The following is a 143,716-nucleotide window of genomic DNA, read 5'->3' as shown; positions in this document are numbered from 1 at the left end:
TCAAGGCACATTATCACTAAGAAGATAATAAAACACACAAAATACGCACGTTAACACTCGGGATTCACACACTCCATCACATCCCCACACTTATCATTGATTGTCCTCAAGCAACTATTACAAACATTACTCACCATATTAACACATCACTTTCAAATCCCTTACCGAATTAACAGTTTAAGGTCCCAAGTCATACCCGTCCCATAGACTGACACAATCGAGATTGACAATCTGACAATTAAGTGATACGCATTTGAAACAATTTAAGACTTGCCTAACTAAAACTAACATGCTTATGATACTACACACATGCCACACGCCACTCACAATAATCACTCCTCTCGGTTTAATCAAGACTAGCATGTAATGTGCTAGTATATAATTTCGCTCAAAACCAAATATGCCACTTTGTAACCATAAGCTTGTATGACAATCATACCTCCACTGAATCAAGTAACGTAACACATATCAAAAGGACTTTTGGGTTTTGGGTTACGGGTAAAGGTGTGGAAATATTTTTGGATTTTTATATTTATATGGCGAACACAATTGAAAATACCAAACCATGATAACTTATTCACAATGATACTAACACATGGGTGATTTTCGACCCACTTATTTAACATGAACATAATAATGATTTTTTTTCTTTTTTTTCCTTTTCTCTTTTTTTTTTCTTTCTTTTCGTTTTTTCTTCTTTTTTTTTCTTTTTTTTCAACAAATATCTAACACATAATTGACACATAATTGTCATTCATGGTTGGTAATCAAACGGGTCAACAAGTTGTAACAAACGAAAGGTATAAGGCTCAACATGGTTAACTAAGGTAGGTGGATAAACAATCAACATATGAAATAATGAAGGGATCCTAATGCCTTTATCATTTATGTGTATACGCTAAAGCACAGTCTCGGCACGTATAAACCACACAAGTTCTAACACAAAGCAACATATGGCATACTCTCAGCAAACGAACAGATATTGTAATTCAACTAACAATCTAATAGGCTCAAATATCTCACCGAATAAAAGGAATATAGGTTGCCGACACGTAGCATGTGTAATTCCTAAAGCATGTTACTCCTAGTTAGGCATCTCTTCTAAACTATTTTCTAAACTTGTCAGAATTACTCTCATGAAACTTAAAGGGTCAACCATGACTAGGGATCTATGTTAGCTTAATATCAGCAAGAAACCCTTTAGCAATTGAAAATGTCGGTTTTCATGTAGTTCAAGCATACTTGAGACGCAAAAATTTTTCAAATTTTTTCCATTTTCCACCAATTTCAACCAATTCAAGCATTTAAGATCATCAATCCTACCAACCCTCTCTCGAGTTACCGCATCCCCACACTTGGGATACATTGTCCCCAATGTATGGTGCAATTTATAGTCATAACCCGAGAGATACCACCAGCAAACCATGAACGGCTAATACCTAGACAACTCACAATTGACACCATTCCCAACACAAAGATTCACACCACCAAATGTACAAATAAAAATAAAAGAAAGGATAGAGAGACACATGAACCTGATAATTCAATCAGCAAGTGTCTGTAGCGGTGCGACTGCTATGATCAGACAGGGCCGTAAACATCTCTTGGATTCTCTGACATCTCATCGGGGATGTTGCCAAACATCCCCACACTTGAATCATTACATCCGCGGAGATAGAATTGTATAAACCTGTCAAAACACAACACACCAAAAGAAAGCAAAACAAAGTACAATACTCTACATCCTCGAGCTGCCTCCCGAGAGCGCTAAGTTTAAAGGTCTTCAGCCAGACCGTACCTGATATGCGCTACGGTGGTCTCAATGCACACTTACCCAATGTATTTCCCATGAATGCACGGAAATTTACATGCCATCTCCATAAATTCGTCACTATAATTGGCATGTTCAGACTGCACCTGCGGGTTTCGCTAATCCACTTCACAAGATATACACCGATGTCTTGTAGCTTCACCCTTTTCATCTTCTTCCTCGAACCCTCTTCCCCACACTTGTTAATTGCAATGGTTGATATGGGAAGAGGTTCGGTACACACATTCATCTCATCAGACTACTTTGCCTCATCATCCTCACACACCATCTGATCTACCAGTGACTCTTCATCAGATAAAGGATTCATTGGTGTGGTATTATCCTCCACAACCTCCTCCTCCATGTGATAATAATCTCTAATATCAACAGGTAATGGTGAGAGACGCTCTTCTATTTCTATCTTCATTTTTAACTTCTGACACTTGGAAACTAGGCAGTTGATTCGATCTTCATCGGAAAGGTTGGGTGCTGATAAATATTGCTCGAGTTTGGACAAACTCGCTTCCAACATAGCAAGCTTTTTCTCCTCCTCGGTCTGATAAGCATACACACCCTTGGGCTCAGAATATTCCTCGGGATGATACTGTCGGTATCCCTGATACGGTGTTGAGATGTATGCATCCATCATTTTTTTATTCCAATACTCTGGATTTTCCAAATACACCGCGCACACATCATCATAATAAGAAGTATGATAACGACCGCAACAGAAACATCTTCCATCTGTCCTTGGCTCATAATAAGCATCCATGTCCCGATCATATCTATCCGAGTAATAATCATCCTCCATCTCTAGGTCATAATCATCAGCGTATGATGGAGGTAGAAGCTGTGAAACATAAGACAACGGTTTTCCATGTGCCCTCCTGTAGTGGGCCTCGTGGCAACCGATACACGGATGACGTGGACCCTTGCACAATATACACGTAGAACAACTGAATTCTGTGTAATGCTCTGTCATCCTGCACAACACAACTCAACTACCAAGTGTAAATCACGAACATCAAAGAAATCTTTTTGAGATTTCTAAATTTATTTTTTTTATTATTATTATTTTTTTATTATTTTTTTACTAAAACTTAACACTAAACACTTTGCGCACGCCTCCCCGGCAACGGCGCCATTTTGATGTCTGTCGTTATGGACATGCAAAAACCGAAATAAACTAGGTAGCTAGAGTAAGTTGGATATCGAACCAGAGGAGGATTGTGGAAAGTGTTATTATGCTAAGTATTAATTAACTATTACTGAATTGAGAAATCGGTTTGTTTGATTATGTGAAAGAACTAAATTAACGAGTAAAAAGTGTGATTCAAATCAATAAGAGAAAAGATGGTTCCTCCAGATTTCAGGTTTTGCAGCTAGATTCAGTTATGTGTTTAATCGAAACACTCACATAGACATAAGTGTTGAATCTAATTAACCAGTTGTGATAACCAACGACTAAGTACTCCGGTCAATACATAACGGGAGGTTATCGAATGATTATCAATTACAATTACAAACCCTAACCCCATGTCAAATATATCCCAATTACTAGAACTTTCGGGAACTGAATGCTTAGAAATTAAGGTTTAAATAAATGCAATTGTTTGCAACCAATAAATCAAATCAAAGGTGAAAAGCATCGAATGCTTAGATCACCGAGTTAAACGATTGTCACAAACACATAAAATTATCCAACTTACAAAACCCTCCATCCGGAGGAAACCACTAAGAAACTAGCCGCTCATGTCGGTTGGTTGATCTTCACACACTCGATACATGGTTGAAAACCTCCGCTGCCGTCGAAGAAGATGATTTTCTTCAAGATGTGATCTTTTCGATTTATTGTTAGCGAACCCAATTCAAAATCCACAGCCGTCAAAGCCCATGTATGTGTCTCCTCTTTTGTCAATGATTGTCCCAATCCAAAAGAAATCCCCCAAATAATCACGTGACTCCCTCCAATATTCCAAGGAATCTCAGTTAGTAATGATGTTGAATTGTTGTTGACCTGCCCTCACTAACTCACGTGACATATGTAGGATACTGTGATGTTGTTGACTTGTGACTTGTTGACTAACCCTCCTGAGCCTTCACGTGTGTGTATGATGTTTATCTCGGCCCAAGTGTATCTCCCACCAAATCAAAGTCAGGCCCTCCACATGTTTGTCATATGTTGCCGTGAAGTCCCTATGTGTGTCTCTCTTTTCGGCCCAAAAGAATAGTCATTGATAATAATTAATGCTTTCCTATAAAACTCTCCTCCAAACCTCGAGGCTGCCAATTCTGTGTGGATGTATATCTCTTGTTGTGATGATTGATAATTAATTTAATTATCCACTAAAAAGAACTCACGTGAACATGGCCATCCTCCCTAGTCGGCCCATGTGTCAGCCCACATGTGAAGCCCATGTCCAATATGTCGGCCCATCAGTCAAACAAATCCTCAAGTCAGCCGCCCAAAATGGAGATGTAATGAATTAATGTTGCTGACTTTCGTCTGCGCATGTGATGAATGATGATGTAATTGTAGACTTTTTAAAACCTTGTATTTCAGCTCCCAATGTTCTATGTTAGCTGCCATGAAAAGAAGTCCACCTCCCTCTCTCTTTTTCCAAAGTCACGTGATGCTGTTTTTGATGATGTAGTTATATTATTAAAATAACAACCCCCTTCAATTAAATAGCTATGCGTGGGCATTTAACCAACCGCAGCTTACGGGTTAAAATCCATAAGTTACGATCCCTACATTCTGTTTGTAATCAGCCACTTCTAATCGTAAGCTACGCTCCTCACACATCCAACTTTCATTTAATTACCAATCAGCCCCTGGACTTCATGGTTTCACGTTTCTTTCACATTCAAGCTATCACTCGACCCGAACAATTCCCGTTTAGCATGGCATCTCTTTAATAATCATCCGTGATTGTCCCGTTGCATCACTAAACCCTCTAACTTCTCCGTATTACGCGTTTTACCTGTAAAACCACAACCACACGTAGTTAACATATTCAAGGCACATTATCACTAAGAAGATAATAAAACACACAAAATACGCACGTTAACACTCGGGATTCACACACTCCATCAAGTTCAAGGATCTGACCCTGACCCAACTCCATGGTAGACTCCTGACCTATGAAAGGGAGAGAAACCAGAAAAGGAGGTTGCAAGAGTCTGGAAAAGTTGCAGATGACTATTCATTTGGCAGCACAGCTCTTTTTGGTCAGGAAGAATCTGGTAGCAGCAGTAAGGATCAGAGTTTTGATCATTTTATTGACATAACTGCTGGTTTTAACAACTCTGATCCTCACTCTGCAAATTATGCTTTCACTGCAAATAGTGAAAACCAGATGTCAGATAACTTGTGTTTTGAACTCAATGATTTGCAACATTTTGATCCCACTGACTTAGAAGAGATGGACATTTTGCATCAATTGGCTTTGCTTAGTATTAGAACAAGCAAATTCTACAAAAGAACAGGGAGAAAATTCCCAGGGCTTCATGGGAATTTAAGGGTGGGGTTGGATAAATCAAAAATCAAGTGTTACAAGTGTAATAGGCTAGGTCATTTTGCTAGGGAATGTAGGAGTCAAACCACTGTTCCAATAATTACTCATCCTAGCTCAAACCCTAGACCACAACAACAAAACACTGTGCACTATACCCAATATACCCCTGCAGCACATGTTAACACTGCTCATTATGCTGCAACCCCTGTGCCTGTGCATTATGTTCAAACCACTGTTCCACAAATTCAGTATGTTCAGGCCCCTGTTCCTTAGGCACAGGTGCAACCTGTTGCACCTCAACAAGCTGCTCCAACCGTGGCGCAACCAGATCAGCAAAGCTTCTTCACACAAGGCTTTGTTGATTGGAGCAGCATGCCTGATGAACTTGGTGATGAAAATTTTGCTCTCTATTCCTCTAATGATACTTTTGATAATAACTTTTGTTTGATGGCATTAGAGTCAATACCAGAAGGGGTAGAAACTGAAGGTGAACAGCTAAGTGCTGAAACAGTGGATGAAGTTGCTGTAACATCCCGAAAATGGGTTTGGTAATTAAACCTCGTTAATAGTAAAAACGGGTAAAATACCATTAGTGGTAAAATTAACCCGGTGAATATTAGGATTTAAATAAATAAGTCTTATATTTATTAAAAGGAGGGGGAAATACTTTGTGAAAGCGAAGTATAATAAATAGGCCCGAGATTTAACGGGAGTTAAAATAAAGCGGGTTTTTGAACAAAATGAATAACTAGGAGAATTATAACCTAGTTAACTACAAGTCTAGATATAACTTGAAATAAGGTTAGAATAACCTAAACTAAATGTTAAACAAAAGAGGAGGGACCAATGTTGTTAAAAATGAAAGTATAATATTGTTTTTAATAAAAATCAAACCAAACCCCCATTTTGAAGGTTCTGGTCGTACAGGAGAAGAGCAGGGGCGACACCCCACTCTCACAAACCTAAAAATCACTAGAACTCTCAAATTGAAGGTTAAATCCTGTCCCAAATCAAAATCCGAGCATAGATTATTGATCCTCATCGCAAGAGGATTCCAAGGTATGTAAAATTTAAGGAAAACTCTGAATTTGAAATTCTCATGAATTGGGAAAAATCTGAAATTTGGCTTGCATGTATGTGTTATAATGATTAAGGAACAACTATAGTGTCTAAGGACGAACCCTAGATCAATAGAAGTTGAAATTATAATAAATTTTGGGTGAATCCATGAACACCATTGTAGGTGATTAATGGGTTATGTGTAAATTGATGAATACTAGGATATTGGGTGTTAATCTTGTGTAATTTGACGATTTGGAAGTGATTTCAGAAATCTAGTAGCTAACAATCATGTAAAATGTGATTGAGGTGAATTTAGGGCTAAATGATAAGCTAGAAACTTGTCATATAATCATGCGAAAAATCTGCCCTTAAGGTGTTTGTGAAAATGCCTCAAAGAAGGCTTAAAATAGAAATTTGAAGATCAAACGCATAATTATGATGTTTCGGTGTATTATGCGATGTAAGGTTTAAAAAGAGTTCTAAACATGTCGTGAATTGAACTCTTTAGCGAAGAATCCGGAACGTCAAGCGGACAAGCCGGAGGTGATACACGCTTGAAAGGTGTGCTTTGAAGGTACGTAACTACGGTTCCGTTACATTATGCTTAAATTCGTATTTTCGTTATTAGGCTTCAAATTAGCATAATATATGAAATTGACATTTAATGGAAGTGACGAAGATCACTAGGTAAATAAACGGGTCAAAAGGTGAAATTATCACCCTTTGACAATATCGACTAATGGTTTGTCGAGTTACTTGTTTATAGGAATAAATATCAAACGGATACGCACATCGCTATTGCTTAGCGGCTACTAAGTCAAGGTATTGAAACGGGTCAATATATTGATCCGAGCCAGGTATGTTTAATAACACAACTCATCATGTAGAGTTTGGAGTTCTATAAGAGTTAGACAATGTTAAAGTGTAGATATTCGGTTATCTTTAAGGTAAACCGAATAAATTTAATTATGCTCATGGTGTTTTAGAAGCACATGGGTTTATAAATAAGATTATAGTTAGAAGGGTCGGATTTTGGGTCAATCAAGTATTTAAAGGACCCTGTAGTTAAAGAAGGATGAAAATTGACCAAATTGCCCTTGTAAGCTAATTCAGACGAACGACCCTTAAAGGTGGTTTGGAAATAAGTTTTATGATTATATAAATGCTTAGGATAAGTTAGATAGTGAAAAACATAAATTCTTTGGTCGAAGGGCTTTATATGAGTCCTTGCCGAAAAAGGGTAATCCGAGGGGTAATAACACGGAACACATAGAAGTCCACATTAAACTCAAAACATATATAGTTGTAGTGGGAGATTACTTGTTGAGAAATGTAGGAATAACATGCTAGAAATGAATGAAAGTGATTTTAAGCTTTAAAGTGCTTAAATATCCTTAACGGGTCAAAATAAGCATACGAGCGAAAACGGGTTTAAATTGTCTAATAAACCTATGAATAGAACCTAATATAGTAGGTAACATTAATTAGAAGAAGTATATGAGATATAGGAATCAAATAAATAGGTTTGTTTGATAAAATGCATAAACGGGTTAAAAGTCGGTATAAAGGGTAATAAGCCGAGGATTAAAAGTCTGAAATTTTATTAAGTTGGATGTTGGGTTTTAACTCCATAAGATGGAGGATTTAATTACGGACGCGTAGGAAAAAGAATCGCGTAAAACGGATCAATAACGAAGAAGTTATGGCCGTTTCCGTGAAATCGAGTTGAGCTGGAAATGTACAGCAACAGCTGAAGAAACCTGCTGTGAAAAAGGGGGGCTCGCGTGACACCTAGGCCCTAGGCGTCACGCGACGCCCCTAACTCCGAAAATTTTTAATTTTTTGTCATTTTTAACCCCTGTACTTGTATGAACTAAATATTTGACTATCAAAACTAACTTTTAAGTTGGTTTTGATCATAGGTGAACGTCAAGGGTGCACGGATGAAGATCAAGCGTCGAGCAAGAACCGAACACGATTACGCACTAAGCTTCCGCACTATGTATTGTTATTTTGTTAAACGACGAATGTACACATGATATGTTATAGACTTTTTAAATCTTAAAAAGTTTTAATAAACCCGGAATTTTCAATGCATATGTAATCTTAATTACATGACTGTTTTTCGTAAATGAGACGTTAAACCTTAGTTTATATGAACGGGTGTTACAAGTTGGTATCAGAGCCTTGGTTTAAGAGATTCAAGTATGGCGGGAAAGCTATGCTTGGACTTAAACCTTACGCTCTTGATAAAGATTGGTGTTCGGTTCGAGGCTTGATCGCAAATCCGGTAAGTACAAGTATACCAATGGTTCAATATGATTAAAGTGTTGAGAACAACACATATGGTTATCGTGTAATACACGTTACACCAATAAAATCGATATAGAATAGATATAGTCAATGAAATTACACGCGTTGATGTGTATAGTAGAAAAACCTTGTATTAAAATACGGGCATCCTTTAATGTTGAAATTATTAACATTTGTATATGTTTTAGTTGAAGGACACTCGCATACGAGGATAGCGAGAGCTTAACAAATTACGGATATGATAGAAGAACGATCCGAAGTATGACAAGAGGAGCATGCTCACCAAGGACTAAATCGCGTAACGACCGCGAACAAAGTAAAGGCAAGAAACGCCCGTCGGGGAAAACATTACCAGGTGCACACTTTTAAATTTAATTGCACAAGTAGTAATATGCAACAAACACGTAAGTAATGACGGTTGCATACACATATGATAGAACTTAGAAAACCTGATTTCCAAGAGAAATTTAATAGAAAATGTGTTATTCATGATGATGAATAACAAATGAGTAACAAGATTGGTTCATATGGAAACTTGGATTAGGGTAATTATCCAAGTGGAAAACTCTCAATTTAATGCTATTAAGAAAAGTAGCAATCACATTAACAAATGTGATTATAGATTAGTTTGATAAAAAGGAAAAACATTGTATATGTTCATGAATGAAACATGTAAATCAAATAACTGTTAAATGGTAACTAAATAAACGGTTGCCAATGAAAGTCAAGGATATAGAAAGATTAGAGGCGTCACTTACATGGGGTGTAGTGCGGAAATCATGAAAAGGTCATGTGTGTCGTGTGTTGATCGCTTACTCTGGCCAAGTAAGTAGTGAACACATGATGTCATGAACTTTTTATGATAGACATACTTACATTTGATGTAGTAGGGACAGGGTGAATGGGACGAATTAAAAAGGTACCCAAATGGATCAAACAAGTAAGATGTTTGATAGTAAACGTAAACGCAAGTCGGATGACGGGAGCGTATTACGTTAGAATAACGAGCCCGAGAGAAGGGACAAAGACTAAAGTAAATGGAAATACAGACTGACTAATAGGAATGCTAACGTATAAAGATAGAAGTTTGACTGTCACAAGTGATGAAATTCACATGGACAAGTCAAACGAATTGAAAAAAAAAAGAAAAAAAAATATAAAAGACTTGATCGAATAAAAGCGATGGATCTCGCTAAGACGACCAAATAAATTAAAATAACGTTTAAAACCATATAGAGATGGTTACTTGAGAATGATTACGGTAAAGATACCCGATGAATTGGTAGGATTTGGAAAGAATGCGTAAACCAAGAGACGGGAACGCGAAATAGAAAGTCAAAAGACTCGGAATATGAGTCATGACTAAAAGACAATGAGAAATTGCAAACAGAAATGTTAATAACTACGCTCAACTATTTTTAAGTTGAACGGGTCGAATAAAGAACATAGTTTGATGTTCATAAGTGATGAAATTTCACACGAACAAGTCAAACGAGATAAATAAAGTATAAAAACTTGGTAGTGCAAGTAAGCGCAAACTGAATAATGGAAGCGCGAAACATTAATGAACCTACGTGATGACTCATAAAGGAATATATATAGGAAAAACGCAAACTAGCGAAACAAAAAAAAATGTTAAAAACATTCAAATAAAAGAACCCGGGTGATGGGTTGTAAAGGAGTATAAGTATAAACCGGGTAACGGTAAGCGTAAGACAAACCGACGTGTAAACGACGTTAGAAGTCGTAAAGTCAGAAAGATAGCCCGAAAGTAAACAAATGGAACCTTAGACTACGGTCAAGGTCAACCAAGTTCAAAAGCAAAATTGAATGATTCCAAACATAACAAAGGATGCTTTAAAGTTATATATGTATAAATAGACATATGAATGTAGACGTGAATAAAAGACGATCTATGGGATCATCGTAACCTACGGGGTAAAATGTAGTGATAAGGTCTACGAGACCAGGAGACCGTTGGGTCATAAATAGGAAGAGACGAACTGTTGGGTCTCACCTTAAAAGGGTAAAACATATAAAGAAATAGCCCATGAGGCTAAGTGAAGAAACCTACGGGTCAATATTGTAAAGCAAGGGAAATTGGTTACAATTCTTCGTGTAAAATAATAACTGTCAGGAATAAAACTTGAAATGGAAATTCCTAGACATGAGAAAAAGATATAAGACAAGGAGAAAATGTAAACTAAAAATTTAGTTTTTTAGCCAAAAGCAATGTTTTAACAAACATAAGTAGTATGAGATGGTTTAGAAAATCTTAGACACACATAAGGCCGGAGATGGCAAATTAGTATACCCGTGTGACGGGGTATGAAGTGACGGTGGCAAATTAGGCTAGCCGCCAAAACTATTCAAAGTCAAGAAAAATGTCATGACGAATACAAAACGCTTGTTAATATAAGACAAGCGCGTGATAAACCTGTTAAAAGACTAACGAGACTGAGTGGTCAAGTTACAACTCAGTCAATAAAGATTAAGAGTTATAAGCAGTAAGTAACGGCCCGCGAGGCCTTACACATGAATGACATACGCGTCAGTATACATGAAAATTTTTAACTAAAAGATAACGAGTATTTAAATGGTTACCTTATAAGGCAAACCATAGCAAATAATAAGGGTAGAAAGTAACTGGACCAATAAGTCTAGTTGGTGACACCGGTTAAGGTCATTTAAATAAATTTGGTTTGCTTGTAAGCAGTGGATTCGGTATAAATGAACCAAATAACTAAATTTGAAAATAAAAGGATTTGTCGCTAAAAGTGAAAGATTTCACCAAAGATCTTTAAACGGGTCAAGGTAACGGATTCACAAAGGGTTCGGTAATATGGATATCGCTAAGTTAATTGAACTAGTAGAAATAGCGAAATTACATTATTTCAAGTTGCTTTATGTCGAATGAGGCCCGTAGATGTTTTGTAACTAAAAAGGTATTACCATAATTTTTATGGTAATATTAATAATCGAATAAAATATGAGCAATGCTCAATTGATTATCGAGAGCATATGCATGGAGTTAAACTCGATAAATTACGAAAGAAAAGGTTTCGAGGACGAAACCTCTTTAAGGGGGGTAGACTTGTAACATCCCGAAAATGGGTTTGGTAATTAAACCTCGTTAATAGTAAAAACGGGTAAAATACCATTAGTGGTAAAATTAACCCGGTGAATATTAGGATTTAAATAAATAAGTCTTATATTTATTAAAAGGAGGGGGAAATACTTTGTGAAAGCGAAGTATAATAAAAAGGCCCGAGATTTAACGGGACTTAAAATAAAGCGGGTTTTTGAACAAAATGAATAACTAGGAGAATTATAACCTAGTTAACTACAAGTCTAGATATAACTTGAAATAAGGTTAGAATAACCTAAACTAAATGTTAAACAAAAGAGGAGGGACCAATGTTGTTAAAAATGAAAGTATAATATTGTTTTTAATAAAAATCAAACCAAACCCCCATTTTGAAGGGTCTGGTCGTACAGGAGAAGAGCAGGGGCGACACCCCACTCTCACAAACCTAAAAATCACTAGAACTCTCAAATTGAAGGTTAAATCCTGTCCCAAATCAAAATCCGAGCATAGATTATTGATCCTCATCGCAAGAGGATTCCAAGGTATGTAAAATTTAAGGAAAACTCTGAATTTGAAATTCTCATGAATTGGGAAAAATCTGAAATTTGGCTTGCATGTATGTGTTATAATGATTAAGGAACAACTATAGTGTCTAAGGACGAACCCTAGATCAATAGAAGTTGAAATTATAAGAAATTTTGGGTGAATCCATGAACACCATTGTACGTGATTAATGGGTTATGTGTAAATTGATGAATACTAGGATATTGGGTGTTAATCTTGTGTAATTTGACGATTTGGAAGTGATTTCAGAAATCTAGTAGCTAACAATCATGTAAAGTGTGATTGAGGTGAATTTAGGGCTAAATGATAAGCTAGAAACTTGTCATATAATCATGCGAAAAATTTGCCCTTAAGGTATTTGTGAAAATGCCTCAAAGAAGGCTTAAAATAGAAATTTGAAGATCAAACGCATAATTATGATGTTTCGGTGTATTATGCGATGTAAGGTTTAAAAAGAGTTCTAAACATGTCGTGAATTGAACTCTTTAGGCGAAGAATCCGGAACGTCAAGCGGACAAGCCGGAGGTGATACACGCTTGAAAGGTGTGCTTTGAAGGTACGTAACTACGGTTCCGTTACATTATGCTTAAATTCGTATTTTCGTTATTAGGCTTCAAATTAGCATAATATATGAAATTGACATTTAATGGAAGTGACGAAGATCACTAGGTAAATAAACGGGTCAAAAGGTGAAATTATCACCCTTTGACAATATCGACTAATGGTTTGTCGAGTTACTTGTTTATAGGAATAAATATCAAACGGATACGCACATCGCTATTGCTTAGCGGCTACTAAGTCAAGGTATTGAAACGGGTCAATATATTGATCCGAGCCAGGTATGTTTAATAACACAACTCATCATGTAGAGTTTGGAGTTCTATAAGAGTTAGACAATGTTAAAGTGTAGATATTCGGTTATCTTTAAGGTAAACCGAATAAATTTAATTATGCTCATGGTGTTTTAGAAGCACATGGGTTTATAAATAAGATTATAGTTAGAAGGGTCGGATTTTGGGTCAATCAAGTATTTAAAGGACCCTGTAGTTAAAGAAGGATCAAAATTGACCAAATTGCCCTTGTAAGCTAATTCAGACGAACGACCCTTAAAGGTGGTTTGGAAATAAGTTTTATGATTATATAAATGCTTAGGATAAGTTAGATAGTGAAAAACATAAATTCTTTGGTCGAAGGGCTTTATATGAGTCCTTGCCGAAAAAGGGTAATCCGAGGGGTAATAACACGGAACACATAGAAGTCCACATTAAACTCAAAACATATATAGTTGTAGTGGGAGATTACTTGTTGAGAAATGTAGGAATAACATGCTAGAAATGAATGAAAGTGATTTTAAGCTTTAAAGTGCTTAAATATCCTTAACGGGTCAAAATAAGCATACGAGCGAAAACGGGTTTAAATTGTCTAATAAACCTATGAATAGAACCTAATATAGTAGGTAACATTAATTAGAAGAAGTATATGAGATATAGGAATCAAATAAATAGGTTTGTTTGATAAAATGCATAAACGGGTTAAAAGTCGGTATAAAGGGTAATAAGCCGAGGATTAAAAGTCTGAAATTTTATTAAGTTGGATGTTGGGTTTTAACTCCATAAGATGGAGGATTTAATTACGGACGCGTAGGAAAAAGAATCGCGTAAAACGGATCAATAACGAAGAAGTTATGGCCGTTTCCGTGAAATCGAGTTGAGCTGGAAATGTACAGCAACAGCTGAAGAAACCTGCTGTGAAAAAGGGGGGCTCGCGTGACACCTAGGCCCTAGGCGTCACGCGACGCCCCTAACTCCAAAAATTTTTAATTTTTTGTCATTTTTAACCCCTGTACTTGTATGAACTAAATATTTGACTATCAAAACTAACTTTTAAGTTGGTTTTGATCATAGGTGAACGTCAAGGGTGCACGGATGAAGATCAAGCGTCGAGCAAGAACCGAACACGATTACGCACTAAGCTTCCGCACTATGTATTATTATTTTGTTAAACGACGAATGTACACATGATATGTTATAGACTTTTTAAATCTTAAAAAGTTTTAATAAACCCGGAATTTTCAATGCATATGTAATCTTAATTACATGACTGTTTTTCGTAAATGAGACGTTAAACCTTAGTTTATATGAACGGGTGTTACAGTTGCTGAAGTAGTGGTTACTGCAGTTGCTGGTAAACTACTGCTGGGAGAAAATTCAGAAACCCTGATTGAACCACTGTCTGATCCTTGGTCCAAAGAAGACAAAGAAAAAGAAGAAGTGAAGAAAGCTGTGTGGAAGAAGGGAGAGCTGATGAAGAAGGTGATCATCAATGTAATTGTGCCATGATGGTTGCCGCCAAGGTAACACCTCAAGTTCTTGAAAAAATTGTGTTCAGACAAATGTATTATTGCATTTGCTAACATTAAAGAGGTAAATAAAAACCTTAGGGATAAAATCTTGTCTGATGAAGTCAAATTTGAGAAGTCATTAAAAGAACTTAGAAACAAATTGGCTGAAAAGATAACGTGATCAGCAGTTTCAAAGAAGAGCAGAGCATAACCAAAACTCAACTCCAAACTATGGTAGAAAAATACCAAGTTTGCAAAAAGGAGTTGGAGTCCACCCAGATCACCTGTGAAAGATGGGTGGAATCTTGCAAAGGGTATGAGGTTATGCTTGCAAAACAGCTTGAAAGCAATGTCAAGTGTGGTATAGGACATAGAAAATATGATGATCTTGTAAACACTGCTGAAAATCAAGCTGGTCCAACTGAAATAATACCAACCAACAAAAATGGCCAAATGGTTAAAATAACTGACAAACTTGGTAACAAAATTACTCTGGAAAGATCTGTGGGATCCTCAACTTTTGAGGAGATTGAGAAATATCAATTTAAACCCACATGGTCTGATGAGTGTGATATCCTGGAAAACTTCAAACCAATGGATTTCACAACCACTGATGGTGTAAAAGCTCCAAAAGCAAAGATCATTCCAATCAAAGATATCCCAACAGTGGTTCAAAACTCTGTTGCAAAGGAATCCGAGAAAAGGAAGAAGAGAGAAAAGATTAAAAACCTGTTTTGTGATTTTTGTGAAAAAAAGGAATCATCTAACAAAAGACTGTTTTCATCTAAAAGCACATGATCTAAACAAAACAAGTGTCATTGTACCTGCTGAAAGCTGCACCATCTGTGGTAAAAATAACCACAAAACTAAGGAATGTGTGTATCTCAAAAACTTTGATGAGAAAAAGAAGGAGTACACAACAAAAACATCCTTAAGTTCATCAGCATCATCTGTTAAATTCACCAAGAAACAACCACTGTTTGTCCCTGTCCAAATAGCTGTCACAAAATAGCTGAACCAAACATTTGTTCAAAGGGATGTTCAAGTGACTGATGCACCTCCTACCAATCAAATCAGGAGAGGTAAAGGACAACAATCATACCAAAGGATCCCACATGTTTATGAGGTTTACAAAAAGCCCTCTAAAACAAAAGTGAACAGGCATCCTTTTGGTTATCAACAGGTGATTGGCCAAGACCCCCAACAGTGGTTAGAGAAAAACATTCCCAAAAAATGTTCAAACCCCTGAGCTAACCACTGTCCATACATCTGTCACCATCCCAGACACTGTTGAGACCCCATCCAAAGCCTTATTGGCTTTGGAGACCTTAATGAACTAATCCTTTTACTTCATGTGCAGGGAGCTTCTGCATGTTTAGATAGTCTTTGGTATGTAGATAGTGGAGGCTCCAGGCACATGACAGGATGTAAAGCCATACTCAAAGATTTCAAAATCCATGGAGGGGGTGATATATCCTTTGGCAATAATAGTAAAGGGAAAGTTCTGGGGTCTGGTACAGTTCAGTCTGGAAATGTAAAATTTGAAAATGTCAATCTGATAGACAAACTGAAATTCAACCTCCTGAGTGTCTCACAAATGAGTGATAAGGGGTATGGGTCATTCTTCACAAAGGAGTGTTGTAGGATTGTTGGACCAGAAATAGTACAAAAAGATTGAAGCAATAATAAAATCGGGAAAAACAAAACTTGTTGCTCAAAGAAGTGGCAATGTTTATGTTGTTGATATGTCAAAAGAGTGTCCCAGAACTGATGCCTGTCTGTTCTCAGCTGCCTCTAACAAAGAGATAGAACTTTGGCACAGAAGACTGGGGCACACAAATCTCAAGATAATCACTGAAATTTCAAAAACTGGCCTAGTAAGAGGCTTACCACAAAAACTGTTTTCTTGTCCTGAGCATTGTGTTTCCTGTTTAAAAGGAAAACAACATAAAAGCTCCTTCAAGTCCATTGAAGAGTCCAAAACAACCCAGTGTCTGCAAATGCTGCACATGGATTTGTTTGGCCCAGTTCAAGTCATGAGTCTCAAAAAGAAGAGATATTGTTTGGTTATTATTGATGACTTCTCTAGGTTTACATGGACTTTCATTTTACACTCAAAAGATGAGACTGCAGGCATTTTGCAAGACTTTGTGACATAGGTTGAAAAGCAATTTGACCTTCCAGTGAAAGTCTTCAGGAGTGACAATGGCACAAAATTCAAAAATAAGGAGTTGGATGCCTTCTGTGTGAAGAAAGGGATTGTAAGGCAGTACAGCATCCCTAGAACACAAGAGCAAAATGGGGTTGTTGAAAGGAAGAACAAAACATTGATTGAGGCTGCCAGAACCATGCTTGCAGATTCAGGTTTGCCATTAACTTTTTGGGCAGAGGCAGTAAACACTGCTTGCTATGTCCAAAACAGAGTTTTAATCAACCTCAGGCACAAAAAGACTGCTTATGAGATTCTGTATAAAATCAAACCACTGATCTCATATTTTAAAGTATTTGGCTGCCCATGTTTTATTTTGAATTTAAAAGATTCCATCTCAAAATTTGCAGGCAACGTAGACTGTGGTTATCATCTGGGATACTCAACCACTGCCAGGTCTACCAAGTGTTTAATACACGGACCAAAGCAGTGGAGGAGACTTTGAATGTAAAGTTCAATGAACTTTCATCAATGAAAATCCCAGCAAATCCTGCTGATTTGTTTGATCTTGATAAATTCACTTTTGAAAACACTGCTGTCAAGACTAACAGTGCAGGTCCATCAGAGGATTCAACACCAGACTATGGGTATGAAATCATCATCCCTCAAAAGTCTGTCAAAATGGGAAGAGCAGCAGATGTTCAAAACAGCTGTCAAAGCTCAACCACCGCTACCTCAACAGTTGTTGACCAAAGTAGCCCCTTAACTCTTGCTTCCACATCATCAAACACTGTTGATAAAGTCCTCAAACAGTGGATCAAAGGCAACATGTGTCCACACCTGTACCTCCTATTCTACCACCTTTTGAAGCCACTGCTGGATCATCAAAGTCACCAACAGTGGCTAGCTCAGATGATTCACATCTGCAGCCTTCACCACAAAATGCCATTGTTCCATACCAAGGAGAGTTAATCTTCTTGAAATCTCATCCAGCAGATCAAGTTATTGGCAACATCAATGAAGGGGTGCTCACAAGAAGTCAATCCCAAAACATCTGTCTTTTTGCTGGTTTTCTATCACTCCATCAGCCAGTCAAGTACCAAGAGGCACTGAAAGATAACAGCTGGGTAGAAGCCATGCAAGAGGAGCTCCAACAGTTCAAAAGACAACAAGTATGGGAGCTTGTACCACTGCCAGGAGGTGTAAGTCCTATTGGCACAAAGTGGGTCTTCAAAAACAAAACTGATGAAAGGGGTATTGTTGTCAAGAATAAAGCCATGCTTGTGGTTCAAGGTTACAGACAAGAAAAGGGCATTGACTATGATGAAACATTTGCCCCTGTAGCAAGACTTGAAGCTATCAGACTCTTTCTGGCCTTTGCTGTCAACCACAACATCAAGGTGTATCAAATGGACATAAAATGTGCATTCCTCTATGGTAAGATTCAAAAAGAGGTTTATGTTTATCAACCTCCAGGCTTTGAGGATCCATTTAATCCAAATCATGTCTACAAGCTGAATAAAGCTTTGTATGGCCTGAAACAAGCACCAAGGGCTTGGTATGAAACTCTTTCCACCTTTCTACTTTCCATTGGTTTCACCAGAGGCAGAATTGATAAAACACTGTTTTTAAAATAGAGAGGGAAGGAATTGATGATTGTCCAAATTTATGTGGATGACATCATTTTTGGAAGCACATGTAACAAAATGTGTGAAGAGTTTAGGCAACTCATGACAGCTGAGTTTGAAATGAGTGCAATGGGTGAACTCCAGTGTTTTCTTGGTCTCCAAGTAAAACAACTGCAAAATGGCACTTTTATCCATCAAGGCAAATATGCCAAAGAACTTTTCAAAGAAATTTGATATGGATGATTGTAAGCCATGCAGTACACCCATTGCAACCAATAAACTAGTCATGTCTGATGAGAAGGATGAATTGGTTGATTAGACCTTATATAGAAGCATGATTGGGTCTTTATTGTACCTAACTGCATCTAGACCAGACATCATGTTTGCAACATGTGTCTGTGCAAGATCCCAATCAGCCCCTAGAAAGTCAAACCTTATTGCTGTAAAAAGGATATTCGGATACCTCAAAGGTGCTCCCACACTTGGTATCTGGTATCCAGCTGATGGTAAAATTGAGCTTTCAGGTTTCTCAGACAGTGACTTTGCTGGATGTGACAAGACAAGGAAGTCCACTTCAGGAGGGTGTCAATTCCTAGGCAATTGCTTAGTGTCTTGGCAAAGCAAAAAGCAAGCAACTGTTTCTACATCCACTGCTGAGGCAGAATATATAGCTGCTGCAAGCTGTACAGCCCAACTGCTTTGGCTTCAAAATTAGTTGCTGGATTTTGGTATCACTGCCTTGAAGACACCACTCATGTTGGACAGCCAGGCAGCAGAAAATATCATCAAAAATCCAGTTTCTCATTCAACCACCAAACACATTGACATCAGACATCACTTTGTGAGGGATTGCTATGAAAAAGGTTTGATTTCTCTGCATCATGTCCCAACTAAGGATCAGCTGGCAGATGTGCTAACCAAAGCATTAGACACATCCACCTTTGAAAGCTTGATCTCTAGGATTGGCATGCTAAACATGGAATAACAGGCAAAATCCTGTTTTTCTATGAATAAAAGCATTAAAATGGTTGCAGAAAATCAAAAATCCATCCTTAAAAATAGCTAAAAATGAAGTTGTCATTAAAATCCTTAAAAGTCTGCCATAACCACTGATGAGTTCAAAAGTCTATTCTACTTCAAAAGTCTATCCACTGCTGAAAATCATCCCCTGCTCTCTCATTCCTTTGATGAGCTATCCACTGATAGCAAAAAACATCCACTGCCTTCAGTACCGTTACATCCACTGCCTTCATCAGAAATTTTCATAAAAGTATTGTCCTTCACTTCATCAGGGGATGGTACGTGGACAGTACATAGTGGTCAGACCTTTTGTAACCGCTGCCACGTCAGCACTCACTTTTCCACCATAAAACCCCCCATTCTAAACCCAAACAGGGTTTACTGTCGAATTGAATTCTTAAAAATTCTCTTCTCAAAGCAGTTTCCTCATCTTTCATCAAATCACTTCACAAATTTCTTCGATCGTCTTCTTCAAAATGACTAAATCGAAGTCCTCCGCAAAATCCTCCAAAGGGGCCTCTCAAAAGGCTAAACCCACAGAAATTCCACACAAACCTTCTCACAATCTTTTGGGTCTTCTCACAAAACCCGGCACCATCGATACCTTTGATTCCATCCTCGATATGATCACTGCGTCAAAGTACAAAACTTTGCTTACAGCAGATGCTCCCATCTACCTGCAAATCCAGAGAGAGTTTTGGAAAAATTGTATCCTTGTCAAACAAGGCGAAGATGTCATAGCCATTAACTCAACTCTACAGGGAAAAGCAGTCCAAATAACACCACAATCCATATCAGAGGTCTTTCAGCTCGATGATCAGGAAGGTAAACACTCTTTTCCTAAAAATGAGTTAAAAATTGACTTCATTGAAAGAGGGTATGCAGACACAATGATGAAGAGGGATACCTTACAAAAAGGTTTCTTCCCTCCTGCAACAAGGTTTTTATTCCATACCATCCTTATGTGTGTTTCAAATAAAACCACTTCTTTTAATAAAATACCATTGAAGATTCAAAACTTGGGATATGTTATTCTACAAGAAGAAAATTTTAACTATTCCAAGGAAATCTTCAATGATTTGGTTAAAAATGTTGAAACAAAATCATTCTTACTGTTTCCAAGATTTCTAAGTTATTATTTTGAAAAGAAATTCAGTAAGGATGATATTTCTGTAATAAACCAAGGTGAATTTTTCCAAATGCACAACTTAACTGCTGAAACTTTTACAAGAATGTCAACACCTTGCAAAACACAAGCAGAGGTGCCTGAGCAGAATTTAGCAGCAAACACTGCTCCTCAGGTATCTGCTGCTGAGCCCACTGTTCAAGGTGATCAAGGTAGCAAAACAACTGCTTTGAAACCCACACCTATATTCACCAAAAAGCCACAGAAAAAGAAAATTCAAAAACCCCTAAAACCTATCAAAAAGGCAACTCTGGAGGATGAGATACCAGAGCAACTGCCTGTGACAAAACAAAAGTCACCAGAAACCACTGCTGCTACTTCCTCACAGCAGTTGGTAAAAATATCTCAAACCATGGCTGAAACTCCTCCTGCTTCTCAAAAACAACAGGTTGTACAAATAGGGACACCACATCATGATGCTCTGGAAGCACTTGTTTCCATCATCCACAGCCCATTGCCCGGGGCAAATTCTCTTTCTACACTTGCCCTCACATCCACAATTCCACCAAATACAAAAATCCTGTTGGATGCAATTGATTTGAACCAGGCACAAACCAGTCCTTCTCAATCACCTGTTCATGAGAATATGCCTCAACAAAAGACTGGGCCTGATGCATCAATCTTTGCTAACCCACCAACACAACCTGAGGAGGTTACACCCCTTGAGTTACAAGTAACTCTTGGTGGTAATCCAAGTGAAGCAGCCACTACAAGTGTTGAACCCACTGGTTTGCACTTGGACAGTGGTTACATCAATAAGACTTCCTTGGAGGCAATTCCTTCTATAACACCTCTGATATCTGCCAGTGAGTTTGTTTTGACCACTGGTTCCATCAAAAGATTATCAAGTGTTGAAGGAAGAAGACCCCAGTACCAAGAAAAAGGGGCATCAGTTGTTGATGTTTGGAGTACACTCCCTACCTCAACCTCTGATAAAACCACTGCTAGTGGGAAATCAGATGATCCCATTAAATTGGGTGATGGTTTAAAGTACCATGAATTGACGACAAGAGTTGAAAAACTGGATACCTCTGTTGCAGAAATCAAAGAAATGCTGCATCAGTTGTTGACAGTTCAAATGGTACAACCCACTGCTGTTCCACCTCAAGTACCTGCTCCACCACCAGCAGATGCTACAAATGAGCTATGGAACCTCTTTCAACCTTTTCTCCAACAACAATAACAGATGGCTGATCAGCAACATGAAAAACATGTTCAAGAGCTGAGAAACACAATGGAGTCTAGGTTCAAGAACACACAAGCAGACATCAAGGCTATAAAGGCCCATCTGTTGACAACCACTGGCACTGCTCCTCCAACAGTTCTTTTTATTGATGAACTCCCCCAGATAATGCCAAAAAGGGGGAGAAAATTCAGGAGTGGAGAAAGAAGGGATTGATAATGGTCTGTATATTGAGCCAGAAAAGGATGCTATGCTCAGAAAAATTCCCTTGCCAGATGGTAGCAAGAAGGTTGATGTTACTCAAAATGCACTTGATGAAGGAGTAGCAAGTGTAAAAAGAGATAGAGCGGCAAAGGATATGTCAAGGTGGAATGAAGAAAAAAGAGCTTATATGGAGCTGAATGCGCAGGGTTGTTCTGGGCTAAAGGATGCTCAAAATCCTGTGCCAAAAAGAAATCTTACTAGAAAAGTAAGGAAACCCAAGTCCACACCATCCAGACTCACTAAGCATACTTCAAAACCACCATCCAAAAGCCACCAACATCAAATCTCCACCCAAACAGTTGCTGAAACTCCTGCTGTATCAACATCTGCTGGTACTTCAGTTGTTTCAACAACTGCTCTCACTACAACACACACCACTTCAACACACACTACAACCACTGCCTTACCACCACCACCATCACCACTTAAAACAACATCTCCACTATCACCTCCTGTCAAAAAGCAGAAGACATCAGAAGTTACAACATCTGTTGTAATGACAACAATGGTTGAAACACCAGTTGTTTCAACAGCTGTTAGTCAATCACAAACCACTGCCTCTCATATCACCACCACTGTTCCACTCAAAACATCATCTGCCTCTCCTACAATAAAAAGGAGAAGGGTTATCATACCAGATGATGATTCTCCATCACCACCACCAACATCATCAAAATCTCTAGCACTTGTCACAATTCCAAACCCCATTCCTCTCTCTTCAGCTCAAATTCAAAAGCTATTACCTCCTGCAGGTGTTTTATTTCCTTTGGAACTCATAGCAGTTAGAGAAGAAATCAAATCTTTCTATTATGAGGATGACCCTGCTAAAAGGAGTTTGCCATCAATTGAAGGATATCCCAGGCCAAACAACATTGAAGAATATTTGAAAATCAAGGCCAAGCAAGCATAGGATATCTCAAACAAAAATAAACAGGGGAAATCTGATAGAGAATTTCAGCAAAACTATCAGTTTCTACTCACACAGGTCAGATCTATGGAGCAATTTGCTAAAAATGTATGTCAGCAAATCTCAGAAAGGGCAGATGAGTCCTTGAGAAAAGACTACATTGATAACATCATGACCTACAAGAAATACAAGGGGGGGGGGGGAAACACATGTACAAAAACTGGACCATTCCTGAGCTTGAAAGTGAGGTGATGCGTGTGTAGTGTAATATATTTTAGATGTATATTTTAAGCCCCTTTTACACTTTTAGCCAAGTTTTAAATTTATAAAACACGATATTTACTAACACTAAACACACATATGGGCAAGTGCACCCATCGTGGACGTAGTATAGTGTTGGTAAGATACCGAGGTCGTCCAAGGACACAAGAGCTTTTAGTACCGGTTTATCCTCATCGTCTAACCAAATCAAAATGTTAGAAAAGATTTTTAAACTAAGAAAATAAAACTAACTAAATGCTGAAAAATAAAAATAAAAATAAAAACAGTAGACAAGATGAATCACTTGGATCCGACTCGTGTATTAGTATAACCTTTGATTATTTTCGCACTTTTGCACTTATTTAATAGATTATCTTAGTTATTGTAGTAGGCCCCTCTTTTGAAGGCGACGTTACCCTCAACCCAGTAGTTTGAGTCAGCAAGGATACAATCCTACAGGGTCGGATTATTGAAAGATAATGAATTAAGTTATTAATGCAAATTATGGTAGGCCCATCTTTTGGAGGTGACGTTACCCTCGACTAAGTAGTCTGAGTCAGTAGGGATACAGTCCTAAATAGCCGGGTTATAGTATTAATAGTAGTTAACTTATGAGGGGGTCAAAGAGTTTGGATCCCCGCCATCCAATACCTTTGGGTATTGAAGGAGATCCTACTAAATTTGACTCAGGTCCCTTGCAGGACCTCTAAACGCTCAACAAGGGCAAGACCCTTACCAAACCGTTCCCTTAACCCCCGACCAGGTAGCCAACATACCTCCATATAGGCCGTGGAGATATGAATGGTGAAAATCTTTTATTTTATATAGACAGTAAAATAATGCCAAGACACCACGGACAAACGATAAGGAAGAATCATCTTCAACATAAGCAACTAGTTATTAAAGTCATTAATACAAAACCAAATAAAAAGTGCAAAAGATTAAAAATAAAAAGTATCATACTAAACACTTGTCTTCACCAAGTGATGTAAGAGACTTAGGCAAACATGGCCTTGATTGTCAAGAACTCTTACGATCAATCTTGGATCCCGAGACGACTCACACACTCTATGATGGACAATGGATGATGGTGTTGTGATGGTGGTGGGTGGTGGATGAAGTGTGAGAGAGGTGGTGTGCCAAGGGATGAGTTGCAATGAAGCCAAGCACTCCTATTTATAGGCTGAACAGAAGCCTGGGCACGGCCCCGTGCCCGTCTGACAGTCTCTCTCCTCATTAATTGTAATTCGCAATTACAATTAATGCGCCTGCAGTACTTTCGCCACGCCCCCGTGTTCAATGGGCACGGCCCCGTGGTGGGCAATAGAAGCTTCTATAGGTTTGTCTTATCTGCTGCTTCTTGGGCACGGCCCCGTGCTGGCTGAGCACGGGGCGTGTTCAGTCTTCTGCCTTCTCTGTTTTGCTTGGGAGGATGCTGTCGAGGGGTCGGGCAATCCACTTATGTTCCTTTTCTTGTATTTATGTGAGATTTATCTGCCTTTTTGCTTCTTTTGTTAATTTGAGCTCATTTAATCCTGAAAATACAAAAGGAAGACAAAAACACTCTTTTTCCAACATTAGTACTTAAAAAGGGTTAGTTTTATGCCTTATTTGATGTAATTTATATGTTGCATTTTACACACATCAAATATCCCCACACTTGAATTTTTGCTTGTCCTCAAGCAAAACTCTTTAATATGTGGCTTACACTCCCAAATGGAATGGGTAGAAGAGAAGGTTTTGGCTTGTCATAGAGTGTCAGGAATCCAAGATCTTTATTGGGTTTTATCTTTACTTATTTACAATCCTATTCATTATGATTTATTTAGAACGTTTCATAAGAGAAATTACTTATTTGGGCATAACATGCCTTTTTAAAATTCCATTTATATACAAGTTCACATACCTCACGGGAGAAATCACTCACACTCAGCCGAAGGTGTCTTTTTTTAGTGAATCACTCGAGAGCGGCATGGAACTTATTCCTACCATAGGCTTGCCAAGCAATCAATCCTCCTCCTTTTTAACTTCTTACCTTTGTAAATATCAAGAGGACTTTTTGGGTAAAGGCTTGGGCTAAAAGTGGGTAGTTGGGTTAGTGGTTAGTAGAAAAGGGCGAAAATCGTAAAAAGCGTCGGTTTTCGTAAAACATTTTGTTTTAGTGACTTTTTATTCTCAATGAAGTATTTCTTCAAACAAGCTTTTTAGGAGCTTTGTTTGTTTATTTCTAACTTATTGTAAAATTCTCTCTTCTTTTTTTTTTTTAGTCACACGAAAACCAAGCTTGTTACTAAAATAAAGGGTAAAAATAAAAAAGGTTTTTGGTGGGTAAAAAGGGTTTTGGGTTAAGAAATGAAAAGGTTTAGGCTCAAAGGGGTTAACTAGGGGGAGTTTTTGGGTAGGTGAAAAGAAAAATAAAAATAATGGTTTTGAAAGAAAAAGGGTTAGTCCTAATGCCTCCATCATTTACTTACTTGGGTTTAAGTTGGTAAGGACCGGGAATGAATTGTCGTGGCAAGTTCTAGAGTCGTAAGAACCAAGCGGCTATTCACACAAGAAACGAAACATGAGCATTTAGCGTAAAGATGTATATTTGTATGCTCAATAAAGGCTCAAAACTCACTTTTGTGGGAATGGATTTTTTATGTGATCAAGTATATATAATCGAATTTTAACTAAGCTTGTCATGCCGTTTCATAATTTTCTTATGTTGGTTCTTTTTATCACAACGCTATCGGTTGTAAATTTTTAAAAATATAACCTTGTTGGTCTTAGAATTCCCAACTTAAACTTTAGACAAGTACAAAAAATGAAAATTTTTGAAAAAAAATTGGGGTGATTAGCGGTTCCAATAGAGTTTTGTGTAAGGCTTGTTATTAGGACTTGCAAAATTCAAGGTTTTAGCATCCCCCCACACTTAAATTACACATTGTCCTCAATGTGTCCCAAAAATAAATTTTTAGGTTGATTGAATGTGTAACATAGTGTTAAAAGCAAAAATTTATGTTACTGGCAGTCTGGACACGGCCCCGTGTCCGTCGGACACGACCCCATGGTCAACTGCCAGTAATGAAAACTTACAGAAGGTGGACACGGGGGCATGTTGGCTAGGCACGGCCCCGTGTCTGGCAAAAATCTGCAGAAAAGTAAACAAACAGCAGGTCTGGGAGGTGGGCACGGGGGCGTGTCGGCTGGACACGTCCCCGTGTGGACTGTCTGTAAGCCTGAAAAATAGGTTTCTTCCTCCGGTCTCCCCATCCTGGCTTTGTGAGTGCTAATTCTTAGCACTCTAAGCCTTGGTTTGTACCTGTTTCATCACTAAATACCACACCAAGCAATACCAACATCCTAAATTACCATAGTTAATTGTTCAAACCATAGAGTAAAAGAAAAATAAAGCAGAAAATAAAAGAAGTTAAGGAAAGTAAATTGTTCAACACTTGGCACGCAGGCCACAAATTGTTTCGATAGATAAAGGGACCTTAACCTGTGGGCTCGCCATCAACCCACTCCTGCTCCTTCAACCCCCTAGTCCATGTCCTCATCGTTGTCATCACCTCCATCCCCATGACCCGCCATATACTCCCGGATGCTGCAGATGTCGTCTTGTATATCGTTGATGTTTCGTTCGATAGCTCCGACCCGGTGGTATGTATTGTTGGCAATGTTGTAGGTGTTCCTGGTGCACATGAGGTTTTCCTGCAAAAGATCATGTAAACTTTGAAGGTTAGGAAAACTGCCTCCTTGTGAGGAGGATTGACCCGGATCACCATGGGGTTGATACTGGTAATGAGGAGGTGGAGCGTGAAGAACTAGGGCCTCCTATGGATTCCATGCATGGCCTTGCATCCTCTGAAAGCTCACTGATCCGTCTTCCGCCTCGTAAAGTAGGTTCATGGCGCGACAAATGTGATAATCAACTCGTCCCGACCATGGGCTCCTTTCAAAGGACCTAGGGATGCGCGTGAAGTGCTTGAAGAGGTGGTACACCCATCCTCCAAAGAAGATAGGTGTTGGTGCACGAGCAAGACGGTTCAGATGCATGTTTCGTAGCAGGAGATATGGAACATCGAGGGCCCTTCGGTTGTGGATGCAGTGAAGGACTACCAAATACAACCCCACAACGCCACTACTGTCGTGTCGTTGGCTAAGAGAGTAAGTGAGGAGCCTATGAATGTAGTGGTAAAGCGGATCCCTCAGCGTAGTACTCTTGGTGCTGCTGGGGTTGTAGATTCCTTCACCGATTTGGGCCCATGCGGCTTGACGTTCATTTTCATCCAAATCTCGTAACCCCCCGGTATTTTCCTCATTCCCCGATTCTTCTTCCGCGTACAGTCCCACTATCGCCCCGAATTGTGCCATAGAGATCGAGTGTCTCGTCCCACCACATCGAAATGCAACCCCTTCATTGTCGAACGGGTCACACCTTGAAGTGAAGGTAAAGGTACTATAGAACTCCATGGTGCATTGATGCACCGACCGAAGTCGAGTGGTTAATGCAACTCTTAGTGGTCCCGTAACGATGTTGTTGAATCGGTCAAGCTGGTTTACCAAGGTTAAAAGGTCCGTGCATGCTTGTCTGGGGTATTCCTCGGGCCTTGTTTGAAGTAACTCGTATCTTGCCCTAGCGTCTAGCTCATTCGCGTTAAACCTTGTGAACTTCGACATCTGAAAGAATACACCAAAAGTTAGTACGAAACAGTGAGATTTTCAAAAGAAACTGCAAACAGTGGGCTGGACACGGCCCCGTGTTCAGCGGGCACGACCCCGTGTCCAGAAGTCTGTTACTCAACAACTTCATCTTTCGTCCCGGTCCCGAAAATCTGAAAATTTTTAGCCAAGTAGGAGCGGTTTCCCCCGAAAATGAAACCCCAAGTGTCGTTTTTCCCAAAACAACCCGTTTACCCCTTCAATTTTATCTTTTTCGGTTCAAAAACAAGGGTTTGAGGTTTTGGTGAGAAATCGGGCAAATCTATCAACAATACAAGTGTATTTACTTCCCATTACACTAATCTAAACTAATACTAACAGATTATATCAAAAATTTGAGGTTCGATCCGGATGAACTTGAAGAACCCTAGATTTTTCCCCAAATTTTTGATGTTTAACTACATGCAAGTAACTAATCTAACTACTAATGATGATAGAATCATACCTTGATGTTGTTAAACGTGGAGGTAACGTTGGAAATCTGCGGAAAATCGCCTTGAACCAGAGCGTTTTCGGCAAAACTGGGCGTGTGGAATGAGGTAACTGTTATGAAAAGAGGGTTTTATCCCGACAGTTGCGTCGACACGGCCCCGTGTCCAGCAGACACGGCCTCGTGCCGAGCAAAGTTTTTTTTTTGTGCTCGTGTGAGTGCCCATTTTTCCGAAAACATGGTTAGAAGACTTACCGGTTTCGATGTATACTCACTTGTTCGTAACATACCAGGTATGATGTGGGTGCTTTTCATTCGTTAACCGTTTGAAGCGAGATCTCTTCCTCCTCATCCTCAATGGATCCTCGATAGAGTTTCAGCCGTTGGCCATTGACTTTAAATGGAATCCCATTCCGAGCTTTAATTTCTACTGCACCGTGAGGAAAAACATGGGTGATGGAAAAAGGTCCTGACCACCTAGATTTTAGTTTACCCGGAATAATCGAAGTCGTGAATTAAACAACAGAACTTGGTCTCCTACTCGAAATTCATTAGGCTTAATATATTTGTCATGTAAATTTTTCATTCTTTCCTTATAAATTTCGGAGTTAGAGTATGCATAATTCCTTAATTCGTCTAATTCATTCATTTGACAAAATCGATTTTTACCTGCAGTTTCTAAGTCTAGGTTTACGTTTTTTATTGCCCAGTAGGCCCTGTAAGCTATTTCTACTGGCAAATGACAACTTTTTCCATAGACGAGCTTATATGGGGTTGTGCCTATAGTGGTTTTATAAGCAGTTCGAAAAGCCCATAAAGCATCATCTAATTTATCAGCCCATTCTTTTTTATTTAATCCTACGGTTTTTTCAAGTATTCGTTTTAAACCTCTGTTAGTCACTTCGGCTTGTCCATTCGTTTGAGGGTGATATGCTGTTGAGACCCGGTGATAGACCCCATACCTTGTTAAGATTTTTTCGAGTTGATGATTGCAAAAATGGGTACCCCTATCACTTATCAAAGCTTTTGGTGTTCCAAAATGAGAGAATAATTTTTTCATAAATTTTACCACTACTCTTCCATCGTTTGTTGGAAGAGCTTCGGCCTCGGCCCATTTAGACAAGTAATCAACTGCCACAAGTATATATTTGTTTCCTTTTGACGGCGGGAAGGGTCCCATGAAATCGAGTCCCCACACATCAAAAATTTCACAAACGAGAATGTCATTCTGAGGCATTTCGTTCTTGGAAGAAATATTACCTGATCTTTGGCAAGCATCACATGTCTTTACAAGATCTTGTGCATCTTTGTAAATGGTTGGCCAAGAATCAAATACCTTTCGTGCGGTACTAGCGGCACCATGATGTCCTCCATATGGACCTTCATGACAGTGGCGGAGAATTCTTTGTGCTTCGCTACCATGGACACACCTTCGGATGAGTTGGTCGGCACACATTTTGAAAAGATAAGGGTCTTCCCAAAAGTAATGCTTTACATCGGCAAAGAATTTCTTTCTTTGATGATGTGGCCATCCTTTGGTGACTATACTGCTAGCTAAGTAATTAGCATAGTCGGCATACCATGGTTCTTGTCTGCTTTCCACCATTTCCAAGGACTCTGTGGGAAATTTTTCGTTGATCTGCTCGTCCCTGGTTGCCTCCAAAGCTGGGTCTTCTAGGCGTGAAAGATGATCTGCAGCAGTGTTTTCTGCTCCTCTTTTGTCTTTGATTTCAATGTCGAATTCTTGGAGGAGTAGAATCCATCTGATCAAACGGGGTTTTGCGTCTTGTTTCTTGAAGAGGTATCGGATAGCTGCATGATCTGTATAGACTACAGTTTTAGAAAGAACAAGGTAAGAACGGAATTTATCAAAAGCAAATACCACAGCTAGTAACTCTTTTTCAGTAGTTGTGTAATTTTCTTATGCATCGTTAAGTGTTTTACTAGCATAATAAATTGGGTGGAAATGCTTTTCTTTTCTTTGTCCCAAGACTGCTCCAACAGCAAAGTCACTTGCATCACACATGATTTCGAAAGGAAATTTCCAATCAGGGGCTATCATTATAGGTGCATTGACTAGCATTTCCTTGAGGGTTAGAAATGCTTGATTGCATTCCTTGTCAAAGATGAAAGGTGCATCTTTTTCAAGTAATTTTGTTAGAGGTCTTGAAATTTTTGAAAAGTCTTTGATAAACCTTCTATAAAATCCGGCATGCCCTAGGAAACTTCTGATTGCTCTAACGGAGGATGGTGGAGGTAATCGAGAAATAGTTTCTATTTTTGCTCGATCTACTTCCATTCCTTCGCTTGAGATTTTGTGACCGAGTACTATTCCCTCTGTTACCATGAAATGGCATTTCTCCCAGTTAAGGGCGAGGTTAGTTTCCTCACATCGGGATAGCATTCGTTCAAGGTTATCGAGGCATTGGTCATATGAGTCTCCAAAGATAGAAAAGTCGTCCATGAAGACTTCCATTGTCTTTTCTATCATGTCATGGAAAATGGCCACCATACAACGTTGGAATGTTGCAGGTGCATTACATAGACCGAATGGCATGCGTCGATAGGCGAAAGTTTCGTAGGGGCATGTGAAAGTTATCTTTTCTTGATCTTCAGGTGCTATTGGAATTTGAAAGTAACCTGAAAACCATCCAAGAAACAGTAAACTTTATGACCGGATAGTCGTTCTAACATTTGATCAATGAAGGGCAAAGGAAAGTGGTCTTTCCTTGTTGCTTCATTTAATCGTCTATAGTCTATACAAACTCTCCATCCTGTGACGGTTCTTGTTGGTATTAATTCATTTTTTTCATTAGTTATTACCGTCATACCTCCTTTCTTTGGGACTACTTGGACGAGACTTACCCATGGACTATCAGGGATAGGATAGATTAGTCCGGCGTCAAGTAGCTTGATGACCTCATTTTTAACCACGTCTTGCACATTGGGATTTACTCTTCGTTGTGGTTGTATTACTGTTTTGTAGTCCTCATTCATTAAAATTTTGTGCGTGCACATGGAAGGATTTATTCCTTTAATATCTACAAGCTTCCAAGCGATCGCATTTTTGTGTTTTTTAAGAAGATTGACTAATTTTTCTTTTTCTATGCTACTTAATTTAGACGAAATAATTACAGGTAAAATACCATCTTTGTCTAGAAAAGCATATTCCAAACCCTTAGGAAGTTCTTTGAGCTCAATGGGTGGGTCTTTAGGAGACACCTTATTTTGTGGCTCATCTAGATCAAGAACCTTAAAGGTTTGTTCTATGGCGACCTCTTCTTCAACAAAGTGGTCATCTTCTTCAGTTGTATCGGGTGGCTCATCTTCATCTTCAATTAGGGGATCATTATTGCCAAAAGGATATTTCATTGAACGCTCAAGATCTATGTTCCTTTTGAATGCCCCTAATTGAAGAGGTAGATTGTTAAATTTCCGGTTTTTCAAAGCTTCATGAGTTTTTACAAAAGGTTTTCCCAAAACTAGAGGAGCGTCATCGAGGATGACAAAGTCGGTTGGAATAACCATTTGATTTGTTTGAACCAAGATATCCTCAACTACACCGATTGATTTTATTACCTTCCGATTGGATAGAAAAATGGGTATTTGAAGTGGAGCAAAATCACTAATACTTAGCTTTTCAAAAATGTAGTTAGGCATTATGTTAACACATAGATCTTTATCGATGGTGACATTACTAATAAATGAATTTTGAAAGAAACATGGAACCGGTGTAATGTTAATTTCAAAAGGATCTTCTTTTATTAGCGAAGTTTGATCATTAGTTAACTTAACACTTACCATTTCTTCAATTTTAGTGTTAGTGTTTAGCTCTTTTAAAAACTTAGCATGAGTGGTAACTAAACAATGATTTTCGAAAGAAGGTGACAAGAGATTAATTTCTTCTAAATTAGACTCTTCTTGAATTTTATCGTTATCGACCTCACCTTTTTCGTTGTTTAGCTCATGAGTCGGTTTTTCACATATTTGTTCTTCCATTTTTAATTCCTCAATTATCGTTTCTTCTTTTTTTAATTCTTCCCTCGCGCGGGACTCCTCTTCCCTTGCGCGAGATTCTTTTATGCATCTTTCGATAAATTTGAGTTTTTCTATTATCCTATCGGCTATGTCGGTGATAGAGTAAGGATCGGGATCCTCAAAGCTTGAATCCGGTTGTTCGATCCTTGGCTCCTCATAGTACTCATATGAAGTAGATGGTTCACACCATTGTTCTTCATGATAAGTATATGATGGATAAGGGTCAAAACTTTGTTCTTCATAGTACTCATATGAGGTGGGTTGTTCACGCCATGCTTCCTCATAATAAGAGTATGAAGGTGGTGGCTCATATCTTGAGTCCTCAAAGTATGAGTATGAAGGCTCATACCTTGGTTCATCAAAATATGAGTATGAGGAAGGAGGTTCATACCTTTGGTCTTCATAGGATGTGTATGAAGTTGATGGCTCGTACCTGGGCTCCTCATAATGGTTGTATGAAGTGGATGGTTGGAACAAGTTATAATATCGTACCGAGTGCGGGTTACCACAATTAGTGCAATAGTCTCTCATATAATCATCCTCCTCATAGGTGTAGTTGTAACCTCCTGAGTATTGATCCATAAGAATCACTCAGCAGACCACAACTGAGTCTCGGGACCAGAAAACAAAATAAAAGCAGAAACAGAAGGCTGGACACGGCCCCGTGTTCAGTGGACATGGCCCCGTGTACAAGATCTGTATCTGGGTGTTTTAATTAAAGTTACTGGTCTCGTTGAGCACGGGGGCGTGTTCAGTGGACATGGCCCCGTGTTCAGACTCCGTATCTGGGTATCTAACTAAAAATATGCAGCACGGGGGCGTGTTCAGTGAGCACGGCCCCGTGTTCAGCCTACTGTAAATGCAAACTAAACTAAAATGCAGAAAAATGTGCGCGCGTTTTGAAAAGGTTTTGAAAAACTGATTAGGCCGTTGATTTTAAGCTTTCTTAAAATCCTTGTGTCCCGGCAACGGCGCCAAAAACTTGATGCGTGTGTAGTGTAATATATTTTAGATGTATATTTTAAGCCCTTTTTACACTTTTAGCCAAGTTTTAAATTTATAAAACACGATATTTACTAACACTAAACACACATATGGGCAAGTGCACCCATCGTGGACGTAGTATAGTGTTGGTAAGATACCGATGTCGTCCAAGGACACAAGAGCTTTTAGTACCGGTTTATCCTCAACGTCTAACCGAATCAAAATGTTAGAAAAGATTTTTAAACTAAGAAAATAAAACTAACTAAATGCTGAAACATAAAAATAAAAATAAAAACAGATAGACAAGATGAATCACTTGGATCCGACTCATGTATTAGTATAACCTTTGATTATTTTCGCACTTTTGCACTTATTTAATAGATTATCTTAGTTATTGTAGTAGGCCCCTCTTTTGAAGGCGACGTTACCCTCAACCCAGTAGTTTGAGTCAGCAAGGATACAATCCTACAGGGTCGGATTATTGAAAGATAATGAATTAAGTTATTAATGCAAATTATGGTAGGCCCCTCTTTTGGAGGTGACATTACCCTCGACTAAGTAGTCTGAGTCAGCAGGGATACAGTCCTAAATAGCCGGGTTATAGTATTAATAGTAGTTAACTTATGAGGGGGTCAAAGAGTTTGGATCCCCGCCATCCAATACCTTTGGGTATTGAAGGAGATCCTACTAAATTTGACTCAGGTCCCTTGCAGGACCTCTAAACGCTGAACAAGGGCAAGACCCTTACCAAACCGTTCCCTTAACCCCCGACCAGGTAGCCAACATACCTCCATATAGATCGTGGAGATATGACTGGTGAAAATCTTTTATTTTATATAGACAGTAAAATAATGCCAAGACACCACGGACAAACGATAAGGAAGAATCACCTTCAACATAAGCAACTAGTTATTAAAGTCATTAATACAAAACCAAATAAAAAGTGCAAAAGATTAAAAATAAAAAGTATTATACTAAACACTTGTCTTCACCAAGTGATGTAAGAGACTTAGGCAAACATGGCCTTGATTGTCAAGAACTCTTACGATCAATCTTGGATCCCGAGACGACTCACACACTTTATGATGGACAATGGATGATGGTGGTGGATGATGGTGTTGTGATGGTGGTGGGTGGTGGATGAAGTGTGAGAGAGGTGGTGTGCCAAGGGATGAGTTGCAATGAAGCCAAGCACTCCTATTTATAGGCTGAACAGAAGCCTGGGCACGGCCCCGTGTCCGCTGGGCACGGCCCCGTGCCCGTCTGACAGTCTCTCTCCTCATTAATTGTAATTCGCAATTACAATTAATGCGCCTGCAGTACTTTCACCATGCCCCCGTGTTCAATGGGCACGGCCCCGTGGTGGGCAATAGAAGCTTCTATAGGTTTGTCTTATCTGCTGCTTCTTGGGCACGGCCCCGTGCTGGCTGAGCACGGGGCGTGTTCAGTCTTCTGCCTTCTCTGTTTTGCTTGGGAGGATGCTGTCGAGGGGTCGGGCAATCCACTTATGTTCCTTTTCTTGTATTTATGTGAGATTTATCTGCCTTTTTTGCTTCTTTTGTTAATTTGAGCTCATTTAATCCTGAAAATACAAAAGGAAGACAAAAACACTCTTTTTCCAACATTAGTACTTAAAAAGGGTTAGTTTTATGGCTTATTTGATGTAATTTATATGTTGCATTTTACACACATCATGAGGCAGTCAGGATTCAAGAAATGATCAAAAATAAGGTTAAGCAAACTCCTCCTGAAAAATTCAAACAGTTTGAATCTGACAAAGCTTTAGAGTTGAAGAGAATGAAAGAGGAGCTGATAGCAGCTGATTATGGGTCAAAGAATTCTGTGACAAAGTGGGGAGAAGATAGGGTCAGGGCCACCTACAAAAAGTTGGAGGAACTTAGGAAGAAAGATCCAACAGTTCCACAAAAGCTTGACTATTCCAAAGCAGAGGTCTCAACAAAACCACCAAAGCTGCATGTCAAAAGAACCACTGCTCCAGCTAGTGCTGCCATCTACAAAAGAAGGAATCAAAACCAAATGGGAGCTGAAACAATCCAAGAACTAATGGCTGGTGATGCTCTTGTAAAAGAGGGCCTTAAGATAATGATTAAAGAAGAATCTGGATTGGAAAAATCTGCAAGTACTGTTCAGACAGTCATGAATAGGCCTGCATCACCAAACTCCTCATCCAATAAAAATTTCCCAAGAAACCCACCAGGCTCAAAAGTACTACAGTGGAAAACTGATAAACAGACCCACGTACTGACAGTGTTCAAGTCTAGTGGAGAAGTGAAGAAATTAACAAGGGAACAAGCTCTTGGCCTGAGTCTTGAAGATTTGCAGGATCTCCTTGATCTTCCACTTAGCAGTGATGATGATGACACAGATGCCTTAACCTTTGAATTACAACTCAAAGGGCAAATAAGGGAACTGCTGATGAGGCAATAAAGATCTACCAATAATGGAGAGTTTTGGCATTATCTGTTCTAGGGGAAGATTGTTGGGATTGAACCCTGCCAAAGGAACAGATAATAAAAGCCAAAACTGGATCAGAGCAGTGGATCCAGAATAAGCAGATGTTATGCATGCAAGTCTCTCCCCTTGAAAGTTGGTTTCAACATCTGCTAACCTCCTATCTACTGATCATACAAACTGCTGACCTACAACTGCTGATCAAGTCAAAGACTGATGAAGAACTAAAGCTCTGCTGCTCAATCTACTGCCTTGTTTCAAGCACTGCTGATCATGACAAGTACTACTGGGTTCACAGCAGTGGAAGGATGCAATAGTTGTTTTATTTACTTTATGTAATGTATTGTAATATTAGTAGTTAGCATAGCAGTGTTTGTATAGGTCAGATGTTAGAGTTTGTTAGGAGGTTAGATGTCACTTTCATGGTGACGTCAGCTTAGATGCTTCAGTGGTTTGCTCGTGCCTATAAATAGAACAGTGCTCTGTACTGTTCTGTTTAGCTCATTCACCATTCTCTTTCTGCACGAACAAATTACTGAGCTCGGGCTGAGGGGGAGTTTGCAAAGCATACATGCAATTGTAATCAAAGTTTGAAATAAATTTAAGCATTTGGTTCTTTGTTGAAAATGTATGTTTGAAAGCATTTCTTCTGTTTGATTGTGAAAAGTTTGTTTCCATTATAATTCCGCTGCACAACTCATTCATCTTTCATCTTAATTCAAACGTAAAACACAACCAAAACCAAACTCAGATCCTAACACTTATGGAGGAGGAAGAGGAAGACGTCTCGTCTGAAAGCGTTATTACCAGACGAATACGGATTAATAGAGACCGCCAAAATTTATCATTAATAAATTTTTTATCCTTATTCCTTATTTCCTCGTATTTATATATTTTTTACGACAGGAGCGCACGAGAAATTGGTGAACGATTATTTTTCAGATGCACCCCTTTACAATGCCGACATTTTCAGACGAAGGTTCCGAATGAGTCGCCGGTTATTCACACGGATTGCTGATAATTTGGCGGGGCTTGACCCGTTTTTCACGCAACGACCTGATGCTCAGAATTATGAAGGGTTCAGCACGTTACGAAAGTGTACTGCGGCCATTCACCAACTGGTGTACGGGACAATGGAGGACGCTTTGGACGAGTACTTACAGATGTCGGCAAGAACTACGCGGGAATGTTTGTATCGGTTTTGCCATAATGTGGTGAAACTGTATAGCAAAAAAATATTTGCGGAAACCAAACGTGTATGATGTTCAACAGTTGTACCAAGCTCATGAAGCACGACACGGGTTTCCGGGAATGCTCGGTAGCATTGATTGTATGCATTGGGCGTGACATAACTGCCCGAATGCGTGGCGAGGCCAATATACGCGAGGTGATCACGACCATCCAACCTTAATACTTGAGGTCGTGGCCTCACAAGATTTGTGGATCTGGCATTCTTTCTTTGGTCTCCCTGGTTCACTCAACGAACTCAATGTGCTATACCAATCGGCGATCTTTAGCGATGCCGTTAATGGAATCGGGGCGAGGAACATGGCGAAAGAGGACTGTCTATCCAAAGCCCTTCTCTTCTTCATTCAAAGGGGCAATGCACCAGCCAGCGAGTGTGGTGGCGAACACGCTGTGCTGTAAGCTAAGCAGTTACCTTGTAGACGGAGGAGAGATAGAAAGTGTGCCGTGCTTGATTCATAAGATTCTATAGTAGACCCAGTATATTATTTCACTTAGCCTGCCTCTCCCATGACTTTCCGGACCAACCAACCTGGATCTGTCTTCGAAGGTCTCTCTGCATTTTGGAAGCAGTGCATGCAGAAAAATCGAGCGATGGATCTTAGAAGCATTCCACTTTTTCGGCACGACTCTTTCTATTTCCGCGCTGACATTTGAGTTATCTCTCTTCTTTCTTTCAATCGGCACACTCGACGCAGATAACTCCAATGGCCCCCTAGCTGAATAGGTGTAAGAAAGCTACCTGAAAAAAGGCAAGGTGCACCATGGATTGAACTCGACGAATTGCGTTTTGCCAGATATCTTTTTTTTTGTAGAAAGATTCCCCATTGGTAATGAAAAAGAAAAAAATCTAAACTAAATACTAAAGAAAGGCGCATACGTGGGAAGGGGCCTTACTACTTCTTCATTCGGGGGGGGGGGGACACCCGTTTTAGAGTTTCTGGGGTTGAGTATAGACGCGGGTATTATCTTGCTGACGGAATATATCCGTCTTGGTCTACAATTGTCAAGACTATTCCATTTCCCGAGGACGAAAAAGGGAAAAAATCGCCAAGCGTCAAGAAGCTGCAAGAAAAGACATCGAATGTTGTTTTGGTGTTTTACAAAAAAAAAAATGGGCCATCATTGAACAACCGGCACATGCGTTCACACCGAAGAGGTTGCGGCTTTGTATGTACGCTTGCATTTTGCTCCATAACATGATTATTGAAGATGAAGGTCGGGTGATTTGTGAGTATGATGAGAATGCATCTTACGGGAATACTGTCCCGGTAGATCCGACGCAGTAGGATTTAAACTCGTTCGCGCTAACCAACGACTTCACGCATGCAAACCTTCAACAGGATTTGGTAGAACATATATGGAACAACGCAAACGACGGGGACGAAGACAATAGCGAGTAGTGTAACTTTTTTTTTAGGTTATGTAATTTTTATTTATGTTATGTAATGGATTTTATTATCTTTTTTATGTCTTATTTTAAGTTTAAATTTTTAGTTGTTTTTATAAAGTTAAACAAATAAAAAAGTTAAACAATAAATATTAAACAATAAAAGTTAAACAAATAAAATAGAGTAAACTGCCATTTTGGTCCCTGAGGTTTGGTCACTTTTGCTATTTTAGTCTAAATTTGAAACCTTTTACATCTGGGTCCCTGTGGTTTCACTTTTGTTACCATTTTGGTCCAAAAATAAATCAAGTCATATTTCTCAAATTAAATCATGGTATTTTGTCCTTTTCCTTAGGGGCAAAATGATCATTTCTTTTTTATTTTATTTAAATCTTTTATTAAACAATAATCTTTTGGGGTCTCACCACAACCCCTGTTCTTCTTCTTCCTCCCATCATCAGAATTTTTTTCCATTCCCAAATCTATCTTCTTGTCGCCAGTCATTAACAATATCGGGCCGAGCTAGGTTTTTTTTCTGAAATCTGGGTCATACCCGGGACTATGTCTTTCATCATAACTTTTTCTAGAACTTCCATCACTTCTTCTACTGGGACTAGGCCTATCACTGTAACGCCGCTCGTTCTCGTAAGGTGGGCTCCTAGAACCTTCTAATTCCCCTGTTTGATATGAAAATGCATCCAAATTTAAATACCATTACATGATGCAGAACTTAAAACTACTAATTACAAAAACACTTAAATCTCTTTCCAGAAAACCCAAAAAAAACAGAGCCCGATCAACACAAACTAGTCACAAAGAAAAACCTGAAAACACAAACAAATATCCACAAAAAAACTGCACACAATTACCTTCGATTCACAGACGTTGATTTGATCGCTTCCCGCCATCAACACTCACTCTGAAGAAATTCAAACTGTACGATACGTATCACGTAGAACAAAAACCCTAAGCTAACAGTGACGTATTACGTATATGATTCAGAGTTTCGAAGCATCATCACATTTCAAGGAGATATTTTTAGTAAGAATAAGATTCCAAGCGGTTAATATTACGGATCCATAGAGAGGATGACAGGAGGAAGAAGAAGAACAGTGGTGAAGATAGGGATTTTTGGGGGAAGATAAGTTATGAGGGTAGGGATTTTTGGAGAAGAAGATTATTTGGGGCAATATAATCTAATCTTATTGATTAGGGTAAATGAATTAAATATAATTAATTTAATTATTAACAGGTTATAATAAATTGAGATGAATAATTTTGCCTTTGAAGAAAAAGACAAAATAACCAGATTTAAATAGTCAAATAAGAGGTGAATTTATTTTTGGACTAAAATGGCAATAAAAGTGAAACCATAGGGATCCAGATTTAAAAAGTTTGAGTTTTGAACTAAAATGACAAAAGTGATCAAACCTCAGGGACCAAAATGGCAGTTTACTCAATAAAATAAATTTAACATTAAAAATAATGTGGGGTAGGCTCATCCTCCACCCCCTCAAAATGCAAGGAGGCCCATCCTCCATGGGATGGTAATGTGGCGTCTAGATGGTGGCCCATCCTCATGAGGATGGGGCTCTCTATACCCTCTAGCCTTACATGTGTTTTAAATACCCTCATGTTTGATTATTTTTTCTTTATTTTTAATAGAATTCTAGTGAATTTATTTTCAAAAACTTTTAACTTTTTCGTTAATGAGTTTTTAGACCAAAAAATAGAACCTAAGATGGTGTTTGTTTTCAAAAAAAAAAAACTACGCTCTTCTGTCTGCGTCGCGCAGACCACGCGTACACATTGTCATCTGCAGACTGTTTGTTTTTACGAAGACGTTTCGTTAAAAACGTCTGTGCGAGCTCTTCTTGGTGCAGACTTGGTCCAACCACTTATAAGATTTTATAAAGTCTGCAAAGGGTTAAACACCACCACCCACCACCGTCCATCACGACCACCACCGTCCATCACCACCACCACCACCATCCACCTCCATCGTCCACCGTCCATCACCACCATCACCATCACCACCACCACTATCCATTACCACCACCAATGTCCACCACCGACCACCATCGTCTACCACCACCACCCACTACCACCGTCCATCATTACCACCATCCGTACACCACCAATTTATTTTTGAGGTCTACATACATTAAAAAACAAAGAGCTTTCTTCTTGCAGACTGTATAGATTTGGTCCACATCTTCTTCTACAAATGTCTGCAGATGTGGTCCGCACTACAAACATTTTACCTCTTAAAAAACAAACAACCCCTAAGTCATCGTAATCGTCACATTCATAAGTGAACTAAAACGATACCATCCGAACAACTTCAATAGTAGCATGAATATATGATCATTTATTTTTATGGTGTCCGGTATAGATTGCGTTCTGATTCTGGTCTAACAATATGGAAAGCAAAGTCGTATTCAAAACAGAATATACTTTTTTTGGTATTGTAAGCTATAGCGAGTGTCGGTGACATATCTCGATGCCGTAATGAACTGACACTAGGGTTGGCATATCGTGTCAGATATGACCTGTTAAGACATGAATACAATAAGACACGAACACGGCATGAATTTTTATCATGTCAATTTTTCCAAACACGAGCCTGATAATAAACATGTTACACGAACACATCTTGTTAAGACACGACAAAACTTACAAGCGTATCATACGACTTGTTAAAACACGAAAAAACTTACAAGCGTATCACACGACCTGTTAAGACACAAACTAGCCCTGGAGGATTAAGACACAAACTAGCCCTGGAGGGGTGGTGTGTGGAATCTAGGGCTGGTATATCGTGTCAGACATGGCCTGTTAAGACACAAACACAATAAAACACGAACACGAAATAGGTAAACACCAACACGACACGGAAATAAGTAGGTCTTGGCGTGTCGACCTATTTAAGACACGAAACCTGTTAAGGTTCAAACACGAACTTGTTAAGGTCGTGTCATTTTGTGTCCGTGTCTGAAATTGCCAGCCCTAACCAAAACAATTCCGACCAAACAACATCGACACCGACATTCGTTTTTATTGTTTTTGATCGATGTAAAACACATGTGAATATGATTTTGGACATGTCACCATTTCCTTAGTTTTTAAGATTTTCTCAATCAATTGTTACAGCGAGTATCGATTCCATAACACATGAAACCGATACTAACCAAATTCTCACCACGTATCACATCTTCCCACTAGTATACATTATTTAAAGCAAAACAATAATAAAATACAAAGTGGGTGATCAAACTCCGATAGTCAACGGTTATTGAAGTCCCTATCCCAATCCATGACCAGATTTCTCTTTCACACACAACTAACAATGAGTTTTATGCTTCTTCTTCCTCTATTCTTCATCATACTCACCATCCTCTACAAATACATATGGATCCCACTTCGGATCCAACTCCACTTCCGTCAACAAGGCGTCCGCGGTCCCGGCTATCGTCCGATATTCGGAAACTCAGCCGGGACCCGGCGGAAGATGATCACTGAGGCGGAATCATCTCGCCCGGTTTCTTTCAACCATGAGGGAGTGGTTCAAAGAGTGATGCCACACTATTACAACTGGTCAAAAGTTTATGGAGATACTTTTTTGTATTGGTTCGGGTCAAAGGCTAGGCTGGCGGTATCCGACCCGGATATGATCAAAGAGGTATTGGTCAGCAAAAGCCGGTCGTTTGGGAAGATCCGGTTTAACCCGGTTTCAAAGGCTTTGTTTGGAGAAGGGCTTGTTGGGTTGGAGGGGGAGAAATGGGTTGTTCATAGAAGGATCACTGGTCAGGCCTTTAATATGGAAAGAGTTAAGGTATCTTTTTTTATAGACTTTGTGTACATGAAATATAGAAATTTAATAAATGTTAATTTTTGTAGTCAACATCTACAAAACATAGACAAAGTAACAAAAATAAATATTTTTTTGGTTTAGTTTTAGGGTATGTAAATATTCCAAATTATTTACAATTCTATAGTTATATCATATAAGAAATTATTAGTGTATTACTAGATATAGCTCCAAGGAATCGTGTAAATAAGCCAAGGTGCTCGTTGAATGCTTGAACCTGAATTAAAGATTGTTCACTAAATGAGTTGAGTCCGAGCTACATATACATAGTTTGATTAATCTTGCGACTTGTGAACCTAATCAACCTTGTTATTTGTTTAATATATTAGTTTTTATTTGATACAAAATATCATGGTTGTAATCCCGACTAGGCGCTGATTAATCTCGATTAATTGCCGATTAATTACGATTAATCCCAATTAATTCCTATAAATCCATGATTAATCGCTAGTCTACACCCTACTGGCCGACTAGCTACTAGCGATTTCTATAACCATGTAAAATATAGTATATGATCAGTATAATAAATAATCAGTAAATACCAAATAAGTAAAACTCAAAGTTTTGATTATTTCTCGAAAATAAACATTGATGGATCTAGTTTATCTATGTTAATGTGAATATTACTAAAGAGAAGTTGACGTCTAAAAGCCCATTGGGCCTGTTTTTGTTTGAACTGGGCCTTAGGAATGGGTTCCTGAAATCGTAGATAGCATTCAAAACATGATGAGCAAATGGGATGCGAATATTGAAGCAGGAAACAAGTCCGAATTCGAATTTGACGTTCACAAGGAACTTCATCAACTCTCAGCGGACATTATATCGCGAACCGCTTTTGGAAGCAATTTTTCAGAGGGCAAACGAATATTCGAATTGCAGGAGCAGCAAGCTGTGCTCGTTTTGCAGGCCTTGCGAAATGTCTACATACCAGGATCCAGGTAACTATGCTATACTTCTTTAATATAACCAACATATAATTACATAATATATAATATTATATGAATAAGTATGATTGTGACCTCGTGAACTAGAAAAAAATTGTGAGCTCCTTGTAAACAATATTAGTGGTACGAGAGGCCGAATGTTACTATTATAATACTAAATAATATTTAGTAAATATTATTTGACTTTCTATATATAACTATACATATAAAAAATATATGTACATGCGTATAGAAGATTAATAAATAAATAACGAACGAGTCAAGCTTGAGCTTGAGATATTACGTCTTAGTTAGACCGTAGACGTAAACTTTAGATATAGAGCTTGAGCTCAAGCACTTCAAGCTAAATGAGACAGGGTCAGACTCCAACTCGAGCTCTCTTAGATTAAACTTGATGACACCTTAGTGTTGGTTGTCTGTGTTAACCTTAGAACTTGGTGTAGGTTTATACCAACAAAAAGGAACAAGACAATGTGGAAGCTCGAGAAAGAAACAAGAGAATTAGTAACGAAATTGATCGAGAAAAACAAAAACACAAAACAAAATTCGAATACTCTACTTGCCACTTTGATATCACCTTCTAAGAAAGACGACATACTTGATCTAAAGGAAATTGTGGATGAATGCAAGACGTTTTACTTCGCGGGAAAAGAAACAACGGCTAATCTTTTGACATGGGCGTTTCTCCTTCTCGGGTTGCATCAAGAATGGCAAAACAAAGCTCGAGAAGAAGTTGACCGTGTTTGTGGTCAAAATGTGTTTCCTCGTGCCGACACTTTGGCAGACTTAAAGATCGTAAGTCTACACGACTATAATTTCATATAAGGGTGTGAATTTGTGACACAACACGAAAACAAGACATGAACCTAACACGAAATTTGTGGGTTTGAATTTAGTCTAAATGGGTTCAAGTTAGATTTGGGTCAACCGGATGGGTTCGTGGGTTTGCCCATTTATCCATTTATTTTATACAATTTTGAAAAATATGTTTTAGGTCATATATTAAACTGATTGAGTATTATATGTCAAATTATGAAAAATAAAAGAGAGATTATAGTTTAAACGTAATTATTTTATATAGATTTGTACTTTTTGTTGTAAATATATAATTTTAAAAGTACTAATGTGTAAAAAATAAAAATAAAATAAAATATTCCAGTCAACCCGTGAAAACTCATGTGGTGTCTAGGTTCATGTGTCTAACAAGTATTCAGGTTCGTGTTGGGTTCAACTCGTAAAGTCGTAAACACGACTCATTTAACACCACCAAAAACAATTTGAATTTTGATCTCTTGTAGGTTACCATGATCTTGGATGAAACACTTAGACTCTACCCTCCGGCTGTAATGATGATGAGACAAGCCTCGGAAAACGTGAAACTTGCGGGTCGACTCGATGTTCCAGTCGGTACACAACTTTTCTTGGCCATGACAGCGGTCCATCATGATGTAAGAATATGGGGAGAGGATGCAAATGTGTTCAACCCCTTGAGATTTTTGGAGCCTAGGAACCATTTAGGCGCGTTCTTCCCGTTCGGCTTGGGCCCGCGAGTTTGTGTTGGACAAAATCTAGCAATGGTAGAGGCTAAAATCGTCTTGGCGATGATCGTTAAATGTTACTCGTTTGTAGTTTCGCCTTCTTACGTTCATGCTCCGATGCAGTCACTAACTTTGCAACCACAATACGGTGCTCAAATGATATTTAGTAGGAGATGAATACTTGTTCGACGAATACATGTGCTTTACTTTTTGTAAAAATAGTTTTAGTTTAAAAAAAGAGTTAAATGTCATTTTAGTCCCTATGGTTTGGACCATTTTACCAGTTTAGTCCAAGGGTTTCATTTACTGTGGGTGTAAAAAGGTTTCACCATTGTCATTATAGTCCACTGGGTTAACTTCATCTATTTTTTCGTTAACGAGAAAGGCAATTCTGTCATTTTATATGTAATTCTCTTAACTAGAAGGGCAATTCGGCCATATAAAATGACCGAATTGTCATTCTCGTTAACAGAAAAAATAGATGAAGTTAATCCAGTGTACTAAAATGACAACGATAAAACATTTTTGGACTCACATGCGAAAATGAAACCTTTGGACTAAACTGGCTAAATGAGCCAAACCACGGGGACTAAAATGTCATTTAACTCTATAAAAATGACAATACATGACGATGGTACTTTAAAGTACTTAACACACCATTTGTCGTCACTGTTTGTGTGAAAGCCTTTCAAAGATAGACAGCAGTAAAGGTGTTGTCACTGTTGTGTGAATTTGTGGTTATAATTGTCTTTTCCTATGCTCCTTTGTTCTATTGTCATGATCAAAGCGTACTTGTAAGTTGTAACACTCGGATTCTAAAAAGGGTCATGCTAATTACACACGCCAAAAATAATTTTCACACCCCTAAGCACCGCGCTATGGCCAAAGCGGGGCGCTTAGGGCGACAAAAGTTGATACGAGGTTTCGAATGACTGACTGACTGACTGACACAGAGATATAAAGGTGATACGAGGTTTCAGTCGCCCCGTGAACCCTAAGCGCTGCGCTTTGGCCATAGCGCGGCGCTTCGACCCCAAATGCTGCCTTTAAATCCCTGGACAGACTCGACATTCATAATTCGGATTGTTTTTTGTCGATCTTCTTTACTCTATTAGTTACATGTTTTGAAAAAACGATGTCGTGGTTAAGTAATTATCTTTTCGGTCAATATTCTGAAGAGTCAGTTGTTCCTGATTCTTACGAGGGGACCGCTATTTCTAACTCGTTTGAGAAACCGGTGTCGTCCAACTTGAGGGAGACAGAGGTTGTATCTGGCATTCATTATCGTGATAACACGGTGCAGCTGGATTTGAATACCCCTGCGGAGGACCCTTACGCACAACAAGGTTATTCGAATTTCAATTACGGTGGCGACTATAGCTTTGTACAGCAGGAGTGTTATCCAAACGACAGTTACGGTTATCAACAGAGCTTACAAGGTTATTCGAATTTCGGTTACGGTGGCGAGCAAAGCTTTGTACAGCAGGAGTGTTATCCAAACCAGAGTTACGGTTGTAAACAGAGCTTTGAACATCAAGTCTATTCGAACCTCGGTGACGATGGTGAGCCGGAGGATGTGTCTGTTGACGAGGAAGGTTGTTACCCGGTTACATTTTCGTTTGATACAACGCAGACCTTTTCGTCACGTAAAGAGTTGGTGCGTTGGGTACAAGACACGGCAAAAGACAATGGTTACCTCATTGTGACTAAGAGTTCGAATAAAAGAGGAGAGAATTACAAGATTTGGTTTCAATGTACTTTTGGTGGGGAGCATAAGAATATAGCTACACAGAGGAAAACGGGTAGCAAGAAAATAGGTTGCCCGTTCGAGATGATCGGGTTTTCGGAATCATCCAGAAGTGTTTGGAGGATCGAGGTGACGAAGGCGAAGCATAACCACACTCTTATTGAAAACTTCGAGGGTCACGCGTATGCAAGAAGGCTTTCTTCGGAGGACAAAAAACTGGTTAAGGAGTTGGCAGAGCAAGATATTCCCAACCAAAGTATCTGGCGAACGCTGACAAAAAACAATCCGGCTAGAAAGCTTATTCCGAAAGATATACACAACGCTGTTCAGAAGATCAACGCCGAAAAAAATGTCGGTAAGTATCCGATGCAAAAACTTGAAAACATTCTTATCGAAAAAAATTACACTTATTACATGCGCACGAATGAGATATCGAACGAAGTTGAAGACGTCTTCTTTGTTCACGAAAAATCATTCACTATGTGGTGTGCCTTCCCGCATGTGCTAATGATTGACGCCACCTACAAAACGAACATGTACAACCTGCCATTTGTTCAGGTCGTAGGCATGACGTCGACAAACAAATCGTTTACGGCTGCTTGTGCGGTAATTTCCGCTGAGAAGTCAGAGAACTACCTATGGGTGTTGCAGAGGATCAAGTCTATGCTGGCAGGATGTATGGAACCGCGCGTGATTTTAACAGACAGGGATTTTGCGCTAATGAACGCGTGTGAACAAGTTTTTCCAAAAGCGCATAAGTATCTTTGTCGGTTCCATATTCAACAAAATATTAATAAGAACAGCAAGAAGAAATTCTCTAACAAGGAGTGGAAAGAATTCGTACGTACATTTTGGACATTGTGCGAGTCTACGACCGAGGAAATATACAGGTATAACTTGGAAAACCTTGAAGCACAGTTGAAAGAAGCTGACCGTGAACGTGAGTATTTCTTACATAATTATGTTCAAATTTTATATAATAACAAAAATTGACTATTTACGTTTTTTAATTTTAGAGGTTTTTGATTATTTGAAGAAATCCTGGTTGGATCCGTACCGTGAAAAGTTTGTATGTTGCTGGATTAACCAAACTATCAACTTTCACCAAACTACGACCAACAGGGTTGAGGGCATGCATGCAACAGTAAAAAGTCATTTTCCAAGTCATCGCAACACACTGGATAAACTTGTACTGTATGTTGATCATGTTGTTGATAGACAATACGCCGAGATCAGAAGTAGCTTTGAAACAAGCCTCCGAAAAGTGATGACGCACCACAAGAATCAGCCCATGCTTGCATATATTCTCAGAAAGGTTTCAATATATGCAATTGAGCTTTTGAGTATGGAACTAAAACGTAAGGAAAACGGGTTGAGAGCCTACGGTGCAAGCTGTGGTTGCCAACTTTTTACCAGCTGTGGTTTGCCATGTGTCTGTCATTTGGAAAAGTTGGAAAATAAAGGTAATTAATATTTTTGACCTTTCTCGTTATGATTTTGCCACCTAATTTGTTTTCATCCACAGGTCAGCAAATCCGGATCACACACATAGACGTGTTTTGGAAGAAGCTTGACTTCAAGCCTGCAAGGAATAACATAGAGGATATCGATGTAGACGCGGAATTTGAAAAATTGAAAAAAACAGATCGATCCAACACCCCCTCAAGTGAAAAGGAGCTTCTTTGAAAAGTTTCAGCAAATCCTCAATCCAGGGAACAATAACAAAAAACCTCCTGCTGTTCTGAAGAAAACTCGTGGTCGCCCAACATTGAAAACGCAGGAAGAAAGAAAGGTTGAAACCGCTAGATAAAGCTCTTACATTCCGTCAGAAGAAACTTGGGTCGATGCCTCAGACGATCTTCCCCGTCACAGCTCGTACATATCAGCCGAAGATTCTAGAAGAGAAAAGAATACGAAACCGCTCAACCTACACCCTGATTTCCCGAATATCAAGCTCGGTCCTAAGACGGATATAGCGATCCACAACTACGCATCTCAGATTCCCAAAGTGATCCATCCATACATCGTTAGAATAAAGGACGTGAAACCAGATGGTCATTGTGGATTTCGATCGGTGGCTGTTGGGTTAGGAGTGAAACAAAATTCATATTTGAAGATCCGGGAACAACTTCTAAAGGAGTTACGTATGAGCGAATCGCTTTGGAGGCAGGTTTTTGATCCGGAAAACATAGGACATTATGATGCGTGATGTACTGCAAAGTACATATGTTTATAGTGTATATTTAGGTCAGTTTTCAGTCGTTTAGCGTCTAGTTTAGGTTAGAACTGCGATACTGCTGACGTTAAGCTTTGATTTCAGGTCCCGTAGCTTAAAGTGTTGAAAAACGAGCAAAACCGAGCAGTTTGGAAGAAAATCGGGATTCGTACGCGCGTCGGGAAGAACTGGAAGCTGATCAGAATAAAAAAATAAAAAAAATATATATATGGGAGGCGCCGCGTGACGCGACACCCCGTAGGCGTCACGCGACAGGTGCTGATTTCTGGGAAAATTAGGGTTTTGTTGAATTGAATGAAAAGAAACTGAACACAACTCTGGATACGAATCAAGAAACCCTAGGACGAATTTCGGAGGTGATTTTGAGCATTCTGGAGTATTTTGCCGAACGAGAATCATCCGGTTGAAGCTTGGATCGTGAGAGTGAAGATCTTTCGGGTTTTATCTCCCGGTGTTCCTTATTTTCGCGTTTTCGATACTTTACGATGAATTCTTGTTTTGAACTTGTTTTGTTTGTTTTGAACATCTTGTTTCTTGGCTAGACTTTAGATACTACCTAGATTTGATGATGGTTTAATTTACTTATGGATCTTTTAACGGTTTTTATTGAATTGATTATGGATTGACTTCGAAAGTAACGTGTTCTAGATTTTCTGATTTGGTGCGTGTGCGTATTTACTTTTGATTGTGGATTGTTTACTGTTTCACATAGATTTTGGTGGATGTCTTTCACATAATAGATCTGTGTTGATTATTTGTATCCTTGCGGGTTCGGGTGATCTTTGGGTAAATCGGCTGATAGCCTTAGAAACAGTAATTAAAATATAACTAGAAGTAAATATTTTGCTTAACTTGTCGCTGAGAGGCTCGAGTTAGTTATTAGGCCGCGGTGCAGTATATAGCTAATTGAGATTTTGAGAGAAGTCGACGTTAGTTCCCTAATTGCATTTGTGTCTAGTAAACCAAGTCAGAACCTAGAATTGCCTTAGATTGTCGCGCTGAGAGGTAGATAGTCGTATTAGGGCACTTTTAGAGTCGTTAGAGGACTGAGAGGAAATCTAACAGTCGGTAATCATAACAGCCTTGTAGGGTTTCCTAGGTTTCTTCTTGAGAAGGGTCGGGAAGTCTTAGCATTGAAATACCTTAAGGTTTAGTATCTTACGATCCCGGCTCCATACATCAATAAAACCGTTAGAAGTCCATTAGTAGTTAAACTGGATTCAAGTCTAGGTAGTCCTTAATCGCATCTGAATTAAAACCCTAGTTTCATTCGTAATTTAGTTTAATTTCAATTTAATCACAATTTTAGGATTTTAGTAAACCCCCCCCCCCAAACACAATATTTGTTTAGTCGTGTCAGTGTCTAGTCTAAGTTTAGTCGTTAACGTAATTCATTAGAGTCCTTGTGGGTTCGACATCCGGACTTACTTTTCTGTGCTAGAGTCGACCGGTACACTTGCCGGTGAGTAGTTTAGTCAGGTTAAAGAATCTAGATTTTTATTACTTGAGTCTTAATTTAGGGTAATTTAGTTTATTTAGTTGAACTACTTTTTCCACATCAAGTTTTTAGCGCCGTTGCCGGGGACTCTTGGCAATTGCGTTAACTGCTTTGTTTGGATTTCAACTGATATCGTTACGTGCTTTTTGTGTGTTTATGAGTCGCAGGAGTCCAAGTAGTTTTAGTGTCTTTTTCGTATTTCTTTGAGTCTTTTATTGGAGTTGACTTACTTGTTTTATTCTTGGTTTTGCAGTTCATGCCCCACACGCGTTCGCAGGGACCAGTGAAGCCACCAATTGACAAGTCTTCCTTCTCCACACCAATCCCGCGCGTTCGAAACCCCCAACTTCATCTTCAGCCCTTTCTGACTCTACACTTCCATCTAAACCACCGAACTACGACTTCACTCCGAAGTCATCACCCCATAATTCCCCACCACCCTCCCGTCACCCTAGTCCACCACCAGTTCACCAAATGGCCGAAAACCAAACTGTCCACCAGCGTTCCACCGCGGGTTTTACCGCAAACTCACCCATCACCCTCCCTGAAATCACCAATGATAAGTCTTGGCAAATTCCTTCATACATCATGATTGCCATTAACAACTCTTGTCAGTTTCACGATCGTGATGATGAAGACGCGCCAGCACATATCAACCGTCTCACCCGTCTGTGTAGCACCTTCGGCATCGAAGGTGTGAATCTTGATGCCCGCTATCTCCAAGTCTTCCCCTTTTCGCTTGCTGGCCGCGCAGCCACCTGGCTTGATTCGCAGCCGGCAGGTACTTACACCACTTGGGCTGGACTTAGAGATGCCTTCCTTGCTAAGTATTTCCCACCTGCGAAGGCCTCCCGCCTTCGAGATCAGATCCATTTCTTCATAATGGAGCCTGACGAACCTTATCACTTAGCATGGGAGAGGTTTCAAACATTGCTCTCGCGTTGTTCCCAACATGTACTGTCGGATTGGGCCTTAGTAGAAAAATTTTATAATGGTCTTACCCCTGAGTGCAAGGCCCGATTCGACACATCCGCAGGAGGCCACCTAATGGGAAAGAAAACTGTGGCTGACTGCAACGACCTCTTTGAGATCTTCGCTCATGCTGATATAGATCATAGTGCTACCGGCAGGAATTCCAATCCTGTGATTACTTCCTCATCTTCTCGAGGAGTGAATCAAGTCGTTTCAGACTCAAAGGTAATATCTCAGCTTGACTATATCACCAAAGAGTTGCTAGAAATTAAGAAGAAGGTAGATAGATGCGAGGTTTGTAGAGGGGGACATGACACCATAGATTGCCCAACCATCACCCTAGAGCAGGTCGAGTATTTAGCAGGTCAAAATAGGGGTCCAACTAACCCGTTCAACAATAGTAACTCTAATTGGCGTGCTAACAATTATCGCTCCTCAGGTAACCCCCCTGGTTTTCCGTCAGGTCAATACCAAAGTAGGGGGCCAGGTTTTTATTCTAGTGGGGGGTCGGGTCAAACAGGTCAATTTGCTAGTTCAGGTTCAGGGGGGCAGTTCAGAGGTGAAGGGTCAAACCAAGAGGTTCAACCTAAGAGTAAGGGGTCAGGTGGTAGTTTGTCTAGGATAGAGGACCTTCTTTCCCAATTATTGGTTAAGGATCAGGCTACCCAACGTACCTTAGAGGACCACGCTACGCTCCTAAAGAATAATCATTCAAGCTTCTTAGACCTTCAAAGGCAAGTTGGGGATATTGCACGCCAGTTGCAAGAACGACCTCCCGGTCAATTTTCGGGCAACACAAGGCCCAACCCATCTGGCTCTTTGAAGGCAATTTCAACCCGTAGTGGTAGGACCTTAGGAGAGGTAGTGGGACCCGAGAGTGTTGAGATAGAAGATGAGGACCCCGTAGATGAGGAGATTGAAATGGAGGCGCCTGGTAAAGTGCAACCTAGGTTAATCCCAGAAAGTACCGCACACACTGGGGGGCCTTCGAGTGAGAAGAGTGTAGGAAAGAAACCCATTCACGTTGTCCCATCACCCAATGTTGATATTTCCCGTGCTCCGTTTCCTTCCTGCCTTAAAAATCAAACCTATTCCAAAGAGTACGGGAAATTTTTAGAGATCTTTAAGCAGCTTAGGATCAACCTTCCTTTTATAGAAGCTCTTCAATCAATGCTGAAATATGCAAAATTCCTAAAAGACCTTCTAAAACGCAAGGATAGGTTAGGAGAGGTTTCTAACATCCCCCTTAGTGGAGGATGTTCCGCCGTAGTGTTGAATAAGGTTCCGGAAAAATTGACGGATCCGGGCCTTTTTACTATTCCGTGCTTGTTTGGGAGTGATACCGAGTGTAGGGCCCTAGCCGATCTAGGAGCGAGTATAAACCTAATGCCATATTCATTGTATGAGAGGTTAGGTCTAGGAGAGTTGTCACCTACACGCATGTCTTTGTCGCTAGCCGATAGGTCCGTTAAGTATCCACGAGGCATTATTGAAAACCTTCTAGTCAAAGTAGATAAGTTCGTCTTCCCCGTAGACTTTGTCGTTCTTGATATGGAAGCCGACGAAAAGGTTCCCATCATTCTAGGACGCCCATTCTTGTGTACTGCCAAGGCCATCATCGATGTCTTTGACGGGAAAATCACACTTCAAGTCGGCGAGGAGAGGGTGACTTTCGAGATAGCACGCTCCATGGAACACCCTAGTGGTTCCGATGATCTTAGTAGTCCTTGTCATTCGGTCTATTTCATAGAGTCTTTCTTATCTTGTGTTGACCATTGCTTTGACTATATTAGTGGAGCCGACCTAGTCGAGAGTAGGATAGAGGAGGTAGTTGAGAAGGTAGAGGAGATTGTTAGTGAGAGTGAAGAGGTAGACGAGGACGAGTGGGTCCCTGAAGTGCTAGAATTGAGTGAAATTAAGAGTGAGAGTAAGAGTACTCCTATAGAGAAACCTGCCCCTTTAGAACTCAAGGTCCTCCCGTCCCACTTAGAGTACGCTTTCTTAGGTGAGGGTTCCGAGTTTCCCGTCATTATTTCGTCTAAGTTAGAGGAGGGAGAGAAGGGTAGGTTATTAGAGGTGTTGAGAGTGAATAGGGAAGCCATTGCATGGCGTCTTTCGGATATCAAGGGCATAAGCCCCGCCTATTGTACCCACCGGATACTCATGGAAGATGACTATAAGCCGGTGGTGCAACCTCAAAGGCGCCTAAATCCGAACATGCAAGAGGTCGTTAAGAAAGAGGTTCTTAAGTTGTTAGATGCCGGGGTGATCTACCCCATTTCCGATTCACCATGGGTTAGCCCGACCCAAGTCGTCCCAAAAAAAGGTGGGATGACGGTGATCATGAATGAAAAGAACGAGTTAATCCCTTCCCGTACCGTTACCGGTTGGCGTGTATGCATAGACTATAGAAAGTTAAACGACGCCACCTGGAAAGACCACTTTCCCTTACCATTCATTGACCAAATGTTGGAGCGTCTAGCGGGTCAACAATTCTATTGTTTTCTCGATGGATTTTCGGGTTATTTTCAGATCCCCATCGCCCCGGAGGATCAAGATAAAACGACATTCACATGCCCTTACGGCACTTATGCGTATCGCCGCATGCCTTTCGGGTTATGCAACGCTCCGGCAACTTTCCAAAGATGCATGGTTGCCATATTCCAAGACATGCTTGAGACTTCCATGGAGGTTTTCATGGATGACTTCTCAGTTTATGGCACCAATTTTGAACAATGTCTTTCTAATCTTGATAGGATGCTTAAGAGGTGCATAGAGACAAATCTTATGTTGAATTGGGAGAAGTGTCACTTTATGGTGACGGAGGGGATAGTGTTAGGACACAAGGTGTCGAGAGAGGGCATAGAGGTGGATAGGGCCAAGATAGATACCATAAGTAGATTGCCTCCACCTACTAGTGTTAAGTCCGTTAGGAGCTTTCTAGGTCATGCGGGCTTTTATAGGCGTTTTATAAAAGATTTTTCCAAAATCACACGCCCGATGACTAGGCTTTTAGAGAAGGATGTACCTTTCGTCTTCGACGAGGAGTGCATCAAGGCGTTCGACTTCTTGAAAGAAAAACTTGTTAGTGCCCCGATACTTGTTTCGCCCAATTGGAGCTTACCTTTCGAGCTCATGTGTGACGCAAGCGATTATGCCGTAGGTGCGGTCCTAGGTCAAAGAGTCGATAAACACTTTCATCCGATCTACTACGCGAGCAAAATTCTAAATGATGCTCAAGAGAACTATACCACGACGGAAAAGGAACTCTTAGCCGTAGTGTTTGCGTTTGATAAGTTTCGCTCATATCTCGTGCTTTCCAAAACCACCGTGTTCACCGACCATTCCGCTTTGCGATTTCTGTTTCAAAAGAAAGACGCAAAGCCGCGTCTTATTAGATGGATTCTTTTGCTCTCTGAGTTCGACATAGAAATTAAGGATAAAAAGGGAGCGGAAAACGTGGCCGCCGACCACTTGTCACGATTAGAGGATCCAAAGAGAGAGGAGGTTCGTGAGGATTCCATAGGAGATACCTTTCCCCACGAAACCATAGACTTCGTTAGTGCCGAGGTAGAGGGTTTGCCATGGTTCTCGGATTTGGCAAACTATTTAGCAACCGGAGATCTTGTGAGGGGTATGTCCTACCAACAAAAGAAAAAGCTTCTTAGGGAGGCTAGGAAGTACATTTGGGACGACCCTTACCTCTTTAGGATAGGTGGAGATAGAGTGCTTAGGAGATGCGTTTCAAAGGAGGATGGTTTAGACATCCTTAGACATGTGCACGAGGGTTTAAAAGGAGGCCATCACGGGGCGAATGTGATGGCACAAAAGGTATTTGATAGTGGGTTTTATTGGCCAACGGTAGTTAAGGATGCCGTAGAGTTTGTTAGGACTTGTGACCGTTGCCAACGTACCGGCAACATCTCATCCAAGGATGAAATGCCTCAAAATCCCATCCAAGTCTTGGAAATCTTTGACGTATGGGGCATTGACTTCATGGGACCTTTCCCATCCTCTAGTGGGAATAGGTACATCCTCGTGGCCATTGACTACGTTTCAAAGTGGGTCGAAGCTCAAGCTTTGCCCACCAATGATGCCCGAGTGGTGGTGAGATTCCTTAAGAAGCTATTCACGCGTTTCGGAGTCCCTAAAGCTATCATAAGTGACCGTGGCACGCATTTTTGCAATTCCGCCATGGAAAAGGCACTTGCACGCTACGGTGTCACTCATCGTCTTTCCACCGCGTACCACCCGCAAACTAGTGGCCAAGTTGAGAATGCTAACCGAGGGGTGAAGAGAATCTTAGAGAAAACGGTAGGAAAAAGTAGAAAGGATTGGTCGGAAAAGCTCGACGACGCTTTGTGGGCATTCCGTACTGTCTATAAGACATCGTTAGGAACAACACCCTTTATGATCGTGTATGGCAAAGCTTGCCATCTTCCGGTAGAATTAGAGCATAGCGCATTGTGGGCATTAAAAACCGTAAACCTTGACCTTACCGAAGCTGCAAGGAGGAGATTCTTCCAGATTCATGAGTTGGAAGCATTAAGGGATGCCGCCTATGAAAGATCATGGAGTATCAAGGAGAAAACCAAGGCATTGCATGATAGGCGGTTGCGAGGTTTGAAAGATTTTAAGGTAGGTGACAAAGTACTTTTGTTCAATTCACGGTTGAAATTGATAGCAGGAAAATTGAAATCGAGATGGAGTGGCCCGTATGTGGTGAAAGAAGTGTTTCCATACGGCACGGTTGAGCTATACGATGAGGTAGACAAAGGTGTGTGGAAGGTAAACGGTCATAGACTGAAACATTACTTGGGAGGTCCTATTGATACTACTGAAGAGGAAGAAATTCCTCTAGAGGACCCACCTACCTTCATCGATCAGTGAGCGCGAAAAGCTTCGCGTGTAGAGTATGTACCGTTTGTAAATTTCTTATTTTTTCGTGTTTCTCGTAGTTTTTCGGTGTTTCTTTTGTGTCGTTGAGAATTTTGCAGGTTTCATCACCGATACAGAACGGAGACGGCATGAGAAAAGAGGTCCCAGGTAAGTGTCTTGGACACTTAGAATCATTTTTTGAGGGTTTTGGATGGGTTAGGAAACTTTCAAAAAATTTTCTAAGGCATGGAACCAATTTTTGGACGAAACATTCTGTGAAAAACGATGCCTCGCGCGACGCCTAGGCCCTTCGCGTCACGCGAGGGCTTAAGGTTCAAAAATAAAATTATTCTGACCCGCCGCGTTACGCGAGGCCCCCAGGGGTACCCAACGCGTCACGCGACGCTCTGTTGAACCTTTTAAAATCGTTTCTTTTGAACCTATCGCTGCATTTGTTCCTTTTTCCCTTTTCCAAACCCTAGAACGCGAAATTGAACTAAAATCACCATAACTCACTCATTTCTTCACCAAATCACTCCGTTCTTCTTCCTAAATCACCACAATCACATTCCCCACAATCTTAACCATCTATTTCACCTGATTTCACGCTCCATTTTCACGTTTTTGGGCAAATTCGTGTGCAAAAAGTTCAAGACTTCATTTTTCTTGTTCAATCCGATTCCAAGGTATGTTTTCTGTAATTTCTCACTAGTAGGTAACTTTATTGCTTTGCTTTAGTGTCGGGTCAGTCATGTCTTGTTTTAGGGTTTGTGTAGGGTCTTAAAGTTAGAATTTTTGAACTTGTTCTCATGTTAGTGGTATGCGGGTGGTTATGTTTGGATGTTTACATACGAATTGGGTCTGCGGATGGTTTGGGTTGGTTTGCTTGAGGTTGTTTGACACTTGTGGGGTATGTTTGGACTACTAGGCGTCACGTTTGAGCTTTATGGGTTTGTTTGGGTATAACTATGAATTTTTGCTAAAAAAAATATAAGTTTTTGAACTGATTTTTGAAAATGAAGTTAGTTTTCTAAACAGATTTTGTTGCCACCAAAGTTGTGTCAAGGTTTAAAATGTCAAACTCTCACGTGTGTTCGCCTCAAGTGTGGGGATATTTTGGCACTTAAGCTTAATTGAGGACAATTAAAGTGCCGGGAGGAGATAATGTACATTGAGTCGTAGGTCGTTCGAGTCGTTGAGTTTAGAAGTGTCTTTAGGATAGTAGTTTGAGTCTAGTGTCGGGTTTACTTATATGCATGTACAAGTTCACAACTTTTTGCCCGTACTCAATCTCCATTCGGGTAGAATGATGTGTAACTTAAGCTTTTGTAAACGGTAACCCATATTTTCGAAATTAGCCGCGAATGAAATGCTATACGGCTATTTCTTAAATGTTTTTATTTCATAAAAAAAAAGATAAAAACACAAAAAAATTTAAAAAATTAAAAAATACCAAAAATAGCTTGTGATACTAACAATCTGCATTATTTTCTTGTCAAATATTTCTTGTTTTGCAGATCATGTCAGGTGCAGGTTCCTCGTCAAACCCAAGGAAAAGAAAAATTAAGTCTTTGTCGCTAGCCGATAGGTCCGTTAAGTATGCACGAGGCATTATTGAAAACCTTCTAGTCAAAGTAGATAAGTTCGTCTTCCCCGTAGACTTTGTCGTTCTTGATATGGAAGCCGACGAAAAGGTTCCCATCATTCTAGGACGCCCATTCTTGTGTACTGCCAAGGCCATCATCGATGTCTTTGACGGGAAAATCACACTTCAAGTCGGCGAGGAGAGGGTGACTTTCGAGATAGCACGCTCCATGGAACACCCTAGTGGTTCCGATGATCTTAGTAGTCCTTGTCATTCGGTCTATTTCATAGAGTCTTTCTTATCTTGTGTTGACCATTGCTTTGACTATATTAGTGGAGCCGACCTAGTCGAGAGTAGGATAGAGGAGGTAGTTGAGAAGGTAGAGGAGATTGTTAGTGAGAGTGAAGAGGTAGACGAGGACGAGTGGGTCCCTGAAGTGCTAGAATTGAGTGAAATTAAGAGTGAGAGTAAGAGTACTCCTATAGAGAAACCTGCCCCTTTAGAACTCAAGGTCCTCCCGTCCCACTTAGAGTACGCTTTCTTAGGTGAGGGTTCCGAGTTTCCCGTCATTATTTCGTCTAAGTTAGAGGAGGGAGAGAAGGGTAGGTTATTAGAGGTGTTGAGAGTGAATAGGGAAGCCATTGCATGGCGTCTTTCGGATATCAAGGGCATAAGCCCCGCCTATTGTACCCACCGGATACTCATGGAAGATGACTATAAGCCGGTGGTGCAACCTCAAAGGCGCCTAAATCCGAACATGCAAGAGGTCGTTAAGAAAGAGGTTCTTAAGTTGTTAGATGCCGGGGTGATCTACCCCATTTCCGATTCACCATGGGTTAGCCCGACCCAAGTCGTCCCAAAAAAAGGTGGGATGACGGTGATCATGAATGAAAAGAACGAGTTAATCCCTTCCCGTACCGTTACCGGTTGGCGTGTATGCATAGACTATCGAAAGTTAAACGACGCCACCCGGAAAGACCACTTTCCCTTACCATTCATTGACCAAATGTTGGAGCGTCTAGCGGGTCAACAATTCTATTGTTTTCTCGATGGATTTTCGGGTTATTTTCAGATCCCCATCGCCCCGGAGGATCAAGATAAAACGACATTCACATGCCCTTACGGCACTTATGCGTATCGCCGCATGCCTTTCGGGTTATGCAACGCTCCGGCAACTTTCCAAAGATGCATGGTTGCCATATTCCAAGACATGCTTGAGACTTCCATGGAGGTTTTCATGGATGACTTCTCAGTTTATGGCACCAATTTTGAACAATGTCTTTCTAATCTTGATAGGATGCTTAAGAGGTGCATAGAGACAAATCTTATGTTGAATTGGGAGAAGTGTCACTTTATGGTGACGGAGGGGATAGTGTTAGGACACAAGGTGTCGAGAGAGGGCATAGAGGTGGATAGGGCCAAGATAGATACCATAAGTAGATTGCCTCCACCTACTAGTGTTAAGTCCATTAGGAGCTTTCTAGGTCATGCGGGCTTTTATAGGCGTTTTATAAAAGATTTTTCCAAAATCACACGCCCGATGACTAGGCTTTTAGAGAAGGATGTACCTTTCGTCTTCGACGAGGAGTGCATCAAGGCGTTCGACTTCTTGAAAGAAAAACTTGTTAGTGCCCCGATACTTGTTTCGCCCAATTGGAGCTTACCTTTCGAGCTCATGTGTGACGCAAGCGATTATGCCGTAGGTGCGGTCCTAGGTCAAAGAGTCGATAAACACTTTCATCCGATCTACTACGCGAGCAAAATTCTAAACGATGCTCAAGAGAACTATACCACGACGGAAAAGGAACTCTTAGCCGTAGTGTTTGCGTTTGATAAGTTTCGCTCATATCTCGTGCTTTCCAAAACCACCGTGTTCACCGACCATTCCGCTTTGCGATTTCTGTTTCAAAAGAAAGACGCAAAGCCGCGTCTTATTAGATGGATTCTTTTGCTCTCTGAGTTCGACATAGAAATTAAGGATAAAAAGGGAGCGGAAAACGTGGCCGCCGACCACTTGTCACGATTAGAGGATCCAAAGAGAGAGGAGGTTCGTGAGGATTCCATAGGAGATACCTTTCCCCACGAAACCATAGACTTCGTTAGTGCCGAGGTAGAGGGTTTGCCATGGTTCTCGGATTTGGCAAACTATTTAGCAACCGGAGATCTTGTGAGGGGTATGTCCTACCAACAAAAGAAAAAGCTTCTTAGGGAGGCTAGGAAGTACATTTGGGACGACCCTTACCTCTTTAGGATAGGTGGAGATAGAGTGCTTAGGAGATGCGTTTCAAAGGAGGATGGTTTAGACATCCTTAGACATGTGCACGAGGGTTTAAAAGGAGGCCATCACGGGGCGAATGTGATGGCACAAAAGGTATTTGATAGTGGGTTTTATTGGCCAACGGTAGTTAAGGATGCCGTAGAGTTTGTTAGGACTTGTGACCGTTGCCAACGTACCGGCAACATCTCATCCAAGGATGAAATGCCTCAAAATCCCATCCAAGTCTTGGAAATCTTTGACGTATGGGGCATTGACTTCATGGGACCTTTCCCATCCTCTAGTGGGAATAGGTACATCCTCGTGGCCATTGACTACGTTTCAAAGTGGGTCGAAGCTCAAGCTTTGCCCACCAATGATGCCCGAGTGGTGGTGAGATTCCTTAAGAAGCTATTCACGCGTTTCGGAGTCCCTAAAGCTATCATAAGTGACCGTGGCACGCATTTTTGCAATTCCGCCATGGAAAAGGCACTTGCACGCTACGGTGTCACTCATCGTCTTTCCACCGCGTACCACCCGCAAACTAGTGGCCAAGTTGAGAATGCTAACCGAGGGGTGAAGAGAATCTTAGAGAAAACGGTAGGAAAAAGTAGAAAGGATTGGTCGGAAAAGCTCGACGACGCTTTGTGGGCATTCCGTACTGTCTATAAGACATCGTTAGGAACAACACCCTTTATGATCGTGTATGGCAAAGCTTGCCATCTTCCGGTAGAATTAGAGCATAGCGCATTGTGGGCATTAAAAACCGTAAACCTTGACCTTACCGAAGCTGCAAGGAGGAGATTCTTCCAGATTCATGAGTTGGAAGCATTAAGGGATGCCGCCTATGAAAGATCATGGAGTATCAAGGAGAAAACCAAGGCATTGCATGATAGGCGGTTGCGAGGTTTGAAAGATTTTAAGGTAGGTGACAAAGTACTTTTGTTCAATTCACGGTTGAAATTGATAGCAGGAAAATTGAAATCGAGATGGAGTGGCCCGTATGTGGTGAAAGAAGTGTTTCCATACGGCACGGTTGAGCTATACGATGAGGTAGACAAAGGTGTGTGGAAGGTAAACGGTCATAGACTGAAACATTACTTGGGAGGTCCTATTGATACTACTGAAGAGGAAGAAATTCCTCTAGAGGACCCACCTACCTTCATCGATCAGTGAGCGCGAAAAGCTTCGCGTGTAGAGTATGTACCGTTTGTAAATTTCTTATTTTTTCGTGTTTCTCGTAGTTTTTCGGTGTTTCTTTTGTGTCGTTGAGAATTTTGCAGGTTTCATCACCGATACAGAACGGAGACGGCATGAGAAAAGAGGTCCCAGGTAAGTGTCTTGGACACTTAGAATCATTTTTTGAGGGTTTTGGATGGGTTAGGAAACTTTCAAAAAATTTTCTAAGGCATGGAACCAATTTTTGGACGAAACATTCTGTGAAAAACGATGCCTCGCGCGACGCCTAGGCTCTTCGCGTCACGCGAGGGCTTAAGGTTCAAAAATAAAATTATTCTGACCCGCCGCGTTACGCGAGGCCCCCAGGGGTACCCAACGCGTCACGCGAAGCTCTGTTGAACCTTTTAAAATCGTTTCTTTTGAACCTATCGCTACATTTGTTCCTTTTTCCCTTTTCCAAACCCTAGAACGCGAAATTGAACTAAAATCACCATAACTCACTCATTTCTTCACCAAATCACTCCGTTCTTCTTCCTAAATCACCACAATCACATTCCCCACAATCTTAACCATCTATTTCACCTGATTTCACGCTCCATTTTCACGTTTTTGGGCAAATTCGTGTGCAAAAAGTTCAAGACTTCATTTTTCTTGTTCAATCCGATTCCAAGGTATGTTTTCTGTAATTTCTCACTAGTAGGTAACTTTATTGCTTTGCTTTAGTGTCGGGTCAGTCATGTCTTGTTTTAGGGTTTGTGTAGGGTCTTAAAGTTAGAATTTTTGAACTTGTTCTCATGTTAGTGGTATGCGGGTGGTTATGTTTGGATGTTTACATACGAATTGGGTCTGCGGATGGTTTGGGTTGGTTTGCTTGAGGTTGTTTGACACTTGTGGGGTATGTTTGGACTACTAGGCGTCACGTTTGAGCTTTATGGGTTTGTTTGGGTATAACTATGAATTTTTGCTAAAACAAATATAAGTTTTTGAACTGATTTTTGAAAATGAAGTTAGTTTTCTAAACAGATTTTGTTGCCACCAAAGTTGTGTCAAGGTTTAAAATGTCAAACTCTCACGTGTGTTCGCCTCAAGTGTGGGGATATTTTGGCACTTAAGCTTAATTGAGGACAATTAAAGTGCCGGGAGGAGATAATGTACATTGAGTCGTAGGTCGTTCGAGTCGTTGAGTTTAGAAGTGTCTTTAGGATAGTAGTTTGAGTCTAGTGTCGGGTTTACTTATATGCATGTACAAGTTCACAACTTTTTGCCCGTACTCAATCTCCATTCGGGTAGAATGATGTGTAACTTAAGCTTTTGTAAACGGTAACCCATATTTTCGAAATTAGCCGCGAATGAAATGCTATACGGCTATTTCTTAAATGTTTTTATTTCATAAAAAAAGATAAAAACACAAAAAAATTTAAAAAATTAAAAAATACCAAAAATAGCTTGTGATACTAACAATCTGCATTATTTTCTTGTCAAATATTTCTTGTTTTGCAGATCATGTCAGGTGCAGGTTCCTCGTCAAACCCAAGGAAAAGAAAAATTAAGTCTTTGTCGCTAGCCGATAGGTCCGTTAAGTATCCACGAGGCATTATTGAAAACCTTCTAGTCAAAGTAGATAAGTTCGTCTTCCCCGTAGACTTTGTCGTTCTTGATATGGAAGCCGACGAAAAGGTTCCCATCATTCTAGGACGCCCATTCTTGTGTACTGCCAAGGCCATCATCGATGTCTTTGACGGGAAAATCACACTTCAAGTCGGCGAGGAGAGGGTGACTTTCGAGATAGCACGCTCCATGGAACACCCTAGTGGTTCCGATGATCTTAGTAGTCCTTGTCATTCGGTCTATTTCATAGAGTCTTTCTTATCTTGTGTTGACCATTGCTTTGACTATATTAGTGGAGCCGACCTAGTCGAGAGTAGGATAGAGGAGGTAGTAGAGAAGGTAGAGGAGATTGTTAGTGAGAGTGAAGAGGTAGACGAGGACGAGTGGGTCCCTGAAGTGCTAGAATTGAGTGAAATTAAGAGTGAGAGTAAGAGTACTCCTATAGAGAAACCTGCCCCTTTAGAACTCAAGGTCCTCCCGTCCCACTTAGAGTACGCTTTCTTAGGTGAGGGTTCCGAGTTTCCCGTCATTATTTCGTCTAAGTTAGAGGAGGGAGAGAAGGGTAGGTTATTAGAGGTGTTGAGAGTGAATAGGGAAGCCATTGCATGGCGTCTTTCGGATATCAAGGGCATAAGCCCCGCCTATTGTACCCACCGGATACTCATGGAAGATGACTATAAGCCGGTGGTGCAACCTCAAAGGCGCCTAAATCCGAACATGCAAGAGGTCGTTAAGAAAGAGGTTCTTAAGTTGTTAGATGCCGGGGTGATCTACCCCATTTCCGATTCACCATGGGTTAGCCCGACCCAAGTCGTCCCAAAAAAAGGTGGGATGACGGTGATCATGAATGAAAAGAACGAGTTAATCCCTTCCCGTACCGTTACCGGTTGGCGTGTATGCATAGACTATCGAAAGTTAAACGACGCCACCCGGAAAGACCACTTTCCCTTACCATTCATTGACCAAATGTTGGAGCGTCTAGCGGGTCAACAATTCTATTGTTTTCTCGATGGATTTTCGGGTTATTTTCAGATCCCCATCGCCCCGGAGGATCAAGATAAAACGACATTCACATGCCCTTACGGCACTTATGCGTATCGCCGCATGCCTTTCGGGTTATGCAACGCTCCGGCAACTTTCCAAAGATGCATGGTTGCCATATTCCAAGACATGCTTGAGACTTCCATGGAGGTTTTCATGGATGACTTCTCAGTTTATGGCACCAATTTTGAACAATGTCTTTCTAATCTTGATAGGATGCTTAAGAGGTGCATAGAGACAAATCTTATGTTGAATTGGGAGAAGTGTCACTTTATGGTGACGGAGGGGATAGTGTTAGGACACAAGGTGTCGAGAGAGGGCATAGAGGTGGATAGGGCCAAGATAGATACCATAAGTAGATTGCCTCCACCTACTAGTGTTAAGTCCGTTAGGAGCTTTCTAGGTCATGCGGGCTTTTATAGGCGTTTTATAAAAGATTTTTCCAAAATCACACGCCCGATGACTAGGATTTTAGAGAAGGATGTACCTTTCGTCTTCGACGAGGAGTGCATCAAGGCGTTCGACTTCTTGAAAGAAAAACTTGTTAGTGCCCCGATACTTGTTTCGCCCAATTGGAGCTTACCTTTCGAGCTCATGTGTGACGCAAGCGATTATGCCGTAGGTGCGGTCCTAGGTCAAAGAGTCGATAAACACTTTCATCCGATCTACTACGCGAGCAAAATTCTAAACGATGCTCAAGAGAACTATACCACGACGGAAAAGGAACTCTTAGCCGTAGTGTTTGCGTTTGATAAGTTTCGCTCATATCTCGTGCTTTCCAAAACCACCGTGTTCACCGACCATTCCGCTTTGCGATTTCTGTTTCAAAAGAAAGACGCAAAGCCGCGTCTTATTAGATGGATTCTTTTGCTCTCTGAGTTCGACATAGAAATTAAGGATAAAAAGGGAGCGGAAAACGTGGCCGCCGACCACTTGTCACGATTAGAGGATCCAAAGAGAGAGGAGGTTCGTGAGGATTCCATAGGAGATACCTTTCCCCACGAAACCATAGACTTCGTTAGTGCCGAGGTAGAGGGTTTGCCATGGTTCTCGGATTTGGCAAACTATTTAGCAACCGGAGATCTTGTGAGGGGTATGTCCTACCAACAAAAGAAAAAGCTTCTTAGGGAGGCTAGGAAGTACATTTGGGACGACCCTTACCTCTTTAGGATAGGTGGAGATAGAGTGCTTAGGAGATGCGTTTCAAAGGAGGATGGTTTAGACATCCTTAGACATGTGCACGAGGGTTTAAAAGGAGGCCATCACGGGGCGAATGTGATGGCACAAAAGGTATTTGATAGTGGGTTTTATTGGCCAACGGTAGTTAAGGATGTCGTAGAGTTTGTTAGGACTTGTGACCGTTGCCAACGTACCGGCAACATCTCATCCAAGGATGAAATGCCTCAAAATCCCATCCAAGTCTTGGAAATCTTTGACGTATGGGGCATTGACTTCATGGGACCTTTCCCATCCTCTAGTGGGAATAGGTACATCCTCGTGGCCATTGACTACGTTTCAAAGTGGGTCGAAGCTCAAGCTTTGCCCACCAATGATGCCCGAGTGGTGGTGAGATTCCTTAAGAAGCTATTCACGCGTTTCGGAGTCCCTAAAGCTATCATAAGTGACCGTGGCACGCATTTTTGCAATTCCGCCATGGAAAAGGCACTTGCACGCTACGGTGTCACTCATCGTCTTTCCACCGCGTACCACCCGCAAACTAGTGGCCAAGTTGAGAATGCTAACCGAGGGGTGAAGAGAATCTTAGAGAAAACGGTAGGAAAAAGTAGAAAGGATTGGTCGGAAAAGCTCGACGACGCTTTGTGGGCATTCCGTACTGTCTATAAGACATCGTTAGGAACAACACCCTTTATGATCGTGTATGGCAAAGCTTGCCATCTTCCGGTAGAATTAGAGCATAGCGCATTGTGGGCATTAAAAACCGTAAACCTTGACCTTACCGAAGCTGCAAGGAGGAGATTCTTCCAGATTCATGAGTTGGAAGCATTAAGGGATGCCGCCTATGAAAGATCATGGAGTATCAAGGAGAAAACCAAGGCATTGCATGATAGGCGGTTGCGAGGTTTGAAAGATTTTAAGGTAGGTGACAAAGTACTTTTGTTCAATTCACGGTTGAAATTGATAGCAGGAAAATTGAAATCGAGATGGAGTGGCCCGTATGTGGTGAAAGAAGTGTTTCCATACGGCACGGTTGAGCTATACGATGAGGTAGACAAAGGTGTGTGGAAGGTAAACGGTCATAGACTGAAACATTACTTGGGAGGTCCTATTGATACTACTGAAGAGGAAGAAATTCCTCTAGAGGACCCACCTACCTTCATCGATCAGTGAGCGCGAAAAGCTTCGCGTGTAGAGTATGTACCGTTTGTAAATTTCTTATTTTTTCGTGTTTCTCGTAGTTTTTCGGTGTTTCTTTTGTGTCGTTGAGAATTTTGCAGGTTTCATCACCGATACAGAACGGAGACGGCATGAGAAAAGAGGTCCCAGGTAAGTGTCTTGGACACTTAGAATCATTTTTTGAGGGTTTTGGATGGGTTGGGAAACTTTCAAAAAATTTTCTAAGGCATGGAACCAATTTTTGGACGAAACATTCTGTGAAAAACGATGCCTCGCGCGACGCCTAGGCCCTTCGCGTCACGCGAGGGCTTAAGGTTCAAAAACAAAATTATTCTGACCCGCCGCGTTACGCGAGGCCCCCAGGGGTACCCAACGCGTCACGCGACGCTCTGTTGAACCTTTTAAAATCGTTTCTTTTGAACCTGTCGCTGCATTTGTTCCTTTTTCCCTTTTCTAAACCCTAGAACGCGAAATTGAACTAAAATCACCATAACTCACTCATTTCTTCACCAAATCACTCCGTTCTTCTTCCTAAATCACCACAATCACATTCCCCACAATCTTAACCATCTATTTCACCCGATTTCGCGCTCCATTTTCACGTTTTTGGGCAAATTCGTGTGCAAAAAGTTCAAGACTTCATTTTTCTTGTTCAATCCGATTCCAAGGTATGTTTTCTGTAATTTCTCACTAGTAGGTAACTTTATTGCTTTGCTTTAGTGTCGGGTCAGTCATGTCTTGTTTTAGGGTTTGTGTAGGGTCTTAAAGTTAGAATTTTTGAACTTGTTCTCATGTTAGTGGTATGCGGGTGGTTATGTTTGGATGTTTACATACGAATTGGGTCTGCGGATGGTTTGGGTTGGTTTGCTTGAGGTTGTTTGACACTTGTGGGGTATGTTTGGACTACTAGGCATCACGTTTGAGCTTTATGGGTTTGTTTGGGTATAACTATGAATTTTTGCTAAAAAAATATAAGTTTTTGAACTGATTTTTGAAAATGAAGTTAGTTTTCTAAACAGATTTTGTTGCCACCAAAGTTGTGTCAAGGTTTAAAATGTCAAACTCTCACGTGTGTTCGCCTCAAGTGTGGGGATATTTTGGCACTTAAGCTTAATTGAGGACAATTAAAGTGCCGGGAGGAGATAATGTACATTGAGTCGTAGGTCGTTCGAGTCGTTGAGTTTAGAAGTGTCTTTAGGATAGTAGTTTGAGTCTAGTGTCGGGTTTACTTATATGCATGTACAAGTTCACAACTTTTTGCCCGTACTCAATCTCCATTCGGGTAGAATGATGTGTAACTTAAGCTTTTGTAAACGGTAACCCATATTTTCGAAATTAGCCGCGAATGAAATGCTATACGGCTATTTCTTAAATGGTTTTTATTTCATAAAAAAAGATAAAAACACAAAAAAAATTTAAAAAATTAAAAAATACCAAAAATAGCTTGTGATACTAACAATCTGCATTATTTTCTTGTCAAATATTTCTTGTTTTGCAGATCATGTCAGGTGCAGGTTCCTCGTCAAACCCAAGGAAAAGAAAAATTAAGTATCGTGGGAATGACAGGAGAGTGTATGCCCGGATTGAAAGGTTGGTTGATCATCCGATGTTGGATTTTGAAGAAGATACCGAAGAAAGGGTAAAGCTCAAAAAGTATGTGGTAACTCAGACTTTGGAGCATCGTGTCATAGACTGGGAATGGTTGCAAAGTATGGGAGCAAGTGAGCGGGTGGCAGAGTTGTTAGGACCGAGGTTGAGGATGGCTATGGATGCTTGTGACGAGACGCAATATACCGAGCTTACTATCGAGTTTCATTGTACCTTCCATCACAAAGAGGGTGCTTTTTCTGAAGCTAATGCGGTATCGTTTTCTTTGGGTAGAAATCTTTATGAGATGACCATACCTCAGTTTGGAGTGGCGTTGGGTTTGTACTCTCCGGAAGAAGTGGCAACGGAGGAGTTCATTAATGGTTTAAGGGGTGTGTTTAATCACCCTCGGCCCAAGTGTTTGAATTCGGTGGATTTGGAAAGATTTTGGGATACAATTGCGTCTCAACCATTCTCGCGTACGAACCTTATCACATCGGTTCGTGATCCTATATACAGGTATAATTTGAAGATGTTGGCGACGACAGTTGTATCGAGGAAGTCGGGGGAAAACAAGGCGAATTGGTTGGATATTTTTGCATTGATGTGCATGGTGGAGAAGCGGAACTGGAACTTGGCTAGTTTCTTTGCATGGTTGTTCAATAGGCCTCGTCGGGGAGGTAAAAGGGCTGATATGGATCTAGGCTCTTACATAGCTAGGTTGGCGAAGAATATCCGGGCCCTTACAAAGTACAAGACTGAGCAGATGAATCTGGGTATGCCAACGGTTCGATGGGATGTTGTGAACCTACAGTTGGCAGGTATTCTTACACACTCGGATCCACCAGAGTGGAACTTCGAGGTTGGTGCTCCTCCGCCACGACAGCCGGCACCTCGACAGAGGCGTGAGATTCCTCCACAGCAGCCAGTTAGACCACCGAGACCCGACCCGTTCACTCCTGAGGCTGCTTTTGACTACACGCAGCAGAGGGTTGATCAGATTGAGAGCAGGATACGGGTTGACCACCAGTGGACCATGCAGAGCCACCACCGACAGGACGACATGCTTAGGTACATGATGTCGGGTATGTTACTAAATGCTCCGATACCTCCACCCTTTGCAGGATTACTACCTCCACCAGTTTATGGAAGTGAGCAGCAGACCCCGTACGTTTATGGTCAGTATCCGGGGTATGACCAGTGGGGAGGTCAGAGTGGTTATGCTTATAGTGGTCAGTTCGGGTGGCAGCAGGCTGGCGGTTCAGGGACGCAGCAGATGGAGGAGGATTCTGAGGAGGAGTGATGTAGCAGACTGCAGCAGCATATATATCCTTTCATGTTTTATTTTATTTATGCTGTTTCTGTAGTTCGATATGGTTGTATCTGCTAGACATATTTTTATTTTCTGTTTGAACTTGGGATGTTGCTACGATGAACGTTTGTAGAAGTATGCTTGTTATGGTACTTATGTTAGGTTGATGATGTGGAGCCGCTTTCCGTTCGTGTGAGAGAGAGTTTGGTATTATTTGCTGAGCACGTTCGGTATTGGAGGGCTTATGTGGAAACGACTGGCACTTTGACAGTCTCACATATTAAGTTAAGTCGTTTTCCTTCTTGTTGTTGTTGTATTTTTATTTTTATTTCGTCGTCTAGTCTAGTTAGTTAGTTCGTTATTTATTTAGTAGTTTTAGGTAGTGTCGAGTCGTGTTTTCTTTCTTGCATTAGGGACAATGCAATCTCTAAGTGTGGGGATGGGAATACATGTAAATAATCGAGTCTTAATTATAAAAATCCAAAAAAATTAAAAAAATTGAAAAAATACAAAAAAATTTTTGAAAAATCAGAAAATGTCTTTCGAAATAAAAAGAAGTTTGCAAAAAAAAAGCGGAAAATGATAGAAAAGAAAAATTTTTGCTTGGGTTCGAATAATAATAATATGAGATTTAAATAAATCGAGCTTGCGTCTAGTTAGGGATATGTGGATAGGCACGGGTTTGTTTTAAGTCCCTTTGAGCTAATATACCTTAATTGTCGGTCCGCTAGTGGGTTTTCGCCTGGGAGATATGGGAAACTAAAACTGCCAATAATAGTATAAGGGGCACCGTTATAAGTTAAAATTGTTATAGTTTGTGATCATGTGAAAAATATGAAAAAAAAAAGAAAAAAAAAGTGAGCTAGAAACTAAATGAAAGTAACACAGGTCTATGTAATCCGAGTTGGGGATAGCGACTCTACAGCCGGAATGCCTCTGGGATGTGTGAAATCGAATTGCCGATTAAAAGTACCGAAACCTAAGTAATCTGTGGTTGGGGATAGCGACTCTACAGCCGGATTGCCTCTTGGTTAGGGAAAGCATCGTCTAGACTCACGAGAGAAAAAGAAAAAAAAGAGCAAAAAGCAAAGCAAAAATAAAAAATAGAAAAAAAATTGATTGTAAACTCTCTTGGTTTTGATATAAGACGGTTGGGAATTGGTCAAATGATCGTTCTTTTAGTCCTATAAGCTTGAGGCGGGAGTAGGTGGACTGTTGATTCTAGTGTGAGACCCTAGGTGGATTGACCGCACTTAAATTAAATTCACATGATAAGGGTTTAGGATTGGATTCGGGTTTAAAGTGGATAAAGTATATTCGCAATCGCAGCTAACGCAAGCCTTGGTTTTAATTAATTATACCTATAATTTTCGACCCAAGTGAATATTTATCTCTGATTCCGTTGCATAATTCTTTTTCGAGGACGAAAAAAGAGTAAGTGTGGGGATGTTTGATGTACTGCAAAGTACATATGTTTATAGTGTATATTTAGGTTAGTTTTCAGTCGTTTAGCGTCTAGTTTAGGTTAGAACTGCGATACTGCTGACGTTAAGCTTTGATTTCAGGTCCCGTAGCTTAAAGTGTTGAAAAACGAGCAAACCGAGCAGTTTGGAAGAAAATCGGGATTCGTACGCGCGTCGGGAAGAGCTGGAAGCTGATCAGAATAAAAAAATAAAAAAAAATATATATATGGGAGGCGCCGCGTGACGCGACACCCCCTAGGCGTCACGCGACGGGTGCTGATTTCCGGGAAAATTAGGGTTTTGTTGAATTGAATGAAAAGAAACTGAACACAACTCTGGATACGAATCAAAAAACCCTAGGACGAATTTCGGAGGTGATTTTGAGCATTCTGGAGTATTTTGCCGAACGAGAATCATCCGGTTGAAGCTTGGATCGTGAGAGTGAAGATCTTTTGGGTTTTATCTCCCGGTGTTCCTTATTTTCGCGTTTTCGATACTTTACGATGAATTCTTGTTTTGAACTTGTTTTGTTTGTTTTGAACATCATGTTTCTTGGCTAGACTTTAGATACTACCTAGATTTGATGATGGTTTAATTTACTTATGGATCTTTTAACGGTTTTTATTGAATTGATTATGGATTGACTTCGAAAGTAACGTGTTCTAGATTTTCTGATTTGGTGCGTGTGCGTATTTACTTTTGATTGTGGATTGTTTACTGTTTCACATAGATTTTGGTGGATGTATTTCACATAATAGATCTGTGTTGATTATTTGTATCCTTGCGGGTTCGGGTGATCTTTGGGTAAATCGGCCGATAGCCTTAGAAACAGTAATTAAAATATAACTAGAAGTAAATATTCTGCTTAACTTGTCGCTGAGAGGCTCGAGTTAGTTATTAGGTTGCGGTGCAGTATATAGCTAATTGAGATTTTGAGAGAAGTCGACGTTAGTTCCCTAATTGCATTTGTGTCTAGTAAACCAAGTCAGAACCTAGAATTGCCTTAGATTGTCGCGCTGAGAGGTAGATAGTCGTATTAGGGCACTTTTAGAGTCGTTAGAGGACTGAGAGGAAATCTAACAGTCGGTAATCATAACAGCCTTGTAGGGTTTCCTAGGTTTCTTCCTGAGAAGGGTCGGGAAGTCTTAGCATTGAAATACCTTAAGGTTTAGTATTTTACGATCCCGGCTCCATACATCAATAAAACCGTTAGAAGTCCATTAGTAGTTAAACTGGATTCAAGTCTAGGTAGTCCTTAATCGCATCTGAATTAAAACCCTAGTTTCATTCGTAATTTAGTTTAATTTCAATTTAATCACAATTTTAGGATTTTAGTAACCCCCCCCCCAAACACAATATTTGTTTAGTCGTGTCAGTGTCTAGTCTAAGTTTAGTCGTTAACGTAATTCATTAGAGTCCTTGTGGGTTCGACATCCGGACTTACTTTTCTGTGCTAGAGTCGACCGGTACACTTGCCGGTGAGTAGTTTAGTCAGGTTAAAGAGTCTAGATTTTTATTACTTGAGTCTTAATTTAGGGTAATTTAGTTTATTTAGTTGAACTACTTTTTCCACATCAATGCGCTGGTTACACGGATCGATTTCAAGGGGGTGGGACGAGCAGGTATCGAAAATTACATGTCGATGCCTGAGACGGGGTTTCTTATTGCCCAACGATACGGTGTGATTGTTCACACCTTCGACATTCGTGGGAGCGATACAATTTTCCCTCTGCTGGGCGGGCCAAACGAAGCTGAGGAACCTCACCTGGTAGTTGCGGTTGTGTTCGTCGACAATGGGCATTTCATACATGTAGAGCTTGGAGGTTGTTATCCAATGCCTCCCCCAAACCTACTCTGGACAGCGAACAGAACAGAGCGCGCAGCAGCCTGGCATACATTATACAGGGATCAGATCAACACGTACGAAATGCTTACGTATCGTGCCCCTGACCTTAATGTAACCCCATATGTTCACGATGTATCTTAAATGTGTTTAATAATAATCACGTTTGTGTTTGTTCAATATACGCGTCACATCACGTTAAAAACCGAATGTCACCGACACGACCCAATCAGATTCAATACGCACTTGTACGACCCGAAATGACAATATACATCATAATACTACAATTAATGAAAAAATACGTCATGTTCATGTACGGTAGGCGGCTGATACACATAACACTTCTCACAGGAGTACTTGTGCTTTCAAACCTAAATGATACGAGATAACGGAATAAGACATCACACGTAACCGATTTAATCCGGAACTTGCAGTATAGTCCATATATATTAAAAAATGATGTATAATGGAAAAAACGGAAAATTTAGACTATTTATCGACGCGTTTGTGAATTAAAAACAATTTTAAAAAATTTAAAAAATGCCCAAAACGCCCCGCTATGGTCATAACGCAGCGTTTTGGGCCAAAAGCGCCACGCTATGGCCATAGCGGGGCGCTTAGGTCCCTCGTTATACACTGAAGCGGGGCATCTTCTCCCCCACTTCACCCAAACACAAAAAACACACACTAAGGTGTGATCTCACACAGTCGAGCCATTTTCGGAGATTTTTCGAGCTTTTCAACCTCTAAAAGGTGCGAGGTAAAACCCTTAATCGTTTTGCTTTCACACATTTTGATTGTTGATTGTTGATTGTGGCTTTTGATCCTGCTGTTGGGTTCTGTTCTTCAGAATGAAGAACCAAAGCGCCGCGCCGAGGCCAAAGCGGGGCGCTTTGGTTCATGTTTATTTTTTTTTTGTTATTTGTTTAATTATTATTAATTGTTTAATATTATTTGTTTATTAATATTTGTTTAATATTATTTGTTTATTAATATTTGTTTAATTATTATTAATTGTTTATTAATATTTGTTTAATATTATTATTTATTTAATTATTATTAATTGTTTATTAATATTTGTTTAATATTATTATTTGTTTATTAATATTTGTTTAATAATTATTATTTGTTTAATTATTATTAATTGTTTATTAATATTTGTTTAATATTATTATTTGTTTATTAATATTTGTTTAATATTATTATTTATTTAATATTATTTGTTTAATGATTATTATTTGTTTAATTATTATTAATTGTTTATTATTATTTGTTTAATTATTATTAATTGTTTATTAATAATTGTTTAATATTATTATTTGTTTATTAATATTTGTTTAATATTATTATTTATTTAAAATTATTTTTTTAATATTATTTGTTTAATATTATTATTTATTTAATATTATTATTTATTTAATATTATCTGTTTAATTATTATTAATTGTTTATTAATATTTGTTTAATATTATTTGTTTATTAATATTTGTTTAATATTATTATTTATTTAATATTATTTGTTTAATATTATTTGTTTAATTATTATTATTTGTTTATTAATATTTGTTTAATATTATTATTTATTTAATATTATTTGATCAACGTGCAGGGATGGATTTATCCGATGAGGAGATTGTGCATATGGAGGCTGAGGGAGAGGTGGGGGACGAGGAGGAGCCGGCATGTCCGTACCTGCAGTTTCCGATGGGGTCACGGGCGAGGGGGAGATACGCTAGGTTGCGCACCATAGAGATTGAGGAGCATGTAGGCATAGACTGGGAGCTGCTGAGTAGCTTGGGAGAGGTCGAGCGGGCGCGTGAGATAGTTGGGCTAGATACTCCTTGGTCGCGCCTATTTGAGTTAGCGATGGAGGACTCGTACCCTGAGCTTACGGTCGAGTTTCTTTCTACGTTTACATACGCGCCGCATCCGGCGGATTACGTGGAGGACTCTGCTTTTCCAGTCCACGAGGTTACATTCCGTCTCGCCGGTCAGGAGTTTGAGATGAGTGTGCGGGAGTTTGCTGTCCACACAGGTTTGTACACTGAGCCTGAGCTTGATACTGATTTATATACGCAGGCGGTTACGATGATGGACAGGCAGACGCTTATCAGTTTCTGGAGGGTCATTTCCAGGGCTCCCTTTGGGAAATCCTGGCAAAAGGCCACCACCATTAGAGACCCCTTGTACCGATACCTGCACCATGTTATTGCGTCGACTATCGTGCCGCGGGGTTCCAGCAAGGAGAAGGTCAACCTCAGTGACCTTTTCTTTCTATACTGCCTACTACGCCGCCAGCCCTGCGATCTAGCAGCCAGCCTGGCAGATTACTTTTCTACTGCATACCACCGGCAGCTCCGCAGGCAGCTGCACACTGGCTCATTTATCACCGCCATTGCATGCTCGCTAGGGATCGTGCCCGAGCATGATCCGCTGCTGTCCGATCCGGTCCCGTCATCCAGGTTGGGCCGCGCGTCAGTATCCGCTATGCAGATCACCCGTACCTTTGATGTCGGTCTGAGGTTCAGGGGTGCTGACGGGCTGATTTGGCAGCCGGAGGTGTTGCTGGAGGTCATCCCGGTTGTTATTGAGGTGAGGCCTGGATTGTTAGCCCCTCCTGATGTTCAGCGGGCCGCTCGGTAGGCTCAGCTACAGGCTCTGGGCATCGATCAGCCTCAGGCTCAGGCTCAGGCTCAGCCTATATTCGAGGATCCGGCGCAGGAGGAGCGGGTCGAGGAGGTCCCGGTACCACCAGTTCAGCCAGCTCCTGAGCCGCCACAGTACCCGCAGCACGTTTACGCTGACCTGCCTCCGGCAGCGCGTGAGGTGGCTCGGGACTTCGACCGGCGCCTCAGACGTCAGGGCGCACGCATTGACTGGATCGTCCAGACGCTCGTTGATCTACAAGAGCTCGCTGCGTTGCCTCCACTTCCCCTCCCACCGTCCCCACCGCACGAGGATTAGTACATTACTTTGTTTGTTTGTTTAGTGTTTTGTTATGTATTATGTACTTAGTTGTACCTTTTTGTTGTGTATTGTATGTACAAACTGATATATATATATATATATATATATATATATATATATATATATATATATATATATATTGCAGTTAATCTTCTATTTACATCACGTTGGTTCTGGATTGTTTACGTTTAATTCTTATGGCTTTCTGTACATTTTATTTAACGTGTTCGCTTTAATTTAACAAAATAAACAACGTTAAGAACTTATATTATACACATTCTATAAAAATAATGACGTAATGACGTAATTATAAAACAACGTTAATTTAACAAAATAAACAACGTTTTAATTCAAAAAGGCAACATTCAATCATTCAAAAACAAATTCCCATTCACAACGGCAACTCTCACATAAAAATAAACAACGTTAATTTAACAAAATAAACAACGTTTTAATTCAAAAAGGCAACATTCAATCATTCAAAAACAAATTCCCATTCACAACGGCAACTCTCACATAAAAATTTTTTCCTCCAAAAATCCCTACCAAACTAATTCAACCAAAAATCCCTACCAAACTAACCCACATCAACCCCAACCAATCTGTTTAAAAAAAAACATCCAAAGCGTCTCGCTATGGTCAAACCGGGCGCTTTGGCTTGGTCAACAGACAAGGACTGACTTCTGTCAGTCCTTGTCTGTTGACCAAAGCCAAAGCGCCCCGCTTTGGCCATAGCGAGACGCTTTGGATGTGCAAAAAGACAACAGCCGTGTGCGAATAGACCCACCCTTCTAAAAATGATAAGCTTTTTTTAAATTTTTACATGAAAGATTTAAAACACTATATTTACCAAAGTGTATCCTGTTTCTAAAAGCATACTTTAATTCGTGTTGACGGTTAAATAGGTGAACCGTTAACTCAAACATGACCCTATATATTTGTGTCAAACACATCAACTCTAACCCAAACACTTAAAAATGTGTGTTTTTAGCTTCTAATTTAATGTGTATTTGTGAATATGAATAATAAATGATAAGTTAGTGATAATTTAAATGACTAATAACTCTAGCTTACGTGAATTTCATTTTGTAATTATCGCTCTGTTAGCTTTCGTTCTTTATTTCTTAGTCTCGATTAATAAACTTGGGTTTATATATTTAGCTTAAGGTTAGAGGAACGTACTCGAAAACAATAGTTGGAAGAAAAAATAAATGTAAGTATCAAACTTTAAACGTTATTTTTTTATAGATGACCCCTACAAAAATCTAAATATAAACTTTTTAATTTTTAAAAAGAACCCCTTAAACATAAATGTGTTAACGGATCAAACCGTTTGTTAAACGAATCATGTCCGGGTTCCCTCGTTTATGATACATTATTAATTATATTGATGTCAACAAGGCGTCTAGAAAAGGTAGGGGTCAAAGGGATTGTGCCCCCATATGTGGTTGAGGCGTAATGCCGCCTTTGGCAGGGTTATAGAACAACACCCCTGGCGGTGGTCAGTGGGAGAGGCTAAGGGGCAGCCCCTAAATCCCTAAACCTTAAACTCAAAACCTATACAGTTTTAAGTGTATATGCATGTAAGTTGCGTCAAACCAATTGCATATTTGATGCACTATTGTCAAGCTTATTGTAATGAGAAACCTATATAATATAACAAGGTTTAAGCAGATGTAAAGAAGACTTTCAAACACTTGCATAAAGTCAGAGATAAGCCTATAGAACCAGCTTGCGCACTCATGCTGCAAAGATCATTGGCATGCTGTATTGATCTCTCATTTTGTATTTGGACTTCTATTTGACCTAATAAAATAGTTTTTCATGATCATGGATACGATCAGGGCCGGCTCAACCAATTTGGAGACCTAAAGCGAAATATAAAACCGAGCCCCTTTTTCACTTATATTTTGGGCTTACTAATGAATTTATAAACTAAGTGTTTTTTTGTCAAATAAAGTTATGAGTATTTCTTTGAATATTTTGGGCTTACTAATGAATTTATAAACTAAGTGTTTTTTTGGTCAAATAAAGTTATGAGTATTTCTTTGATAATATTACCATGTATGAGGAAACTTGAGGTATTTAGAGAGTATTTTTACTTTATTCAAATCGCTTACTCGAAATATGCTATAGTCTACGAGGATCATAGGTTTAACCGGCTACACATAAACATTCTCTAATATTTGATACATTTTCATACATTTTTTTTATTGTTCTTTATAATTAACACAAACAATATTAATATTTGTAAAAGTAACGTTCTACTATAAAAGTAGCAATATGCAGCTAAAATATTCATGAATTTGTTATTAAAACTTGAACAGATGAAAAACCAATGTTTTAAACTAAACTAAAATAAAATGAATTTATTATTGAAATTTGGATAGATGACAAAAAAAAGAATAAAATTTATTCCAAATTTCCAGTGGCTATTAGAATTTACACAAAATTCAAAATTTAAGGCCTTTGATGTATATAAAAGGAAAATTAAAAAAGAAAATACAGCCACAGTAGTCAAACCTGGGATTCGAACCGAGGCCTATATGGGAAAAGAAAGCAACTTTTACACCAGACTGCATTCAAATTAATTGTTATAATTGTCAAAACAAGATTAATATACACATTATACGCTTCGATTGTTTTTAGAACGAGGCCCTAAAATTTTGGTGGCCCAAAGCCCTAGCTTGTTTTCGCTTATGCTTGGGCCGACCCTGGATACGATAACTTATATATAATATTATATAACGATATAATCTTTTACACATCTCTTCGTATATTTTTTAACCAGATGTGTCACAAAGATGTATTAGCATATGTTAGGCGCAATGGTTTAGTCGTGTAGTAGAAAAAGAAAGATTGTTGACGTTGTATCTTTTTAACAAAGATGTATTAGCATAGGTTAGGTACATTGGTTTAGTCGTGTAGCAGAAAAAAAAAGAGTGTTGACATTATATATTTTTAAAAGTGTTTGTAATAGTAATTTGTCTTTAAATGTGTTGTGTTTTATTGTAGTTTTTATGATAGTAATTAGACTTTGAATGTGTTGTGTTAAAAATTGTCATTGTATGTACCGAACCCTGCCCGCGACAAGTACTAACTTTAGTTTATAAGATTAAAAGAGTCAAGTACCATTTCGGTTCATGTGATTTATTCACTTTTGCTATTTTAGGCTAAATTTTAGAATTGTATCATTTTCCTCTCTGACATTCTTAAAACATGTCATTTCGGTGCAAAAAACTAACCCCCATTAAAAATCTCAGTTAGCTCAGGGACGAAAATGACATTTTAATTGAGTTTTTAATAATAATAATAATAATAATAATAATAATAATAATAATAATAATAATAGTAAGTTTAAAAAATAAAAAATCTAGAATGTTATTTTCGTCTTTGAGTTAACTGAGTTTTTTAACCGTGGTTAATTTTTTGGACTGAATTAACACGTTTTGAAGAAAGAAAAAAAATAAAATTTTGATGTTTGGCATATAATGATAAAGTTTGGTCCTTACAAATTGGTCCAGTGGTTAGTCACTTGATTTCTCTCATTGAGTCCCAAGTTTAACTCCCACTAGCATCGCTTTTAAGGACATTGGTGGCGGCAATGAAGTTTAAACCATATCGAGTACCGCACTATATCACAAACAGTGTTGTAGTCAATTGATGTAATCTAGTCTAGGTATTTTCGCGTATTTTTATAGTATTAAATACTGATATCATTCCGATTTATGTGTGTACAGAATTTCTGGTACACCATGAGAGAATTCCACAAGTTGCGTAAAATAAGCAAATTTTATTAAATAATTTTGAATGTCCTACGATGATGTCTATGACCATCCTCCACCCCGCGTTACAAACGTCCTCATTGTCTTGCTCCTAATTGACGTTACCTCTGTCCGAATAAGAGGTCTACGGGGCTGTTTGGTAGCCTCTGAATGGTCATTAAGAGGCTATCTCTTAATGGAACCATTAAGAATTTTACCAGTGAGAAGGTAGAAGAATGTGACATGTGATGATTTACCATTCAGAGGTTACCTCTTAACCATTCAGACTTGAGGTTACCTCTTATTCATTCAGAGATTTTAAACCATTAAGAGGTAGCATCTGAATGGTCATTAAGAGGCTACCAAACAGCCCCTACCTCTTAATGATTCATTAAGAGGGTTGCCAAACAGCCCCTTATTATCCCAGTAGAATATTAAAGTACACAAAAGCTCTGTATGTTTTTGTTTTATTTCGGTTGATGAAGCAAAGAGTGTGTCACTAATCTCTCTCCTCTGTCTCTTACACACACTCGTGTGTGTAAATTCACCCACACACACTTCTTCGAGATCCTACAACAACTTCATCCATTTTCCGATTCTACAAACAAACGCAAAATTCACTCTATATGCTCACAAATCCTGTCGTTCTCCGCATCCTCCAATGGCTGGCAGTTCATCTACTCTGTAAGTTTTCACTCTTCCGTCACATTGTCCTAATCACAAATTCATCTTACTTTATGTTTTAGGTTAACATTTATCTCTCACGCAATGATTACGTTCCGTTTGCTACTAGTTTATTCCTTTGATCTGTTAATTGTGGTCTATGATTTGTTTCTGTAACCGCCACACGAGATCTGAAATAATATATTAGGTTTTTGTTCTTCTAAACCTAAATGTTACAAATGCAGCAAAATTTCGAGTCTGTAGTTATTAATTTGTTGTAATTTGACGTTTTTTAAGCTTCGAATCGGATAATGTATGTTGTTGGAGACTAATTAGTTTTGATTTGATGATATTATGTGTTACTGTGTGTTTATGAAATGATGAAAGACTGAAAGTTATAGTGTTTAGGGGTGAAAGTAGACATGCGGATTCTGTTTTGCTTTTTGACCTTCACACGCTATGTTGTGTGTTCTTTTTTTTTTTCTTTTTCTACTTTACTTTTAAGACTGTGTTTTAGGGAGCATGATGATACTTGTGAATGCTGTAAATAGTTGTGATTGTTGTTTGTATGTTATTTGTTCACATTTTTTCGCTCTCGGAGTCTCGGTCATGTGCTTTTTACTGTTTTGAGAAGCTTGTAGTTTAGGAAGTGTATTTTTTATGATTGTGTAAAAAGAATGACGGATAGGCGTGTCCTGCCAGAAATACTGTTAATGATCAACAGTTGAAACCTGCCGAACTATCCAAACCGAAGGAAATAGGCCAGCTTGAGGTTTATATGGTTCTTGGTTTGAAAACTAGGTTTAATGCTTCACGATTTGGAACATGCAAAAACACCGTGTAAACTGAACCCTGTTTATCTTTATTGTTAAATACTTCCTTTTCACTTTTGGAATATGCAGTTATGACTCATTGACTCATGCATATGCATAGTTAGTATTCATGAATCTTTGTCCTTTCTAAAAAATTAATAAAAGCTAACGAATGTGAAAGAAAAATAAAAAAAATGATTCAACCCGGCCCATTGGTTTCTAATTTTCAAAACCTTATTAGCGGTTTCACCCTGTATTTTTGTCAAAACCGGCCGTACCTGGACCGTGAACAACCCTTTTTATTTTAACTATAATCTCAAAACCTTAGTTATTAGCGGTTTGCGTATAGTTTTTGTCAAAACCAACACTCAATCCTTATGCATTTTAATGGAAAGAGAGAAACGGATGTTTAAATATACCATTTCAGATGAATAAAATAGAATATAATCTTTCTGAAGTGCGATTAGTTTTCCATTGTGGTGCCTCCCATTTGACATAGCCTTTACACATTATTGTCACTTGGTACAATAGTACCATCTGCATTTATCCATCTTTTATAGCTCCTGTAACCATCAACACTTATTAAATATAATCAAGTCCTCTTTAATGCCTCATATCAATCAATTTATTCTCACATCCTTGAGTTAAAATCAAGATATCAATACAACTTTAATTTATGATATTATAATTGCTATACTTTATGGTCTCAATGCACATGGGGAGTTTTACGATACCTACCACGTAATTATGTTTGAACTTAATGTTGTATAATTGACTTTTTTTCATGGGCTCCCGCTAATGCCCTTCGACCTTAGCTCTAGTCTATGCTAGATAGTCAACGTTCATGAATCATGATAATATGATATGAATTATATATAATCAAGTGCCTATATGTGTGGGTATTCCATCAAGTTGTCAAAGTCAACTGAAAGAGCTTATGAATAAAGTATGTTTCCAGAAAGTAAATGGAATAGCAGTTGGATGTGCAATAGATAAAGTAGTTGTCAATTTGTTAGCTGATTGATGTGGTTGGTGGAAATTAGAAAATTAATACCGTTTGTTTTGAAGTATTTTTATAACAAAAAGTCAAGTATATGAATGCAAAAGAATCAACTTCTTTCAAAAACAAATATAATATTGTTATTGATGTTCCCTTTATATGGTGGTAGTTCTTTTTTGACATAAAATCTCTGAATTGTTGAAATTGTATGCTTATGTAGGATGGTATATAGGCGTTGACCGTGTTGACCGATTTCTGTCTTCAACCACCGGAAGGACCATGAAATTTGTAACCAAGAAAGGACTAAAGTCTATAGTGCCACTCCGTTTAAAAGGAAAATCAGCCACTCGTTTTTGTTTTTTCCCGAAAATAAAAGTGGAATACGGGCCAGGAAACACACCGGTTTATCTCAATGTTTATGATTTGACACCCATGAATGGCTATGCTTATTGGGCTGGATTAGGCATCTTTCACTCCGGTGTAGAAGGTACGTTACTCCATTTGTTTGTTTACATCGAGCTTACACGCGTGTTATCTCAAACTGGTTAAATAGTTTAAGCTAAAAGGGGAACATATGTCTAATGGGTCAAACACTTGAACGGGTTGAAGGTTGACCATAGATTATTTTTAATGCACATAGCCTTTTAAATTATTTCATTTAAAGATATACAATACGGTTGTAATAATATGGTGTTTGTAAACATAATCTCTGCTTTAATAATTTATATATAATTCTATGAGTAAAATGCCATTTTCATCCCTGAGGCTTGGCCAGTTGTGCGACTTTCGTCCAAAGGTTTGTTTTTCCGCATTTGGTTCCAAAAGGTAGGAAATCTTGCCATTTTCATCCGGCTCGTTAACTCCATCTATTTTTCGCAGTTGAGTCAGGGGTATTTCTGTCTTTTTACATACTTTGTTTAGTTTTGAATACTTGTTACATTATGCTAAATGCGTGTACATAAAGTGAAAAAGACTGAATTGCCCTTTAAGTTAACAAAAAAGACGAAAATACCCTTGACTTAAAGGAGAAAAATGGACGGAGTTAATGAGCTGGATGAAAATAGCAAGATTTCAAACCTTTTGGATCTAGATGTGGAAAAACCAACATTTGGATGAAAGTCGCAAAACTGACCAAACCTCAGGGACGAAAATGGCAAATATCTGATGCATGATTTTTGCACTTGACAGTTCACGGTGTAGAATATGCATTTGGAGCACATGACTATCCATCTAGCGGTGTGTTTGAGGTCGAACCACGACAATGCCCGGGGTTCAAGTTTCGGAAGTCAATATTAATTGGGACTACATGTCTGACCCCTGGTCAGGTCAGAGAGTTCATGGAGCATCATGCCGCAAACTACAATGGTAACACATACCACCTAATCATCAAGAACTGCAACCATTTCTGCAACGACATTTGCTACAAGTTGACCGGCAAGCAAATCCCTAAATGGGTTAATCGACTCGCTAAATTGGGTAACAATATTATTCCTTTTTTTTTTCTGCTGATAATATAACCCTAGATACCAAAGGTGGCAAAATACGCAGGTTGGGTAACGGGTCAAGTAGCGCTGCAAACGAACTAAACGAACACGAACAAGACATTGTTCGTGTTTGTTTGTTAAGGAAATATGTGTGTTCATGAACACTTACTGAACAAGATTTTGTTCGTGTTCATTCGTTAAGAAAATTAATGTGTTCATGTTTGTTTGTGTTTGTTTGTCAATTCTAGGCAATAAACGCAAACGAATGTTCATGAACACAAATGGAAACAAACGAACACAAACAAGCATTCATGGACAAAATATATAACACACTGATACTTATTATATATTTTATTTGTCGGAATTTTGAAGTATTTAAATAAATTATAAAAACTAATAGCACCAATGAGCTGTCGAACACAAATGAACACGTTACCGAACGTTCATGAACATAATGAATGAGCACGACCTCTGTTCATGTTCGTTCTTTGAACTAAACGAACCAAATTTCTTGTTCATGTCCGTTCCTTTATTAAACGAACAAACACAAATGAACTTCCCGTCGAACGGTTCACGAACTATTCCCTGAATGTTCGTTTCGTTTGCAGCCCTAGTGTCAAGTGAATATGTTATTCTCTACTTAAAATTGGTTTTCTATTAGACGCACCCGATAAAGTAATTCGTGTAGATAAAAGATATTTTTGAGAGTTGAATCAAATTTGGTGTAAGCATGTTATTTTGGAAATTGCAGGTTCAGCTTTTAGCTTTATTTTACCGGAAGCCCTTAAAGTGTCGGGTGTGCAACGTGATCCTCGCTGCTTACCATTCGAGAGTGAGAAGAGAAGACTAAGGAGCAACAGTTTTAGCTGCTTAGCTTCGGTTTCATCAAGACAGAAACACTTGTCAACGTCGTCTCTGTTTCTCCAGTCGCCTTTTAAGGGTTGTTTACTGTCGAGAACTCGTGTCCCCGATTCCGGAAAGGTCACTGGCTAGAGTTGCGTTTTTTATCAGCGAAATCTCCTAAAAAGGCGGTTTTGGTTTGATTGTTACTTAGTTGTGTATGTTGTAATCAAACTATCTGAAACTTTAGGGAAGCCGATGTGTAGAGAAGTTGTTTATCTGACTTTTGTCAATCTGTCGGGTCTCAAATACTGCTCGGTTTTTGTTGTAACCAATATCTAACATCCGAGGCGTACATACATAACGGTGGTCATATGTCCAATGAAACTATCCAAATTGTCCCTCATCATTTTTAACAATTTTATACGAACTTGTGCCTTATAATTTTTTAGTAAACCCGCTCAAACCACCCAAACCAAACCATTTTGACTAGTCTGGTCAATCCAACGAACACAACCGGTTTGGTTTACCCTATTTTGAAACTATAGTTAATAATTCGTCCTAGTTTTGTTTGTTGGAACTTGCTAACAATTTGTCCCGGTTTTGTTAGTTAAAACTTGCTGAATTGGTCCGTGAACGCCCACGCCCTACTTCAAGTTTCAAAGGCAACCCATACTGCCTAACAATATACAATGTATATACATCAGATGTTTTCTGTAAATAGCTTTGAGCAGCAACAACTTGGATGATGCCATCATGTCACCTGATCTGATCAAACATATTTACAAGTTTTACTAATTTCTTCTCTCAAGAAACAAAGAAAAAGAAATGTAAATCGCATGTATGGAAGCGCATCCAAATCTATAATTGACGAACCAAACCAAACCTGCACGAACACAAAAGAGTTGCCTCAGATTAGTGTACAACCTATGATTGTTTGACAACACGCTTTATTCGGTTTCACTGTCCTAGACAGGGGCGGGCCTTCTCTTGCTTGATATATTCCGTTTAGCAGCTAAAAGAGGAATACAAAATCTTACACTAGAACTTGCTTGCATACCCAATCTGATATTATAAAACTCAATTCGAGGCAGTCCAACATTAAGCTAGGGGAGGCAAGGAGCATTCATTATTATTCTGTCTCGTCCCACATCGATAGAATTTGAAAACAAAATGATATTTACATTCATTGCAGAGAGAGGAAAGGGCACGACCTTACTTGAACAGGATCTGTTCTATAGGCTCGTACCTCTGTATTCTTGATTCCTAAGAAGACAGAAACCCATGTCTGGTTGATGAACCAAGACCATGGAGCCAGAGCGTGATTAACAGAGCCTTTGGTCTCGACCATGGCTCGGTAGAGGATTGTTGCTAGCCCATCTGATGGGTCCTGGCATGGCTCCATGGTTGTCTGACAGACACAGACCAATCTTTTTTGATTACCAAACCTAACCTGCACGAACACAAAAGAGATGTTTCAGATTGATGTTGGTTTGACGACAAACTTTATTCGGTTTCACTAGCGTTCGTTTTTTCAGCCAAACCAATTAACCAATATCTAGTATTATTAGCTTACTCTGCACAACCAACAACAATAACCATCAGAGATAAAAAAAAAAAAAAAAAAAAAAAGCCACAAATATATATAAAATCATATACACATCAATGGAGTGTGAATGTGGATTTTAACAAAAGAGCAAAGACTACTTTTGGGTATGGATAGGATCCTAGGAATGTGACATAACCGCTGACCGCTCTACCAGATTTGGTCATTCATTTTTGCTCTCCAACGTTTTGATGGGAACAACAAGAGGGTATAATGGAAAATTAATAAAAGTTATTAATAGCATGTGTTTTAAATTTATAATTTATTCATTGGCAGACAACACTGAAAATAACTAGGATTATGATTAAAAGGGTGGTATTTTGGTTAATTGACATTATTAGGACATATAATTTTCTATAATGTTTTATAGAAAATTATATGTCCTAATAGTTATTAAATCTGAACTGGAAGACCTGGTGGAAATGTTAAAATGCTACGTCTTTGAGGCAGGCGAGGATAAGTGGAATTGGGTGCATGACTCGAGTGGTATCTTTTCCGGTTAGCTCGGCGAGGAAATTGTTGTTGTCAAAATTGGAAAACACGTGGAGAAGACTAAAAACTTTCAGTGGAGTAAGTGGGTTCCTTTAAAGGTGTCGAGCTTTAGTTGGAAGCTGAAGCTAAATAAGATTCCTGTTCAGTCGAACTTGGCTAGGAGAGGAATTCACATTCCGGATATCCGTTGCCCTCTTTGCAGTTTAGAGGATGAGACTACTGACCATGTGTTTGTTAAATGTCCCATGGCTGCTGAAGTTTGGAGATGAGTTTCGTGGCGGAGCGATGTTAGATAGTACGCGGCAAATAATGTGAAAGAGCTTTTTGATATGGGTTGAACTTTTCCTTAAACGGGTAAAGTGAATAAAATGTAATGATTAGTTATAATGGAAATGGGTCGAACATGTCAAAATTTATTGAAAAACAAGTTAAACTATGGGAGGGAGGCAAGTTCATTATTATTTACAGACATTGGAAAGCAATCCTATTGCATTTCTTACTTTTGTATATAATGAAAATTAATGGGCGTTGGCTAGTTCTGGTCTATCTTGTCCCACATCGATAGAAATTGATAGCAAAATGGTAGTTATATTCGGTGCAGAGAGACCAAATGGCACGACCTTACTTGAACAGGATCTGTTCTATAGGCTCGTACCTCTGTATTCTTGATTCCTAAGAAGACAGAAACCCATGTCTGGTTGATGAACCATTACCATGTAGCCAGAGCGTGAACCATTACCATGTAGCCAGAGCGTGATTAACAGAGCCTTTGGTCTAGACCATGGCTCAGTAGAGGATCGTTGCCAGCCATCTGATGGGTCTTGGCATGGCTCCATGGTTGTCTGACAGACAAACCCAACTTTTTTTTTCAGGTTTCTGATTTTCTCGTGGATCATTCAGTCTGCAATCTTTAGCAAATCTCATATCTTGTCTTAGTTAAGAAGTCAAATGATGGATGATATACACACATCTCGTTAGTTGTTAACCAAGTGTGACAATATCAGATATCTGCAGATGAAGGGACTCGTATTATCGTGTGTTTTAGCCAATGCATCCAAAAACACACTTCACTCTCAGTCGACGTGAAGAAGGACGACAACCGCACAAATCTGGGATGCCCTGAAAACTCGTTACGTAGGCGTTGAACGGGTTCAGGACGCTCGGATAGAACAACTTGAAGTTGAGTTTGAAGCATTAAGGATGAAATAATTAGAAGGTGTTAATGATTTCTCTTCAAGAATTAGCCAATTTGTCACCAAGGCAGTCAGCCTTGGAACGACTTATGATGACAAAAAGTTAACCCGTAAACTTCTTGGATCGGTACCACCCAAATACGTTCAAATCGTAGCCTCTATTGACCAATTTATAGATCTGAAGACCATAACTTTCCAAGGAGCGATTGGTCAGTTGAAAACGTTTGAAGACAGAATTAAAGAAGCTTCTTCACAGTCTGAAACTCCAAGTCCGAATTGTCAATGAAACTGTCCGAATTGTCCAAACCAACTTAAATCAACTAGTTAACTAAACTGGCTGTTTATCTTAGTTATTTATTTATTTTTTCTATTTTTAGACGTATGGTTATGCAAATGTATAATAATGATAAACCCTCATCTTAAACCAAACCATTTTGATTAGTCTGGTTCCAACAATAGTGCCAACCTGATGGGTAACCACTTAAACTATTTCGTGTCGTGTTCATGTCAACCCACGAATACATATGTCATGTTCAAGTAAATAAACTTATCTTAAACATATTTATGGAACGATGTAGCTAGTCCAACATTAAGGGAGCCGGGAAGTAAGCAGCAGTCATTCTTATTCTGTCTCGTCCCACATCGGTAGAATTTGAAAACAAAATGGTGGTTATAATAGGTGCAAGGAGAGCCAAGAGCACGACCTTACTTGAACAGGATCTGTTCTATAGGCTCGTATCTTTGTATTCTTGATTCCTAAGAAGACAGAAACCCACGTTTGGTTGATGAACCAAGACCATGGAGCTAGAGCGTGATTAACAGAGCCTTTGGTCTAGACCATGGCTTGGTAGAGGATTGTTGCTAGCCCATCTGATGGGTCTTGGCATGGCTCCATGGTTGGTCTAGACCATGGCTTGGTAGAGGATTGTTGCTAGCCCATCTGATGGGTCTTGGCATGGCTCCATGGTTGTCTGACAGACACTAATATTTTTTTTTTTTTTTAAATAGGAGTGTTTAAGGTATGCTTTTGATGGTTTTTACTTTTTAGGCCAAACCGTTACTGATGATTTGGACTTCTTCGGCCCTTATATAAAAAACGGGTTGATTATCAAGACTTTGGGTTGAAAATAAAATTTTTTTGCTAATTTGTTGGTGGTGATAACTTTCTAATTATACGGGAGTTGATTGTTTCATCATATGAAACTGGCACACTTCTTGTTGATATGGTTAGCAGAAACAAGTAACACTCATAAGTGTTACATCCTTGGCTCCAAAAAGCTTTATGGTCACTTGGTTAATATAAAATATATTTAGGTAAAATTGAGGCCCAATTATGTAACTGCACATATTATAAAATAGAAACACACTCATATTTTATGGTCCGGTCCGATTTTATACGGATGGTTTTTGTATAAACCATAAACCAACCGTTCATTACAGCTTGAGATTTTTTAAACCGACTGACCGGAATTTAGAAAGAAAAAAACTGACCGCAAACCCAAACTGAGTTTCACTGTTTTAAACTGAAACAGGAACACCCCTAGGTGAAAATGTGAATCTCCTGTGGTTATATGCACAAGATGGGTAATTTAGAGATGCATATTGAGTGTTTGATAAAATGCCCAAAAGAGATGATATATTAAAATCACATAAGAGCCTTTGACCTCAATTGTGGAAGTCAATGGATTTTGGTTATGAAAGTCTAGCCATCATTTGCCCTCTTGTCGATTTAACATTGTATTTATCAACCTAGGAGTATATTTGATCATATGAAACCATTCTTTAAATGAGTTGAGATTAAGCGTAGACAAGGTCGGGCTTAGCTTAGCTAGGCTTGTTTACATCCCAAAATGATTAACTAGTTTGTTTGAATAATAATAATAATAATTAAGAAAAGTAAATAGCTTAATCAAACAAACAAAAATAAATAAATTATGAAAAAATATGTAAAATAAACAAGTTGATAAAAAACATGGTAAAGAAAATTATGGTGAAAATTACACATTTTATCTTTTAATTGTAAGGCCAAATTTGTAGATTTTAAAAACCTAATGGAAAAGGTTGATATCGGTTGGTGGAAAGGACATAAAGCGTGATAACTTTTCAAATAAAAGACATTTAAAGCAATTATCAAACTTAAAGGACACAGCCTGTAAATTAATCTATAGTTTAAAACACAAAGTTAATACTTAATCTATAGTTTAAAACACAAAGTGTAATTTACTCTAAATTATATATTTCTTCATTTGGATTGTTATGATTTTGTTTACTAAAACTAAAATTTTGAAAAATGGTAAAATAAACTTATATCAGCAGAAGTGCAAGATTCATATCCAAAAAAACCTTCATTTCATTCACAACAATATATTGATTCACCATGAATGCCCAAAAGATTACTACAATGAACACAATCTTCTTATCTACTTCCATGAATCATAAACATAACCTCAAAATCACTACCATGATTAAACAAACACCAAAACCGACACCGATTCTCAACACCACTAATCATTTAAATCTTACTTCGACTCGACATGATTCAAACTAACCGATAAAATCTAAAAAAGTTCAAACATTCGCGCTTCCAAGGGTGAGCTCAAGATCATCAAACCCGACTTCCTGAAACCGCTCTCCTTTCCACGCCTTTACCCCTTTCCCCTTTTCCACAACTGCATCATTCTCCGCACTCACTCGAGCCATCGGGTTCACAAGATTGAAAGTTGGTGAACTCGGGCTAGTCATCATTGGGCTGCAATCTTGGAACCGCATTCGTTGAAACGAATCGCAGGTGGACCAATAAGACTCATCACACTCCGGTATAGTAGCGGGCCTCCGGGTCGGGCTTGTGGGTACAGAACAGGCTAAAGATTGCAGGTTGACTGATCCAAAGTCAAAACTGTTCTGTTTTGGAATGTTTAATAAAGGTGGTGTCCCCGGGGCGCTGTTTGAGATTCGGAGAGGCGGGAGTGATGGCGGAGTTGAGTTACAAAGAAACTCGAACGGGTTGGTTGTTGTATCAATGCGGGTCGGGCTGCATTGGTATGAAGGGACCGGGCTTGGAAAGGTTGAGGACCGCGGGCTTGGTTTCTGAGAAGAACATGGTGTTGTGTTGTTGGTTGATCTGCCTCGGGATTCAATGGCGGATGGTGGCGGTTTGCATCCCTGCGATTTCGAATACAAATTAGTGTCATAAAGTAATGATCAAGCAAATTGATGCATTTGAAGTAAATAGATTGGATAAATTATCACTAATTTCTGCTAATTTGCTTGATCTTCATTAGGGTTGTAAATGAATTGAACTGAACCGAAAGAGAACCTGTTAGTGTTCGTTCGTTTAATCTAGCTAAACGAACGGAATTCTTTGTTCATTTAACTAATCAAATGGAAGTCTTTGTTCATGTTCGTTAACAAAATTCTTTGTTCATGTTCGTGCATTTATTAAAGGACCACACGTAAACAAATGGAATTCTTTATTCATTTATTTAATCAAACATGACATCGTTGTTCTTGTTCATTTAATTAATTGAACGGAATTCTAATTAATAAAACGAACGGAAACGGGGTCAGTCCATTTAATTAATCGAACGAAATTCTTTGATCATGTATGTTCATTCATTAAACGATAATCGAACACATGGAATTCTTTGTTCATTTAACTAATTAAACAACAATCTTTGTTCACAATTTTTTTATTTCATAAACAAAGGAACCTCCCGCCAAACAATTCATGATGAGTTTGCTGAAAGTTTGGTTCGTTTCTAATCTTGATCAAACAGACAGAATCACATTCAAACTAGGGCTGTTACAACAACCATCCAAATTAAACCAAAATCAAATCTTAAAACCCCCCTTCAATCCCCCCAAATTAAACAACTTAATTAACAAATTTCACGACTACTAATAATAAACCATAGATCTAACATAAATGGAGATGAATACAATTAATTTATACCTTTCGAAAAGTGGTGCCATCAGGAAGAACAACCCAGCCAGCTTCTTTACACAAAGCCTTCAACACCTCATTATTATCACAATGTTTCGGCAAATTATAGTTCCCCTGTGACCTCAACCCATTATATATATTCGCTGCAATCGCCCTTCTTCGCCTCTCTCTCCGACGATTATTCTCTTTCTCTCTCCACGACGGCTTCCTCCGCCCTCCGCCACCCTCCGCCGGCGCCGGTGATGATGATTCCGGTTGCCACGTCATCATGGTTTACTCTGTTTAGAGTCGTTGGTGATGGGGGTGTTGTGAGATTTTGAAGTTTTTAAGGGTGGGTTTTATGTTGTGGGGTTTTGAGTTGGTGTGTGTTTTGTGTGCTTTTTTTGAGGGAAAAGTGATCAAACACTGGCAGTGGTCCACTGGGGAATAACATGTGGGAAGAACACGAGGAACTTGGTTGTATGGGAGTGTGAGAAACTTGTTGGTCATTGGATTATTTTTTTTTATTATTGATTTTTACGATTAAAGTTTAAAAGAAAATCATGAAATTAATTTTGTTTTTTTGTATGATGTTATACCTATAGTTTAAAAGAAAATCATGAAATTAGTTTTCTTTGATTGTTAAGACTAAAGTTTAAAAGAAAAGAGTTATACTAACGCTATGCGGTATGGCGATGGTCCTTCTTTGTAGGATGATCCGTCACGTAGACGTTACGTAGATCGGGTGTGAGGATTGAGCTAAGGAAATGGGGGGATAGACCTAAAATGTATATGTATATGTATATGTTATATGTATAGGGGTGTGTGAGAGAGGGGTTTGTCCTGTAGTGGATCGTCTCCATTGTCCATATCTCGACGCTGCCGGTGGGGGGGGGGGGATGGAAGGAGGACTGGCGCCGGGCGACGACGGGGTGGGACGAAGCCCACACTGTCTAGTCTAATAATAACGAAATAGGTTGAATCTACCATCATGAGTCTAGTTTTTCTGAGTAAATTACTTTTTGGGTTCTTTATTTTACTAGTTTTAACCATTTGAGTCCAAAATCAAAATGTTTAACGCACTGAGTCTCTAGACGTTTTTATAACCATTTGAGTCCAAATTGGACTCAAACCGTTATAAAATGAACAAAATTGGACTCAAAACGTTATAAAATAAATGGCTAGGGACTCAGAACATTAAATTTTTTGATTTTGTACTCAAGTGGTTAAAACCACTAAAACACAGAGACTCAAAAAATAATTTACTCAGTTTTTCTTGAGTAATTTGCTTTATGCTCATCAATGGGGGTTAAAAGTTAGGTTGTATGTGAATCCGTTGTGTTTTATGAATTTCACTCACATATCATGAGCAAATGTACTGTCATTGGTAATTAGGTGACAATTCAACACATATGTATAACGTTAAGGGACATCCTTGGGAAGATAGTTATGGTTATATGGTGGTTAACATGGTCACTACCTTAGTAAGTTAATAAGGAGGTGTGTTATTTTTTTAAAAAGTTACCTTATGATAGTAAAAACATTACATAATTAATGCTCAATTGTTCTTGTATCCTCATATTTTCAATAATGTATAGAAAGTCCATGAGAATAGTTATTGAGATATATTATTTTCACTTAAGTTATTACAACTATTATATCGAATATATATATTAACTATTTTAACTCTTATTATTTATTGAACATCGCGAATATATATATTAACTATTTTAACTCTTATTATTTATTGAACATCGCAACTAAAGTTATACACCATTTTTATTTTAATTGGATTTTAGAACTTTGACGATAGGTAGGTTTTAGGTGTTTTTAGTAGGGAGAGTGAGAAACTGATGTTGATGTTGGAAAAAAGGTGACGAGAATATGAGATAGTCAAATAGAGAAGTGACATTTTATCTTTTTAAAATGAGAAAAAATGATTTGACCATTTTTAGGGAAACCCCTTAGATCAGACGAAGTGGATGTAGAAAAGTAGCGTAAAAGCCTCTCCAAGTCCATGCTAAGCCTACTGGCCCATGGGTGGCGTGTAGGTCGGTGTGGGGGAGGGGGCAGGAGATTTTCCACCGCCGTGGAGGGATTGTGGGGTGTGAGGTGGCGGGCTTTGATTGGTGGGTGTTGTTTGGGTTGGTTTTAATTGGTTGATGTTTAATTTTTTTAATAAAAACGTCAATTTCACGCCCAACACCATCCCATGCTTTTTTACCACCCCTATGCTAACGTGGTTGTCACATGACGCTTAATACCACATCTCCATGCCCTCCCACTCCGTATAGTCTTAAAGCATCCAATTGGTTGTATTTAGAATGTGTTTTTGGGTGTCTACATGGCACTTGCCCAACATTTTGTCGCTCTTGTCTCACTCACACACTATCTATCTCTCTCTCTCTCTCTATCTATATATATATATATATATATATATAAACAACTTTCTCGCTCCTGTCTTTTCCATCCTAATTACATAACCCATTTTTTTCTCATTTTTAATCATGTTTGAGCATCTTGCTAAAGCATGTTCCTTGTTTTATAAAATTGCCGCCTTCAAAAAAAAAAAAAGCATACGCATTTACACTCTCTTTTCTCCATGTCATCACCTCACTCCAACGTCACTTTCTCTCTCTGTAAAAATACTTAAAAATGCATCTATTGTGAATGATCTTATGGCATTATTGAGAATGCTCTTAATTCGAGTGCATATGAATCCATATCTCATACAGTAACATTTTTTTACATATATTTTTCATATGGTTAGCCGTAAATTTTATCTAAAAAAAAGTTATAAAAATTTTGAAGTTGAAAAGTTAAGATATATGAACATGTGTAACAAAAGGATCGTCAAATACCAACAAATGTGAACCAAGCCATGCAATTAGCATGAAGTAAGTCATGCATGGCATGAGGTTTATGATGAAAATGGATTGGTGTATCTCATGGCCATAAGCATGATATTTCTAACATGGTTTACAAGTCTAACGTACTTGGAAAGGTGGCTACTTTTGTGGCATTTTCTAATTTAAACTTTGAAGGGTAATTACAAAAATGATGATTTAATTTAAACTTTGAAGGGTAATTACAAAAATGATGATTTGATTGACTATTATTTATTTTAAGGGAAAATTTTATAGAATAGTAACAATGTTTTCACACTATTACTTTTCTTAGGTGTTTTCTGAGACTCGAGTCCTGAATCATCTTCTAACGAGTTCTCTTCAATCCACACCCTAAAATGTTAGATATATTATCAACTCGGCATCAAAACCCGAACCATCAGAAATTGCAGCAACAATTAAAATTCTTCTTAAATTTGTAATTAAGACGTCACTTAAATTTATATTTATATTTATATTAACACTTATTCAGTTCTAACTTTCATCAATTTTCATATTCTTTATTTCGATCCACGCCAACTATGTTTCAACCCAATGCATAACAAAAAGATCACCATGGACCATATATATTGAGCTAAAAGCACATGGACCATCATTTCATTTCTCAATTTATTATATTTTTGTCAATTTTTTTTATTAAGAGAGATAGGTATCTAATGTTATCGTTTTCTTGTAATTTGACTTCTAAAAACAAAAAAAAACAATAAAAAGTTTTAAATTATAATCCTCAATTGAACTCATAAGAATCAAAAAAAGCATTGAACAAACTAAGAATTTATAAGAATTAAAAAAGGATTGACAAACTAAGATTAAACAAACGTAATCAAATTAACACTTGACATAAATCACAACGATTTATCAACAATACATTAAAGTAAAGATGTGAATGTTTTATTATACACTATCGATTGCAAAACAAGTGAATATGAAATCACCACTCTAAAAGTGTTACACATACCATTAACACTATCTACATATTATACAATATCGATTACAAAACAAGTAAATATGAAATCACCACTGTACAAGTGTTACACATACCATTGACACTATCTACGTATTATCTTACAACACAAATGAAAGTTTTGTTGTCTTTCCCGTCCTCTTACCATCAGTATCGAAAAACCCCACCTCATTTACCCGACCAGATTGTTTTAATGAAAGTCGCCGATCGGGAAAAAAAAATTACCCGACTAGATTCGATCTTCAATCGTCATGGTTTCTTCTATCTCAAGAAACATTTCTTGTTATGCAAGCAATTACTCAAAATGCCAAGAAACATAAATACTTCATAATTTTACGCCTTTTGGTCCTTCTAACATGCTCATTGTTTCCCTCTTTGGATGTGTTTTCAGAAATACTTGAAGAAGATGTTATGTTAACACCATTTGAAGTGCTTGCGGTCCTCTTTTCGGCTTTGGAGGTCTCTTTGACCGGAGGTTTGCACTCTTTATTGTTTACCGGAGATGCCACTGATAAAAATCACAAGAAGCACACATAAGACCAAACTGAGAGATCAGTTTGCAACTTCGGCCCAATTATTTGTTAATGGGTCGACCTGGGGTTTTTAAGCTCAAATGGGTCACATAATAGAAAATTAGCATAAACCAGAACGGGTCACTTAAAACAAAAAATAGCTAAAAGTAGAACGGGTCAAGTAAAACAAAATAACTAAACGGGGAACGGGTCAACGAAAAGAAAATAACTAAAAAGGGAACAGGTCAAATGGGCTAAAATACATTAATCTATGCAACCTCCTAAATAATTTATTATCGAATATTGTTATAATGATAAAAATTTTGTAATCATAACTAATTCGTTAACCATTTACAATTTTTTTCATAACTATTGACACAGAAGTGTTTGCAAATCAACCACAACCGGCATGTTTTGACCACTGCTAAAGATGGGCCGATTCAACCCGATTCAGTTTAACCGCTACCCAATTCATCCATTTTCCCACAAATGGAGGTTACAAGATGAGAAAAAAAACAATACCTGAAGTGGCAGCGTGTAACACCACTTCTTTTGACTTTGCAGGTGCAGAAGGATTTAACTTGCCACTTGAATCTTTCACTTCTTGATCTATCATATCATCTTCAAGTTCTTGGAAGAGAGCCATGGAATCAAAGTATTCTTCTGAAGTCATGGTCAAACCACTTGAATCGGATGAACTGGAAGAACACGATCCCGGATCAACAAGATCGTTTAACTCAATGTAGTCTCCCGTCAAAATACAATCCCGTTCGGACGAGTTTTCAAGAAAACAAACGGGAGATCCCCTGGTCATGGGTGACAGTCCTGATTTGTTTTCCACAGTTTTCCCCTAAAAAACATACATGAATTTGATTAAAATCAACAAAAACCATTGATTTCAATCATGTTCTATCTATATCTATCACGCATCGCAAACACCAGGAGAGAGTATAAGCCGACTCACCACAAGTTCACTGGTCGAAACTGCTTTTTGCCCGAAGTCAATCGAGATTATGACGTTAATATCGGCACTGCAGTGCCCAGAGGGTGGTCTATTTTCATCAACCAAAAACACTCTGCATAATGCTCTAAGATCCTGCATATTATCCACCCTAATCAGTTACAACTTTTGACATCTAAAACAGTGCAGTAAGAAAAACAGATGTCACCACGTATACCATCGGATCATTGTCATACTTGTTGGTTATTCTATATTCTTGCATCACCCAATCAGTCTTTCGTCCATGTGGGGCCCGACCCTCGTGAAACTGAAGGGTAGTTCTTAAACCAAGGATGACAGAGTTAGAAAATATCTCACAAGCCGCCTCGGTTTCCTGCCAGAATCCATACCCTGCATCCGTTTTTACCCCAGAGCACAAGTACCATAAACCAGCTGCAAGTTACATTTGAAACAAGATAAAGTCACACCGATGTTGATTATGTATATTTAATAACAATAGTGAAAGTATTGATGCTAACCAGATAGATCTGAGGGTTTATGTTGGTAAGGATTTACATCTGAAGTTACATTTACGGGCAGAGGTTTCCCGCTTTTGAAGTTGAATAAGGACATACAGATCGCCTCATTCGTCCAATATTCATTTTCGGCTGCAAGTGGAACACATGATGAAGGACACATTGCAGCCTATCCCTAAGATAAACAAAATCTTGGTTCAAAATATAGGTTTAAAGAGGCACGAGGATAATCAAAACTTAGGATACGAGAAATGGACATTACTACAATCAGAACTTGTCTAATAATATATTACAAAATGAATAAATCAAATCAGAAGACAGAAGAAGAAGAATGGTTGAGGCCTTGGTTTTAACACAATAACATGGTTCTTTTAAAACAGATTTCGCGCTTATACGCGTCTATGCAGTAGTTGTACTGTAGGCAAGGCTGCAATTGAACCGAACCGAACAAGCACGAACAAGGCCTTGTTCCTTGTTCGTGTTCGTTAAAGAAATAGATGTGTTCACGAAATGTTCATGAACACTTTACCGAACGAGATTTTCTGTTCGTGTTTCATGTTTGTTTGTGTTTGTTCGTTAACTTTAGGTAACGAACACAAACAAATGGAGCATGAAGCTTACAATAGATACTTACAAAGCTAATATCCCCATGAAGCTAGAACACGCAATAATAAAAAGCACAATGAATTGAACCATACAAGAATAGAGATCATGAAGAAAATGAATCCACGAGATAAGACTAATTAACTTGAACACAAGTACCTGACAATGATAACCGAGTCAAAAAGCTGACTTTCATGGTCAAACTCACCAATTCACGGATCAATCATCAACATTCAACAGATGATGATCAACTGTCCAATTATATGCATTAAATTACAATCATCCACATAACTAAAAGTAAAAAACATCCTTTCAAATCTATTCTCCACTTCAATCACCATCAGAAAATACAATTATACAATAATCTGATCATCAATTTGATATCACAGTCACTCGATCCGAAGAATTGACCACAGTATCCAACGAAATCCGCACACATCAAGAAAAATCATGATCGTAAACACACACTCGTATCGATACATGATTAATAAACATCAAATTTCGTCACAAATTTAGACGATGAACATATATGAGCAGTTAAATTCAATCGAAAGATAAATCTAAATCCGTAAATTAGGCCTAAATCATGATAATAAATACAAAATATCGTAACAATATGCGATCTATAAACGTCAATTGATGAAAGTATATTAACAGTCATCCAATACTCGAATTCAATCAAACGAGATAAACTAAATCCGCGAACATCAACTCATCAAGTCAAAATCATGATCGTAAGCACAAATTCGTGACGATACGCAATCTATAAACATCAATTTTTTAAAAAAATTTTTGACGACGAACGACTATCAGCAATCAAATACTCGAATTCAATCAAAAGAGATAATCAAAATCCGCTAACATCAAGCCAAAATCATGATCGTAAACACACATGTGTAACAACGATACACGATCTATAAACTCGATTAACGTATATCATCACTCAAATCAAATTGAAACAAAAGAATATCAAGAACAACAAGAGATAATATAAAAGAATATTCGGCAAAAGATTAAAAGAATATACCTGTTGCTGCACAGTAGAAGAAGAGTGAGCGCAATCGGGAACGGAGAGGTTTCCCGCGCAATCCACACTCAGAAGTTCACCATTAACTGCGTGCTTTGGTTTTGGTTAAGAGAATGCAAGCGATCAAACAGGTGGTATTTATAGGGGGGAGGAGGAATTAACCAGGGTTTAATTTAGGGAACCATGGTTGGTCAGCTAAACTGGAACGGTTTAGAATTTTTGATCACGTGATACGCACGTGGCGTGACTTCATTGGTTGTATTACGTAGTAGAGGAACGGGGTTACACGGACGGTTAAATGTTAATGGTATACTCGCCGGCGTCATTTTAACGGGGAAAAATACGATTAAAAATGTTTTTCTTTTTGAGTTAAATGTCATTTTAATACATGTGATTTGGATCATTTTGTCAATTTAGTATAAAGGTTTCATTTTTCTTCTGTGTGTCAAAAAAGGTTTCACCATTGCCATTTTAGTCCACTGATTTAACTTCATTAATTTTTTCTGTTAACGCGAAGGGCAATTCGGTCATTTTATATGGCCAAATTGGTCTTCTAATTAACAGTATTACATATAAAATGACCAAATTGTCATTCTCATTAGTAGAAAAATGAATTAAGTTAACACAGTGAACTAAAATGTCAACGGTGAAACCTTTTTGGAACCATATGCGAAAAATGAAACCTTTGAACTAAATTGACAAAATAACCAAACCACAAGGATTAAAATGACATTTAACTCTTTTTTTTTGTTTTGGATTTCTTCAAAAGATACTGTTTTTTTTTGTGTTGCTAAATGCACTCCCATTATTTTTAAATTTACTGCTTACACTCCCCTCTGAAGTTTGTAAATAAATACAACCAACCCTTGTATTTTCTGTTTTTTGAAAATTTGTATTAAACAATATCCCTATTTTTTTTCTAGGGGTTTATCTACTTCGCCCATCTCTTTGATGTGAAATTTTCGAAACCCAGAAACATCTTTACCCAAAGTTACTTGAAGACAATAATAATGTGAAAATGGAGCCCATCTCTTTTGCTATTTCTTTCTGTAATGATTCAAGAAATAGTTTTGGTTTTATAATTTTTATGTAATTTATATTTTAATATTATATTATCATTGCTTTAATCAAATAATAATTGGAGATGTGTTTTACGTCGGCATAGCACGGTGATGTGAGTTTTAGAAAGCTTGAACGGAAAAGTTTGAATATTAGTCGGAGTTTTGAGAGTAGCAATTCCTTTGAATAATAATAGTTGGAGTTTTGTTTGATCTTATTTTCAAAAAATAGAAAACACAAGGGTGGAATTTTAAAAATTATAAAAATAATATTCTTGGAAAAGGAGGTATAAACAGCAAAAATGAAGGTGCATTTAGCCACACCTTTTTTTATGTGGGTAAGTTTTCTAAGCATGATTTGCAGTAAACCCAAGATTTTGCCCTAAATTTCGATTAATAATTTACAAACCGGAATAAATAATATCGGTGGATCAAGAAAAGAGGTTTTGTGTGTTTACTAGGTTATTAGGGGACATGTTATGATGGTTAAGGTGTGTCTCTTGTAATCAAAACGCAACCAAAAAACCGAGGATGATTATCTTAGACTATATAGCAATTAATTTGTTTAAGAAAATAGTAGATTTGAACAAAGGAAACAGCATGAATCCTTGGTCCCCAATATATTGTGAATTTATTATTCAAGATTTTAAACCTTTTTCTTGTTTAATTGAGACATTAATTTTTGTTTTGTCTATTTCAGTTTTCAAAAACAAAAAACATGGTGTAGTACTAGGGGTGCAAACGAGCCGAGCTACTCGTGAGCTACTCGAGCTCGGCTCAAAAAAAAGTTCGAACGAGCCGAGCTTAAACGAGCTCGAGCTTGAGACCGAGCCTAAAAACAAGCTCGTTTAGTAAACGAGCCCGAGCCCGAGCTTCGCTTATCGAGCACGAGCCGGCTCGCGAGCCTAATCGAGCTTTCTGTTTGTATATTTTTTTATTAATATATTAAACATATATTAATATAATAATAATTACCATTTATATAAATATAAAAAATAACTAAATTATATGTATAATAATAATTATAATTAATATAAATTAATTAATAAAACTAAACGAGTCGAGCTCGAGCCGAGCTCGAGCTTGAAAAATTACCTTCGAGCCGAGCTCGAGCTTCAGAAATAGAGCTCGAGCTCGAGCTTTCATATGTTAAACGACCTCGAGCCTGGTCGAGCTCGGACTCGCTCGGCTCGTTTGCACCCCTATGTAGTACTAACAAAGAATTTGATATTTTTTTTTTTGCTTATTTTACGCAATTAGCAATATTCTATTTAGGTATTTTATATTTACAAAATACTATACAGATTAAGTGTTGTCTTAGGCCAAGTGGGGCTAGCCGGCTAGCTCACTTGGTAAATCTTTTACCTTTTAGTAGGGGGTCTTAGATTTAATTCCAAACAATAGTGATTTATTTGTAAATATAGAAGTTTAAGTGAGTAACATTACCCATTAAAAAAAGTGTTGTCTTAGGATGATTAAGCAATTTCGACATATTTAGCATAGTTTTGCCAATTTGATGTTGTTTTGTATGAATTTAAGCTTTTCAAGGTCATTTGTTTGTGTTTGATATTTTCGTTAATTTTATAATACAATTTGTTTGATTTAGTTGTTTCCATAATTGTGTGAGTGTTTTTTTATGCATTTTCGTGGGGAGTGGTTTAAAGTCTTGTGTTGCAACTTGCAACTTATCCAATCAAGACATGTGTATGCTTGTACCATGGTACCTTAAACAAACAACTCATCGACTTCTTTTTCGGTCAAGTTTGGTATTTGGAGGCCAGACATTCTAGAAACCTTATCTAGTGTGCAAAAATTTATAAAAGAGTTCACTCTTTTATAAGAGTACATATATGTGACGAAAGATAAAATAAGTACATGCATAATATTAGTTTTCTGTGGTTAAAGTTTACAGCAAAAAGTGTAAACATTTCTTTTGATGTATGGTGAATGGAATAGAATGGAAGTTGGATAGGTGGAACTACAATTTGATGTATTGATACCTCCTCTAATTTCTGGCTAGAGGTTGGTTTTTATGAATATAGGAACTCCCTTTTCTGTTAAAAACAAAAAATCATAATATCATTTAACTGTAGAAGCTAACTTTATTGTTTGTAGATAAACATTCATGTTAACTACCTTACTAAGATAGGTACTAGCAGAATTTTTACATTGATAGTCAAACATCTAAGATATTTTAGTGTAATCGATGATTAACTTGGTGTCTTGGTGACCAAATGGAATTATAATATACATCGAACAAGTAGGAGGTGCGGAGTGCACGCTTGTTCGAGTGGTTATAATTCTGAGAATTCGGGCGCAGTTTCAAATGGGGGTTCCAAGGGGGCAACGCCCCACTGGCGGGGGCATCATCTCATTCTTGAAAGCCCAGAAATGTTTGTGAAAGGGCCATACCGCTATCCTAGCTCTCGTCACTAACACTCAAACGAGAGGAAGGAAGATTGAAGATATTCCCATCGTTCGCGATTTTCCCGAGGTATTTCCCGAAGAACTATCCGGTCTTCCGTCTCACCGTCAAGTTGAATTTCAAATCGAGCTAGCTCCTGAAGCGGCACCTATAGCTCGTGCACCCTACCGATTAGCCCCAGGCGAATTGGAAGAGTTATCCACACAATTGTAGGAACTGCTAGATAAGGGTTTTATCCATCCTAGCTCGTCACCCTGGTGAGCCCCCGTACTTTTCGTCAAAAAGAAAGATGGTACATTTTACATGTGCATTGATTACCGCGAACTGAACAAAGTAACTCTCAAGAACCGTTACCCACTCCCACGCATCGACGACTTATTCGACTAGCTGCAAGGATCGAGTTTCTATTCCAAGATCGACCTGAGATCGGGCTATCATCAGTTGAGGGTCCGAGACGAGGACATCTCTAAAACCGCTTTCAGAACTCGCTACTGCCATTATGAATTCCTTGTTATGCCATTCACCTGCGTTTTTCATGGACCTCATGAACCGAGTGTGCAAACCTTACCTTGACAAATTCGTAATCGTATTTATCGACGACATCCTGATCTACTCAAGGAATCGAGAGGTGTCACACCCTGGCTTTTGCGGAAGCGTGGATTATTTTGGTGTGACTTCTTAATACCATTGCATACGATCATAACAACACTATATGATTAAAACCAGTAGATGTACATCCATTAATTTAGATTAAAAAGTAATACAACATAATTTTCTGAAATGTCGATACCAAATTTAAGTTACAAACCATAACGTGTTTTAAGGAGTTCAAAAATACTCAACAAAAGATTTTAAAACAAACCCGAGTTTAGGTCCACGTATCTCGTCCAGGATTAAGATACGTCTCCTAAGCCCTAATGACTTGGATGACATCCTTATTCACAACGCAGCTTAAAAACTCCAACGCCCGCCAGATCCATTTACTAATTTCCTGAAATACATGTAGTTTGAAAAATCAACATAAAGTTGAGCGAGTTCATGTAAAAGTGAGTATGTATAAACCTTTGAAAATGTTGTAAGTATATATAAGAGTCCCTGGTATGTAGCAATTAAGGAAAAAGAGATCACCATTGGGTTGCAAAGCCAATGATATGTGTGAAGTGATACAGGAAGACTCAAACCTAGCGGATTTGTGCGTTGGGCACTTAGTCACCACCTGGTCCACTCAGCGGGCTCAGGAGTGGGGCTCGCTACACCCAAATAGATCTATCACTAATGTCCCTCGGTCCTACAACGAGGATTAATGGCCTCAGTTTCCGCCTACCCACTCACATGATCTAAGTAGTAAACCCTCCTTAAGCTAACCATACCATGTATATCAAAGTCTGTAATAGTTGTCACATGTATTTCACCCCCCAAGTATAAAACTGAAAACAGTTAAGAGAAAAGGGGGACATGAACTCACTGTATTGCGTCTTTGTACTTGTAACCCAAATCTCCGCGGCGAACACGACTACCTACAATGGTCTAACGTCTATTAGACGAACGGGTCGTGCCTTGTCTTAGTATGTATGCTTTTGAGTTACGATTCTGGTATTATTCCAAGTTATAATAATTGTATTTAGTTTTGGAATAATCGTTTATACAATATTTCTGTATTAGTACTTCTCGAGTATTCGTATTTGTATATCTTGGCACGTAATGGCGCTGTATTTGGGTGTATGGTTCTTAAATAAAGATACGTTAATATATTCCCAATATATATATATTTCCAAAACCATATATTTCAAGTCTCACTTAAATATATAAATAAACCTTATTTTGTTTAATCATGTATCGTTCCAGAAAATATATATTTTTCTCAAAAATTATATATCTTCTAAATATACTAGGAAAATATATTTTTATCTCCCACTTGGAAAATATATTCAACTCATTTGTCCAAAAATAACGTATTTCCAAAATATATGTATTTTTCCCAAAAATAACATATTTTTATTTCTATAGTTTCCAAAATAATATTTTACCAAAATATACGTATACGTTATAATTCCGAAAAATATATTTTTAAGTCTCACTTGAAAAATATATTTTAATCACTAGTCTAAAATATTTTAATTCCAAAAAATACATATTTTTCCCAAAAATATTATATTTTACCTCTTACAATCTCCAAAATAATACTTATCAAAATATACGTGTGAGAGTATTTTCCGAAATATACATAAGTTATATTTTAAAGTTCGCGTTGTAACAACGATACCGGTGTAACTTAAATATTTATTTGTGAGAGCGTTGGTGTTATTTTGGAGTCGTAGTTTCATGATATTTTCGAGTTAATATTATTTTTGTCCTAAAAATAATATATTTAGTTCACAAAATAATCACATAATCACACAAGCGTTTTATTATAAAATATATATATTCTAAATATATATTTAACAAGTTTTATTTACGAAAATCCACCTCCGACACTTGGTTATGTTGTAATAAAATCATGGCGAAGTTTATTTGGAAAAACAAGTCAAAAATATATTTATAAACACTTGTCACAAAAATATGTCTAAGTGTTATATTTCTGGAAAAATTTCGCCAGAGTTTCCTCTGTAACTGGAGGTGGCCACGCTTACAAGCGTATCATTTTCTTTTCAAAATTTCAATCAAGCAATTTACCAATCATCAACATACAATATTTAAACATCAAACTTGTCAAAATAAGTCTAAATCGCAAACTCATGAACTTGAAAGTTGTGTAAAAATATGTAGTAATTTTCTAACATATTTAGTAGGTTTCGTTATCATTAAATATAACATTAGTTTCTCAAAAACTTTATTTTTAAGGAACTTGAAGTTTTACAACTTCTAATCAAGTTTTACAAAAATATTTCTTTGCCAAACTTTCTTGTCACACAAGTGTTTACACACTTGTTTATTCACTAAAATGCCTTTAGTTTATGTAAGATCCGGGTTTATAACAAGACTTGCATTTCCCGCTTGGTTTTTCCGAAAAAACACTTGTAGGTCTTTAGATCTAGTAGTTTAGAACCTTATTTTACAAGAAAAATTATATTTACACAAGTTCATGTTTCATGGGTGGAAGGGTTCATCATCTTTTACAACTTTTATACTAACACACTACTAGTTCATGTTCTTGAACATGATCTAGTATGGTTATATGATGATCCATCCCACTACTAGCAACAAACAACATCAAGTAATCACAACTAGACAAGATTCACAAGATTTACACCACTAGTTTCTCTTTATCCAACTTATTCATCTTACTTTCATGACTTTTTGTTGTGACCTTGTGTGTTTTTGATTTTTAACCATTACATCTACTATTAACCACCATAAACAAGATTAAGATGATGTTTAGAGGCACTACTACTAGCTCAAGGCTAGGGAAGAAACAAGACGTAAATGAGGTGGATAAAAGAAAATGAGAGCGGTTCTTGCACTTTCGAAAGCACCCGACTTGTTTGTATGTCACCTTGCACCTTTGTGTGTAAGAGGAATGATTGAATCAAGGTTGAAGATGGGTGGATAGTGGTGGAGAGAGGGCGGCCGTAGGTGGTGGTGTAGAGGAGAGAAAGAAGTTGGTTGATGATGGTTTATGAAAGAGAAGTGTTAACCTTTGTTCATATTTATAAACCATGTTCTTGCTATAACCATTATGTAATGTGCATCCTAGATATCAAACATGAACTAATAAAATAATGGAGGAAATGTGGGGGTGTCCCACCCCACATGCAACCGTAATAGGGGGGGAGGTATTAGGGGTTGGGATGTTGTAACAACCCGCACCTTCGTGCGTTGTTACTACTCGATACACTCGTTACGCCTAGCACCAGAGATTCGGATCATAATGTAACTATATCAGATATATCGCTAAATCGAAGTATAATCGAATAATTACGCATATCTACCGCTATTACAAAGCTATTTTCATAAATCATAACACTCACGATGATGTTGAGTGAGGGCTTAATCTACCCTCCTCGATAACCATGAGGTGTCAAAACGTAAACAAACAACGCTGACCAAGACTATCGGGAGAGTACCATGTCTCCAACCATCATGACGATGACGTCAATACGAGCAAGTAGTACCCCGATAATCATTGTGGCACATCACGTCGAATAACGCACACGAAGGCACGCGTAACTCGACCATCGCACCGAATATTGGATATATAGATACGTATATACGACCCTTTTGTGATTAATTATAATAAATAAATAAATAAATAATATAAATATATGAAAATATGGCCCAAACTATCGCAACGCACCGAAAACGAGGATCGAAAGGCCTCCGTTGGCTGGCCCGGCCAATCGGATAGGCCAGCCGATCGGCTGGGCCGGCCGATCGAGCGGGCCATCCGATCCAGGCCATTTCGCCCTCCTTTCCTCCCTCCTTGCCTATAAATACCCCTCATTCACCCCCAAAACACTTGTTATCACTGTTGCTGCTCGACCAGACGTTCCAACCCCCTTTATCTCTCGATTTCTCGCGATTCTTGTAAGTTTTCAATTCAAATCTTGTACATCCTTGATCAATATGCATTCCTTCACCTTTCTATCTAAGACGGAAGCGCCGCAATCTACTTTCCTCTACAAACACTTCAAATCCTGTGACCCGATGGAATTCACAGGTGAAGGAGGTGTGACCCAACTACTCTAGTGGTTCGATTCTATCGAAGTTACCCTTCGTCAAAGTGGGTGTCCTGATAGTTTCCATACTACTTGTGCTACCGGAGTATTTCAATCGCGAGCACTCGACTGGTGGACCGCCGAACGTAACAAACGTGGGATCTCCGCAGCTTACGCCCTCTCTTGGGACGAGCTGAAGGAACTCATGAAGGAAGAATACTGTCCTCCTCACGAAGTCAAGAAGCTAGAAAACGAATTTTGGAAAATCAAGCAAACCGAAGGTGACAATGCTATTCGATCGGACAGCCCATCCGAATGGGCCAACCTTCGATCTGATTTTCGTCTAATTCCGTGTATTCCGATACCATTTAATGCGTAATCCAATACTCATGTTATCAGTATGAAATCAGGGCATTCTCAGGCATTATCCCGTCAATCCAACCAAATACGCACTGTGAGTATACTTGACCCCTTTTTATCGAATTTTGGGTGTAACATACGTTCCTTATAAATCAAACCTATCAAACGAATGATTCAATTAGTAAACTTTTCACTTGCGAATAGCTGTTTGCATAGATATACGTGATGCTAGTTGCATGTATGCTAGGACTTATACTCGTGACGTCCCACCACGACTAGTATAGTACTATTGCACCCGACGGGGTCTAGTTATGCCATTGAAGAATCGAGCATCGAGGACTTAGCTGGTAGTATCAGTTTTGTGAGTATATATGTCGTGTATTACGTTTATGCACGTGGGAATTCGCAGCACTCTTTAATCTATTATGCTATTACATATCAAACATGTATACTCGCCAATACTTTTGTATTGACATTATTTTAACGTATGTTGCAGGTTTAGTGGAAGTCTACATCAAATCAAGCTAGGAAGTCTACTACACTTAAAATCTAGGTTGTCAGATTTGAATTGTTCGAGAGGACAAGAAATCTGTGATGACTTTTGTGATTGTATTATTTGTTAGTATGGGATAACGAATGTAATAAATATTATCGCAATATAGTGTTATGGATTCTCTCGAGCAATCTGATTCGCCATAGGTTGGGGTGTGACAGATGTAATGGAACTTGTTACTTGATTAGTTAGGATCTAATGGGTTTAGTTAGTATATTATAGTGTGTAGTATAATATAAGGTGTGTTAGGGTGTTCGGGGACCCTAACTAGCTCAGAAAAATGAAAACAATGTATTTGGCAATATTTTTATGTTTCGGGTAGAGTCCAGTTGTTCGGTTGGATATTGATCCGTTAAAGTGCTAAATAAAGCTTTAAAGTGCCTTTTATATTATTTTTAGTGACACATTAAATTACCAACACTTTGGAGAGTGTCTAGCATTATTTTACCATGTTTTTTCACTTTACTAGTTATGTCAAATGCTGAATTTCTGCATAAAGTGCAGAATTTTGTATTTAAAATATGTTTTAGGCACTTCCGGTCACTATAACTATCGCCTAGTGACGCAGTTTTATGATCCTCACCTCCCTACACTCCCTACTAGTGTAGTAATCTATTCTCGGCTTATACTGGCCTTAAAACAATGTCTGTCTAGTGCCGGCAATGTCAGCATGTTCTCTGGGTTATCCGCTCACTGTGCTAACTGTGCTTTTGTGCATCAAGTTTGTCACTATTGTTTGTGTATAATAAATGGAGTGACAGCAATAAGGTATGATGCATGAGTATGTATGTATCAGAAAACAGAAAGCAGTTCATTCAAAATTGTAATTAAGCACAGTAATTAAGCACTAATTAAATATTAATTTATTTGTATGGATACCTGGTTTTGTGAGGGTCGTCACAAGAGGAACATGAACAACACCTACATCTTATTCTAGAACTCCTATGAAACGAGCAGCTTTACGCCAAAAAGTGATCGACAGGTGTAAAATGTGGTGTAGTATAAAGAGGAATACATTGGACCATTATAAGTGAACTTGTTCCACTAAAAACTCAAGCAACGCCAATCAAAGTGACACGCCAGTGTATGTGCGGCATACACGGGTGTAGGAGTGGCGGGTTAGGTGCTACAGCGGTGGCGTGACTAAATGGGCCACAACCCCATTTATAATAATAGGCAAGAAGGTTGGAAGGTATTACTCTATGCATAACAGCTGAGAATTTCCAACATGTACTCTCGTGTTTTGTTGTATAGTAGCGCGACTAAAGGCGTGACTTAGTATGGTGCTCACCAGAGATGGCGTGAGCCAGGAAGGTATCCGTCAGATATGGTGGGAGCGAACGAAAAAGTCCGTCGAAGTGGCGGGTAGAATGAATGCTCCCGCCAGCGGCATGGGTGGATGAAAGATGACTGCGTGAGTTGCGGGGTGGATAAAAGCATTCACTAAGGTGACGAAGTGGATAAAAACGTTCGTCGGGGATAACGTGGTGAACCAAAGCACCCACCATAGGTGGCGGAGTGATTAAGTAATCAGCCGAAAGCGACGCAGGGGGATAAAGACATCCGTTGGAAATGTTCCGTGGTGACTAAAAGCTTCCGCCGGTGGCGGCGGGTTGAATAAAATCTTCCGTCGATAGTGACGGGTTGAATAAAAGCTTTCATCGATAGTGGCGGGTGGGACGACCTCATAGCCCAATCGGTAAGGCGTCTAAGGGTGTGCTGATTAAACAGCGACTCTCGCTTGAGAGTGCCATATAGTAAGGTGTTTCGAGTTTCAACCAATGCTTGAGAGGGGATTATCAGGCCAGGAATGGCAAAAGAAGGGTGTGCCGAGAATGGTGCAGCAAAGGGAGTTGTTTTACAAAGTTAGTGTAGACATGATAATTATCCGCTGTTGATTGTGGTGGTGTGGATAAAAAAATTCCGCCTGAGTTTGGCACGTTGAGGAAAATCGTCTGCTAGAGGTGGCGCGACCAAGGAGGTTGTCCGCCAGGGGTGGCGCGATGAAGGAAGTTGTCCACCGGAGGTGGCGCGATCAAGAAAGTTATCCGTCAAGGGTGGGGCGGCGAAAGAAGTTGTTTGTCGGAGGTGTTGGTTTTGTCCATCCATGTTCCGCAATATATGAACAATATTGACCCTCCAGATGGTGTTGCACCATGCTGCATGGCGGAGTATGCTCGTGCAACAGAGGTTACCCATGTGGCGTCGTATGCTCTTGCAACAGAGTTTACCCGCGCTACGGAGTATAGTAGTGTAACAGGTTTTACCCATGAAAACGTCAAGCAATGACATTATGGTGATGAACATGTCACTGTTGTCAAACCCATTTGACCACATGCTTTAACTTCACTGTTATATTCGAAATGAGATGTTTGAAGTTTAACATGTGGTGCATATTTGAAAAGTGGACAAGTAAAATTGTTTAAGCACGTGCCATCTTAATCTTTCACGAATATTACAGACAAATATACCAGTTGGCCTTTTTAGCTTCTTTCATGGTCAACAATAAGACTTACAATGTATTAGTAATGCCTTACGGCGGACAAGGCTTGCCCGCTCAACAAAGTTCGTACGGTGAGGCGGGATTTCATCCGCGCAACTAAATGTGTCCCAGAAGGGTGGAGCCTGCACAAGTAGTGGGGCTAGTCCGGCAAGGTGGAGCGTATCCAAAATATGGGAAGCTTACTCGCGCACCGGAGCTTTACTCGCGGAGGTGGAGCTTATCCGGCAAACAATATACTCGCGCGACAGAGTTTACCCGCGCGACGTAGTATGTCCGGCAAGCGGTGTACCCGCGCGGCGGGTGTGTTCAGCAGGCGTGGCTTATTTATGCGGCAGACAGAGTGGTTCGGGTGTATAGTTGCTTGCGCGTCAGGATATTTTCAGCGAAGGTAGAGCGTCTTCACGCGCGCCGTCGTGTGTATCAAGCGTTTGACGCGCACGGTGGTGGCGCATCAAGCATCTGACGTGTGCCGCGAAACTTGTCCGGTGTGAGCGCCACCAACGGAGAGAGTATCCGTCGTGCGTGGTGGCTTTCGTAACCACACCTATCTAAGGGTGATCGTAAGGAAAAGAGATTGTAAAACGACAACTATTGCTCATTTTCGTGGAAAAAGGACCAGCGGGTGAAGTCCTTGAAGTGTGACATGTCTTAGGGTTGCAGGCTTGTTAACTGTATGGTATATCAGTATAAAGTTATAAGCCTTTATCCGCCAGAAAATAAGCCTATAGATCTCTCCAAGTGAGTAAGTTTCTAGACATCTGTATGTCTTATGTCAAGCATAGAAACGAAGATTTTGACAACGACAAAGAAACTGCAAAACTTGGAAACCGTTATCGCGCAGGTGGCGGAGCATGTTGTCATGCGCGGGAGGCGGACATTGAGATCTTTGGTAAATGTTTATTCATGACATAAGTTAATATATATATCCTTGTTATCACAAAAATCGAAAACTTACACCATATATAAATGGGAAACTTATCTCAAGATTTAATATCTTCACTAGATATATGACAAACTTATTTGTTTGTTTGACCGGCTGAAGGTATTTTTTTTTGAAAAAGGACTCATGACAGAACAAGTTTGCTTTCTCAACATATGCAAATTCACAGTCCTTAATCACCCCTTGGGCTAACAATATAATTAATTTAGAAGAGTATTTAGGATTTCATCAGTGGCGTAAGAGAATCTTGCAAGTTGTTATCCTCTTCACAAAATTTTACTAGCCATTAAAATTGTTTTACATGACTTTGTCATATCTCGATGAGACAAAAACTTGTATCAAAAGAAAAGGAGGTAAACCACTTACTTACCTGAGTAGGTGTATGAATGGTGGTTAGCTTTGTTAAAGGAGGTATAGAACCCCACCAACCATGAATCACAGAATTATTGTTTGAGAAAATCTTGTACGGCTACAGATTTACACCTCTCGTAACTGATGAAAAAAGCCTAGATCTAGAAAATTGGTAGGAGAGAATAGCTAGATGTGGTTCGTGCCTGGTCCTACGGATGGCGCCAATGTAAAAGAGTGAACCCGAGCGGGTCGGTTCTTCTACGGTGATATGGCCACACCTCGTCTTCTTCGCCCGAATCCTAGACCTGCAAATAAGAAGAGAGAAAAACGGGGATGCAGAGACGGCCGGTAGGGTAAGAATCCCCTATTTCCAGCTACAAAAGTGTTTGCCCTATGTTGCATGCCCTAATAAGGAGGTGGAGACCTCCTTATATAGGAGATATGGGAAACCCTATCCTCAATGGGACAGACCCAGTTAGGGGTTGTCTCTACAAGCCCACAGCCTAGTGTAGTATGTAAACTACAATGCGCTGGGCTTCGCGGGTTAGTACGTAATAATAATAATAATATTTAACATAAAAGTGATAAATAGCAGGAAAGTCCGACCGCTTGGGCCGGATCCAGTACCATACCTCGTCAGTTGTCTAACTCGAAAAGTGTTTTTTTTTTTTAAAAAGTGTTTATTAACTTATTATTTTTTTTTAAAATAAGTTTTTAAAAAGTGTTTGGATTAGCTTTGTAGAACATATCAGGCTAGCGTTGGTCATGGTATTGTCTCACTGGCGTGTGGGAGGGGGGGAGTGTGGTGTGACATCGCTGATTTTGATTGGTTGGGTCGATGTAGCCGTTTGGGGGCAGCCGTTGGGGTGGCGGTTATGGTATGGTAAATCAATTTTTTTTAAAAAAAATTACATACTTTTACCTATAATACCCAACCCAAATTACATATTTTCCTATTCTTCTTCAATCAATACCCAACACAAATTACATATTTGGGTAAATTACATTTTTCGTCCTTTATGTTTGTATCGGATTGCAATGGATGCCCTTTAACTTCAATAATTACAATCACAACCCTTTATTTGAAAAACTCGTTACACCCTAGGTCCTTTAGCACTAACCATGTTAAAATTTTGAGTTAAATCTAGTAACATGAGGGTATTATAGTCATTTCAATTCTTTTTAATATACACACACTTAACCCTTAGTTCTTTCTCTCAACTGTCTCTCCTCTCCATCTTTCTCTCCCTCTCCAACCACCCCCACCACCACAACCGTTGAATCCAACCCCATTTTCTTAATTCTTTATTTTTAAATTTTGTTGTACAAATTCAAAGGCTAAACCTATCATGAAACTCAAAACGAAATGCAGCCAATACATTATGCGGATACAAAACTGGCACTACCACTCATCGTCCTCAACTTCAGATTTCAAACAAATTCAACACCAAAAAAACCTCTTAAACTACCACCACCACAACCACCGAATCAAGTTCTAACATCACTGGATCCACCACCACCGCCGGCAGCCGAACCATCAGATTTGTCCTCACAACTCTCTGATCTACCATCAGATCTGAAATCACTTCTCTCTCTCTCTCTTCGGAATGAAAATCCACCAGATTTGGGTCTAGGGTTTGAAGAAATCCACAAGATCTGTACATGTATATCTTTTCCAACAGTTTGGGGGCTAGGGTTTAATGAGGACATGCGGCGGGAGTGGTGGTGTTTGTAGATCCGGTTGTGGTATTATGAGTTTAGAGAGAAAGGGAGAGAGAGAGTGTGGCGATGGTGGTGTTATGAACTTAGAGAGAGAGTGGCGGTGGTGGTGCCCTGATGGTGGTGGTGGTCATACCACAGGTAGTGGCGATGGTGGACTTAGGACTGGTTTTATTTGAGAGAGAGATGCACTATGTTTTTTGGTTTTATTTATTAAAAAACGTTTAAATAAAAGCATGAAATGACCATAATACCCTCTTATTACTAGATTTAACTTAATGTTTTAACTTGGTTAGTGCTAAAGGACCTAGGGTGTAATGAGTTTTTCAAATAAAGGACTGTGACTGTAATTATTGAAGTTAAAGGGTATCTGTTGCAATCCGATACAAACATAAAGGACGAAAAGTGTAATTTACCCTACATATTTTCAACCAAACCCACACAAAAAAAAAAAAAAAACCGAAAATGGCGCATTGGATCGAAAAGAAGGAAATAGCACTAGTAACATCGATTGTTTACGATTTAATAAGTAGGGTTTTTTATTTTTTAGGATTTATTAAGTAGTTTGCTTTTTAATTTTTCAGGATCGTCCTTTATGTAATTTTTTTTAAATTAATATAAGTTGTGTTATTTTATATAATTGTCAACTCTAAAAAAAACCATATGATAACCCATGCAGGCCGCCTGCCCACACCGCTACCACACCCCACATTTTTTGGTATGAACTGGTAGATCTCACATTCTCACATCTGTCGCATATCTACTCTCAACCCAAGCCTCTTTATACCCCATAGTCTAACGTTTTGGTCCATCGAGCCCTGCTTCCTGCACTACGTAACTCAACCAATGAAGTGACACCACGTACGTATCAGGCGATCAAAAACCACTCCGGTTTAGCTCCCTACCTATGGTTTCCAAAATTAAACCCTGGTTAATTCTTCCTATAAATATCCCCATACGACGCCAGCTTTCTTCACTCTCCTAGGGATGAGCATATCGGTATCCGATACCGAACCGATACCGATACCGCCTAATACCGATCCCGAATTTCCCCCAAACTAGGTACCGATACCGATACCGAAACATGTCGGTTAGGTATCGGTACGGTACGGTATCGGTATTATACCGTATTTTGAGGGTCGGTATCGGTATAATACCGATACCGTACCGTACCGATACCGAAAACGCCAAAAAGTGGATACCGATCGGGATACCGATCGGGATCGGGATCGGTACGGGATCGGTACGGGATCGGTATGGGATCGGTATTCGGTGGCATATGCTCATCCCTACACTCTCCAAAACCAAAAACCAAAACACACACTTAAATAAAGGTGAACCACACTCGATTGCGCGGGAAATATTCATTTCCGATTTTGTTGTTCTACCGTACAGGTATATTCATATCATCTTAAACTAACTGAATGTATCTGTCGTTGCTGCTATTCTTTTCTTTGAATTCTACTGCTGAGATACTTTCATCGTCTAAAATTTTAACGAAATTTGATGTTTATAGATCATGATATTTGTTAGATGTTTGCGGATTTAATTATCTATTCTGATTGAATTTGAGTATTCGAGTTTATCGTGTACAATTTTATTTGAAATTTGATGTTTACAGATCTCGTATTATTACGAGTGTGTGTTATAATCATGATTTTTGCGGATTTTGATGTAAACGGTGGTGAATTTGTCGGATTGAATTTTTTTGTTTGTGTTAACCAATGTTTTAGGACCGCACAACGAACCGGTCGTTTTAGCGGTTCACTGGTTAGACTGCCTATCTAGTCTGACCGGATTTAGGAATGTGACGACATCATAAATAATAGAAAATTTAAAACTATACACATATATCTATCACAACAAAATATGAAACTACTTTATGTTTTTGTTTGGATATGTATTTTTAATAAAATATAAAGACTTTAAATAAATAAAATATGAAGTGTTGAGTACTAATGAATACAAAAATGAGATTTTGAAGGGAAAGTATTAATTAAAAATACTAACAAAATGGAAATATGGTCTGACCACCCAGTCTGGTTCACCTGGTCCACTAGCCCGATCAGTTTTGATGAAGAACGGTCAAAGAGGCCTAACCGGATCGGTTCAATGCCCTGTTCCTGGTCCAACCGATCTGGCTAGTTAGGCGATTCCAGTTTTGAAAACACTGAATAAATTAACTACTGCTCCGACTGTTGCACTTTGACAAAATCATTAAGAAACAAAATGTATGTTAAAGGAACTTAAGGAACTGTGTTAAACGGCCCAAGGTGTCCACCATTCTTCTTTTGTAACATTTATCTAGACGAGTTTTGATTGTATTCATTTCCATCTCTCGTATGCTACTAATCTATTATAAGGGAACGGTATTCTCGTATATCTAATTCGGTTAAAACCTTCTGTATTTTAAGGTAGCAACATATTTTGAGCCAAGATATTGTTTAGAGTTAACTGCCATTTTCGTCCCTATAGTTTGGTCACTTTGGCCATTTCAGTCCATTTTTCAAAAATGCGCCATTTTCCTCCCCGACGTTCTGGAAAGGTGCCATTTCAGTCCAAAAATCATAACCCAGTTAACTCGGTTTGTAAATAAGGACTGATTGTGTAAATTTGTAACATAAAGGACCATTTAAGTAAAATGTATAAATATTAATATAATTATAAAATATATAATATAAAAACACCACCACCACTAGCCCTGCCACCACCACCACTCCGCTGCCACCACCACCGCCACCACAGCCACTGCCACTACTGCCACTACTGCCACCACCACCGCCACCACAGCCACTGCCACCACCGCCACCACAGCCACTGCCACCACCATCAACGTCATCATCGTCATCATCTGTTATCATCATCATCGATCATCATCGCGATCTTCATCATTAGACCTTCATCACCATTGCCGCCGCCTGCAACTCACTGGAAAAACGGCACCCCCACCGTCGCCGGTTCTCTCTCCCGCCTCCTTCTCTCTCTCTCTCTCTCGTCGTTGTCTCTCTCTCTCTCTCTCCGACTTTCTCCCTCTCTCGTCTGATCTGTGAGATGTGGAGGGGTGTGTGGTTAGTTTGGTTCGTGGGGGTGTGGGGTGTCGGAAAGATGGCCGGATTTACTCCAGTCACCGGAGTAGAGAGGTAAAGGTGACGGTGGTGGTGATTGCAGAGCATAGAGAGAGAGAGTGGTGGCAGTGGCTGTGGTGGCGGTGGTGGCTGTGGTGGCGGTGGTGGTGGTGGCGGTGGTGGCGGTGGTGGTGGTGGTGGCAGCGGAGTGGTGGTGGTGGCAGGGCTAGTGGTGGTGGTGTTTTTATATTATATATTTTATAATTATATTAATATTTATACATTTTACTTAAATGGTCCTTTATGTTACAAATTTACACAATCAGTCCTTATTTACAAACCGAGTTAACTGGGTTATGATTTTTGGACTGAAATGGCACCTTTCCAGAACGTCGGGGAGGAAAATGGCGCATTTTTGAAAAATGGACTGAAATGGCCAAAGTGACCAAACCACAGGGACGAAAATGGCAGTTAACTCTATTGTTTATCTTGGGCATACGCTGCAATGTGTCCTGCATTGCGCATATCACTTGCAGCCGAAGACGAAAACAGACCACCCTCTGGGGACTGCAGTGCCGATATTGATGTTAAAGTCTCCATTAATTTGGGGCCAAAAACGGTTTCAACCAATGAACTTGTGGTGAGTTGGCTTATACCCTCTCATGGTGCCTGTAATGCGTTGAATCGGGTAACAGGTTAAATGGGCTCAGGTGTGAGATTAAATATATAAATATAATATTTAATCTTGTAGCCTATATAATCATTTATATTATATTAGATCAAAATATATTAATAACCTATTAATAATTAGTTGGTAATTGTTGATGGACCATATTACCCTTATTAACTAATTGGGTTTCCTCTTGGGTGTATAAATAAGGGGCTTATTAGAGAGTTAAAGGGTTACACACATTACACAATCAAACCCTCATAACATCATTATTTTCGTGACTCTCTCCCCATAACCGAAACCTCCCTATTTCGGTTTCATCACCATCATTAACTTACACCCTAAGGAGGAACCAGATCATCCTGACAATCATGTCGAACTCAATGGCTGCATCTCTGACTGGATTCTCTGCTGGCCTGTCTGCTGTAACAGGTATTATTCATGTTTTCCATTACATTTAAACAGAACTGATCCAACATGTGGTATCAGAGCATATGTTGATAAACCAGTTCTGTTTTCGTATCCATTATTCTGGGATCAAAAATCTGGAAAACGGAAGTTTTTGAAGTCATTAAAATCACGGCTGATTTCGAGTTCTAATGAGACGAAATCACTGTTTCGGAAAAGTATGATTGACAAAATTGACTCGAAATCGTAATGGGTAACTTAGTATCCGAAATCTGTTAACTAAAATCTTAAAATTCAGGTTTCGGATCCCAGAATTATGTTTTAAATTTTTTAGGGTTCATCATAATGTTCTAAGAAAACTCGAAAATTCCCTAAGATTTGGAATATAATTCGGATTAGTGGGTGTTTTACTGTTTTTGATCTGAATTTTATCTACTAAAAATTTCGGAAACTGTTAAAAGATAATCAGTTATTATTTTCAAAATCTTTTGATAAGTTTAGATCAGCATTAAAACAGGAAACATTATCCCACATTCCCTAAAATTTCGAGTTTTCAGTTATCATCACAAAACAGCTGTTAATAAGGTCATAACTCGAGACCATGAGGTTGCTACTCGAGACCATGAGGTTGCTACTCGAGACCATGAGGTTGCTACTCGAGACCATGAGGTCACTACTCGAGACCATGAGGTTGCTACTCGAGACCATGAAGTTGCTACTCGAGACCAAGGTTGCTACTCGAGACTAAGGTTGCTACTCGAGATAATAACGCTACAACTCGAGACTAAGGTTGCGACTCGAGACCTCATAACTAATTCGAGATCTCAAAACTCAGTCGAAACCATGACTCGAGACCATGACTCGAGACCTCACTCGAGATCTCAAAACTTAGGCTGTTTAAATGTGAACTAAAAAATACTTGGTTTGCTATTAAAAAATACTCGATCCGCGCTAACAGGTGGTTTGCTATTAAATACTTGGTTTTGTTAACACTCAATTAATTTATCAGAATCAGATAATTTTTTGCAAAACCAAAATAGCTTTACTTGAATGAGCTTCTGATGTATTAATTCTGGCCAAAGCTGATTTAATACATCTATTTATTGTTCAAGTATTATTAAAGCTATGTTAAGTATGCATTACAAACGTGAAATGTCTTAATTCTGGCTAAAGCTGATTTAATTCATTTATGTTTAGCATGCTTGACAAGTGCATAACTAGAGTGATTGTCTCATTTCTGGCCAAAGCTGATTTGTCACGATTACTTTGCACACATACTTAAATGATTACACTTCTGGCCAAAGCTGATTTGTCTTCGTTTAAGTAGAATTTTAACTAAGTCTATTATTTTTTGATGTTAGTAATAGACATTATCACAGCTTCATAATTAAAATGGTCATTATTTATGCCTGCCTTAGTATAACAAGCCCATTAGATCACATTAGGACTTCTTCTTTTGTATCATAACTTGCTCATCTTATTTCCACTATCAGCACCCAATTGCGGGATTCCACCTTTGACTGGTGATAACTTTGCTGAATGGAAGGATGCCCTCATGCTTACTCTAGGATTGCTAGACTTTGATTATGCTTTAAGAGAGAATAAGCCAGCGGACCTTACCGCTACAAGTACTGCTGCTGAGCAGATAGTCCATGATAAATGGACTAGGTGTAACCGCATGTCTCTCATGTTCATGAAGCAGTCCATTCATAACTCAATCAGAGGGGCCATTCCTGATTCTGAAGATGCTAAAACCTATTTGGCTTCTGTGGAGAATCAATTCAAGGGAACATCAAAGGCACACGCAAGCACTCTTATCCTCAAGCTGGTGACAACTAAATATGATGGGAGGAGCGGCATTCGCGAACACATCATGATGATGCATGACATGGCCAATAAGTTGAAGGGCCTTGAGATGGAAATCAGTGATGGTTTTCTTGTTCACTTCATCATCACTTCGCTTCCTTCGTCCTATGAAGCATTCAAGATCAATTACAACACTCAGAAGGACAAATGGACGATGAGTGAGTTGATCGCTATGTGCGTGCAGGAGGAAGAGCGTATGAAGATGGATCGCACTACTGATGTTGCTAACTTCACCACCTCCAGCTCAAAGAAGAGGAAGAACTCTTATCAAAGAAAGGATGCTTCTAAGGTTCAAAAGCCAAATCCAAATCCTAATACAAGTACACCTTCCAGCTCTAAGAACTCCTTAGGCAAACCCTATTGCAAGTTCTGTAAAAAGACAGGACATAAGCAAAAGGAATGCCCTGACTTCAAGGAGTGGCTGGCTAAGAAAGGTAACGATTTTTTCATGATACTTGAGTCCTTTAATTTAAATGTTCCTGCTAATTCTTGGTGGTTTGATTCTGGTTCTATGGTTCATGTTACCAATTCACTTCAGGGATTCCTTACAATCCGGAAGCTGGGAAGAAACCAAAGAACACTTAAAGTTGGGGATGATCGGGAATTAGAAGTGAAGGCCATAGGAACATTACAATTATTTTTGAAAACTGGTTTATGTATTAAACTTTATGATACCTTATATGTTCCTGAGGTAACTCGGAACCTTGTATCAGGACCAAAGTTAGACATGGACGGTTTTGTCGTTTCTCATGGTCATCGCAAACTCTCTATTCTCTATGATTCCGTTGTTTATGGTACTGGCATTCTGGATGGTGGTCTCTATAGATTAGAACTAGATGATAATTTTTCCAAATCTTTGTTGTCATATAATATAAATGAATCACTCACAAAGATGGAAAAGAAACAAATTCGAGACTTAGAGACTTCATCTATGTTGTGGCATCAACGTTTAGGCCACATCTCAAGAGAACGATTAAATCGTCTCGTAAAGGATGAAGTCTTACCTCCTCTCGATTTCACTGATTTTGGAACATGTGTCAAATGTCTTAAAGGCAAAATGACATCAGCGAATAAGAAAGGTGCCACTAGGAGCTCTAATTTATTAGAACTCATTCACACTGACATTAGTGGTCCCTATCAAATCGCTGGCATCACAGGACATACTTCATTTATCACTTTCATTGATGATTATTCTCGTTACATGTACTTGTATCTTATAAAGGAAAAGTCTGAATCTCTTACAACTTTTTAAAGATTATAAAGCTGAAGTTGAAAAGCAATTAGATCGTCAAATTAAAGTTGTGAGATCAGACAGAGGCGGTGAATATTATGGAAGACATACTGATGTGGGTCAAGCTCCTGGTCCATTTTATGAGTTTTGTAAGGGCCAGGGGATTGTGAACCAATACACCATGCCTGGTACACCTCAGCAGAACGGTGTCGCTGAACGAAGAAATCGTACCCTTATGAACATGGTGCGCAGTATGTTAGCCAACACTAATTTACCATTATTCCTCTGGACTGAAGCGTTAAAAGCAGCTGTTCATATACTCAATAGAGTTCCTTCTAAGTCTGTCCCTAAAACTCCTTATGAACTTTGGACAGGAAGGAAACCGAGTCTTAAATATATGAAAGTATGGGGCTGCATTGCTGAAGCAAAATTATATAATCCTTTCCTAAGGAAACTTGACCCTAAAACAGTTACCTGCTTCTTTATCGGGTATCCTGATCATTCAAAGGGTTATCGTTTCTATTGTCCTTCCCATGTCACTCATATTGTTGAAACCAAGCGTGCTGCGTTCCTGGAGGATTTCAAGGTCAGTGGGAGCAGTACCAACCCTTACGAAGAATTGCAAGAAGTACAAGACGCGGGGGGGAGAGACTCGTCGCTTACCATTACTCCGTTTACTCCTCTTGTACCCCATGCAACTGCACCTGAAGCCACTGCACAAACTCCATCTCCACAACCAGAACCCATCATACCTCATAACGAAGGCACATCAAACGCTCAAAACCAAGACAACGCTGAACCCGCAAATCAGCTCAGGAGGTCATCTAGGCAGAAACGGCCTACTAATTGGGATGATTACGTTACCTACCTGACTGAAATGGATGCTGGAAAGCTCAATGATCCTATCTCTTATAATGAAGCCATTAACAGTGATCAGTCTTCTGAATGGAACAAAGCAATGATTGATGAGCTTGAATCCATGAAGAAAAATGACGTTTGGGATTTGGTAGAATTACCCAACGGTGTCAAACCTGTAGGTTGTAAGTGGGTGTTCAAAACAAAACTGGATCCGAATGGGAACGTTGAACGCTATAAAGCGAGATTGGTTGCAAAGGGCTACACTCAGAAAGAGGGAATTGATTATCAAGAGACGTTTTCACCTGTCTCTCGTAAAGATTCATTAAGGATCGTTATGGCCCTAGTAGCTCATTTTGATTTAGAGCTACATCAGATGGACGTCAAAACTGCTTTCCTTAACGGAGACTTAGACGAAGATGTTTACATGAAACAACCTGAAGGCTTTAAACCTGAAGGTCAGGAGCATCTAGTCTGTAAGTTGAAGAAATCCATTTATGGGTTAAAACAAGCATCACGTCAATGGTACCTCAAGTTTGATGAAGTCATGAAGAGGCAAGGTTTTATGAAGAATCAAGTGGATCAATGCACCTACCTCAAGATGAGTGGGAGTAATTTTACTATACTTGTCCTTTACGTAGATGATATTCTATTGGCAAGTAATAGTTTAGACATGTTGCATGAGTCGAAGCGGTTACTCTCGCATAACTTCGACATGAAGGATCTCGGAGATGCTTCTTACGTCATTGGCATCGAAATTCACCGAGATAGACACAAAGGGATCTTAGGATTGTCTCAAAAGACTTACATAGATCGTGTCCTTACACGTTACAACATGCAACAGTGCAACCCTCCGTCGCTCCAGTAGTTAAGGGAGATGTTTTCGATTCATTCCAGTGTCCGACAACAGAGGTTGAAAAGGAGCAAATGAGCCAGATACCTTACGCGTTAGTAGTCGGGAGCCTGATGTATGCTCAAGTCTGTACTCGCCCAGATATCGCTTATATTGCTGGAATGCTAGGCCGTTATCAGACTAATCCTGGCCTAGATCACTGGAAAGCAGCTAAGAAGGTCCTCAGATATCTGCAAGGGACGAAAGACTATAAACTGACTTATAGAAGAAGTGATCACTTAGAAGTGGTAGGTTATTCTGATTCTGACTTTGCCAAGTGCAAAGATGACAAGAAATCCACTTCGGGCTACATCTTTATGTTAGCAGGCGGACCTATCTCATGGAAGAGTCATAAACAACAGTTGACTACAACTTCCACAATGATGGCAGAATACATTGCTGTTTACAACGCAACCTGTCATGGAATGTTGCTTAGAAATCTGATCACTGGACTCAAAATCGTTAATTCCATTTCTAGACCATTGAAGCTTTACTGTGATAACTCAGCTGCCGTTAGTTTCTCGAACAGTAACAGTTCGACTGGAGCTGGTTTATATCTCGATACAAAATACTTGTTCGTACGTGAACGAGTTGAGGAAAATAATCTTTGTATTGAGTATATTAGTACTAAAGATATGCTAGCGGATCCGATGACTAAAGGTCTCCCACCTAAAGTTTTCGAAGAACATGTATCGAATATGGGACTTACTAAAGACCTTATTTAATGGCATATTGTACTAGCTTATGTTTTAATTAATAAAATTTCCTCAGTTTGATTTTGTATGTCTCTAACATATGTTTTGCCGGTGTAATGACATATAGACAAATATAAATACAAATCAGACGCTAAAGGGCTTATACATATTTTGATCGTAACTATTAGGTTTTAAATTGAGGCTATAGTATGATTAATGGGAGTCCTGAGTCGAATGATGATTCAACGGCTGTATTTCTCTGCTATAGTTCTTGGTTTAAAGCTAAAATGAGTGTTAACTCCTGGCCAGGCTTACCTAATACTCATGATAAATGATTACTTGGCTAAGTGGGAGAATGTGAGATTAAATATATAAATATAATATTTAATCTTGTAGCCTATATAATCATTTATATTATATTAGATCAAAATATATTAATAACCTATTAATAATTAGTTGGTAATTGTTGATGGACCATATTACCCTTATTAACTAATTGGGTTTCCTCTTGGGTGTATAAATAAGGGGCTTATTAGAGAGTTAAAGGGTTACACACATTACACAATCAAACCCTCATAACATCATTATTTTCGTGACTCTCTCCCCATAACCGAAACCTCCCTATTTCGGTTTCATCACCATCATTAACTTACACCCTAAGGAGGAACCAGATCATCCTGACAATCATGTCGAACTCAATGGCTGCATCTCTGACTGGATTCTCTGCTGGCCTGTCTGCTGTAACAGGTATTATTCATGTTTTCCATTACATTTAAACAGAACTGATCCAACATCAGGTTGAATCGGCTCATCTTTAGCAGAGGTCAAAACATGTTGGTTGTGGTTTATTTGCAAACACTTTTGTGTCATTACTTATGGAAAAATTATAAATGGTTCACGAGTTAGTTATGATTACAAAAAAATTAGCCCATTTGACCCGTTCCCTTTTTAGTTATTTTCTTTTACTTGACCCGTTCTCCTTTTAGCTAATTTTTCTTTTATTTGACCCGTTCCGGTTTTTGCTAATTTTCTATTATGTGACCCATTTGAGCTTAAAAACCCCACATGGAACCATTAACAAGTAATTGGGTCGAAGTTGCAAACTCTAATAAAATTGTTCTCTAAATTTGGTCTTATGTGTGCTTCTTGTGATTTTTATCAGTAGCGTCTCCAAGAAACAACAAAGAGTGCAAACCTTCGGCTGAAGAGACCTCTAAAGCGGAAAAGAGGATCGCAAGCACTTCAAATGGTGTTAACATAACATCATCTTCAAGTGTTAATGAATATACATACAAAGAGTGAAACAATGAGCATGTTAGGAGGACCAAAAGGCGTAAAATTATGAAGTATTTATGTTTCTTGGCGTTTTGAGTAGTTGCTTGCATAACATAAAATGTTTATTTAAATAGAAGAAACCATGAGGATTGAAGATCGAATTTAGTCGGGTAAATGAGGTGGGGTTTTTTTGATACTGGTGGTAAGAGGACAGTAGCAGCAGCAAAACACTCATTGGTGTGGATAACATATAGTGTCAACGGTACGTGTAACACTTGTACAGTGGTGATTTCATATTTGCGCGTCTTGTTTAAAACATGTTTTATAATCAATATTGTATAATAAAATATTTACATCTTCACTTTGTTGTATCTTTCTATACAAAGTTGTGATTTATATCGTCTAATGTTATTATGATCACGTTTGTTTAATCTGGTTTGTTAATGCTATTCTGATTCTTTAAAATTCTATGTAAAATATGGGTAAAGAACGAGAAAGTTTCAATTGAGGATCACAATATAAAACTTTTGTATTTATTTGTTTATTTTTCTATCTTTTAAAGGTCAAACTACAAGAAAACGATTACATTAGATACCTCTATTAATAGAAAATTTGACAAAAATATGAATAGTTGATAAATGAAATGATGGTCCACGTGCTTTTAGTCAATATCTATAGTCCATGATGAGCTTTTATGTTGTGTATTGGTTTAAAACATAGTTCGACCGGATTAGAACCAATAAAATCAAAACTGATGGAAGATAAAACTGTGTATATATCAATTTAACTTGATAGTAAGTGACATTTTAGTTACAAACTTGAAAAAAATGTTAATCATTGTTGCATTTCCTGAAGGTTTGGGTTTGTTGTCCGACTAATACCATATCTAGCATTTCAGAGTGTGGATTAATGAGAATCCGTTAGAAGGTGATCCGAGGTTAGAGCTTCATAGAGCACCTTCCAATGTTGGTCATTCGTGTTTGTGTTTTAGTTGTATAATATGTATTTACGAATATGCATGCTTGTGTGTTATATGCATGTAGAGAGAGAGAGAGAGAGAGAGAGAGAGAGTTTCTCGAGTTATACGGGGAGGAGAATTGGGTTGATTTGGCGGGCTGAAAATAGTTGGTTGTTCTCTGTCATCAGATAATGTGTACAACGTCAATGAAAATAGTTGTTCAAATATATTATCTTCACTTTATTTAAGTTGGTATAGTCACTTCATTGAACAAATAACTAACTATTTTACATTTATTGTTTATTTGGTTATTAACTAACACAATTTAAAAAAAAAATTATGCATAATTGTATCTTAATTGTGTATTTAGTGTGGTGTATATGAATCCATATCTCATGATTACCAATAATTATTTTAGATTGTTTTCAATTGATTAGCCAATTGTATTGTTAAAACAAAGAAATTGAAAAACTAATAAATATAATCGACACGTAGAATAAAAGGAGCGTCATGATCGTAACAAATATGAACTAGGACATGCGTTTAGCACGAAGATGCATTTAGCACGAAGAAAGTACAAGTGGAAGCTAACATGCGACATCCGGTCACATATAACACGGAATTTATGTGACTAAAGTAATTTACACAAAAAATCAGGTATATAAAAATGGATTCGTGTATCTCATGGCCATAGACGTATTACTCTAACATGGTTACTTGGTTATAAAGGTCTAGCGTACCTGGAAGAATGACTAATTTTAGTTCATTCACATGTCGTTATGCATATCGCGTTAGTTATAATATGTCTGCAACATTTTCTTTAATTATTTTTTTAGTTTGTATATGCGAGGTCTTTCCGTACCCTAGACTCAAGATATAATTTATTAACCACATTGCTAATGGCACATTATCCATATAGGGTCACACACTAAGAACTTACACTAATTAAACATGTACATATGAACATAAAGAACTCACTAAATTTGTGTGTTTTACATTAATACGTATACGTTTATACCGATGAGGAGTAACCAATACATATTAGAAATATGCGTCTCTTAAGTGGCGGATCCAGGAATGCTTTTCACCAGGTTCCTTTTTGTAGATTCTCACTAATTCTCACTATTTTTTTCTAAATCATACAAGGTTTCAACTAAAAAATTTCCAAACCGAGGGGGTTCCTGGGAACCCCCAAAACACCCCTGGATCCGCCCATGGTGTCTTTTTTATGTAAAGACATATATACATACATATATATATATATATATGTGTGTGTGTACGTGTCTATATATATGTAAAATACATTTTCATAAAAAGAGTGATCTCTTTTATAAAATTTGTTGGAATACATATTACACACTAGATAAGGTTTATAGATGCCTCAAATGCCAACTTGGACCGAAAAAGAAGTCAATGACTTATTTGTTTAAGGTATACTAGTTTAAGATCCCGCGAGTTTCGCGGGTGGCTTAACACAAACATATAATATCTACCGGCATTGAAGTCCATGTATGAACTATAATATCCTCTCAATCCGACAGAGCCATATCCGACACATCGCCTTCATAAAGATCGCTTTTTATAACCTACTTTAATCTTTTCAACCCGTCAACCCCGCAAGCATGTTGCAACACGTTTTTTGTAGAATAAAAAGAGACAGGGGCTGGAACTTCTATCCAACTGCAAACTCGCCTCTAAACTTCCTTCGCAAATTCGCATTCAGCCAAAAGATGGTCTGAAGTCTCTTGCGTGTTTGCCCATTCATTTGAAGTCGGAAACACTTAATGTAATGAAAATACATGAAATGCATATAATTGTAATACTTAGAATATAGCATTACTCCAAAACCTCTTACCAAGTATTGTGTCATCTTCATTCACTAAGCATGGTCCAATCTACCATTAAAGATTAGGAAAAAGAACAAAACAATCTAACTGCAGAAACAACAGAGCACGTAGCCGACACCGATCCCTAAATCGCTGCTCAACGTTTCAATTCAAGACTCCAAAACTGCCATCGTTATCGGTTGCCACTCACCATCGCCCAAACTCGTCTGGTTCAATTCCTCCGCTACCACTCACCGTCATCGTCACCAACCGACCACTCTACTACCACAACATTCTCTTCCTTATCTCGACTCTCGTTCCTCCCTTCTACGTCTTCATCGAACTCTTCTTCTCTACATACTTTACTGCATATTCAACTAAAAGTCAAATTTTCTCATGCTAATAATCGCAATTGCTACTTCGAGGTAATGCACAAGTCACATATTAAAACACAATAGGTAGAACATGATTGCTGAACATAACATGTTGCGAGCAAACCTGATGAAAATAAGCTTGCTTCATTAATGCCATCCCAAAACATGACCTTTATCTCTCAAGGTTATTAAATAAAAAAGGATTTTTAACAACAAAAATTTTTTTATTGATTTTTTTACTGGGTGTATTAGAAAAATTGATTGACTGATGACCTATTGATCAAACTTTGTTTGCTTTGAAAATCCATTTCTTATAGATTTGAATGGCAAAAAAACTATAAAAAGAAATTTAGCACAAGAAAGTGGTTTTTGTTCTTGATGTTTCTATGATAAGTTTTAAAAGTGGTCATAAATAACTAAAATCAAATGTGAAAAAATTCATACCTGGCAGGAAATGACCACACTTAAATGAATATGACCAACACGAAACTAACCAGCTTCAACACGTCGCTCCGGTTATCTCATCACTGTTAGTTTTAAATATAAACATGTAAAGGGATCCAGAATACTTAAAGATATGTCTACTCATCATCTACCTTGAACAATAAACATGCAAAAAACACTCACGATTGAATAATTCCATATGGCTTTTAATTTTGTTGATATTTTATAGGATTATTTTAACTTTTTTATTGGTCAATACTATAGTGTTAACAACGTTGTTCCTGCTAGATAAGCATAAGATGGAGTGATGGACTAATGTATAGTGTTGCAAGAATCAGGTTCATGTAGTTTTCTGCGTTAGAATTGCTAACTGAAAAATAGAACAAATTTTATCACATCTGTTAAACTAATAGCAAATATGAAAGGTTCAAAATTAAAATTACAAAAGCAAAAATAGTGGCAAGCTGACTTTCAGATTAGTAGAGTTTATACAATTAAATTTCGTAAAACGGTCGGGACCGAGGTCGTAAGAGGCAACTTTTTAAGTGGATTACAGATTCAAAATGGACACTAATTTCAGTTAAAAATACGCAAAAGAATCAAACATACCTGTATGAGAAGATTAGATAGCAGACGTTGATCAACTCCATTAGTTGCGTAAATGAAAAAGATGCGACTTCAAATTTAAAAACTGCAAATTTCACCATACTAACCTCCGATATAAGTTGCGTAGGCACGACCATTGTAAATCGTTACCAATCACAACCCGATTCAAGCACCACAGCGCTATAAAAAATACGGCATCAATTGTCTTGTTTATCACTGCATCGTTGTTGTCGTTGTCTGTTGGTCGTCTCTTTATGACAAAGGCACATATATCCGAAAATAATAAGGCGGGTCTGCAAAATTTAACGGATCCTTACACCATGGGATCCAGAGGCAACCAGTGATCTTGAATTTGTAATATGAGACTCAATTAATAACAAAGTTCATACCAATACTTTCTAGTGGCTGCAAGGATTTTCATTAGGTGCCTTACTCCCTCTTCTTATTCAACAATGTAAGGATAGTTCCGGCAAAGACCTTCATAGGCTTCAAGATATGCATCATTGTCATGTTCGGATAATTATCAAAACAAAAACCTGGATAAAAGCAAATATCATGAAATAACACGATTTTGTAATTAAAGTAGAAACTACATGTTATATATAAAAGTTATGGGTCAACCAAACCTGACCCGACCAGTTTTGACCCATTACCCAACTTTCCCCCAGCTCGCACACTTTGCAACCCAGCTCGCACACTTTGCACCCTATACCAAAACACAACATTCGCAAATGAAGTGTCATCGGTGATCATTGCGTTAATGCAGTATATGTGGGCATAAATAAGTCAGTAAGTGCATCTTCTTCTTTTAGATTGTGTACAATTTGTTACTTTCTTTTATACACTTCTTTATTGGAAAAGGTGAATCACAGTTGAGGTAAACTTAGTATTCTATATTTCTATTTAAGCCCATACAAACATTATATTCAAAGAACGTCTTTTAATCAGTTAAAGATTGAATTAGCAGCAAAGGGTTTTCATACAAAAGCTCTCTATACCACCTTTATTTGTAGAATATGTAATATTAAAAAGGTAATATTACTATATGTTAGGTTCAACACCCCATGTGACAGTGGGCTCAAAAACTATGATCAAACCTTGTTTGTACAAACAATAGAAGTGGCTATTGTGCAGGTCTCAGTGTTTTTCGATGCCAATCGCTACCGAAAATACCCAGTATGGTACTGGTATTTGAAGGTAAAACTGGTACCAAAAAAGCAAAATGTCGGTGCCAAACCGGTACCGAAAATCAAGTCGGTACCGGTTCCGAATAGGTATCCGATACCATTTGCTCATCCCTACATAACACAAAACTTAAGGCGTGTAAAGATGTAGTCACTCCAAATTCACGAATATAGATTCAAAGATATAAGATAAATGACAGGATTCATGCATTGAACCGCTTTCATTCTAGCAACTATGATTGTGATTCGAGTTCTTTTTTTTACTAAAAAAGATAAGATAAAATTCATATTAAATGTATCAATTTGAAGGAACTCTTATAGCCTTTTTTATATATTTTTTGATTAAACTGATTCCTAAATATCACTTCTGAATGATGTGGAGTAAGAGTAATTATATTTAAGAATTAAGATTTTCATACAAAATGTAGGTCACATAATACACATCCAAACACCCTGCAACACTTTTGGAAATAACATAAAAAGAACCCCAAATCAGAGGTTAACATAGCCATCAGAAAACAAAAACAAATTTAACATTGGCTTCACTCCTAAGTCCTAACACATTTACCATTTCATCAAAAACCTAGAAGACCTCACACAAAGTATATATATTTTTGAAACAAATAAACATCATATCAATTTTACATTTTGCTAGTTCTCAATCAAATATTGGAGTAGAGACCGCAAATCATAAAGAAACACACCTTATTCATATAAATAGTTTAACCTTGACTTGTACATTGGCAACAATAAGCAACATAAACCTAATAAGAACAAATATAAACACACCAGTAAACATAGATGAAAAAAAACCCCGAATAATCAGATTAAAAACAAAACAACAACAATCTCATCATAAACGAAAATATCTAAATCGAATCACAACACCAGTAATCTACAATTGCGGTGGAAACATGAAAATATGGAATTTCAATCGAAATAAGAAAACGTATTCATTTAACTGAAACCCTATATCTGAAAGGATATTAAAATTGAAATAAAAAAAACCACAGTCAATACAAATCGTACCTATGATTTGAAAAACGAATAACGAACATGAAAATTTATGAGCGTACCTTTTTCTTGAATGATAAGAAGAGTCTGCGGTGGAATTGAAACTGACAAAAGGAAAAAAGTAGATGAAGAGATTGTTGATTGTCATCAAAGATAGATCTCTAAATCGTCGATTTGAATATTGCAGAGGAAAACGGCTCAACCATTTAGGGTTTGAAGAGAGAAATTAGAAACTAATTTGTCGCCATCATCCTCATCACATTGCCATCCTCAAAATCAGATGAGCACGTGATTTACTATCCTCTATTGAAAAGTATTCATCATCGATATGAGATGAATCGCTGATGTCCATATGGCTAAGATTTAGGGTTTTGTGTGAGATTGATTGAGAGAAAATATGGAAAGCTTAAAGATTAGAAGAAAAAAAATACCTTTTGCTTGTTGCTTTAGACTGAGATCTAGGTTGTGATGGAAGAGATAGATACAGCAATGGATGTAGAAGATGATGGGCATAGGAAAGATGAATAAAAATTATGAATCGTACCATGGAAGGAAGAAGGAGGCGTTGTTGTGTGAGATAAGAGAAAAGTTTTTCCCTCCTAAACCAAAAAAAGATGGTTTAAGCAAATGCCAGGTGGCAATTAAAGGATTAAAATAAGGCCAAGTGGCACCAAAGTGTTTTGTTTTAATATAGATAATAGATGTAAACTCTATTGTACAAGCACACACATGTCTTGATTGGATAAGTTGCAAGTTGGCAACACAAGACCCTAAAGTGGTCCCCACGAAAATACATACAAACACTCAAGCAAAATACACACAATTAAGGAAATAACCAAATCAAACAAATGCTATTATATAATTAACCAAAATAAAATATAAAACTAAAAGCATATGTTTAGTGTTTAATCAACAACAATTTGGCAAATCTATGCTAAACATTTCGAAAGTGTTTAATCGTCATAGAACAACACCTAATTTATATAATATTTTACAAATAAAGATTAACCTAAATAGAATGTAATTTTTTTCTAAACATAATTTAGTTACCGTTGAATTTCATATTCTCATATAACTTGCATCTTTAACATTTTTAAATAGATGTGTGGTTATGTTTACTTTTTTTTCAATATTTCAATATAATTTTATTGAAAACGTAGTTGTATTTAAAATAAAAATTATTTTTTATCCAAAATCATAACGAATACCATATCGTATTGCTACCGGTGTTGTAGTGAAACCATAGCTTACTGACCAAACATTGATACTGATATAATTTTTTTATAGTTTTTGATCGATGTAAGTCAGTCTAGGTATCTTCTGGTATGTTTGCACTAATGGTACCAGACCAATTTGTGTCTCTACCCCATTCCTGCCGCACCATGAGGGAACTCTACTAGTTGCATAAATTAAACAAATTTTATGAAACTTTTAGCTTGTCCTACGATGATGAAAATGACCATCCATCACCTCGCATTACAAGTGTCCTTATTGTCTTGCTCATGATTATTGTTACTTGCATGGGAAAGCTTTATTGGGGTTACTCGTAGGGTTAATTTTACCGATAATTTCTGAAATTTTTTCGTTCAAACTTCGCTACTGGTATGTTTCCTACAATTATTCATCACATGCTTGACAAATCTTGTGAAGTAGTGAGTTGTGAAAAATATTCTCAACTAGGAATATTACCCGCCGCAATGCGGCGGGTGGCATTATATATATATATATATGAATATATATATATATATAGGGTAAGGCTAGGTACAAAACCCTAAAAGTTTGAGAAAACCCTAGAAAACCCAACCTCCCGACTTTTTTTTTTTGAAAAAATAACACATGTAATATACATGTTTTTAGGAGTTTTGAGCCAAAAAAATCAAAAAAGCGCCGAGTGGTTTTTTTTTTAAAAAATAAAAAAGTTTCAGCACTTTTTTGTCTAACACATGTTAGTGATGAAAGTTGCTGAAACTTGTTTATTTTTTTTAAAAACATCCACTCGGCGCTTTTTTGATTTTTTTGGCTCAAAACTCTTAAAAACATGTATATTACATGTGTTATTTTTTTCAAAAAAAAAAAGGTCGGGAGGTTGGATTTTCTAGGGTTTTCTCAAATTTTTAGGGTTTTCTATCTAGCATTGTCCTATATATATATATATATATATATACGATCGCTAAAATGAAAACCACCTCTAGTTGTAAGAACCATGGGAACCACTTTCTGGCCCTTAGATCAACTATATGGATGGATGTGATTAAAAGTAATTAATATTAATATTAAAAGCTTTTTGTATTATTATGTCTTTATATTATAATCCAAAAGGTTATTTAAGTAAAATCACTCTATTTTGTCTTTTTATATATATTAATTTTAAATTACCTTTTTTGTCTTATTCATTAATTAGTCTTTTACTTAATTATTTTTTATTTATAAACAAATTTTTTTTGTAAAACAATTTTTTGAAATCAAATTTTTATTATAATTTTTTAATTTTTAAGATTTTTAAGCCCGGCCTTTTCACGCCTCGTTTTTTGACGCGCCGTTTTTTCGCCCGGCTATTTCACACGTCGTTTTTTCAACGCGCCGTTTTTACGTTTTACGCCCCGGTTTTTTACGTTAACGTTTTTTTACACGCGCCGGTTTTTTACGTTAACGTTATTTACGTTTTACGCGCCGGTTTTTTGCGTTTTACGTCCCGATTTTTTACATCAACGTTTTTTTACGTTTTATGCACCGATTTTTTATGTTAACGCTTTTTTACGTTTTACGCGCCGGTTTTTTACGTTAACGTTATTTACGTTTTACGCGCCGGTTTTTTGCGTGTAACGCCCCAGTTTTTTACGTTACCGTTTTTTTACGTTTTACGCGCCGGTTTTTTGCGTTTAACACCCCGGTTTTTTACGTTACCGTTTTTTTACGTTTTACGTGCCGGTTTTTTTACGTTAACGTTTTTTACGTTTTTATGTTTTACTAAAAAAAATTTACGTTTTACGATTTACCTAAAAACTTTTAACGTTTCACGGAAAACTTTTTACGCTTTACGTAAAAACTTTTTACGTTTTACGTTTTTACGTGAAAAAGTTTACGGTTTAACTTTTTTTTTACACAAACGTTTTTTTTTTTGCGTAAAACTTTTTACGTTTTACGTTTTTTCGTTTTATGTTTTACGTTTTACGATTTTACGTTAAAAAGTTTACGTTTTTACGTTTTACGTTAAAAAGTTTACGGGTTTAATTTTTTTTTTTACAAAAACTTTTGACGCAACATGAACACACCCAGAAAACGCAAACTCGGTAGGTGTCTCTGATAGATTGTTATCGTCATCGACCAGGGAAAAAATATAAAAAAACCAACAACATCAAAACAAAGTGTATCTCGAAAAAAAACGCGGTTTGGCTCAGATTTTCCGATTATCAAAAAGGCTGCAAAGTGGGGTTGCAGGTTCAAAAACCTACCCTCCGCCGTACTTGCCGCGCCATCGTCATCAAAATCTACAGTTTTTTTTTTTTTTGCATCATCGCCACCCCATCGATCATATCAAAAAACCATCAGATTCAACACATCAAACCCACATAGTTTACTGTTCAAAATCACCATAGAATCAAGAACACAGATCAAACACCCACCATTTTTCGTAGAGAGAGAAACACATATCAACTGCCAAAAAATCAAAACCCTATCATCAAAGATTCAAAAAAGCACCAGCAAGCCATTTTTTAACAGATCAAACCCTATCAACTGCCACAAAATTTCAAAATTAGCCCAAAAAATTCAAGAACACCCACCAAAAGAACACCCACAAAATTTCAAAATCAGCCACAAAATTTCAAAATCAGCCCAAAAGACATTAACAAATCCAGCAAAAAAACAAGCAGAAACCTTACCACTAGCTTATCCGTCAATCCTCACCACCACCACCACCGTCTCCGTCAATCCTCCACACCACCACCGTCGCCGTCCCCTTTCTCTCCACCACTGCCACAGTCGCCGTCGAAGTTGCAGGTGGGGTTTGTACCCACCGCCGTCTTTCGTTGCAGGTGGGGTCTGTGGGGGGCCCGGAGTTGCAGGTGGGGTTTGTACCCACCACCGTACAGCTCCGGCGATTACTGTATAGATGGAGGGGGGGTGTTTGGCTGGTGGTTGTCGCCGGAAAACAGGGGGCACCGATGAGATAGATGAAAAATATGAGATGTAGTTGAATTTTAAAGAGATGAGATGTTTTGTTGACGTCGCTGACCGGATCGGAGCTTTCCGATCTCCGATCTTTCTGTCATCGAGATGGTGGATTTGAAGAGAGAGAATATGGAGAGATTTAAAAATGTCTGGTATCATTAATGGAGTTTTATAAGGAGATATAATAAAGTTTTGAAGAGAGAGAATATGGAGAGATTTAAAATGTCTGGTATCATTAATGGAAGAGAGAGAGAGAGGGGGATTTGATGTTTTGGGTAAATGACCAATAAACCCTTTCTGTTGGCATATTCTGATTGGTTGAAAGTGGTTCTCGCAGTTCTTACAACTGAGAGTGGTTCTTATTTTAGCGGCTCCCTATATATATATATAAGTAGAGGATCCTGTAAAAAATGCTTAAAGTGTATTATAACACTATATATAATACTATATAACACCATATAAACATCGTATAACAATATGTAACATCATATAATACCATATAACACTATGTAACACTATATATCATTATATAACAAATATAACACTATAGGTTGTCTGATAGCATGTCTATGATAGATGTATAGTGTTATATTTGTTATATAATGATATATATTGTTACATAGTGTTATATGGTATTATATGGTGTTACATATTGTTATACGGTGTTTATATGGTGTTATATGGTATTATATATAGTGTTATAATACACTTCTCACACTTTAGACCCTTTTTACACTATCCTTACCCTATATATATATAGGGCATGGATGTATAGAAAACTTATTTGTACTAAGAAAACCTAAGAAACCCAATCTATGACCATTGATCAAGATCATCCAATGGCTCATAAAATTTGAAACCTTTTTGAATTAAATTAAATACATGATAAAGTCAATAAAGTTAGTTGAAGGGCATATGGGTAAAATTACATATGATATGATTACATTTGTCCAAAAGAAGTCAAAGTAAGTACAAACCATATATTAAAATATCTCTTTCTCTCTCTTCTTTAATTGTCACCATCACCATCAAACCATCATCATTCTCTCTCTTTCTTCTTTCTTCTTTTTGAGAATTCAAAATATCTCATTCTCTCTCTTCATTCTTCTTCTTCTTCTGTAAATTCACCATCATCATCATCATCATCATCCATTCTCTCTCTCTCTCCATGTTTCAAAATAAACACCAAGAACACATACAAGTGTGTGTGTGAGAGTTCAGGAGGTAGAGAGAGAGATTTAACAGAGAAGTCTCGCCGGAGAAGAAGAAGTCTCGCCTTAGAAGAAGAAGTCACCACCATCATCATCATCATCATCATCCATTCGCCGGAGAAGAAGAAGTCTCGCCGGAGAAGAAGAAAAAGGTGCTACGGTGAATCGCGAAACAAGATAAAAATAAGGTGCGACGGTGAATCGAAATCCCTAGATATGAGAGCAACATTTCAGTTGTTATCATCCGGTAAAAGTCACCGGAAAATGGAAGAAAACAAGAAGCAAGTGCAGAAGCAGATTTGAAGATGAACATGAGAGCGAAGCAGATTTGAAGATGAACATGAGAGAGAAGCAGATTTAGAGAGAGGAACAACAATCTTCATCGTGTTCATCTCGAACACCAAGAACACACGCACAAGTATGTGAGAGAGAAGCATGTTTGAACCTAATTTACCTTGATTTTAGATAGAGAGACAACAATCTTCATCGTGTTCTCGAACACCAAGAACACACACACAAGTGTGTGAGAGAGAAGCAGGTTTGAACTAATTTACCTTGATTTTTTTTGTTAAGGTTGTTGCTAATATGTTTTTGTGTGCTCAAAGTGGTCTAGTAATGGTAAATGTTTAGTAGTTACAGGTTTTTGTTTTTTGTATTAAAATCATGTTTATGTAGTAATGATCTCGTTCATTTTATATATAAAAAGTAGTTCTTTTTGCTGCTACATATGTTGTAACAATGTTACACATGTTACTTATGTTAAAATCAGCCCTTTCTTGGACACAAAAGGAGCTACACATATGTAACACATGTTTGTAACGTGTGTTACACTAGAGGTTTTACTTAGTAACCTTTTTTTGTTAAGGCTGTTGTTAATATGTTTTTGTGTGCACAAAATGGTCTACTAATGGGTAAATGTTTATGTAGTTTACAGGTTTTTATTTTTGTACTAAAATCATTTTTATTTTTTTTGATATTATCAGTTGTTCTTAGCTTACAAGTTGAAATGTTGAAATGTAATTTTAAATGGGTTGAAATTTATTTTAAATGGGTTGTTAGTTGAAATGTCTTGCTAGCATAATTAGCTACATATGTTGTAATAATGTTACACGTGTTACCTATGTTAAAACCAGCCCTTTCTTGGACACAAAAAGGAGCTACACATATGTAACACATGTTTGTAACGTGTGTTACACTTAAGGGTAACACATCTAAAACAATTGTTGTGGGGAGTACAACTGTCCAGTCTAGAAAACAAAAACAAAAGCTATACGACGTCAAACAAATACAAAAGGTTGTGCTAACATATGTTACATGTTTGTTTAGTGCTTGCAGCGAGGGAGTTGGTTCTACCGGATAGTAGTTGTTTGAAGTGTATGGTAACTGTTTACATATGTAACCTTTTTTTGGGTGGTTTTGCTTAGTTTTTTTTATGTGTGAAATGATGCAGATAAAAACTCAAAATTTGGGGAGTCTTCAAGTTCAGGGCATAATTGGGTAGAAGGTAACTAGTGTTAGTGATGTTACTACTATTGTTTTTTAATTAGTAAATTAAAAATACTGGACTGTAACTTGTGTTATTATGACTTGACCATAGCAGTTGCAGCCAAACGAGAAGGGATCTTGGCAGGAAGATGGAGAAACCGATGAAGAAGGGGAACAAGAAGTCGATGAAGGGCAGGTGGTGGGTACATTTAACGTTGTACAGAAGTTACCCTCTAGTGTAACACATGTTACAAACATGTGTTACATATGTTCAACCCCTTTGTTACCAAAAATTGGGGCTGCACATATGTAAGACATGTTTGTAACTTATGTTACACTAGAGGGTAGCACATGTATGATCATTTTTGGATCATTTGTATATATTTAAGTCTGTATAAACCTACAACATCGAAACCCCCAAAAGGTTACACATGTTATGACAGAATGGGAAATGTGTAGCAGCGTTCAATACTGTTGTTTCACTCTATAGTGTGTAACATGTGTGACATGGCGTTTGTCAGCAAAACATATAACTTGTAAGGTGATACGGTTGTATCTTTAAAACATGTTTACCTATAAATACTTACATGTTACAGGTTGTATCTTTAAAACATGTTTAAACTGGAAACTGGAAACACTTACAAAATATAAAGCAGAGTTACACAAGACGTAACATGTGTAAACTGGAAACACTTGTGTAACATTTTGGTGTAACACATGTTACATGTTGTATCTTAAAAAACATGTTTACCTATAAGTACTTAAAAAATATAAAGCATAGTAGGAACACAACTTTTAAGGATGTTACACACGTTGTAGAGAAGATGTTACATGTGCACACACAATTAACATGTGTAACATGGCGACAAGTGTCATGTGTGATCTTTTTTTGTTACCCTAGGGTGCTAAACGTATTACAACGTTCATAACGCACGTAAACTTATACTAACATCCATCCCTATGTCCACAGATGATCTAGAACATACTCCACATTACCATCTTTGCGAGTCTTCAAATGGCACTAAATTGTGGACACCGAATGTCAACGAGCAATATCATCCTATTAATGTTAAATCATACGTCACACCGGAAGAACTTCTTGCCATGTATAAGACTTATGACCAATATGCTGGGTTCAATGTAAAAAATATACATTAATGCAGTTTTTGTATCTACTAATAACATTGTTAATAACAACTCTAGGTACATATGTAACATGAAGTGTATCGTTTGTCCCTTTAATTCGTTACGCTAGTCTCATATACTTATAGTTACATATATTACTTGTTTGTTCATTGATATGACATTTTGGATGACGTAATGTTGTTACATATGTAATTTTACTAAGTTTAAATTGACACCAAAGGGACTGACATATGTAACACATGTTTATAACATATGTTACACTATGGGGCAACAAATGTAACACATGTATAGCTATCTTACACATGTTACATATGGTCTTCACAACAACATCCATCTTCACAACACATAGCAGCCAACCAAAAAACACACCATCGTCACCATGAAAACTTGATGATGCGTTTTAATCCTTCGGCGGGCTTCGCTTCTTGATAACCAACTTCATCTTGAACACAAAACATCTTTTCACCTGTGAACAAAAACAAGTAAACAAGTGTTACAAAGTTGATGTTTAAAAAAAACTGTTTTCATCCATTTGCAATAGAGACGTGTAAGTAGGTAAAAACCTGCTGTAACACGTGTTACATTTGATGTATCTTTACGTTGAGGAGGGGATTATAAAAAGAAAATGCACGTCTGAGTAAAAAGTTGTAACACGTGTTACAACAGTTGTTTACAGAACTTTCAAATAAGTGACAAGCCGGACGATAGCCAGTGGTACAAATGGATGTTTTGAAAAATCTAACACATGTTGCGTTGGATGTATCTTCAAGCTGAAGATGGATTATAAAAAGGAAAATGCACGTAAACTTATACTAACATCCATCCCTATGTCCACAGATGATCTAGAACATACTCCACATTACCATCTTTACGAGTCTTCTAATGGCACTAAATTGTGGACACCGAATGTCAACGAGCAATATCATCCTGTTAATGTTAAATCATATGTCACACTGAAAGAACTTCTTGCCATGTATAAGACTTATGACCAATAAGCTGGGTTCAATGTAAAAAATATACGTTAATGCAGTTTTTTTTATCTACTAATAACATTGTTAATAACAACTCTAGGTACATATGTAACATGAAGTGTATCGTTTGTCCCTTTAATTCGTTACGCTAGTCTCATATACTTATAGTTACATATATTACTTGTTTGTTCATTGATATGACATTTTGGATGACGTAATGTTGTTACATATGTAATTTTACTAAGTTTAAATTGACACCAAAGGGACTGACATATGTAACATATGTTACACTATGGGGCAACAAATGTAACACATGTATAGCCATCTTACACATGTTACATATAGGTGTTACATGTGTTACAACGTCAAGGTTACACATGTTACATATAGTTGTTGCATCCCAAAAAAAAATTGCCGTCACATCAACATCCGTATTCATCCAAAAATGGGCATACTAACAATGAAAATGAAAATAAAAATGAATTTTATATCAATAGTTGTAATGCTTCTAAAAAATGGTCTTCACAACAACATCCATCTTCACAACACATAGCAGCCAACCAAAAAACACACCATCGTCACCACGAAAACCTGATGATGCGTTGTAATCCTTCGGCGGGCTTCGCTTCTTGATAACCATCTTCATCTTGAACACAAAACATTTTTTCACATGTGAACAAAATAAGTACATCAATATTAGTTTCTATAGTTAAAACTTATTAATCTCCTATGTAACATGTGTAACGTGGCTATAGATGTGTTACCTCTCTAGTGTAACACATGTTACAAACATGTGTTACATATGTGCAACCCCCCTTTGTGTCCAAAAAAGGGTTGGGGTAACTACAAGTAACTTGGGTAACGTTTACTACATATGTAGCTAATTATCCCACCAAAAAAACATGACTTTTTATTTGTAAAATAAACGAGATATTCCGAATAAATTATGAAGTTTATACATTTTAACATTTAACAACCAATCTTAAAAAAACGTTTTAACATTTAAACTTACTATTACATTAAGTAAAAACCTTTTGTAACACGTAAAAAACCTAACACGTGTTGCATTGGATGTATCTTCAAGCTGAAGATGGGATTATAAAAGGAAAATGCACAACACTAAAAAAGTTGTAACACGTGTTACAACGGTTGTTTTAAGAACTTTCAAATAAACAAGTGTTGCAAAGTGGATGTTTTTAAATAACTGTTTAAATCAACGTAATAGAGATGTGTAAGTAGGTAATTTTCTTTTGTAACACGTGTTACATTGGATGTATCTTTACGTTGAGGATGGGATTATAAAAAGGAAAATGCACAGCTGAGTAAAAAGATGTAACACGTGTTACAACGGTTGTTTTAAGAACTTTCAAATAAACAAGTGTTACACCATGGATGTTTTAAAAAAACTGTTTTCATCCATTTGTAATAGAGACGTGCAAGTAGGTAAAAACCTGTTGTAACACGTGTTACATATGTGCAGCCCCGATTTTTTGTAACAAAGAGGTTGAACATATGTAACACATGTTTGTAACATGTGTTACACTGGAGGGTAACTTCTGTACAACATCAAAGGTACCCACCACTTGCCCTTCATCGACTTCTTGTTCCCATTCTTCATCGGTTTCTCCATCTACCTTCTTTCGTTATCGTTCTGTTTCTTTATCGTTCTGCTTTCGCTTATTAGCCAGCCTACCCGTCACGGACCTGGTCATTCTCCTCACTCTTGCAAATACAACAGCCATAGTAAATACATAATAACACAAGTAATATTTCCGGAGTTATTTAACACAACAAACAGGTACGAGATAGGTAACACATGTTACCTGAAACTGTATTCTGCACCGAAACTACACAATCGTCAACAACTATCTTCTTTTCGTCAAGCAACGCCCTCACTACAAAGTGTTACCTGAAACTGTATTCTGCACCGAAACTACACAATCACACTCTCTGATGCACTCGGGACGTTGCATTTTTCTGCACACACCTTTCCACCCTACGCCTTCACATTTTAACAAAAAATGCCCACATTCAGCTAATCCGACACTAAAAACACAATCTCAATACTAAATCTAACAACATTACCAAACCAAACCGCTTAAACAGAGAAAAAATAACATTTGAACAGTCCTAAACAAACAATAATCACAAATTAAAAAAGACTGAAAAAAACCAAAGAATCCAAACCAAATGACACCTAACCGAGTATAAAACCAGAGAATCCAAACCAAAATAAAACAAGAGAATCCAAAAAGACTGAACCATACTTGGACTGGATCACTAACTGGAAACCTGAACCGAGTCCCGATCTGCGGCTGACTCGAATCTGAACTGAGCTAAAATCAGAATCCCCACTCCGGTTGCCTGTAACACCGTCGTCGGCACCGACGGTTCGTCGGAGAACCTCCATCGCTGTAGACGAAGGCATGTAATCAGAATCCCCACTCCGGTTACCTGTAACACCGTCGTCGGCACCGACGGTTCGTCGGAGAACCTCCACCGCTGTAGACGACGGCTTGTCCGTCGTCCATCGTCGTCTTCTTCTCTCTCTTAAATCTCTCTCTCTACCTCCTGAACTCTCTCACACACACTTGTGTGTGTTCTTGGTGTTTATTTTGAAACATGGAGAGAGAGAGAGAGAATGAATGATGATGATGATGGTGAATTTACAGAAGAAGAAGAAAGAGATAGAATGATATATTTTGAATTCTAAAAGAAGAAGAAAGAAGAAAAAGGGAGAATGAAATGATGGGTAATAAATGACTTGATGGGATGGGGGAGAGAGTGAAATGATGGCTTGAACAAATGACTAATTTGCCCTTTAAACATGTGTTTAAAGAAATGATGTGGATCAATCTTGACCACACAATTCAGGTTTCCTAAGTTTTCTACATTAAATGAGTTTTCCATAGATACTTACACTATATATATATATATATATATATATAGGTAGAGGATCATGTAAAAAGTGCTCAAAGTGTGAGAAGTGTATTATAACACTATATATAATACCATATAACACTATGTAACACTATATATCATTATATAACAAATATAACACTATAGGTTGTCTGATAGCATGTCTATGATAGATGTATGATGTTATATTTGTTATATAATGATATATAGTGTTACATAGTGTTATATGGTATTATATGGTGTTACATATTGTTATACGGTGTTTATATGGTGTTATATAGTATTATATATAGTGTTATAATACACTTCTCACACTTTAGGCCCTTTTTACACTATCCTTACCCTATATATATATATATATATATATATTATGTGCAACCGAAAACATATGGTTTTTTCTACCATCCACATCATGCAACCTACGTAGCTATGTTATACAAAAGTTTATCCGATAGGTATGCTACGTAGCTAAGTTATATACAAAAGTTTGTCAGGTGGTAAGCCTGTTAGTTGAATAACTCGACCCAAAAGTTATATTCTGGTGTGTTGTTGCTGCCATGTCTTCTTCGACATTTCCAGAAGGGGTGTTCTATCGTATTATGCATCGCGCCCTCTCTTCGCAGGCTAGCTAGAGTCTTGAGCAGGTAAATAAGAAAAGATAAATACGATAAGTTAGTTAGCCATTTTATATGGTGATGATGTGTTAAGCTACGCATAATTGGCGAACATTTTGTACGGTCATATACCTGGCGAATCAGGCTGAGTCCTTTTTGCTAGGTTGATTTTTGGGTTAGGGGTGGTTGGTGGTAATGCTAACATGCAGTGCTGATCACTTAAAGATTGTGCCTCATGATGTGCACAAAATGCAACATATAAATTACATCAATTGTGGCATAAAACTAACCATTTTTTAGTACTAATGTTGGAAAAAGTGTGCTTTTGTCTTCCTTTTGTATTTTCAGGATTAAATGAGCTCAAAGTAACAAAAGAAGCAAAAAGACAGCTAAATCTAACATAAATACAAGAAAAGGAACAAAAGTGGCATGCCCGACCTCCCGACAGCATCTCCCCAAGCAAAACAAAGAAGACAGAAGACTGAAGACTGAACACGCCCCGTGCTCAGTGAGCACGGGGCCGTGCCCAAAGGACAGCAGAAAAGACAAAGCCATAGAAGCTTCTGTT

At 38.4% G+C, this 143,716-nt stretch overlaps 5 protein-coding genes, 2 long non-coding RNA genes, 1 other non-coding gene and 2 pseudogenes across 10 annotated transcripts; 6 read left to right on the top strand and 4 right to left on the bottom strand.

Annotated features, from left to right (window-relative positions):
- Positions 1 to 41,823: 41,823 nt before the first annotated feature.
- LOC110936302 (cytochrome P450 734A1) lies at positions 41,824 to 45,673 on the top strand. The gene is made up of 4 exons (XM_022178652.2): positions 41,824 to 42,398; positions 43,122 to 43,372; positions 43,822 to 44,173; positions 44,677 to 45,673. Exons 1-4 carry the CDS (start codon positions 41,880 to 41,882, stop codon positions 45,091 to 45,093), a joined length of 1,539 nt encoding a protein of 512 aa, XP_022034344.1. The 5' UTR covers positions 41,824 to 41,879; the 3' UTR covers positions 45,094 to 45,673.
- A 7,317-nt stretch (positions 45,674 to 52,990) lies between these two features.
- On the top strand, positions 52,991 to 69,159 carry LOC118491480. The gene is made up of 10 exons (XM_035989299.1): positions 52,991 to 53,034; positions 53,163 to 53,394; positions 54,742 to 55,126; positions 55,250 to 56,006; positions 58,877 to 59,589; positions 63,883 to 65,204; positions 65,577 to 66,161; positions 66,332 to 66,419; positions 66,900 to 66,937; positions 67,768 to 69,159. Exons 1-10 carry the CDS (start codon positions 52,991 to 52,993, stop codon positions 69,157 to 69,159), a joined length of 5,556 nt encoding a protein of 1,851 aa, XP_035845192.1.
- Positions 69,160 to 79,675: 10,516 nt separating this feature from the next.
- On the top strand, positions 79,676 to 84,423 carry LOC110936256 (deSI-like protein At4g17486). The gene is made up of 4 exons (XM_022178596.2): positions 79,676 to 79,889; positions 81,901 to 82,167; positions 82,869 to 83,156; positions 83,916 to 84,423. The coding sequence occupies exons 2-4, from the start codon at positions 81,960 to 81,962 to the stop codon at positions 84,155 to 84,157; spliced, it is 738 nt and encodes a 245-aa protein (XP_022034288.1). The 5' UTR covers positions 79,676 to 79,889; positions 81,901 to 81,959; the 3' UTR covers positions 84,158 to 84,423.
- A 790-nt stretch (positions 84,424 to 85,213) lies between these two features.
- Positions 85,214 to 85,425, top strand: LOC118492019. Its single transcript, XR_004892463.1, has one exon. It is a non-coding gene; the product is annotated as a small nucleolar RNA U3 (small nucleolar RNA).
- A 1,292-nt stretch (positions 85,426 to 86,717) lies between these two features.
- Positions 86,718 to 86,954, top strand: LOC118492022 (annotated as a pseudogene).
- Positions 86,955 to 87,994: 1,040 nt separating this feature from the next.
- LOC118492020 lies at positions 87,995 to 88,276 on the top strand (annotated as a pseudogene).
- Positions 88,277 to 89,627: 1,351 nt separating this feature from the next.
- On the bottom strand, positions 89,628 to 91,659 carry LOC110936255 (protein BRASSINAZOLE-RESISTANT 1). Its single transcript, XM_022178595.2, has 2 exons — positions 91,248 to 91,659; positions 89,628 to 90,457 (listed from the first exon to the last, which is right to left on the bottom strand). Exons 1-2 carry the CDS (start codon positions 91,506 to 91,508, stop codon positions 89,864 to 89,866), a joined length of 855 nt encoding a protein of 284 aa, XP_022034287.1. The 5' UTR covers positions 91,509 to 91,659; the 3' UTR covers positions 89,628 to 89,863.
- Positions 91,660 to 95,031: 3,372 nt separating this feature from the next.
- On the bottom strand, positions 95,032 to 98,828 carry LOC110936254. Of its 2 annotated transcripts, none has more exons than XM_022178594.2 (6): positions 98,706 to 98,828; positions 97,079 to 97,250; positions 96,778 to 96,992; positions 96,564 to 96,695; positions 96,122 to 96,449; positions 95,032 to 95,595 (listed from the first exon to the last, which is right to left on the bottom strand). In XM_022178594.2, the coding sequence occupies exons 2-6, from the start codon at positions 97,236 to 97,238 to the stop codon at positions 95,387 to 95,389; spliced, it is 1,044 nt and encodes a 347-aa protein (XP_022034286.1). In that variant the 5' UTR covers positions 97,239 to 97,250; positions 98,706 to 98,828; the 3' UTR covers positions 95,032 to 95,386. The 2 variants fall into 2 exon arrangements, with proteins under 2 accessions (XP_022034286.1, XP_035844984.1); XM_035989091.1 differs by lacking the exon at positions 98,706 to 98,828 and adding an exon at positions 97,838 to 98,629.
- A 28,231-nt stretch (positions 98,829 to 127,059) lies between these two features.
- On the bottom strand, positions 127,060 to 128,562 carry LOC110936253. Of its 2 annotated transcripts, XR_004891485.1 has the most exons (3): positions 128,438 to 128,562; positions 127,829 to 127,911; positions 127,060 to 127,375 (listed from the first exon to the last, which is right to left on the bottom strand). It is a non-coding gene; the product is annotated as an uncharacterized LOC110936253 (long non-coding RNA). The 2 variants fall into 2 exon arrangements; XR_002589871.2 differs by lacking the exon at positions 128,438 to 128,562 and having other exon boundaries at positions 127,829 to 127,963.
- An 11,487-nt stretch (positions 128,563 to 140,049) lies between these two features.
- LOC110934581 lies at positions 140,050 to 141,332 on the bottom strand. The gene is made up of 2 exons (XR_002588453.2): positions 141,196 to 141,332; positions 140,050 to 140,261 (listed from the first exon to the last, which is right to left on the bottom strand). It is a non-coding gene; the product is annotated as an uncharacterized LOC110934581 (long non-coding RNA).
- Positions 141,333 to 143,716: the final 2,384 nt, after the last annotated feature.

The sequence above is a fragment of the Helianthus annuus genome, chromosome 4, assembly GCF_002127325.2.
Source record: "Helianthus annuus cultivar XRQ/B chromosome 4, HanXRQr2.0-SUNRISE, whole genome shotgun sequence".
Classification (NCBI taxonomy): domain Eukaryota; kingdom Viridiplantae; phylum Streptophyta; class Magnoliopsida; order Asterales; family Asteraceae; genus Helianthus; species Helianthus annuus.
This window is presented reverse-complemented; position numbering and strand designations above follow the sequence as displayed.

Coding starts and splice junctions, on each gene's coding strand:
- LOC110936302 (XM_022178652.2), top strand. CDS start 41,880: ATGACCAGATTTCTCTTTCACACACAACTAACAATGAGTTTTATGCTT. Junction 42,399..43,121: donor TTAATATGGAAAGAGTTAAG/GTATCTTTTTTT, acceptor ACTGGGCCTTAG/GAATGGGTTCCTGAAATCGT. Junction 43,373..43,821: donor GTCTACATACCAGGATCCAG/GTAACTATGCTA, acceptor AACTTGGTGTAG/GTTTATACCAACAAAAAGGA.
- LOC118491480 (XM_035989299.1), top strand. CDS start 52,991: ATGTCTTTGACGGGAAAATCACACTTCAAGTCGGCGAGGAGAGG. Junction 56,007..58,876: donor CGAGGTTTGAAAGATTTTAA/GGTAGGTGACAA, acceptor ATTCTATTGTTT/TCTCGATGGATTTTCGGGTT. Junction 66,938..67,767: donor TTGTTCAATCCGATTCCAAG/GTATGTTTTCTG, acceptor CTTGTTTTGCAG/ATCATGTCAGGTGCAGGTTC.
- LOC110936256 (XM_022178596.2), top strand. CDS start 81,960: ATGAAATTTGTAACCAAGAAAGGACTAAAGTCTATAGTGCCACTCCGT. Junction 82,168..82,868: donor CTTTCACTCCGGTGTAGAAG/GTACGTTACTCC, acceptor TGCACTTGACAG/TTCACGGTGTAGAATATGCA. Junction 83,157..83,915: donor TAATCGACTCGCTAAATTGG/GTAACAATATTA, acceptor TGGAAATTGCAG/GTTCAGCTTTTAGCTTTATT.
- LOC110936255 (XM_022178595.2), bottom strand. CDS start 91,508: ATGATGACGTGGCAACCGGAATCATCATCACCGGCGCCGGCGGAGGGT. Junction 90,458..91,247: donor ATGGCACCACTTTTCGAAAG/GTATAAATTAAT, acceptor TCGAAATCGCAG/GGATGCAAACCGCCACCATC.
- LOC110936254 (XM_022178594.2), bottom strand. CDS start 97,238: ATGTGTCCTTCATCATGTGTTCCACTTGCAGCCGAAAATGAATATTGG. Junction 96,696..96,777: donor AGTATGACAATGATCCGATG/GTATACGTGGTG, acceptor GATAATATGCAG/GATCTTAGAGCATTATGCAG. Junction 96,450..96,563: donor TTTCGACCAGTGAACTTGTG/GTGAGTCGGCTT, acceptor TATGTTTTTTAG/GGGAAAACTGTGGAAAACAA.